Source organism: Oncorhynchus gorbuscha, linkage group LG09 (assembly GCF_021184085.1).
Source record: "Oncorhynchus gorbuscha isolate QuinsamMale2020 ecotype Even-year linkage group LG09, OgorEven_v1.0, whole genome shotgun sequence".
NCBI lineage: Eukaryota > Metazoa > Chordata > Actinopteri > Salmoniformes > Salmonidae > Oncorhynchus > Oncorhynchus gorbuscha.
Window position 1 is genome coordinate 62352444 of NC_060181.1, and position 114970 is coordinate 62467413.

The window sequence follows — 114970 nt, forward strand, 5'->3', positions numbered from 1 at the left end:
CACGATTTGGGGCGGAAGGTAGCCTAGTGGTTTGAGTGTTGGGCCAGTTTCTGAAAGGTAGCTGGATCGAATCCCAGCGCTAACAAGGTAAAAATCTGTTGTTCTGCTGCTGAACAAGGCAGTTAACCCACTGTTCCATGGTAGGCTGTCATTGTAAATAAGAATTATTTCTTAACTGACTTGCCTAGTTACATTTTTAAAAAATGTAATTGTTATAAGATATATTATTCTTTAGTAATACACAATGGCCTGGTGATTCTAGTCTAATAATGACATTACCTTGCATATTCATACAGATACCATGCAACTGGAGATTCCTTCAAAACGATTGCCCACAGTTACTGTGTAGGGCACTGCACGGTTGGGTGCATTGTTTGCGAGTGCAAGGTCTGCTATGCAGGATGTTGCACAGATGGGGGCCAACAACACAGCATGGGAGGAAATCCATGTGCGGGAGAACTTCACCTCCTGCTTCTTGAAGAGGGTGCTGTGCCTGGCAACACCTTGTGCCATAGACTACACTATGCACACCCACAAGAGCCACCCACATTGCAATAAGAGTATTCTTCTATTTACTTAACTATGTCAACTGCAGTTATTCAATTCCCAGTTTCTCTCCATTTAATTTCTACTTCTCAGGTGAGGGCCTGCACAAAAACAAAACAGGCTATTTTAAGAGAGTCACCCATATTGAAAGAATGTAGAACAGTTAAGACACCCTACCCCATATACTGTAACCGTCTAACCAATAACGGAGTGCTGATGTCACACCTATCGCTATTGATTCACCCACTTCTTTCGCCACACCTACTTTCAGGCCCACTCCGAGTACAGAGCTTCTAAACCCAGAGGCGCAACATCGCGAGACTTCCGGGAACGCTTGCGAAATACACCAAACAGACCAGGCCGGAGTTTGGGGTTTGAGAAGTCAAGTTAGTTTTTATTTTCTTGAAATCTAAAGGCACAACCTAGATTCGAGCTAATTTCTTAAGTAGTTGAACATGTTATTACTCTAACCTTGTGAATGTGACACGTTGAACATTTTCTCAAAATCAACTTTAAATCAAAGGAGTGCCATTGACTTGACGGCATGCTCATGCGCAGTTTGGCACAAGGCGACCGTTAGACCCGATAATGTGCATGAGTTTATCTAGCCAACGTCTCCATGCCATCACCTACAATTGAGATCGAGGATTCTATCATTCTGTTTTAGCTCCAAGTATTAATATGTGGATGGCCATCATCCATTTCATTTGATATGTTTACAATTGCAATTTATATGATATATGTTTTTTTAAATGCAATTCGTATGATATGTTTACAATTGCAATTTGTAAAATATGTAAAAAATTATAATTGCGAAACATATATGTTACAAATTTACATTTGCGATGTTACGTCTAGTCTATGAAACCAGACTGAGTATGCAGGTACCCATGGGGGAGGCTTAAAGAACATTACTGGTGCCCAAAATGATGAAGTATGTCGTGCTGCTGAGAATCAAGTGGAGTTTAATATATTTGGTTCAGTCAGTCATCCTGTTTTATGCTGCTGGCTATCTGGCAACAACAGCAGCATGTTGCTAGTTAAACCGTGTAAAATAACGTGTGTTTATTTATATGGGCAAGGGAGAAATTACTTTTAGTAAGTTATTCGTCACCACTTGGAATCTGGATGTCACCGTGAAAAAAACGCGTTAACGTAATGACAAGGCGGAGTGAATGACCAGTGAAATGGTGTTGTATCGAGGTGTTTCTGGCTGTTGCAACTGGGCAGCAGTTGCTTAACGGGCAGGTGTATCACATGTCACCCATATTGAAAGAATTTAGAACAGTTAAGACACCCTACCCAATATACTGTAGCTCTCCCATTACCTATACTTGCTGCCCATGCTCTCACATACTCCATAATGGGACACATTCAATATTGCGTCCTCTAACTATCTCTATGCTCTTTGCATAGCTTGCAACCTCAGTGATTTTCACAAGCAAGTTCAAAGGATCTCACTTCCGTATCACCGCCTTTAAAGTTCAATGGTTTAAACAAACTGTGTTTGTCTAACGCCGACCCTATGCAACCCATGCATGAATCAATTTGAATGTCAGTTTACATTGGGATAGTCTGATTGATTATTGTATTATAAACTTGTAAATCATTATCCACTTGAGGCGCCGTTGACTTTAGGTGTCCATATATTTGCCTGAGATATTGCAGCCAGTCAGTCTTCTGGAAGTGTGTCAATGTGGTATCGTGTTAGTTTTTTGTAGTTTACACAGCCCAGTGGAATGAATATTGCTGGAGTTTTCTCATTTGCATTGAGTTTTCTCGTGTAGCTAAACGTTCGTGTACCGGATAAAAAAATATATATTAAAAAATTGCTCAAGCGTAGTTAGTTGGCTCGGACACGAATGAAATCTTATTCCACAATAGTTGAAATGGAGTGCCGTGTGTTGTCTGTTCAGAGTCATGTGGTCAGGGGATACGTCGGGAATAAATCGGCAACATTCCCATTGCAGGTAAGAAATGAGTATGTTTACGTTGCTTGCAGGGGATTTGCAATGTGTGCACGCTTGACAGCTCTGCTCGACTAGCCTGGCTACTGAAGATTCTGAGAAAGGGGAGAGAGTACAGGAGAGATTCGCAGAACTGGTCAGATTAGCAGAATAACAGTCACATGTGCATACAGTAATGTGTTTTAGCATTCAGTTAGTGTATTCGAATAGAAGAGGTAGGAAAAGCTCAAAATAGTAATGTAGAATAACAGAGGATACAGTGTACGCAACCTGTTCATTCGGGCATAATCAATACAATGAATTTTATGTTGTACTCAAATGATTGTGTGTGTGTTCATTAAGAAAATGGCATAGGACCACAAAAGTGAAGCATTGTTATGAGCTGTTTGTCTCCTGTCAGGTGCTGGGGTTTGAAGTGGACTCCATTAACTCTGTGCAATTCTCCAATCACACAGGTATGTAGACCTACAGTGCAGTAATTCCATGCGCTAATATACAATTTTACACAAACAATTGGTAACCAGAGGCAACAATCGGCTACTTATATAAAGCACACCAGAAGAAAATTAAATCAAGAATCAAATCCTATCCCACCCCACAGACCATTAACCCCATAGGATATACCCATGTGGAATGGAAGACTGTCTTTGGATCCTTTTAGGTCTGTATCAGTAGCCAATATCGTCTTGGCCCACATTCAAGATTTCAGTAAATGTGTTTAGTAAGCACAGTGTGTAGCCTAGCTATAGTGGTCTGTAACACTAGTCTCATCCTCTACTTTTCCGGGAGCTCTTTTTTAACCTCTCCTCCCCCAATTTGTAGGGTGAATACCCTTCTGTTGTAAAGCTCAACAGTGTCCCACTTTCACTCAGAGAAGAATAATCAAGCCTTTGTGCTTATCCAAAATTAGTTTTTGGCTCAAACTTGTGCAATTCACAAACCCACGTGTCTCCCAAAACACTTTTTCTAAAGTTAGGTTGTAAAATACTGAACTTTTTGGAGTAAATGATGATTCAAGGATCTCATACATTACATTAAATCCAAGTTCTCTGTAAGGTGTTGGAAATAGGCCTACAGGTAACGATTGATAGTCCATCAATTAAATGCAACTGTACGGAACAAAGGGAGATCCTGAACTGTTAAGTAACGGGTTCGTAGAGTGCATACCATTCATTCAGAGATTGAACACTGGGATGGTTGTTTTTTAACTTCTAGTAGGCTGCAGTAGCTATGGTAGCTCATGCTTCACCTTTCAATATGGGGGATGGCAGTGGATGAAGTGGACAAAATGTTCTGCCGTGAAACAAGTTACACCTACAGCCTACAGATCTCAGCCCAATCTGTTTAATTAAACAAGCTATAGGAACGGACTATGGTGCCCAATTAGATATCTTCCTTTACTATAGCGGAGCTCTGTTTTTCCTTTACTTTTCCCCATCACCCCCCAGAGTCCCCCTTCTCTCTGATCTTGGGTCTGGGCCAAGAGGGCCTCCTCTAAACTCAGTGGGAAGCCTGTGTTGCCTGGTTGGAAATGTATTCCCCTCATTCATTCTTGATCCTGGAATGTCTCTTCATGATTTAACATACATTTGAAATCGGAAGTTTACATACACCTTAGCCAAATACATTCCTGACACATAATCCTAGTAAGAATTCCCTGTTTTAGGTCAGTTGGGATCACTACTTTATTTTGAGAATGTGAAATGTCAGAATAATAGTTGAGATGGTTCAGCTTTTTTTTTTATCCTTCATCACGTTCCCAGTGGGTCAGAAGTTTATTTACACTAAATTAGTATTTGGTAGCATTGCCTTTAAATTCTTTAACTTTCGTCAAATGTTTCAGGTAGCCTTCCACAAGCTTCCCACAATAAGTTGGGTGTAGTGAGGTGCGTACTGGCGGCAGAGAAGTCGGGCACAGGAGAGCGAAAACTGATTTAAAACTGTGTTGTTTTAATATCCATAAACCACCGTAAACAGAATAATACAATAAATGGGTCAAACAAAACCCGGTACATACCAGCATACCGTGCATAAGCACTACAAGAAGAAATTACCAACAAGGACATGGGGGGGGGGGGGGGGGGGACAGAGGGTTAAATACACAACATGTAATTGATGGAATTGGAACCAGGTGTGATGGAAGACAAGACAAAACCAATGAAAAGTGGATCAGCGATGGCGCCGAACGCCGCCCGAACAAGGAGAGGGACCGACTTCGGCGGAAGTCGTGACATTGGCTGAATTTTGGCCCATTCCTCCTGACAGAGCTGGTGTAACTGAGTCGGTATAATTTTGCCACAACTTTGCAAGTATGCTTGGGGTCATTGTCCATTTGGAAGACCCATTTGCGACCAAGCTTTAACTTCCTGACTGATGTCTTGAGATGTTGCTTCAATATATCCACATGAGTTGCCATACTCATGATGCCATCCATTTTGTGAAGTGCACCAGTCCCTCCTGCAGCAAAGCACACATGATGCTACCACCCCCGTGGTTGGGATGGTGTTCTTCGGCTTGCAATCCTCCCCCTTTTTCATCCAAACATAATGATGGTCATTATGGCTAAACAGTTCTATTTTTATTTCATCAGACCAGAGGACATTTCTCCAAAAAGTAGGATCTTTGTCCCATGTGCAGTTGCAAACCATAGTCTGGCTTTTTTATGGTGGTTTTGGAGCTGTGGCTTCTTCCTTGCTGAGCGGCCTTTCAGGTTATGTCGATATTGGACTCGTTTTACTGTGGATATAGAGACCTTTTGTACCGGTTTCCTCCAGCATCTTCACAAGGTCCTTTGCTGTTGTTCAGGGATTGATTTGCACTTTTCGCACCAAAGTATGTTCATCTCTAGGAGACAGAATGCGTCTCCTTTCTGAGTGGTATAACGGCTGCATGGTCCCATGGTGTTTATACTTGCGTACTGTTGTTTGTACAGATGAACGTGGTACCTTCAGGCATTTGGAAATTGCTCCCAAGGATGAACCAGACTTGTGGAGGTCTACAATTTTTTTCTGAAGTCTTGGCTGATTTATTTTTGTTTTCCCATGATGTCAAGCAAAGAGGCACTGAGTTTGAAGGTAATCCTTGAAATACATCCACAGGTACACCTCCAATTGACTCAAATGATGTCAATTAGCCTATCAGAGGCTTCTAAAGCCATGACATAATTGTCTGGAATTTTCCAAGCCGTTTAAAGGCACAGTTAACTTAGTGTAAGTACACTTCTGACCCACTGGAATTGTGGTACAGTGAAATAATCTGTCTGTAAACAATTGTTGGAAAAATTACTTGTCATGCACAAAGTAGATGTCCTAACAGACTTGCCAAAACTATAGTTTGTTAACAAAAAAATTGCGGAGTGGTTGATAATGACTCAAACCTAAATGTATGTAAACTTCCGACTTCAATTGTATAAGGTTGTATTCACCATATTTGTTATCTGACTTACAGGAAAGTACAGTGCAGTTTAAAAAAGTTCAGTGATTTGCTCTCCTGTCTGTTAGTGTTAAGAGTAATCAGGTTATCTCTCTAAAGTGAAACCGGAATGTTCACTACCTACAGGGAAGACAAACACAGAGTGCTGGTGGGGAGGACAAGGAAGGAGTGACTGTGATAGGGGAGAGATACTGTGGGGGAAAAGCAGACAGACATGTTGTAGCCCGATAACTTCACTCTGGCCTCAATAAGGTCTATGCCCGTGCAGAGTTTATGTGCATATAAATTATTTGTTGATGGAAATTAATGATGTGATGCTTCAAGTGCATGTGCAGTGTTACCTTGGAGTTCAGCCCACTGTGTCCACACCCTATCACATTACTGACCAATTGTTTGAGTACTAGCCCATGCTCATGACCTACTATAATTTCCCTTGAATGTGTTCAACTCACGTTCCGGGTTAGAAGTGAATAAACACATTCCTTATATGTTTGAGCTCTAAAAACCCAAGACTATACTCTTTCTTCCCCTGCAGGTGGTTTATTGGAATATGTTTAGAGATTATAATCGTTGCTAGCCTGTTTCTTGCTCGGTTGTGAATGTTTTTTAAATTTATTTTAAACAATTTAAATGAACTGCTATGTCCTCAGCCCAATGTCAGAGAGACAGAAGCTAGAGGAATGATTGGTGCAGGTAACTGAATTCTAACAATGGAGATTGTAATCAGTGTTCCTCTGTCAGAATGTTTGGTTGTCTCAGCCTCCATTCTTCTCTCCCAACAATCTCCCAAATCCAAACCCTGATTAACTGCTCGACAACTTCCACTTAACTTTTCCTTCTGCTGGTCATAAGAAGAACACAACTAGACTATATAACGAATCAAATGGCTACAGATAGTTCTGTACCACAATTTCCCAGACTATAGTAGAGTAGTAGAAAGATAGTAGAGCCCGACCGATATATTGGTTCACCGATATTGGCCTTTTTACCACTGTGTCGGCCAATAATTCCAACAATAACCGATTTTCAATAAATAGGATGAAAAAAGGGACTCTTGTGCTTATCTGACCACTTGAGGCCATTCTCATTATGTCATTATTGTCACAATGTATGAAATGAACATTTGAAGCTCAGTTATTGGACAATTGCTCCTTTGGATGGCAATTTATGGGAATTCAATTTGGAAAAATTACACTTTAATTTCCCCGCTGTAAAACAGTATATCGGCAGATTTGAAAATTATTCGTAAAGAATTCAGACCCCTTGACTTTTTTCACATTTTGTTATGTTACAGCCTTATTCTAAAATTGATGAGGGAAAAAAAAACAATTTATCCATTTACACACAATGCCCAATAATGATCAAGCAAAAACAGGTTTTTAGAAATGTTTGCAAATGTATGGAAAATAACTGAAATAACACATTTAAATAAGTTTTCAGACCCTTTACTCAGTACTGTGTTTAAGCACCTTTGGCAGCTATTACATCCTCAATTATTCTTGGGTATGAGGCTACAAGCTTGTCACACCTGTATTTGGGGAGTTTCTCCTGTTCTTCTTTGCAGATCCTCTCAAGCTCTGTCAGGTTGGATAGGGAGCGTCGCTGCACAGCTATTTTCAGGTCTCTCCAAAAATGTTAGATTGGGTTCAAGTCCGGGCTCTGGCTGGGCCACACAAGGACATTCAGAGACTTGTCCCGAAGCCACTCCTGTCTTGTCTTGGCTGTGTGCTTAGGGTTGTTGTCCTGTTTGAAGGTGAACCTTGGCCCCATTCTGAGTTCGTCATGCGCTCTGGAGCAGGTTTTCATCAAGGATCCCTCTGTACTTTGCTCCATTCATCTTTCCCTCAACCCTGACTAGTCTCCCAGTCCCTGCCACTGAAAAACATCCCCACAGCATGATGCTGCCACCACCATGCTTCACTGTAGGGATAGTGCCAGGTTTCCTCCAGACGTGACTCTTGGCATTCAGGCCAAAGACTTCAGGGTGGTATGCTGCTGGCAATATATACTGTATATTGGTATAGTTCAATTTTGTCCCCACAAAAATCGGAATCGGACCTAAAAAAACCTAGCACTCAAGCTCTAAAAAGTATTTACGTTTCTGTGAAAGTGCAGGTTTTTTAGATTTTTATTACATTACTGAGTGCCCGATGCGGTGCTGAGTGTTCCGTTGCCGCTACCCCTTCCTTGATCGCCTTTGTCTGGTCAATGATGCATGTTGTGCACAAAACTAATGTGTGTGTGTGTGTGTGTGTGTGTGTGTGTAAAATAACACATGCACAGAACATGTTCTGGATCCTTAGCTTTAAGAAAGCGGTTCCTGAAGGGGGGTGTGGGTGAAAACGTTGTATCCGTAGCCATGGACTATAATGATTGATGACTGGCAGATCAGTGTTTCTATAATCACCGTAGCAACCAAGTCTTCCTCCCTGGAATACCTTCAAAGAACCCAGTCTGGCCAATTTACCAGTCCACACTATCCTTCCATAAACAATGGCCTGCTAATACCCTGAACTCTTCATTCCGGGTATTAGCAGGCACTTGCAGACTTGTCAATCTGAGTGAAGTCTTAAGATTTTACATTACCTCTGACCATTTACCTCTTGTTTCCAAGGTTACGCTCATTGGAAAGGGCAAGTGCTGACGGCAGATGAGCTGAACGTTCTCTATGAGGGTATCAAACTCAATAACGTCAACCATTATGACTACGTCCTCACAGGTGAGACAGATTCCAGTTTCCATTGTCAATATGGATTCTGCCAGTTGAGCAGTTTTTAAAAAACAATTATGTATGTAGGAGTATTACAACTGTGTTGACCTTTAACCTATGTTCTGTAAAGATTCTAATCAGTTAGTTTTCTTTCATGTTTACACATGAGGTGTGTGACCTTTGCATTACCCATAGATCTTCTCTTCCCCAAGGGTACACCAGGGACACATCTTTCCTAGAGACGGTGGTGGACATTGTTCAGGAGCTGAAGAGGTTGAACCCAAAACTGGTGTACGGTGAGTAACCATTGCTACACAACGTGTATCCCATATAGCTACACACAGTAAGGCTTGGGATGAATGTAGAGCTTGGATGTTGGTGTGCTCTTACATGTTTGCTTTGTGTTATCAGTGTGTGATCCAGTGATGGGAGACCAAGGATCTATGGTAACTATACCATGCTTATAGTCATTTTATTATAGTATTTCTTATCCTTGCTTATAATAGTCATTTTACTTGTATTATTATATAGTTCTGTTATTCTTCAAACATGTTCACAATATGTGCAATATGTAATATGTGCACTCGTGAACCTACTACCCTCTTCTTTTCCAGTATGTGCCTGAGAATATACTGCCTGTTTACAGAGACAAAGTCGTAGCAGTGGCTGATATCCTCACACCCAACCAGTTTGAGGCAGAGTGAGTACACTTGCTACTAGGACACATTGGGTTGCATATATTAAGTTGCTATGTCAATGTGCCACACAACATGCCATAATGTAGTTATCACAGTAACGACAGAATGAATGCCTACTGCAATATTACTACCCAAGAAAGAAATCATGGTAGCTGTTCTTAGCCCTTTGCAAAATAACCCTTATTGGTCAAAAAAACCTTTGATCCCTTAGGTTTTATTTGTAGAGCAGCAGACCAAACCTTTCCCCAGCCCGTTAAGTGAACACTGTGCCCTGGTTTATGCGTTCGTCGTTACGCTTGACTTGATTTGCCCTGCATAAGAGTTCACCCTCTGTAATGTAAAATAACATTGGCCAAAAGAAGGGGCCATTTTTTACACAGAGCATTTTGATGTGTGTATTTATGCACTTATGTCTTGAACCTCTGTGCGTGTACTGTGTGTGCATAACCTATGAGAATGTGTCTCTTAGGCTGCTGACGGGGAGGAAGATCAGCACAGAAAAAGACGCTCTTGAGGTGGGTTCCATTGTCCATCACTTAAATCTTGTAGAGCTAATACACATTAAGATGATGATGGTTGTAATGGTTAGGATGATGATGGTTTTAATCTTGACTGCTGGTGAAGATGATGATTGTTGATGAGGGGTCCTTGCTCTCTCAGGTGATGGACCTGCTCCACCAGATGGGCCCTGATATGGTAGTCCTCACTAGCACAGACCTGATCTCTCCTCACGGGGACCAGTTCCTAGTGGCCCTTGGAAGCCAGAAGATGGGTAAGGCAAGGGTCAGAAGGAAGGGCTCTGACTGGTAAAGAAATGTGTCCCTGTAGGTTTTGGATATTATATGTGAATGTTTAACTTGACATGTTAAAGGGTAACAGACTCATACTCGCACTGTGTCCTTCAGTGAGAGCAGATGGGACTACGTCCACCCAGAAGATTCGGATGGAAATGCCCAAGGTGGATGCAGTGTTTGTGGGAACAGGAGACCTGTTCGCTGCCATGCTGCTGGCCTGGACCCACCACCACCCCAAAGACCTGAAGGTCAGTAATGCAGAGATAACAACCAAGTTCCATTCTCATTTACTAATGTAATAAATGTGGTTTGGATGAACAAGTCTCTTTTCTTACCTAATTTGTCATCTCTCTTAGGCTGCCTGTGAGAAGACTGTCTCTGTCTTGCACCATGTTATCAAGAGGACCATTACCTATGCCAACAGTAAGATGATATAGAAGTCTCTGCCTGCCTGTCTGTATGCCTGTCTAATTTATATTCGTCTTTCTAATATCTCTCCTCTCCATCAGAGATGGCCGGCCCTGGTAAGAGACCCAGCCCTGCTCAGTTGGAGCTGAGGATGGTCCAGAGCAAAAAGGACATTGAGTACCCGGCCATTGTAGTGGAGGCCATCGTCTTATAACCCAATGCCTCATAAATAGACATAGGATTTTTACACCATGAAATGTCATTTGACTATGCCTTATAGGATCTTGTAGAGAGCACTATGTTTTCAGTCAGGGTATTTGCCCTGCGCACCGCACACACTCTTATACTTAATCACTGCCATTTGTCTTTACTATGACCTGAGCATTGTCACCCATTGGAAACATGGTAGATGGTATTAGAGGACCGAAAACAGGGTGTGGGTATTACCGTACATCAAAATACAGAAGTGGAGGTATGGATACCTGATTGGCCCTCAATTTGGCATTGGCATGGCATTGGCATGGCATGGGCCCTGAGTTTCCCCTGACAATGTGAGCTGACCAGGGAATTCTCTGAGCCTCAGTGATTGGTTGGGGATAGATCATAGGCTTTTATCAGATACATTGATGCATCAACATGAGTTGTGCTACCATGATCATGTTATGCAATACTAATCTGTGCACATTTGATTGTTGGATTTTCAATTGTCAATGTTTCATTTTAGGCAAAAAGTATATAATTTGATAGTTTGACAATTCTAGATGTTTTTATTATGTAAATGATTAATCATGTTCATTTTACTTGTACTATTAATGTGCTTTGTCTGTCCTAATACTAATACTTGTTATATAATTCCTAAATGTCTAACACATTTCAAACTGAGGTACCAATATTTGCACAGATGGTCTTGATAAACATGTTTATCATTAATTGTAATCATTAAATGTTTTTCATGGTCTTGATTGTCTCACTATTTTCATATCCTTACTAGAACACAGGCCTATGTCGGTATGAAAAAGTACAAATTGGCCTTAGCAGAGTCTGTTAGAGGAATGTGTTTTGTGTCTGTGCCTGCAAAAGTAATTAATTAAATCTTTACACAAATGTTAGAAAGATAAGTGCCAAACTTGAAGCTGTAGCTCTGAGATGGAGTGACTAATAAATGATGAGGAATAATAAAATATTAGTATTTTAATTAATCTATGGGTCTCTGTAGTTTCTTCAAGTGTCTCTAAAGTGAGGGCCTTCTGCACCTGTTGCTATTGCTCCCTTGGGTGGGATTACAATGAGATCAGTAGTTTATTTTTCTTCTTCTTTTTCTTATGTTCTACGCTTTGAGTCCTAGGGCCACACTAGCTTTAAGTGACATTCTCATTGGAGTATTAATTGATCCCACAGGTATTGGTGCCTGGAAATAAATGATTTCTGCCAGCAGTTTATTTCTATTTTCTGTATTTTTGTGTTAGTGCTTGAAATAATTGATATAATATGCCACAGAAGGTGAATGTTAGGTTATATAAATAGATTGGTGGAATATTACAGATAATTAAATTACTGGCTGGCTGGGGGCCTAGGGGCCTGTTGTATTCTGGTGAGATTAGGGGCAGGTAACACAGCCCTAATCCCAGTATGGATAGTTTTCATTAACCCAAATTAACAGGAAAGCTGCGTAAAGAAGCTCACGCTGTGCCAAAGAAACTCCACCAAGTTGATGAGTCATGCTTTTTGTTTGGGGTGTCTGACCGTAACTGTGCCAGGCCTGTCCGCCCAGCAACAACACCGGAGCTCAACTGGAGGTCTAGAAGGCAGTGGTTAGTTACAGTAACCAGCAGAGGGCGTCAAAGACAGTTATCCCTGACCCATCCCATGCTGTGCATGACTGTACAGAGGACCATCAATAACCATAAGGGGAGAGCATGAATCTTATTGATTGTTGGAATGGGTATTTAGAAAAGTACTTTATTTGGCATGTGTGAATATTGGCAGTCATGATGTATAGTGGGTTGACTTGCACTGCAGTGTTTAAAAAAAGCCTTATGTGGGTGTAGATCCCTGTACTGTACTACTTCAATGTATTGTCTCTTTCACCTCTGTGTGATGATGAGAATGATGATGATGATGACTGTGACTAACAGTTAAGCAAGACAATGCCACATTCCCAGAGTGAAAAAAAGGTCATAATTTGTCTGTATCTGAGCTACTGTGTCTCATTCAATGTATATAAACCCTGGATTGCTGATGTCATGTACTGACCAATGGGAGGCTTTGAAGCCACCAATCGGCCATATCCTCCACAAGAATTCATGCAATTCTACAGTATTTCAATTAAACATTGAAAGGACAAAATTACATGTATTTAGTATTATTTTGTTGTAGTGGGGACAGTAATAGAACTTTCAAAAAAATTATACTTGAAGGAAAATGTTTTTATATACTTTATTTTTATGTTGAGCTCACAGTATAATTTAAAAGTATACATTACAGTGTATGTAATAGAATAAAGGTTACAAAAACAAGTGTAGGCATGGTGTATACAATGGTTACATTACAGCCTTATTCTAAAATGGATTAAATAAAAATAAAATAAAAACATTTAAAATCCTCATCAATCTACACACAATAGTCCATAATGACAAAGCAAAAACAGGTTTTTAGACACTTTTGCAAATGTATTAAAAATAAAAACAGAAATACCTTATTTACATAAGTATTCAGACCCTGTAATGTAAAACAAAATGTGGAAAAAGTCAAGGGTTCTGAATACTTTCTGAATACACTGTACTTGCAATCCAGCACACACATACACACTACATACTGTACACTCACAGACACAAAACACACACACATTCATATTGACGCCACATACTGTGCACAAACTTTCACACTCAGCTTTTACCCCTACCTAGATGTACAGTGCCTTCTGAAAGTATTCACACCCCTTGACTTTTTCCACGTTTTGTTACAGCATGAATTGAAAATGGATTAAATTGAGATTTTGTGTCACTGATGTACACACAATACCCCTAATATCAATGTTTCAAAAAATAATTATAAATGAATTAAAAATTAGAAAGCTGAAATGTTCTGAACCAATAACTATTCAACCCTTTTGTTATGGCGAGCCTAAATAAGTTCAGGAGTAAAAATGTGCTTAACAAGTCACATGGTGAAAAGAGGTGTTTAAAATGCCTTTTAAATGAATACCCCATCTCTGTACCCCACACATACAATTAATTATCTGTAAGGTCGCTCAGTCGAGTAGTGAATTTCAGGCACACATTCAACCACAAAGACCAGGGACGTTTTCCAGTGGTTCGCAAAGAAGGGCGCCTATTGGTAGATCGGTAAAAAACAGAAGCAGACATTGAATATCCCTTTGATCATGGTGCAGTTATTAACTACACTTTGGATGGTGTATCAGTATACCAAGTCACTACAAAGAAACAGGCACCTTCCTAACTTACTTGCCGGAGAGGAACGAAACCGCTCAGGGTTTTCACCATGAGGCCAATGGTGACTTTAAAACAGTTACAGAGTTTAATGGCTGTGAAAGGAGATAACTGTGGATGGATCAACAACATTGTAGTTACTCCACAATACCAACATAAAAGACAGAGTGAAAAGAAGGAAGTCTGTACAGAATAAAAACATTCCAAAACATGCATTCTTTTTTGCAATAAGGCACTAAAGTAATACTGTAAAAACTGTGGCAAAGAAATTAACTTTTTGTCCGGAATACAAAACATTATGTTTAGGGCAAATCCGACACATCAGTGAGTACCACTTCATATTTTCAAGCATGGATCATGTTATGGGTATGCTTGTCATCAACAAGTGCTAGGGAGTTGTTTGGGGGGGATAAAAATAAATGGAATAGAGCTCACAGGCAAAATCCTAGAGGAAAACATGGTTCAGTCTACTTTCCAACAGACACTGGGAGACAAATTCACCATTCAGCAGGAGAATTACCTAAAACAAAAGGCCAAGTATACACTGGAGTTGCTTACCAGGACAACATTCAATGTTCCTGAGTGGCTTAGTTTCAGTTTTGGCTTTAATTGGCTTGAAAATCTATGGCAAGACTTATAATAATATATAATATAATAATAATAATGTATGCCATTTAGCAATGTTTTGATCAGAGCTTGAAGTCATGTGTGCAAATTCTAATGGGCAAATATCGAACCCACTCCAGGTGTTACAAAGCTGCTCTAGAACTGAGCTTAGAAGGACCAGCTGTAAAATTTGTCTGTCTAGTAATGATCAACCAACGTACTTGACAGAGCTTGAAGAATGTATAAAAGAATAATGGGCAAATATTGTACGATCCAGGTGTTCAAAGCTCTTAGACTTACTTAGAAAGACACAGCTGTAATTGCCTCTGAAGCTAAGCAGTGTTGGTACTGGATGGGAGACCAGATGCTACTGGAAGTGGTGTTGGAGGGCCAGTAGGAGGCCCCTTTTCCTATGGTCTAAAAAAATATCCCAATGCCCCAGGGCAGTGATTGGGGACATTGCCCTGTGTAGGGTGCTGTCTTTTGGATGGGATGTTAAACAGGTGTCTTGACTCTCTGTGGTCACTAAAGATCCCATGGCAGTTATCATAAGATTAGGGGTGTTACCCAAGTGTCCTGGCTAAATTCCCAATATGGCCCTCATACCATCATGGTAACCTAATCATCCCCATATTACAATTGGCTCATTCATCCCCATCCTCTCCCCTGTAACTGTTCCCCAGGTTTTTGCTGTAATTGAGAACGTGTTCTCAGTCAATTTACCTGGTAAAATAAGGGTTAATTAAAAAATATGTGATGTTTTATTTTGTATTTTGTTTATAAATGTTAAAATGTTCCTTCCACCTTGATTATTTTGTGCAGATCATTAACAAATTACAATGTAATCAATATTAATCCGACTTTGTAATGTGAAAAAGTGTGGTGTGAATACTTTTATGAAGTTATTACCTCAACTACTTCGTACCCCCTCGTAGCTCCAGAACCGCGTCTATGATTCTATGAGGAAATAAATGATGGAGAGATGAGAGTTGCAGGCTCATGTCTATCAGAGTAGAGGGAGATAAATCACAGAGCGTGAATATCATTCTAGTTATGTGCAAGATACAGGCACGCTTCTCTCTCTCACCACATCAATGTCCACGCGTTGGTCTATATAGTCTACAATGTTGCGCAAATTATAATCCCGGGCCGGCCCAACACAAATCAATTATCTGTCATATTTTCACATTATATTTGTATGGGGCAGCCAGGAGAAGTACAGAGGAGTCAACTTGAATTGGCCTAACTCTGATTGCTTTTATTATATTAATTTATTGTTTACATTGCAGACAGTGAAACGTATTGTTCATGCCACGAGAGGTACCGGATCCTAGAAAATGGGTTCCGGAACAAAACAGTCCAAAACTGAGAGGTGCGGTATCCGGCACAAATTAAGCACCGACTACATGTTAATGTTTTTAATAATGTATGTAAATAGTCAATTATTTAGTCTGTATTGTATTTTTCGTTATGTGTCGGACCCCAGTAAGACTAGCTGTCGACATTGGCATCGTGTAACGGGAATCCTAATAAAACTCAATCAAAAAATCTATTCACGGGAACCGCCAAATGACATGAACTGTTTCATTCTGAATATGGGTGAGGGGCCGGACCGGAAGTTTGATATCGTCTCAGCTCTGCTCTTTCATACCTCAATTGGTCCTTTCAGCGACAAACAATAGCATAGCAACCACTCTGATGACTGAATTAGCTGGCTAGCTAGCTACTGATAATAATTTAGCTTGGAATCCAGAAGAATCCAAAGTGACTGCACTAGTTTTGAACTAGTTAAGAAGCTTGCATCTTCAAAACTGGAACAAATCCGGAGACTCACCACACACAGAAATCAGGTAACGTTAACACGTTAGCATTATCACGGCGAGTGACAGCATGGGGTAACGTTAGCTTTCTGGCTAGTGCTAGTAAGCACGAGTCTTCTGATGTTGTGTGCTTAACTACCAATTAGCTAGGTAGATAACAGAAAGCTTGATTGCTAAGTGTTATACCTTGCATGCTAATTTATGTAATTACAATCACGTATTCGTTTTCCAGACGAATAGCTCGCTGGATTGGTCCCATCTATTGTGTTTGTGTAATTGGCTATCCAACAGTATTTCGCTAACAGTAAGTTTAATGAGCAATCAACGTATTTATTGGGAAAGCTATGTAGTTAGCTTCAATCTTGTTAGGTAGTTGCTAGCAAAATTCATATCACAAACATACAGTAGCTATATTGTGTAAAAAAAATAGTAATATGCAATTCCTGATGCACATTTAGCTTGGTTTTGTGATTACTATTTTCAGGAATTGTAACGTTACATTGGAAAATGTGGGTATCGCCCACTTTTGGACGTTGACACCGCATGTGTTTCTCTGTCATGCTTCGATCAGACAGAGCGTAGGTACGTTTTGGTACACCAGAAGTCCATAAATTTCCAATGGAACGCTGCGTTTGCCTTGCAGCATTTGGGACATAGTTCTGTGTGGTGCATACGTTGGATTTATCCACACCGGCTGATGTTAAAAGGGCTTTATAAATACATTTAATTGAAAATGTGATTAAACCGTATGTGTAGACCTTATATAAATATAAGCAGATGGTAAATGTCGAACTTTAGTGGATTTGTGTGCAACACAACATTTATGATTACATAATGAAAAAAGTTTGACTGCAGAATGTATTATGCAGCATTCATGCAATCAAGCTATCGGTCAGGTCGAGGCAAGTACAGCTGACTTGGCATGTGTACATTGCACTAATGTAACCCGATGGGATGACAGACTCTGCGTGCCTTGGCGATTCTGTACTGTACAGTTTATTAAATTGCACCAGTACTAAAATTAATCATTGAAAGCCTCTCTTTGAGATTATCGCTAGCTACCTGGATGATGTAGACATGTTTGATCTTCGTGATGTTACCTTTTGCACATGCTCACTTTGTCTTCTTGTTCAACTTAGGGCAGGGTTTCCCTAACTCGGTCCTGGGGACCTCAAGGGGTGTGTGTTTAGTTTTTTTTGCCCTAGCACTACATACCATAATCAATGAATCATCTAGCTTTGATATTTCATTTTTTAAACCATTATTTTTACCAGGTAATCTGACTGAGAATGCAATCTCATTTACGGCATTGTCCTGGGAAATAGTTACAGCGGAGAGAAGGGGTGTGGAAGCAGGGGATGATTAGGTGGCCATGATGGTATGAGGACCAGATTGGGAATTTAGCCAGCTTGTGTAGTGTTAAGGCAGAGACTTAACATGAACCAAGGGACATGTGTCCCCTCAGATTTATCCTGTTTAACAAAAAGACATGTCTTTTTTTTAGTTTCTCTCTAATACTACTAGCCACGTAGCAATTTTATGAAGTTTGCTTTATCTAGCCAAAATAGTTTCCCAAACTCATAACTAGCTACCAATAAGCCATTTCATGCCGTCGTGGAATTCTTCTAATCAAAAGGAGACTTTTTACATTTCTTCAAAACAAGTCAACTTTATTATTTAATTACTGCAGTAATGGACCCACCCGTAGGGGATTCGTTGAGAGCCCAACCAGCAGGACTAAGCCACAGCATTTTATAGCAAAGTCAATCCTCCTGGATGTTCATGACAAATCACAGATGATAGAATTTATACAAAGGTCTGTTGCATGAGAGCAAAATGTACATTAAAATTTACATGGATGGGCGATATGACGATATATATCGTGTGACGATAGAAAAACGTCTATCATTTCATATTATGCTCTGTTTATTTTGTTGTCGCAAATCACACTCTACGGCAATATTTTTAATCAATTGGACAACGCTTTGTGTTGTGGAAGGAAATTTGCAACACAAACAAACATGGAAGAGAGTGAACGTGACACAGAGGACGGAGACACGGAACTCGTCCCTAAAAGAGGGGCAACTTCGGTCGCATGGACGTGGTTTGGGTATGAAAAGTCTGACACGGACCAGAAAACCGTCCTCTGCAAAATATGGCACAGGCCGGTCCTGACAACCGGTCCAAACACCACTAACCTCTTACCACCTACGCAAGAATCATGTGAAACAGTACGGAGAGAGTCTACGGGTGAGACCCAAAAAAGTACAGTTGAGTGCTCAAAACAAACCCCTGACTCAGACGTTGCAAGAGGCTTTTTCCCGCGGCACACCATATGGCAAAGAATCACGAAGATGGAAGGAAATAACAGCTGCCGTTACAACTTACGTCTGCAAAGACATGGCCCCAGTTTACACAGCCGTGAGATGGTGCTTACACTCGACCCAAGGTACAATATGCTAATTGATATGTGACACGTATTAATGTATTAAGCCCCCAAATATATAATTTTTCCTTTAGACCTATTTATTTTGTGTTTTCTATTTTACCTTTTTTAGATTTTATACATTCATATTTTGTTACATGCTTAATTGAAAATTTGCACAGGTTCTAAATAAATAGTAAATTATGAGTAAGTACCTTTTATTTTGAGTATAACGTAAGAAGAAATAGGACTTTACATGTGGTAATTTTTTATAAACTATTTTTTCATTGAATTTACAGAAAATGTGCTATATCGTGATATGTATCGTTATCGGGATATGAAATTGGCTATATCGGGATATGAGATTTTGGCCATATCACCCAGTCCTACATGGTGCCAAATATCTGTCTAGTTCATTTACTGCTTGCTTATACAAAATACTAATGCAACCTATAGTACTCAATTCTTTCTTTAAAGAAGCTGGAGATTGGTTCTCCCTGTTACGGACAGACAGACACACAGACACTAATCATGGAATGGAATGTTGTCTTATCATCAATCCATCGTAAATCTACTGTCAGTGTTAAATCTCCCATGGGGCCCTCTGTCTACACACAGATGAGTAAAACAAAACTATTCTGTTGCATAAAACAACCATTTGATGCAATAACAGTATTATAACATAATCTTGTCATTTCTGTTCTCACAAGGCTGTCAATCAAGTTAGAGTAGCTAGCTTCGCCAACTATCTTTGCTGGAAAGCCTGCTGGCAAGGTTGGTGGACTTTAAAAAAACAAAAGCAAGCAATAACTAAATAAGACTCATATCAGATTTTTAGCAGAGAAGCATATTTATATTAATTTTAAACAGAACCACCAGTCAAGACGACAGACAGCTCAAGAGGTATGCTTAGGTATACAGAAAAATAGACATGGCAAAATTCTCCAATTTACAGACTTCGGCCTTACCCCACAGCCAAGTACTTTGTGCCCCCTCAGATTTTTGGGGTGCATGACATCCCTGGGAGCTCTGACTTAAGCCGTTTGCATGCTTCGGTTTGACTGGACAAGTGTGCTCACATACTTCCTAAAATACCCTCGCTTAAATAACTAGAAAGCGGCAATGGTACTGTTTGTCCATCTTGAGATGACGTAGCCAGTACACACTTCCTCAAATTAGCCAGAATTAACGTAAGAACTCAATAAGTCTATAATTTTTTTACGTTTTTGCTGAGATCTTAGTCGCGCAATTGTACATTTAGCTAAGATGTTGTTTTTTTGTATTTCGCAACTGTAAAAATGTGCATAAAAATGATTTATCCCTTGTTGAATGACAACAAACCCTTACCTGAAAATCTCTGAAGTGGCATAGACTTCTGCATGAACAGCTGAAATAAAAATAGCTTTCCGAAGACCAAAACAAACAAAAATATCACAATGTCATAATATATGCACAAACTGTTGTGAACTGTTTCAGAAGTTTGTGGACGCCTTTATAGATGTCTTTCACCGTTATGTTATATGGTGCACATTTTCCTGTCCAGAGAGGTAGTCAAAGTGAACTCGAAGTATTAAGACCCCTTGACTTTTTCCACGTTTTGTTACGTTCAAGCCTTATTCTAAAATGTATGTGTGTATATGTAAATGTATATGTGTGTGTGTGTGTGGGTATATGTATATATATCTGCACACAATACCCCTTAATGACAAAGCACTGTAGTGACGTCTCTTGCACCGAGATGCAGTGCCTTAGACTGCTATGTCCATGTGCGTGTTAAATATTTAACTGTACTAGAATGCTTAAAAGGCCGCTCAAATTCGGTTCTCGGTATAGTTTTTTGGGGGGGCAAGTTAAATATCCAACATTGGTATCGTACAAAAATGTCATATCGGTGCACCTTTGACCTCATGGTTTGGTTTTTGCTCTGATGTGCACTGTCCACCGTAGAACCATTTATATACACTACCGTTTAATATTTATTATTATTTAGTTTGATTTGTTTAACACTTTTTTACATACTACATGATTCCATGTGTGTTACTTCATAGTTTGGATGTCTTCACTATTATTATACAATGTAGAAAATAGTAAAAATAAAGAACCTTGAATTAGTAGGTGTGTCCAAACTTTTGACTGGTCCTGTTTATATATCCCTCTCTCTCTCGTATTTGTATACCATGTGCGTGTTCGTCATTGTGAGTGCTGCCTTAGTGGGGAAAATGGGATGGAAGACTGGCCAAGTCTCTTCTTGTTAAAGTCTAAAGCAATGTTCCCTCATTTTTGGGGGAGACTGAGCAAATTTCAGGTATGCTGAGTGCAAACTTTTTGAAAATTCTGTGCAACTTCCAGCCCGTGTTTACTGTGAAGACTAAGGCTGTACCCATTTCAAGTTAGTTTTAACAGTGCCCAAGTTGGCTACTGTGGCTATTTGATCATAATGTAAACCTACCAGAGTGGCCTACCATTGAAAACAATGGAAAAAATCCATACCATAACATTTTACCTTAGAAATAGCCGTTCAATCATTCAGCCTAAAGTAGCAGCCAATGTGTGGCTTTCAATGCAGGCCTACATTCCATGAGACAAAAACATGCAGGGCTTGACATTACCCTGTTATCCACTTGCCCTTCAGACTAGGTGACTGAAAATGTTGTTTGATGCAAGAAACCACTTTAAAAAATAAAATGCATTATTATTCCTGTACCATTATTATAGAGAATCAGACAAATTATGCTACCCTCTGCCTATTGGCTACTTAGCTTATTCAAGCCTTACTCAAAATACAATACTGCCCCTTTAATTATAAAAATAAAAGCTTTTTCCATGACTCGCTTTTCAGATGTCTAGAAATGTACATGTTTTGTGGCCACATGCAGCTCTCGCTTTGATCACAAAACAAACACATCTACTCAAGACCACTCATGCTGTAAACACAGTCCAGTTCAAAGTGAATAACACAGATCCATATATGGCAAAGGTCTATTTGCATACATATAGGCCTACTACAGCTCTGACTGTTTGTCACACAGGTCTGTGTAGAATACGGGTTGAGTCGTGCATGTCAATGCAATAGAAGCCAACTTTGATGCGTTCTGCCTATTGCTTAGTTTTGTTTCAGTATGTTACATTGAAAGTGGCTAATATTGTGTTGATTCGATAGGAATTACCACAGTAAAGGGAAACTTTGGTAGTGTTAACAGGGAAAAGTCTAGAACAGTGGACACTAACCCTTTCTGAGTCAAGATCACTGAGTCAAAATGCAAACCAAGCTCTACCACTCAGATTTATTTTTATCATGACTTAAAAAATGTAAACCTCTGCAACATTAACCAATTCAAAATGGTACTGTAGCAATAAGATTTGTGCAGTAAACTATAGGCCCAATACATTACCACCGCCCGACAGGATACTCTCGATTGTGCATTGAAGACAAGCCAAATTTCGTGCGTGAACAGGGAGTACAGGAGAGGGCTGAGAATGCACCCTTGTGGGGACCCAGTGTTGAGGATCAACGTGGTGGAGATGTTGTTTTCTACCCTCACCACCTGGGGGTGGCCTGTCAGAAAGTCTAGGACCCAGTTGCACATGGCGGGCCAGCAGCCTTGCGGGGGTTAACACGTTTAAATGTTCTTCTCACATTGGCCGAGGTGAAGGAGAGCCCACAGGTTTTCGGTAGCGGGCCGTGTCAGTGGCACTATTGTCCTCAAAGCGAGCAAAGAAGTTGTTTAGTTTGTCTGGGAGCAAGACGTCTGTGTATGCGACAGGGCTGGTTTTCTTTTTGTAATCCATGATTGACTGTAGACCCTGCCACTTACGTCTTGTGTCTGAGCCTTTGAATTCCGACTCTACTTTGTCTCTATACTGATGCTTAGCTTGTTTGATTGCCTTGCGGAGGGAATAGCTACACTGTTTGTATTCGGTCATGTTTCCGGTCACTTTGCCATGATTTAAAAGCATTGGGTTGCGCTTTCAGTTTAGCACGAATGCTGCCATCAATCCATGATTTCTGATTGGGGAAGGTTTTAATAGTCACCGTGAGTACAACATCACCTATGCACTTGCTAATAAACTCGCTCACCAAATCGGTGTATACATCAATGTTGTTGTCTGAGGCTATTCGGGAACATATCCCAGTCCACACACGGTTGTGATTATAATCGAAGAGAATTATCTTGGTAGATAATGCAGTCGGCATTTGATTGTAAGGAATTCTAGGTCAGGTGAACAAAAGTAATTGACTTCCTATATGTTATGATCACACCACGACTCGTTAATCATAAGGCATACACATTCCACCCCCGCCCTTCTTCTTACCAGAGAGATGATTGTTTCTGTCGGCGTGATGCGTGAAGAAACTGGGTGGCTGTACCGACCCTGATAATGTATAAAGAGTGAGCCATGTTTCCGTGTAACATTCTCTGTTTCAATCTCTGATGTCTCTCTGGAAGGCAATCCTTGCTCGAATTTCATCTACCTTGTTGTCAAGAGACTGGACATCGGCGAGTAGTATACTCTGGAGCGGGGGGCGATGTGCATGTCTACGGAGCCTGACCAGAAGACTGCACCGTCTGCCCCTTCTGTGGTGCCATTGTTTTGGGAAGCCTACTGGGACCCGATCCATTGTCCTGGGTGGTGGTCCAAACAGAGGATCCACTTCGGGAAAGTCGTATTCCTGGTCGTAATGTTGGTTAGTTGACATTGCTCTTACACCTAGTAGCTCTCCTGGGCTGTCCTGGAGGATGGTCGGCCACCCTGCAACATTACAATTACAACCAACAACTTTTTGTAAAATAATTCCATTCGATGAGCCAGGTATCAAATTGCTAAGTTTGGTGAGGTACCTAAGATGTTTATCTATATGTAAGGGTAAAATGTTCAGGGGAGATCTTGAAAGCATAGGATTTAGCTAACCTTGCTTTGATCTTAACTGCATGATTGAAAGACCCTTTGATCCAATTCCGATCGGAGCAGCCTAATTGTTTGATATTGTGAATTTTTTTGCGTGATTTAAAAAAACAAACATTTTTTACTTGTCTATTCGGAAAATGTAAATCTATAATCTGCTTGTCCAACATTTTTTTAAAACTTGCCCTGGGTAAGCGGACCACCATTATTGTCGAGCACTGCTGGTGTACTGTATGTCCAACTCAAGGGCTCATGTTAGCTTCCTCGGCGGCCAGTTTTGCCCTCTTCTTGGTTGGGCTATTTGTGAGGAGAATGAGCCGCCTTTACATTTTAATGTTGTGGCTGAAATAGCTGCCATCTGGACAAGTGTTTATTTAGCCCACCATGTATTCAAAGAACAAAACAAAACAAACCGCAACAAGAAACCAAGAAGGCACTTGCTGCAAATGGGTTAAGGAGCTAGCTGTTAACCTAGCTCTGAGGTCATTTCTCCAGCCCTTTCTTGAGTGGCACTGGTTGGTAGCCAACGGCAGAGTAAAGCCAGAACCAACAACTTGTAGTCAAACCGTTCTGCCATGCTAACTCCACCCCTTTCCAAGAGAATGCAGCCCCTCCCAGTTTGATGGAAATTTGAAGTGACTTATCCAGGGTGCCTGTAGCTCCCTAATCAGTGCTAATCTGATCCACCGAGGATTAGAGATGAGTAAGGCATGTAAGATACTGCTTACATGTATGCCTGTCCTCTAGAAGGGAGACGCTGGCCATTCTTGCCTACCTAGCTCTCATTAGCTTCATCCAGTGAGTCTAAATTGAAGTGGACTGGTAGCTGGAGGTGCACTGTTCCTCTGGGTCATCTTTGTTGGAATTCAGTTATTTTGGCCCATTGTAGAGGGCAGTGTCGTTTTCTTGCGCTGGGTGGGCAGTTTTCTGTGGGATCTCCCCCCCTCCTACCTACACCTCATCCAGTGGGATCTGGTTGAGTTACAACTTTCATCATATTCTCCTTAGTTCCTTCTGAGGGATTACCATGGCTGTGCAGCAGAATAGGCCGTGAGTGACAATCCGCTGTCTTCCCGAACGATTAAACTTTTTCATTTTATTTTGGTGGGATACACAAGGTCAATATGCTGAATCAGAGTGCGGTGATGATCTTCACCGGGATCTGTGGGGCGTTGGTGGTCCTGGCTATGGGCTACTACGTCTACTGGTAAGTCATACTGGGAAGGAGAGGGGGGGGTGGACCAATCACTAACCAGGGTTGTTCAGATGGCCTCCAGTAGATATCTGGACCAGTTCTGTGACTTCAATGGGTGCCTGGCATTTTGCTTGGGGAGCTTCAAGAGTAGTCAGCTCATATCCCCTCATTTGTATATTCTTCATGTTTGTTATGACCCAGGCAGTTGTATCAAATGGACTTTGAGAATCTTGTCCCTTTTTGGCCAGATGTGGGCTAATGGTTTTCTCAAATCCTAATTTGACCTTTCCTGGTGTTTGTAGAATAGATGGCTCCTATGGCCATACATAACCATATCCCCCAGTGAACCTGCAACCAGGTGATTGAGGAGAGGCAGCTGTTCCTTTCCTAAGCAGCTTTAACCCAGTGTCTGTACTCTGTAATCCTCTCCCAGGAATGTGTGATGCCACAGGTGGGCCTTGCTTTCTTTCTCAGGCTCCTGGGGTTAGGCTGGAGCTCTGCTTACACTGCCTGTTTACTTGAGTTGGGTCCCTCGGGTCTTGTTTCCCATGGAGAAGCAACTACTATATGATTCTTTGAGGGCTAGTCTGAGGTAATGCTCACCAACCTTGGTCTTGGAGGTGATCCTGGTTGAAAGGGATGGAGCGGGAGAGAGTAAAACGCTGGGCAGAGTGGGGTTCGCCTGGTTTACCCCTCTTGTCAAAGCAGCTACTGCCTTCACACAATGAGGGCAACAGCTGACCGCCGGTGACCATAGCAACAAAGCAAACAACATTTTTGACTTCTGAAAAGTGAATTGCTGTAATACCGTAAGCATGCATAAAAAATGATTTACTGGCAACCACAATTATTATCCCAAAAATAGATTAGAATACAATTATTGTTTTTGGATGTAATTCTGTTCCCCACCTAGCTCCATTGGAAATTAATGGGACACTCCTGCTTGTCTGGAAAGCCTTTAAAGGGGCAATCTGCAGTTGCTACATCCATTTCTGGACTTGTAGAGTTTATATGTACCCATTTGATTCTTGAAGAATTTAGTTCAACCGTCGTACACTATCAGAACCAAAAATATGATTGTTTTACTTCAATGTTTGTAACCACTGTAAATTGTAACCACTGTAAATTGTAAACACTATATAGCCTCAAAACATGGATGGTCAGTCCTTGCACCCAGAGATCTTTCTATGAATTTGGGTGGTTGCATTTCTCCAGCCCCATTCCTCCACTTTTTACTGAAACTGGGGCATGTTTTGTTATCGTTTCAACTAAGGTTTGTCGCTTTTTAAGATGGCTAGAAAAGTAAGAGAGGAACTGGATGCGGAAGGAGCACCTATAATACCCATTACCTAGTGTGTTACATCTGGGTCTGTTACCATGGCTACTCTGAACATATGTTTCTTTGAGGATGTTAAAGCGGAGAATTCTTTTAGGACTCCCAGTTGATCCAATTGTTTATAAAACAATTACAAATATTTCTGCCCCCGCTTCTGCTACTGTAAGTGCACAGATGCACACCGAAAGCATTTTCTTCCGATATTTATTGCAGTGAGCTGGAAAATAAATTGATCCCGTGGTCACATCTGAACAGGCTGTGCATGTGGGAGAGAAAGTGTGTACGTGCTCTTTACTATACCTCAGTTGGAAAGGTTTTTTTTTGGCTCCTGTTTGAAGCTTTGACTACAAAGGTACACTGCAATCTGTCATTCTGATAGTCAGGTTAATGGTCTAAATGTAGGGGATTACTCTGAATAATCTATAATGCAGAATGCCTTTCCATTTTTAACTGATTATGACATGGGAATATTCCCCCAATGGTGTATAACCCCGATTGGTAGCCCTCTCCTCTGTGTTCTCAGATGCTCTCAAGGCACTACTTTAGCAATGGGTGGGAGAATTATTGGGCAACCTTCCAGTGCAGTTTGGCAACGTGGTACCAGACATGTCTCTACTCCCAACATACTGCTCTCTCGTCCCTGGGTTTGATTGCCTGTTTGTCTCACAGGTTGTGCAACACATTGGAATGCATTTTGCCAATACGAAATATACTAGGACTAGGCCAGCCCCACACACATACAATCCAAACGTTTTGACCCCTCTGGTCTATACACTTCTTGTAGGTCTGAGAGAACTGGATAAGGGGTAGGCGTACCCAATAGGCTAGCTTAATTTGGAAATTTAAAAATAAAATTAAAAGTTTTAACTGATTGCACCCAAATTGGCCATTCTATTCATATAATATTCATTAAATATAATACACAACATCTGATTTGGACCAAACAACTTCTTAACAAAGTAGTGGTGTGTTCGAAATGGAGATCGACCGATTTTTGATTTTTCAACGCCGGTACCGATTATTGGAGGACCAAAAAAAGCCCTTTTTTTCTGCTTTCTTTGTATTAATGACAATTACAACAACACTGAATGAACACTTATTTTAACATAATATAATATATCAATAAAATAAATTTAGCCTCAAATAAATGAAACATGTTGAATTTGGTTTAATGCAAAAACAAAGTGTTGGAGAAGAAAGTAAAAGTGCAATATGTTCCATGTAAGAAAGCTAACGTTTAAGTTCCTTGCTCAGAACATGAGAACATATGAAAGCTGGTGGTTCCTTTTTAACATGAGTCTTCAATATTCCCAGTTAAGAAGTTTTAGGTTTTAGTTATTATAGGACTATTTCTCTGTACGATTTGTATTTCATATACCTTTGACTATTGGATGTTCTTATAGGCACTTTAGTATTGCCAGTGTAACAGTATAGCTTCCATCCCTCTCCTCGCCCCTACCTGGGCTCGAACCAGGAACACATCGACAACAGCCAGCCTCGAAGCAGCGTTACCCATGCAGAGCAAGGGGAACAACTACTCCAATTCTCAGAGCGAATGATGTTTTGAAACGCTATTAGCACGCACCCCGCTAACTAGCTAGCCATTTCACATCAGCAACACCAGCCTAATCTTGGGAATTGATAGGCTTGAATTCATAAACAGCTCAATGCTTGAAGCACAGCGAAGAGCTGCTGGCAAACGCACGAAAGTGCTGTTTGAATGAATGCTTACAAGCCTGCTGGTGCCTACCATCGCTCAGTCAGACTGCTCTATCAAATCATAGACTTAATTATAACATAATAACAAACAGAAATACGAGCCATAGGTCATTAATATCGTAGAATCCGGAAACTATCATCTCAAAAACAAAACGTTTATTCTTTCAGTGAAATACCGAACTGTTCCATATTGTATCTAATGGGTGGCATCCATAAGTCTAAATATTCCTGTTACATTGCACAACCTTCAATGTTATGTCATAATTATGTAGAATTCTGGCAAATTAGTTCACAACGAGCCAGGCTGCCCAAACTGTTGCATATACCCCGACTACGTTCATTGAATGCAAGAGAAGTGACACAATTTCACCTGGTTAATATTGCCTGCTAACCTGGATTTCTTTTAGCTAAATATGCAGGTTTAAAAATATTTACTTCTGTGTATTGATTTTAAGAAGGGCATTGATGTTTATGGTTAGGTACACGTTGGAGCAACGACAGTCCTTTTTCGCGAATGCGCACCACATCGATTCAATGCAACGCAGGACATGCTAGATAAACTAGTAATATCATCAACCATGTGTAGTTATAACTAGTTATTATTATTGATTGCTTGTTTTTCCCATAAGGTAAGTTTAATGCAAGCTAGCAACTTACCTTGGCTTCTTACTGTATTCGCGTAACAGGCAGGCTCCTCGTGAGGAAGGTGGTTCGAGCGTTGGACTAGTTAACCGTAAGGTTGCAAGATTGAATCCCTAACCTGACAAGGTAAAAATCTGTCGTTCTGCCCTTGAACAAGGCAGTTAACCCACTGTTCCTAGGCCGTCATTGAAAATAAGAATGTGTTCTTTACTGACTTGCCTAGTTAAAGGTGTAAAAAAATATATATTTAAAAAAAGAAATTATCTGCAAAATCAGCGTCCAAAAATACCGATTTCCGATTGTTATGAAAACTTGAAATCGGCCATTCCGATTAATCGGTCAACCTCTAGTTCGAAACTACCTAAAGTAAGACCGACTCGAGACCGGAGCAAATCGAATCCAAGTCTTGACCAAGATCGGGAGGAGGACTAGGGGTCCGAGACAGTCGAGACCAGAACAGTGAGAGCCCACTTCAAGACCATGATTGTAATTTAGTCAAATCACCACCATAATAAGAGTTGAAAATGTCCAGTATTTCTGTGTTCATGTTTCAGAACAACATATGGATTCTGATGGTCAAAATGTAGGCTGTCTGAAGCCACACTAAAAATGATTACTAACCCAAATACAGTGGGCAACAATGAGGGCACTCTACGGCTTGAGAGAAGGGCTAAGGATTTATAAAATAATAATGATCATTCTAATTATATTATTTTCAATGATCTGATTTAATCTATTCAGTTCATTGGAAACGCTGAAGAAAAAAAGATCCAATCAGAAAAAAATGTGGGTGGTCTCTGGGGGGGAGAAATCTAGCTAGCTAAGTCAGACATTGGCTAGGCCATCAGAAGCTAGTATTCAGAACTGTATTAGGGCAAAACTATTGAGTGATAGCGGAATCAATCACATTTTCACTTGTAATGGGTGGATCCTTTTTTACAAATGCTAACAGGTCACTGCAATAGCGAGCAGTAGTTTTCCCACGGTTTCCCACGGTCTAGCTAGCTATCTTTTTGCTATCTTATCTTTTTCAAATTATGAAAAATATTAATAACATTCTTCCCATGAGTCCAAGAGGGTGCTTTGGGTCATTGACTGCAGGAAATGGTTGTTTCAAATGATCTGTTGATTGGAACTGTATTCTTTTGTAATATTAATGTGTTATTTTTTTTGGTTTTTTTCTCAATCTGATTGGGTGGGTCTGCCACGGCTTGGCTCCCCAGGGGGTGGGCTTGTGTCCACCCAGGCCCACTCATGCATACACCCCTGATGCAAACGGTGCAAGATGACTGTATTGAGCTTCATAAATAGCCTACTAAGACTTTCGGAGTAAACTTTTTCAAAACCTGTTTAGAATACCCATTGTTGCCTTAGTTACCGTTTACTGGTAGATCACATAAATTGAAATGTCTTTCCTTCCGGCTGCCAATGACATTAATCTGTGAGCTGCTCCATGCCTTAAACCAGCTGAGAGCTGCGCGCTCTTGCTGCCTGCAGATGGTATTCCGCTGAAACTAGGCTGTGTGGGGCATGCATGTGAATATATTTCACGTGCTTTGTGATTTATGTAGGCTAATTTTGATACACATCAGTGGGGATTAAGAAGTGAGTATATGCAATGCTCCACACTGAGCCTATGTCCAATCGGTTTGCCACTGCGCAAACATGTCTATAATAGTTATCACATTTTATTGGTCACATGCAGATGTTTTTGCAAGCTGGAAGCAGAGCTGCCATATCTGTCAACACCATCTTGTAATAAGGTAGTAATGTGTGTATATTTGGCCTTGTCGAAGTGGTTTTGTGCGTTTTACTGAATGGAGGCTGATAATCTTGAGTTTTTTTTTTTAATCCGCTGGTCTCGGCTGGTTTCTGGAAGAAATTAAGTCCTCAATGTCCGAGACAAGACAGACTACAAATGTATCTGACACGAGACACTGAAAATGTGGTCCTGAGACCGGTCTGGAATATTACAACACAGTCACAAAGACTAAGACGTGAGGAATCCAAATAAATGGTCAAAAGACACCAATGGAGAAATTAGACATTGAAGTCACTTGCATTTCCGCACATAAATTAGTTTGAAAGTCCCAGGTTTTGCTCACTAGATGCCGCTGTTCTTGCTGCCGCTGTTCCTGGCAAATGATCTATGGCCTGTTGTGTTTATTAAATGAATCCTTTGCAACTGGGTAGAAAGCCAATAGCTTTTGCTCATGGTGAAAATAATATTTTATGGATCCTTAATATTTCAGCCAGTCCTCCATGAAAGCAATTCAAAACCACACAGGCTCCTTCTCTTAGAAAAGTTTAGAGCTAGGCAGGGTGTGTAATTTATATCCAAAAAACAATCACTATTTCTATTGGCCCCTCAGTTAATTTTCTGCACATTTTGCCATGAGGCATATAGAAAATGTAGCTGTTTTTAAAATAAGTTCTACGCTTTTGGAGGAAAGAGGGGGAAAATGTTTGCAGTTTTTTATATGATAACTGATGATCAATGGGCCCCACCCGGGTCGGTAATTCGACCATGCTTATTACAAGTTTAGACAGCTGGTCGCTAGACTAATTTACCATTAAAACATTTTTTACTGACATGGTCTTGAGTGACTGATACACAAACAAATTTAGAAATTTGTTTGTGTATTATATTATTCTAACTCTCAAAAGTATCTTTTTTTTGTGTGAAATTGATCCGTGGGCCGACAAAGGGGGGGCCACCAGTTGTCCATCCATGGTTTAAACAAAGAGCAGCCGCTTCTGGAAAGAGCACACACACTACTAATATGACACTGCCATTACTGTACATTTTACTGTATCTATGCCTATCACCATGATTTAAGATAAGCCAATTGTGAGGGCAACACTTAGGAAAAATCTCCTCCGGTCCTTTTAAATCAGAGAATAGAATAAGCATTGAGCTTCCATGGGTGTTTGATCTCATTTATAGGCTACAGTCTGGATTAAAATATCCCAATCACCTGCTGTGTAGTGGACAAACATCAAAATGGAGCTGGCTTAACACCCGTTCAGTGATGTTCAATACAGCACACAGACTTGACTTCTCAGAACTGTGCAAGACGAGATCCTAAGAATGTTTTGCACTTAGGAAGGTAGTGTTTGAAATGTAGTCTGCACTGCTGCCTTTCTGCCAAACGATTCTACACACGTACATATTGCACACATCATTGCACTTGCACACAATCTCTCTCTCTGTCTGTCTTCTTCCCTCTCTGGAACGCTGGTCATTTGCCCCGAACAATGGAGACATGGTTGGCCTGTTCTGAGAGCGAACAAAACGCATCTTATTCCTCTCACAAATACACACTTTGCAACCCATTGCCTCCTTTTCGAGAGATGCCATTTAGCAGATGCTTTTATCCAAAATCAATTTAGTCATGCGTGCATCTTAATTATTATTAATAACTTTGGCGATGTCATTTACAAAATAGCCTCCAACATTCTACTCAGCAAATTGGATGCAGTCTATCACAGTGCCATCTGTTTTGTCACCAAAGCCCCATATACTACCCACCACTGCGACCTGTATGCTCTCGTTGACTGGCCCCGCTACATATTCGTCCCAAATCCACTGGCTCCATCTATAAGGTCATCTATAAGTCTTTGCTAGGTAAAGCCCCACGTTATCTCAGCTCACTGGTCACCATAGCAACACCCACCCATAGCACGTGCTCCAGCAGGTATAGTTCACTGTTCACCCCCAAAGCCAACTCCTCCTTTAGCCAGCTTTCCTTCCAGTTCTCTGCTGCCAATGACTGGAACGAATTGCAAAAACCACTGAAGCTGGAGACTGATCTCCCTCACTAACTTTAAGCGTCAGCTGTCAGAGCAGCTTACCGATTACTGCACCTGTACACAGCCCATCTGTAAATAGCCCACCCAACTACCTCATCCTCATATTATTATAATTTTTTGCTCTTTTGCACCCCAGTATCTCTACCTGCACATTCTACCATTCCAGTGTTTAATTACTATATTGTAATTACTTCGCCACTGTGGCCTATTTCTTGCCTTACCTCATTTGCACATGCTGCATATAGACTTTTTATACTGTATTATTGATTGTATGTTTGTTTATTCCATGTGTAACTCTGTATGTGTCGAACTGCTTTGCCTTATCTTGGCCAGGTCACAGTTGCAAATGAGAATTTGTTCTCAGCTAGCCGACCTGGTTAAATAAAATAAATACATTTAAAAATGTTCCTGCATGGGGTTGAAGGTCACAGTGGACTGGAGGGCTGTCTTGTGACTCACTGGTCTGTCCGTGTGAGTGAAAATGCATCACAGAGACCCACTTATAGTCCCTGTGCTCTGACACACCTTCTGTAACAGCACATGTAAGCCTCCTCGTCTGTCACGCTCATTCGGTCTGTGACTTTATTCATTATTTTCTGTGACAGGCACTCGCACACACAGTAATACAGAATCTAGACAAAGGCTAGAGGTCCCCCCCTCTGTCTGCTAGCTTAGAGTTTAGTAGGTTCTGGTTGTTAATGAGGTAGACCAGCTTCTACTCTACCACTTCTTCTTGACTGTACACTTTTTGTGCAACCATACACTATGGTTTACAGTAGGCGTTTTCTGTTTTCTGCCTGTGTTGACCTGTCTCTCTCTCGGTCTGTCTCTTTCCCAGGTCCGTAATACTGAGTGAAGGGCCGTGCAGGAGGGGCTTATAGAGAGGGAGTCCACCGTGGTGAGAATGAAACATTGATGTCCTCTCGGCTCGCTCAACCGCACACGTCGTTTGAAATGTATTTATTTGATCTTCTCTCTGAGCAAACGCATCTAATGTAACAACATGTTCATTGTTTCTCCTTTTACTCTTCCTCCTCTCCCCTTTTTACTGCTCTGTCCTTTTAAATCTCCCTCTTCTCTTCACCACCCCTTTTGTTATCTTACCTACTTTCACCTTCCTGCCTCGCTTCCCCCTCTTCCTCCTGCACCCTCCCACTCTCTCCCTTTTCCCACAGGTCCTTAGTAGTGTGCAGAGGAGAGGAGGCTCCTCAGTAGCAGCAGCCATGGGTCTGTTAGCCTATCTGAAGACCCAGTTTGTTCTGCAGCTCCTCCTGGGCTTTGTGTTCGTGGTGAGCGGCCTCATCATCAACTTCATCCAGCTCCTCACCTGTGTCTTGTGGCCCTTCAACAAGCAGCTCTACCGCAGGATCAACACCAGGCTCTCCTACTCCCTCTGGAGCCGTGAGTCCCCCACGCTAGAATGTGTGTGTGTGTGTGTGTGTGTGTGTGTGTGTGTGTGTGTGTGTGTGTGTGTGTGTGTGTGTGTGTGTGTGTGTGTGTGTGTGTGTGTGTGTGATCCTGATCCTGTGCATTATAAGACCTTGTGTCACACCTCAAAAGGGGATCTTGTGAAATAATGAATCTGGCGCTTCGATATTGATGATTTTGACTCCGTGGACAGTAGTTGAGTCGATTTTCATTTCTATATTTGGACTTGTTGCAGAGCTGGTGATGCTGCTAGAGTGGTGGTCGGGCACCGAATGCACCCTTTATACAGACCAGGCCACGGTGGAAAAGTTTGGCACGGAGCACGTCATCATCATCCTCAACCACAACTACGAGATTGACTTCCTCTGCGGCTGGACGATGTGTGAGCGATACGGAGTCCTAGGGGTCAGTATATAGCTTTAAGCACCAACTGTCAGAGCAGCTCACAGATTACTGCACCTGTACATAGCCCACCTATAATTTAGCCCAAAAACTACCTCTTTCCCAACTGTATTTAATTAATTAATTAATTAATTTTATCCTTTGCACCCCATTATTTTTATTTCTACTTTGCACATTCTTCCATTGCAAAACTACCATTCCAGTGTTTTAATTGCTATATTGTATTACTTTGCCACCATGGCCTTTTTTGCCTTTACCTCCCTTCTCACCTCATTGCTCACATTGTATATAGACTTGTTTCTACTGTATTATTGACTGTATGTTTGTTTTACTCCATGTGTAACTCTGTGTCGTTGTATCTGTCGAACTGCTTTGCTTTATCTTGGCCAGGTCGCAATTGTAAATGAGAACTTGTTCTCAACTTGCCTACCTGGTTAAATAAAGGTAAAATAAATAAAAATATCTTCCGTCTCGACTATCTACTATTCATCAGTTACTAAATGGGGGTCATCTCAATAGTCCAAACTCATCGGCCTCCCTACTTTGCCGCCTTTCTATTATCAGCCCCGATCTGAAAGAATCAGACGTGAAACCAAATGACGCCTTCCCATATTACTCTCAACTGTTGTGCATTTTCAGATTCCGTAGCGATAAAGAGAAGTAGATGAGGTTGATCCTAGAGATACACTTCAGGACTCTTACCGTTCCCACGCTTTCTTTTCCTGCCCAGAGTTCCAAGGTGCTGGCCAAACATGAGCTGCTGAAAGTGCCTCTGATTGGATGGACCTGGTACTTCCTGGAAATTGTGTTCTGTAAGAGGAAGTGGGAGGAGGACAGAGACACTGTGTTCAGAGGTCTGGACAGACTCAAAGACTACCCGGAGTTTATGTGGGTGAGTGTGTCTCCTTTGGTTAACCCTTTACACTCATGGGAATTGGCCTATGTGGAGAGGGCTAAATTAAAATGTGTCTTACAGAAGACCTATGAAAAGCATATACATAAGAATAGTAGCAATTGAAACAGTTTGGAGATTATGGGGAAATTAGTACACCTGAAGTTGTGGGGACAACATTTCACCTGACACGAGACTGAATCTGAACATTATGCTTGATTTTATGTGCATTTTACATATACTGTACTTTTCAACCGCATTTGTTGATAACCGAATCTGATGGTTCTTTGGATACATTCAGTAGCATAAGAAAATGTGGGGTAGGTGCAACAAGAGTTTGAGTGAGAGGACTAACTGGTGTCTCAAAGTGGCAACAGACCTTTCCAAAGTGTGCCGTTTCTAAGTAATTGCCATGCTCACAGAAGGGTCTTAAACTATAGGGTGCTTTTTTGTTGAGCTCTCCTAGCTGTGCCGTTGAGGAAATGGAGCAAGCACACTAGTAGTTGTTTTGTTTGGAACACAACCCTGCATCCCCGCCGTCACACAATTGCTGTTCTTTGCGCAATCCAAAAGCAGCCCATTTTTAAATCGCTATCTGGGTCAGGTGGACATACTTTGAAAGCTTGTTCTCTTGCCAGCAAAAGGATCATCATTCTGGTGCGCATAGAAATGAATCACGAGTAGGGTCGTTGCGGTGACCATATTACCGCCACACCAGTCATCATGAGTCATGATCGCAGTCAAATTCCACGTGACCGTTGAATCACAGTCATCTCATTTAGTGCACTCTGTATGTGCGTTGGTACTAGTACCCAACTCGCTAACGACCATCAGGTCGCTAATGGTCTGGTTCTCAGGGCTCTATTGTCCCTCTAACCACAGAAAATCACATCAAACACTTGTCAGTATAGTGCTTTTGAAAAGTTCAAGACTGAGTGGAAAACATGGTGGTTGTGGATGTTGTTTCAAAGCCAAACACAAGGAAATTGACAGTGCTTTCAAAATATGGATAGGACAGTGCTTTCAAAATATGGATAGGCCTTGCAGAGACTGGGGCTGTCAACAGTTTTAATGAAATATATGTTTTGTTGAGAATTCTTTTTGTATTTTTTGATGTTACCGAACAGATTCCAGTTGGTTTCCAAAGTTCAGGCTGCATGCTTCTCAATGGTTGATGCATGGAGTGAAATAAGGGTTCTGATCAGCCCAGATACTTCTATATGTAGTCCCTTATGAAAGAGTTTTGATGGTTGCCACTAAAAAGAGGATGATCCCAGCTGCGACTTTATTTCTCAGCTGCTAGTATTAAGCACCTGCTCCACTATAAAACTGGAATAGCCTACTCTGCATGATTAACCAAACTGGAAAGCGGTCTCCATTCGCTATTCGAGTGCACACGTATGATGTTATTATTATTACAATTATATTCTTCTTACTATGAAATCATATAAAATAATGGCACGTGACTTATAAGCATATATTCTCTGCTAAATGAACTGGAGATGCTAAACATGTTTATGTTTAATTAACGGTCAATTACTGTGAGAACGGCAGTCATTTGCTTGACAATAACCGGCAAAATGTGGTGACCGCCACAGCCCTAGTCATGAGTGCTTTCAGGTGCGTGTTCCGGACTACCCAGGTTATGACGCCGTGTGATCTTGGAACTCTGAATCGAACATGGTGACCGTAAACGTTGACACTGTGTACGACATGGAAATGTGAAGTGCACATTTGGACTGTTTAACTTGCCTCTGTGACATCAAAGCGGTATTTTATTATAATCCTCAACATCTCATCTTTCAAAATACATTGAGTCCTCTTAATTTACAGCATTTCCCTCAGTCAGACGACAAAAAAAAGTTGCCCAATTTAGCGGGAGGGATGGGGGCAACTTCTTGTCACGTGTGTTGCTCAAGTTCAGAACGTCTTGTCAGTCAAAAACCATACAGCGCTGTAAAGCGGAGAGCCTGAACTGTACGGCCACTGCGTTCCAATTTGAGTTCTTATCAGTGCCCAAATCTGCACATTTCTACCCGAATACGGGTACAAGTGTAAAGGGCTAAGGCCTACATTTGTCTATCCTGGGCCACATGACTACATTTCTTGTCATTCTGTTGGCAGTCCTTCTGTAGCTCAGTTGGTAGAGCATGGCGCTTGTAACGCCAGGGTAGTGGGTTCGATCCCCGGGACCACCCATACGTAGAATGTATGCACACATGACTGTAAGTCGCTTTGGATAAAAGCGTCTGCTAAATGGCATTTATTATTATTATTATTATTATTAGGCTCGTACAGTGAATCTACACAGTGTAACTCATTGGTCTAGGTCCAGGAGTTTGGTCTTGTCTGGAGTAGGTCTGGTTAGTGTTATTCATCAAGCTGAAATGCCACAGGGCAATCTAGGTCATTGGGATTCTGGTCTGGCTCCTAATAGCCCTCCCTAACGATCTTTAGACATGTTGTTGCTCAGGCTGCAAGTTTCCACTTCCACCTCTCGTTACGGTTACCGGGAACGACAGAGATTTGGCTAATCAGGTCGTCTGATCTGATTTAAGCAACACCTAGGAATGGCATGACTGACCAACTCGCCTCGGGGACAGGAGGACAACAAGATGAGCAGTGTTTTCTTTTAAACAGTCTTCTGTCTGTCTGAGGATGTATATTTTGTTGACGCTGCACCCACTCTAAATGGAAGTCCTTGAGGTATGATGAACTTTATTTCGAGTAACGTTTCCTGGAGGTGCACTTGATCTGTAACACAAGCTGGCCCTGCTGGGGAGTCTTAAGAGGATAGGGGAGCGGAGGTCACCTCAGCTGATGTGTGCCTGTCTGAACCAGTAGTGCATCTTGTGTATTTCTAAACTCGCTGTTTTTTTTTTTCATCTTTGCGTGTGTTTCTGTTAAGCTAAACGTTTTGCGCGCGTCTGTGAATCCCCTTGTGAGTGTATGTTCGTTGACGCTCCCTTCCCTGTCTCCTTCCGAAGTTCCTGCTGTACTGCGAAGGCACTCGCTTCACAGAGAAGAAACACCAGATCAGTATGGAAGTGGCAGAGAGTAAAGGCCTGCCCAAGCTCAAATACCACCTGCTGCCCAGGACCAAAGGCTTCACCACAACACTGAAATGCCTCAAGGGCACAGGTGGGGCATGCGTGCACGTGTCGCGCGCACACACACACATACCCACGCAGTTCAAAATAAGGTCTCGTATTTATTATAGGTTTTCTCTTCTGTCTTTCATTGTTTTTAGTGTCTGCCGTGTATGACGTCACACTGAATTTCAAAGACCACCAAGTCCCCACTCTGTTGGGCATAATCAACGGCAAGAAATACATGGCAGATATGAGAATCAGGTGGGTACTAATCAATCAGCCATGACGTTCTGTTAGCCTCTTGGCTTTCTTCCAAGCACATCGCTATTTCTTTTAATAGTAAGCGGGACAGTGGACTTCTCAGAACTGAACCAGAATTCTACCTAACACTCCTTTGTGTTGCTGGGGTAGTCCTGTCCTACCCAACCCGCAGCGGTAAAGGGAGAAAGGCATCAACAGATCACGGTTTGCCCTGCGGTGAAAAACAGGACTCGTGGCCTTATGTCCTTGAGCCCATAAGTCAATCACGAGTTACAGTACCAGCCTTCAGTAAAATTTTAAAAAACTAACTCTTAGGGAGAGGTGAGTAAAACTATAAGATTACAGGGAGCCATTTGTCAATGACGACATGGGCTGTTTCTTTTCAAATCATAATGACCATTTGAATGAGAACATTGAGAGACCTTCAAAGCCTTTCCTTTAAATTAGATTACACAGAGAGGCATATCAAAACAGCTCCACTGTGTGAATGAGCCCCCTGTGAGTCTAAACGGGGAGAGTAGCCTGGTGTGGCAAAAACAGGTGCTTGTGGCAAATGATACATAATGCTATACATCCCAAGGCTGTTTTACGGCCCTGTTTTACTGTAGACGAACACTGTCTGAGGTGCCCCATCTGGACTTTGGGTGAGTTTGCCCCCTGGTGGTTAGATGCTGCAATACCAGACTCATTCTCTACTCCATGGTTTCCCAAACGTGGACTTGGTGTTTGCCCTAGCACTACACAGCTGACTCAAATAATCAACGCTTGATGGTGAGTTTTTTGTTTGTTTTTTGAAGTCAGCTGGTTTGTGATAGGGCAAAAACCAAAACGTGCACCCGGGGGGGCTGGACCGAGTTTGGGGAAACCCTGCTCTACTGCACTCCATAGCAGGCTCCCCCTGCTATCTCCTGATTTTGTGTTGACTGCTTGTCTCCCCTGCTCCTTCTCCCTACAGACGGTTCCCTGTAGATGAGATCCCAGAAGATGAGAAGGAGTGTGCCAACTGGCTTCATAAGCTTTACCAGGAGAAGGTAGGGCTCTTCAGTGCTTGAGTTGTAACTGTATATGGTTAACTGCAGTTTTGTTCCCTGTACAAGTCTCACACCCAGATAAACTCCCATGTGAGATGAGTTACTGACACATACCTTATTTTGAAGTAACAACAAAATATGTTTGACCAGGTTTGGTAGTACCTTGACATTCATTCTGTGTCCCTCTCCAGGATGCTCTGCAAGAACACTATCATAAAGAGGGCACTTTCCCAGGTCCCACCATCACCCCTCCTCGCCGGTTGTGGACGCTACTTAACTTCTTGTTCTGGGCGACCCTGCTGCTCTCGCCCCTCATAAACTTCGCCTGCGGTGTGGTGGTCAGTGGCTCCCCCCTCCTCATCCTCGGCTTCAGCCTCTTCCTTATCATTGGTGAGTAGAGGGTACATAATGCCTCCTCGTTACTCTTACCTTAGGCTGGGGCTGGGACGTCGATCCAATAACCATGAGGTTTATAGCTAACTCTTAACACATGGGAATGTGACTGAGATGTTGACTAATGTGCGTAGTTCCTGACAACTAATGTTTTCTGCCTCCATTGAGATTTGGTCCATAATCTCTGTCTGTTATCTTTTTGGTCCTCCTCAGCCTCCATAGCCATCCGGCGCCTGATCGGTGTCACCGAGATAAAGAAGACGGGCTCCAGTTACGGCGACGAGGGGTCTAAGAAACAGAACTAGAACTCTCCCTCCCGACCGCGGTTGGTCGCTCTCGTACGGTCGTCCTGCGGTCCTCTTCCACCTATTCTGTTGTCCTGAGGTGTGTGCGAGCAAGCACTCCGGGGAGGGGGTCAAACCGATTTACACCAGAGATGGATCTGGACGATGAGGGAAGGAAGAGAAGGAGGGGTTTGACATGGGAGGAGTGTAGAGAGAAAGGAGACCATCTGCAGCCAGCTCTATGTGGGGTAGGAGAGGGCAGGACTGAGAACAGGAGGTACTGTTGTGGACTATCCAACCCCGTCAAACCCCCCCCCGCCACCTCGCAATCTTCGACTCCTTTGACCCTAGGAACCAAGCCTATCAGCAGCTCTCCTTTCCATAACTTTCTTTTGAATCTAGTTCTTGATTTGAGGTTGAGGTGTTACTTCAGTGTTCACCTTGTAACATACAGCACAGTATATCTCCCCCTCGTTCTACCGAAAAGCTGGGCAGAGCTCTACAATGCGACCATTTTCCTAAATATGTTGCTGTCCGCCTAGAAAAAAAAATTGTTGCAATGATTTCACTGTAGCCCCTGAGTGCCATGGGGAATACACTGAGCGCAAATTCATGACCGTTGTAATTGCACCATTACTACAAAGAAAACGGCTTGTTACCTCCAAATATTTTTCATTGTGCTCCTTCTTTGTGTACTTTCTTCAACTTAGGCACACGTATGCTCCCTGTACAAAAAGGTCAGTGTAGAGCCCTGCCAGGTTTCCACGTTGCTTTTTACCTCTGAGCAAAAAAGGTGTTTATTTTCACTGTGCTTCATCTCTCTGTTGTGGGAACCATTTTTATTCATGAGCAAATATAATGGGGTGGTTCTATGATTCTACAAGTCTATGCATTCTTACCAAGACAGTCAGCTAGAGTTTGGCTGCTGTTGAATATTACTTAGGGACTTATTTTTAACGGAGCTATGTTCAACAGCAGAGATGGGACTTCCAGTTTTTGAAATACTGAGTCGGGGTTCTGTGTGTTAAGACTACAGCAAGGGCTCTGTATTCGTTAACTTCATGCTAACTTATTAACATTGCCATGATATTCCACACCACTATTCCAACGCCCCCGGGTTCTGACCCTAATTATTTTATGTATGTAGGTTTTTACAGCATTCTCCATTGCTTGCTCACCAGTAGATATCTGCACACATATTACCATGCCAGTTCCCGAGTGAACTATGAACTTGTTCTCCTGCCATCTCTGCTCTGGTTTAAACATGCTAAACCACCCTCGGTGTTAGTGTGACCTCTTATAATAACCTTAACCACCAATTCCAGTCAGAACAGACAATGATAACCCTTTATAATTGAAATGCAGTACTTACTGAATGAATTAGTTTTTCTAATGAAGCTGAGAGCTGCTGGTCTCACTGCCACCCCCTTCTCTCCTAAAACAGTGATGGGGTTGGTAGTGGCATTAGTGTACGGAAACCCAGCACTTACTACTGTCCACTTGTAATCTCATTACTGAAAGGACATTTGATTCTGCTCTTCAGCTCTAGACTGTAGTAATGTTTGCCTTAATTCAAGTTTGCTTAGGCTAGGGTGATTGTTTGATTGGTTGCTAGGTTCCCTCCCCACCTCATCTCTCCCTCCACTACAGTCTTCTATTCAGACACACTCCACCAACCCTTCATCCATAATGGTGCACTTTGGGTAGTTGAGTTCTCTCCGGGGTAGTACTGACATGTTTATGGGTTTCTTATGCCAAGGTATATGTTGAGATGCGAGGATCAATAGGATCTTATCATCAGTAACCACCTATGAGTAACATGATGTCACTAAAGCTACTTTTGGGTCCTGAATTGCACAGGAAGGAATAGTTCTTTTTTTTTCCTCTTTTTATTTAGCTGCAATTCATTGTTTGGCACAGCACCACACTAGGCTCAGGCACTGCAACTGCATTTGCTTTTGAAACATGTTACATTGTTTATCTCTACACACTGGACAATTATTTACACTCTGTGATGGTAGTCTTAATGGTGACCCGCCCCATCTGTGGTCTGAGGGGTTGGTGTATAGGGAGGCGGATGACTCCTTTATAACTAGGATTGTCAGTGCAACACGCAAACATGATAGCAACACGTCATCACTAGTCTGAAGAACACCATTCTGTTTCCCAGTCACCATCTTTTCTCCCTATGTTGATGTCCTTTTTGGTTGTTTTTTTTGCGTTAAATGTTTTTTCAACCAGGACAGATTCATGCAAGCCTTAACAGACAGAGTGCAGCTTCATTGCATTGTGTGTGAACTTGGACAACACTTCCTCAGTAGGATTAGGTTTTGATTGGCAAGTAGTGAGGGACACTGACTCAGTAAGATTCACATAAATCTGCCCTCTGTTAAAATGACGAGGAACTCGTGTTTTATTTCTCACTCCAGAAATAATGGGTTAGGGTTAGTTGAAGTATAGCTATTTGTAAAGCTGAAGAGATGAGGGTCCCATGAGAATCTGCTCCTAGTTACAGTAATAGTTAAGAGGGCCCCATTTTAATAATACTTACCGTCCCGTGATGCTTCTGTGTTCGATACCTCTGTTACAACTCCTGTTACATCTGTCAATACAACTGTTACAGTAGTTTAGGAGATATATGTTCTACGTTTTGGGGCGTAATGTTCTCATCTCCAGTCTACTTCCCATAACTCCAAACTACAGTACCACCTCTCCCTCAGGTATCTATCAGTCCAGCTCTGTGTATAAGGTGTATATATTTCAGTGCAACAGAACATGCAGAGAAGTTAACCTGTGGGTTTTTACTTGGGAAAAAAATCCAACTAACTTTGAATTTTTCTCATTTTTGGTCAAGTTTTCGAAACTTAAGAATTTGGTAACGTTAGAAATACGACACTGAAATCTGACCCTTTTTGGCTTAAAAGTTGAGTCAAGATGTGCCACTTATTTGTCCTTTTTCTAAATATCTGTTTATTCAATTAAACAATTAAGAATATTAAAGGATTTAATCACAGTTGATTTCTAATGCTGTCAGTTTGTCTGAATGAATTTCTCAGTTTGCAGCAGAATCCAGATGTCATTCTAATGAGACCAAGTCATCACAGGAGGGTGCTGAGGGGAGGCTGGCTCATAATGGCTGGAATAGAATGAATGGAATGGTATCCTACACATGGAAACCATGTTAAATGTGTACGATACATTTCCATTCACTCCATTCCAGCCATTACTATGAGCTTGTCCTCCCCAATTAAGGTGCGACCTGTGGTTGTCATGAACTATCAATACAGACAATGGCACAACCACACACTGCAAAAAGTTACATCTAAGCAAGCCTATATATTGTATTGAATAATAATTCACATATATATATATATATATACACACATACATACAGTACCAGTAAGAAGTACGGATACCTACTCATTCCGTTCTGCAGCGATACGCCATCCCATCTGTTTTGCACATATCATTTGTTTTTCAACAGGACAATGACCCAAAACACACCTACATGTTGTGTAAGAGCTATTTAACCAAGAAGGAGAGTGATGGAGTGCTGCATCAGATGACCTGGCCTCCAATCACCTGACCTCGACCCAATTGTGAGAGACCGCAGAGTGAAGGAAAAGCAGCCAACAAGTGCTCAGCATATGTGGGAACTCCTTCAAGATTGTTGGAAAAGCATTTCTCGAGGAGCTGGTTGAGAGAATGCCAAGTGTATGCAAAGCTGTCATCAAGGCAAAGGAAAGGGTGGCGACTTTGAAGAATCTGAAATGAACAATGTATTTTGATTTGTTTAACAGTTTTTTTGGGGGGGGGTTACGACATTCAGTTGAAGTCATAAGCTTACATACTTAAATTGGAGTAATTAAAACAAGTTTTTCAACCACTCCACAAATTTCTTATAAACAAACTATAGTTTTGGCAAGTCAGTTAGGACATCTACTTTGCATTTTTCAAACAATTGTTTACAGATTATTTCACTTATAATTCACTGTATCACAATTCCAGTGGGTCAGAAGTTTACATACACTAAGTTGACTGTGCCTTTGAACAGCTTGGAAAATTCCAGAAAATTATGTCATGGCTTTAGAAGCTTCTAATAGGCTAATTGACATAATTGCGTCAATTGGAGGTGTACCTGTGGATTTATTTCAAGGCTTACCTTCAAACTCTGTGCCTCTTTGCTTGACATCAAGGGAAAATAAAAATAAACCAGCCAAGATCTCAGAATAAAACATTGTAGACCTCCACAAGTCTGCTTCAACCTAAGGAGCAATTTCCAAACACCTGAAGGTACCATGTTCATCTATACAAACAATAGTGCGCAAGTATAAACACCATGGACCATGCAGCCGTCATACCGCTCAGGAAGGAGACGCGTTCTGTCTCCTAGAGATGAACGTACTTTGGTGCGAAAAGTGAAAATCAATCCCAGACCAACAGCAAAGGACCTTGTGAAGATGCTGGAGGAAACGGGTACAAAAGTATCTATATTCACAGTAAAACGAGTCCTCTATCGGCAAAACCTGAAAGGCTGCTTTGCTGAAGGAGGGACTGGTGCACTTCACAAAATAGATGGCATCATGAGGATGGCAACTTATGTGGATGTATTGAAGCAACATCTCAAGACATCAGTCAGGAATGTAAAGCTTGGTTGCAAACGGGTCTTCCAAATGGACAATGACCCCAAGCAAACTTCCAAAGTTGTGGCAAAATGGCTTAAGGACAACAAAGTCATGGTGTTGGGAGTGGCCATCACAAAGCCCTGACCTCAATCCTATAGAAAATGTGTGGGCAGAACTGAAAAAGCGTGTGCGAGCAAGGAGGCCTACAAACCTTACTCAGTTACACCAGCTCTGTCAGGAGGAATGGGCCAAAATTCACTCAATTTATGGTGGGAAGCATGTGGAAAGCTACCCGAAACATTTGACCCAAGTTAAAAATTAAAAATAAATGGCAAATGCTACCAAATACAAATTGAATGTATGTAAACTGCTGACCCACTGGGAATGTGATGAAAGAAATAAAAGCTGAAATAAATCATTCTCTCTACTATTATTCTGACATTTCTGATTCTTAAAATAAAGTGGTGATCCTACTGGACCTAAAACAGGGAAAATTTACTAGGATTAAATGTCAGGAAGTGTGAAAAACTGAGTTTAAATGTATTTGGCTAAGGTGTATGTAAACTTCCGACTTCAACTGTATGTGTTATTTCATAGTTTTGATTTCTTCACCATTCTACAATGTAAAAAATGGTAAAATAAGAAAAACCCTTGAATGAGTAGGTGTCCAAACTTGACTGATACTGTGTGTGTGTGTGTATGTATGTATGTATGTATGTATGTATGTATGTATGTATGTATGTATGTATATATATATATATATATATATATATATATATATATATACCCACAGTTTAGACATAGTTAATGTTGTACATGACTATTGTGGCTGGAAACGGCAGATTTATGGAATATCTACATAGGCGTACAGAGGCCCATTATCAGCAACCATCACTCCTGTGTTCCAATGTCATGTTGTGTTAGCCTTTTAAAATGATAAACTTGGATTAGCTAACTGATCATTAGAAAACCTGTTTGCAATTACCTTAGCACGGCTGAAAACTGTTGTGCTAATTAAAGAAGCAATACAATTGGCCATCTTTAGACTAGTTGAGTATCTGGAGCATCAGCATTTTGTGGGTTTGATTACAGACTCAAAATGGCCAGAAACAAAGTCCTTTCTTCTGAAACTCGTCAGTCTATTCTTGTTCTGAGAAATGAAGGCTATTCCATGTGAGAAATTGCCAAGAAACTGAAGATCTTGTACAACGTTGTGTACTACTCCCTTCACAGAACAGTGTAATCTGGCTCTAACCAGAATAGAAAGAGTGTGAGGCCCAACTGAGCAAGAGTGTCTAGTTTGAGAAACAGACGCCGCACAAGTCCTCAACTGACAGCTTCATTAAATAGTACCCGCAAAACACCAGTCTCAACGTCATCAGTGAAGAGGCAATTCCGTGATGCTGGCCTTCTAGACAGAGTTCCTCTGTCCAGTGTCTGTGTTCTTTTGTCCATCTTAATCTTTTCTTTTTATTGGCCAGTCTGAGATCTGTTTTTTTCTTTGCAAATCTACCTTGAAGGCCAACATCCTGGAGTCGCCTCTTCATTGTAGACGTTGAGATTGGTGTTTGGGCCGATCAATAATTTTCTAAGCTGTAAATAAGTTGGTAAACAGTCTATAATAGCACTAAAACACCTCTGGGGTTTGTGGTATATGGCTAATGTACCACGGCTTAGGGCTGTATCTGGGCACTTTGAGTTGCGTCGTTTATAAGAACAGCCCTTAGTCGTTGTATATTGGCCATATATTATACAAACCCCTGAGGTGCCTTATTGCGTAAATATAAGATATTAACTGTAGACTTGTTAAGATTTCCCTTTTTGCAATGCACAGGGGAGGCTCTTTGAATCACCAACATCATCCTTCCATCCTCAGGACCGTATACTAACCAGGTACATATACATATCAGTCACCCCCTTCATACAGCCATATCACAATGCAACACCCATGTGTTACAAATACCCATGGTTTATTTTCAAGTCCTACCATAGACTTGGACTACTTACGTGTGTCCCAAACTCTGAGAAGCTGTATATAATATAAATAATTTAATACATTCAATTGAATCCATTTTGAATATGTTATATTGACTTACAATTATAATTTATTTAGCAGAACCTTTGCTTCCATATTTTGGCAATAACAAACCTTTTGAAAGACAAGGCTGAGAATCAACTCTCATGCTGTTATTTTACTGAATGGTGTTTTTCACTAAGGAGGGGGGAAAACAACAGATCTCTTGCACAAGCAGGTTGAAGGGAGCGGGCCTTTTATGTTTCTATTTTTATTTAACCAGGTAAGTTGACTGAGAACCCGTTCTCATTTGCAGCAACAACCTGGGGAATAATTACAGCGGATGAATGAGACAATTGTAAGCTGGGGATGATTAGGAGGCCAGAATGATGTGATGGTATGAGGGCCAGAATGGGAATTTAGCCAGGACACCAGGGTTAACGTCCCATCCGAAAGACTGCATCCTACACAGGGTAATGTCCCCAATCACTGCCCTGGGGCTTTGGGATATATATTTTTAGACCAAAGGAAAGGGTGCCTCCTGCTGGCCCTCCAACACCACTTCCAGCAGCATCTGGTCTCCCATCCAGGGACCAACCAAGACCAACCCTGCTTAGCTTCAGAAGCAAACTAGTAGTGGGAATGTAGGGTGGTATGCTGCTTTGGTACAATCTTCAACTGTATCTCAAGAAAGTCTTGCAATAACTCTTGCGAGAGGAGAGAGCTTGTTAAGCATTTTTCGAGAATGACCGTAATTAATCATGATTTGTTAACTAGCCAAGGCCCTATTACTTTTTGCACAGCATGCAATCAGTTAATTCTCACTCCGGGATTATTGTACAGCCTGGCAGTGGAACAGCTGTTACATTCACTCTGAATTTGAATCTGAATAATAAAAGCTTTTTGACGAAGCTGAATATTTTTTCTTCTTGCAGTCCATTTGATATGAAGGCACACCATCCTAATAATTACTTGACGTTAGACTAGGATTTTTGCACGGATACATTTCTGAGATTTGGTATTCAATGACGTGACAAGTCATTAGACCCACTAGTTCTGACTATATACCATGCAGTCAAAAAATATTCAGACCCCTTTTCCACATTTTGATAAATTACAGCCATATTCTAAAATTGATTACATTCTGTTTTGCCCTCATCAATCTACATACAATACTCCATAATGACAAAGCAAAAACTGGTGTTTTGAATATTTTGCAAAAAATGAATCAAATAAAATCTAAAATAGGGCATTTACATAAGTATTCAGACCCTTTACTCAGTTCTTTGTTAAAGCACCTTTGGCAGTGATTACAGCCTCAGGTCGTCTTAGGTATGACGCTACAAGCTTGGAATACCTGTATTTGGGGAGTTTCCCTCATTCTTCTTCTCAAGTTCTGTCAGGTTGGATGGGGAACGTCGCTACACAGCTATTTTCAGGTCTCTCCAGAGATGTTCGATCGGGTTCAAGTCCGGGCTCTGGCTGGGCCACTCAAAGACATTCAGAGACTTGTCCCGAAGCCTCACCTGCGTTGACTTGGCTGTGTGCTTAGGGTCGTTGTCCTGTTAGAAGGTGAACTTTCGTTCCAGTCTGAGATCCTGAGCTTTCTGGAGCAGGTTTTCATCAAGGAACTCTGTACTTGGTTCCGTTCATCTTTCCTTCATTCCCGACTGGTCTCACAGTCCCTGCCTCTTAAAAACATCCCCACAGCATGATGATGCCACCACCATGCTTCACCATCAGGATGGTGCCAGGTTTCCTACAGATGTGACGCTTGGCTTCAGGCCAAAGAGTTCAATCTTGGTTTTACTAGACCAGATAATATTCTTTTCTCATGGTCTGAGAGTCCTTTAGGTGCTTTTTTTGCAAACTCCAGGCTGTCCTGTGCCTTTTACTGAGGAGTGGTTTCTGTCTGGGCAATGCCATAAACGCCTGATTGGTGGAGTGCTCCAAAGATGGTTATCCTTCTGGAAGGTTCTCCCATTGCCACAGAGGAAATCTGGAGAGTGGCCATTGGGTTGTTGATCACCTCCCTGACCAAGGTCCTTCTCCCCCCGATTGCTCAGATTGGCGGGGCGATCAGCTTTAAGAAGAGTCTTGTTGGATCCAAACATCTTCCATTTAAGGACGATGGAGGCCACTGTGTTCTTGGAGACCTTCAATGCCACAGAAATGTTTTGGTACCCTTCCTGTCCCGGAGCTCTACGGAAAATTACTTCAACCTCATGGCTTGGTTTTTGCTCTGACATGAACTGTCAACTGTGGGAACATATATAGACTGGTGTGTGCCTTTCCAAATCATGTCCAATCAATTTAATTTACCACAGGTGGTCTCCAAACAAGTTGTAGAAACATCTCAAGGATGATCAATGGAAACAGGATGCACCTGAGTTCAATTTTGAGTCTCATAGCAAAGGGTCTGGATACTTATGTAAATAAGGTATCTGTTTTTATTTTTAATAGATTTGGAAAAATATGTATAAACCTGTTTTTGCTATGTCATTATGGGGTTTTGTGTATAGATAGAAGATGATTTATTTTTATCTGTGTTAGATAACAAAATGTGAAAAAAGTCAAGGGGTCTGAATACTTTCCGAATGCACTAAACCTACACACATTATTCATAATAATTTTATGATTCTAATCAATTCCATACAATTATATGGTGTCAGGGTGGAATATTCTAATCATTCATTTAAACATGTAAATTCCATCAACACTTATCTACGTTGTTATGGTAATGTGCTGGTGCAGACTTGCTGTGCACATGTAAGCCTCCAAGACAAACTCATCAGAGAAGTAGCTGATGATTGGGAAACAATAACAAACTTTGGGGCATGAGGATTGGGTGAGGGACCAATTGTCACATTGTCCAAGGTGGGTTTGTGTTATGATAAACTATGCATTTTCTGTCCAGATAAATATGGTGATATAGCATTGAAAAAGACCTACCACTGACCAAATGTCTCTTTCAAATGTTTCATCCCTTAGGCCATCTGGTGCATGGAGGCACCCAGGATCCCAGACCCCGTGACCCAAAGCCCTGACTCCTGCACATCCATCCCTGTAGCCATTTTGATTACCTTTTTATTATCTGTGCCCCACTTTACAGACAACACCCCATCCAACAACTATGATCTGATAACCCTTTTTAGCAGCAATGGTGTAATGCGTTTGGCCCTAACCACTGCTCCATAATTGCTGTCCGTCAACCTCCTTCTCCTCATGGTGTGCCAGTTTGGGTTGGTGCGCTGTCCAACTGTTGCCTCCCGTATAGCCTCTTGCTGCTCAGATTACAGCACCAAAGGCACACTTTTTTTGAAGTCCTGAATGGCATGAAGCTTGGTACCAGTGATGTATTGGGCTTTACCCACAACCCTTTGTAGTGATTTGCGATCGGAGGCCGAACAGTTGCCATAACAGGCAGTGATGCAACCAGTCAGGATGCTCTCGATGGTGCAGCTATAGAAGTTTTTGAGGATCTGAGGACCATTGCCAAATCTTTTCTGTTTCCTGAGGGGGAATAGGCTTTGTCATGCCCTCTTCACAACTGCCTTGGTGTGTTTGGACCATGATAGTTTGTTTTTACGAACACTTAGGAACTTGAAGCTCTCAACATGCTCCACTACACCCCTGTTGATGAGAATGGGGGCATGCTCGGTCCTCCTTTTCATGTAGTCCACAATAATCTCCTTTGTCTTGATCACTTAGAGAGAACCTGCACCGGAGACGGTTCGTTAGCCACTGAAGATCCTCCTCTGTGTGCTCTTGGGACAGAGACTTGTAGTCTTTGGCCGTTTCTCCATTAACTGCACCTGGTTGGGCATGGCTGGCTTCCTCCACTTGCATTCCCCACCGTGCATCCGATATTGTAATCCGATGCATGGCTAAACTTGTGACCTTCATGGGGGCATTTGCATGTGGGAATCACCTGGTCACCTATAGATACAGTGCCTTGCGAAAGTATTCGCCGCCCTTGAACTTTGCGACCTTTTGCCACATTTCAGGATTCAAACATATACAACTGTATTTTTTTGTGAAGAATCAACAACAAGTGGGACACAATCATGAAGTGGAACGACATTTATTGGATATTTCAAACTTTTTTAACAAATCAAAAACTGAAAAATTATAATAAATGATGTGTGTAGTATTAGTCAGAATATGGGTAAAACAATATATCTGTACAATATGTCTCTATATTATCTTAAACACAGACTGTCTGAGCTAAATTTGGTGCCAACCTTGGCTAGGGGCCACTGAGAGATTTGGGAGAGGGCAGGGAGTACATCTCACAGCCTCCCTAATCTTGGGGGAGGACAGGGAGTGCTTCTCACGGTCCCATAATCTTTGTCGGCTGGGTAATGATACAGTATGTGTTTGGGATACCTACTGTTTGTGTAGAAGTATGTGCGCCGCTATAAAATGGATGTCTTTGTATTGTGGACTTCAGAACGTTCTCGTGAATAAACATTTGACTATTGTAGGCTGGGCCTCTGTCTGTTTTGAATCTCAGATTTTTTGAATCTTTTAGTCAAGCATTTGCCCTCAACATGGATCCTGTTTCTCTCTCTCTTCTGTGAGATGTATCTCACACTCTCTGAACCTTCTTGTGGTGCAGGAATGGTGGGATGTTTACAGTGACTCCTGCAGGCCTCAAGCTCTCGACCAAGAAGCCTTTGCCTACTAAAATCATATCTCCAGACATGAAGATCTTCTCAAACTCTGACTTCTGGACAATGGCTTTGTCTGACACAGATCCTGCATGCAGATCACGGCAGTATGTTATCACAGCATTAGGTGCAACTCCCAGGAACAGCTTGATGGAGTTCATTGAACGGTACACAGAGAATATTTGCTTCTGCAGATCCATCTGAGTCGCAACTTCAACGTCAGTACTGTCAATGACCATTCTGAAGTTTTTGCTGGAACCCTGAAAAAACACAGGCAAGCACGTTAGGTTCTTCTGACTTGGAACAGTCTTCATGATGCTATTGAAAAAAGCTTGTGGATCATGTGAATGAAAGGTAACATTGCTGACAGTGTTTGCACAACACCTGAGGCAGGTGCAAGTTGGTGGAACTGTGACGCAACTTCATAAACGCCATAAACACTTAATCCTCAAATGGTTGCACCTCGACCCCCTACTTGGTAAAGTAGACAACGCAGTCCTTGCAACATTCCAGGTATTCAACAACGATGTTGGACATGTCTTTGTCTGGAAGTACTTCATCAGTCAGCTGTGATGCTAAATACCTGTTGCGGGTATACAGCTGATTCTCATGTAGAACATTGAACTGCGTTAATTTTTCCTCAAGATGCAACACAGTGAGAACATTTTGCAACTGTGAAGACAGCAGCCTCCTACATCCTTCAGCGGCCAAGGAACCTGGAACTTTTTCTGCCGTGGTTGATGTTTCTGGATCCTCCTCTTCTGCCATGGTGGATGAGTTATCTTTTCTGGTAAATACATGGCCATTTCTCTTTCCCAAAAGAAAATGTCGGCTGCAAACCCACCTGTTGACACTGGGTTTCCAGTTCACCTGTATGAAAGACAAAAGTAAATATTACTAGCTTGCTTGATTACTAAAAATGGGAACATCTACAGTTGAAGTCGGAAGTTTACATACACCTTAGCCAAATACATTTCAACTCAGTTGTTCACAATTCCTGACATTTAATCCTAGTAAAATTGCCTGTCTTAGGTCAGTTAGGATCACCACTTTATGTTAAGAATGTGAAATGTCAGAACAATAGTAAAGAGAATGATTAATGTTTTGGGTAGACTTCCACAAGCTTCCCACAATAAATTGGGTGAATTTTGGCCCATTCCTCCTGACAGAGCTGGTGTAACGGAGTCAGGTTTTTAGGCCTCCTTGCTCGCACACACTGTTTTTCAGTCTCTCGGTCCCTGCTTTGATGCACCTGTACTGACCTCGCCTTCTGGATGATAGCGGGGTGAACAGGCAGTGGCTCAGGTGGTTGTTGTCCTTGATGATCTTTATGGCCTTTCTGTGACATCAGGTGGTGTAGGTGTCCTGGAGGGCAGGTAGTTTGCCCCCGGTGATGCGTTGTGCAGACCTCACTACCCTCTGGAGAGCCTTAAGGTTGTGGGCAGAGCAGTTGCCATACCAGGCGGTGATACAGCCTGACAGGATGCTCTCGATTGTGCATCTATAGAAGTTTGTGAGTGCTTTTGGTGGCAAGCCAAATTTCTTCAGCCTCCTGAGGTTGAAGAGGCGCTGCTGCACCTTCTTCAAAACACTGTCTGTGTGGATGGACCAATTCAGTTTGTCCGTGATGTGTACGCCGAGGAACTTGAAACTTACGACCCTCTCCACTACTGTCCCGTTGGTGTGGATAGTGGGGTGCTCCCTCTGCTGTTTCCTGAAGTCCACAATCATCTATTTTGTTTTGTTGATGTTGAGTGTTAGGTTATTTTTCTGACACCACACTCCGAGGGCCCTCACCTCCCTGTAGGCCGTCTCATCGCTGTTGGTAATCAAGCCTTCCACTGTAGTGTCGTCCGCAAACTTGATGATTAAGTTAGAGGCGTGTATGGCCATGCAGTAGTGGGTGAACAGGCAGTACAGGATAGGGCTCAGAACGCACCCTTGTGGGGCCCCAGTGTTGAGGATCAGCGGGGTGGAGATGTTGTTACCTACCCTCACCACCTGGGGGCGGCCTGTCAGGAAGTCCAGTACCCAGTTGCACAGGGCGGGGTCGAGACCCAGGTTCTCGAGCTTGATGACGGGTTTGGAGGGAACTATGGTGTTAAATGCTGAGCTGTAGTCGATGAACAGCATTCTCAAATAGGTATTTCTCTTGTCCAGATGGGTTGGGGCAGTGTGCAGTGTGGATGTGATTACGTCGTCTGTGGACCTATTGGGGAAGTAAGCAAATGGGAATGGGTCTAGGGTGTCAGGTAGGGTGGAGGTGATATGGTCCTTGACTATTCTCTCAAAGCACTTCATGATGACGGAAGTGATTGCTACGGGGCGGTAGTCGTTTATCTCAGTTACCTTGGCTTTCTTAGGAACAGGAACAATGGCGGCCCTCTTGAAGCATGTTGGAACAGCAGACTGGGATAAGGATTGATTGAATATGTCCGTAAACACACCAGCTGGTCTGCATTTTAGTTTCTTTGTGATGTGGATGCCAAGGAACTTGAAGCTCTCAACCTGCTCCACTACATCTCCGTCGATGAGAATGGAGGCATGCTCGGTCCTCCTTTTCCTGTAGTCCACGATCATCTCCTTTGTCTTGATCACGTTGAGGGTGAGTTTGTTGTCCTTGCACCACATGGTCAGGTCTGACCACCTCCTTATAGGCTGTCTCATCATTGTCGGTGATCAGGCCTACCACTGTTGTTATCAGCAAACCTAATGATGTTGTTGGAGTTGTGCCTGACCGTGCAGTCATGAGTAAACAGGGAGTACAGGAGGGGACTGAGCACGCACACCTGAGGGGCCCCTTTGTTGATGATCAGTGTGGCGGATGTGTTGTTAACTACCCTTACCACCTGGGGCGGCCCGTCAGGAAGTCCAGGATCCAGTTATAGAGGGAGGTGTTTAGTCCCCGGGTCCTTAACCTCGCTGGTATATTTAGGACAGTAGCGTCCCACCCCGCAACAGCCAGTGAAAGTGCAGGGCGCCAAATTCGAAACAACAAAAATCTCATAATTAAAATTCCTCAAGCATACAAGTATTTTACACCATTTTAAAAATAAAATTCTCGTTAATCCCTCCAGTGTCTGATTTCAAAAAGGCTTTACAGCGAAAGCACCACAAACAATTATGTTAGGTCAGAGCCAAGTCACAGAAAAACACAGCCATTTTTCCAGCCAAAGAGAGGAGTCAGAATAATCAGAAATAGAGATCGCTAAAGGGGCCTCTCAGGTGGGGCCTCCCACAGTGGTTAAGGGCTGTGCCATTAAGGGCTGTGCCACCAGAGACCTCTGGGTTCATGCCCAGGCTCTGTCGCGATTGGCCTAGTGTCGTCTGGGTTAGGGAGGGTTTGACCGGTTGGGATATCCCTGTTACATAGCGCACCAGCGACTCCTGTGGCGGGCCAGGCGCAGTGCACGCTAACCAAGGTCACCAGGTGCACGGTATTTCCTCCGACACATTGGTGCAGCTGGCTTCTGGATGGATGCACGCTGTGTTAAGAAGCAGTGCGGCTTGGTTAAGTTGTGTTTCGGAGGACGCATGACTTTCGACCTTCGTCTCTCCCGAGCCCGTACGAGAGTTGTAGCGATGAGACAAGATAGTATCTACTAACATTTGGATACCACGAAATTGGGGAGAAAAGGGGGGGGAAATAAAACATTTAAAAAGCGAATCACTAACCTTTGATGATCTTCATCAGATGACACTCATAAGACTTCATGTTACACAATACATATCTGTTTTGTTCGATAAAGTTCATATTTATATAAAAAGAAATCTCAGTTTACATTGGCGCATTATGTTCAGTAGTTCCAAAAACATCCGGTGATTTTGCAGAGAGCCACATCAATTCACAGTATTAAACATTGATAAAAGATACAACTATTGTACATGGAACTTTAGATAAACATTAGTCAGAAATAGCATTATAAATATTCCCTTAACTTTGATGATCTTCATCAGAATGCACTCCCAGGAATCCCAGTTCCACAATAAATGTTTGTTTTGTTCGATAATGTCCATCATTTATGTCCAAATAGCTACTTTTGTTAGCACATTTTGTAAACAAATCCAAAGTCACGAAGCGCGTTCACTGGGAGCAGACGAAATGTCAAAAAGTTCCGTTACAGTCCGTAGAAACATGTCAATCGATGTATAGAATCAATCTTTAGGATGTTTTTATTTAACATAAATCTTCAATAATGTTCCAACCGGAGAATTCCTTTGTCTGTAGAAAAGCAATGAAACGCGAGCTAACTCTCATGACCGCACGTCACGAGTCCGTGGCACTCTGCCAGACCATTGACTCAAAGAGCCCTTATGAGCCCCTCCTTCACAGTAGAAGCCTCAAACAAGTTTCTAAAGAGGATATACCAGAGAGGATCTTGTTTGTTTACAAATTACAGTCTATATATACCTCATCTACATAAGGAGCTATATACCCCCTTCTAGGGGGAGGTAACCTACTGAACAAAAATATAAACGCAACATGCAACAATGAACTATTTTACTGATTTAAAGTTCATATAAAGATATCTGTCAATTGAAATAAATTCTTTAGGTCCTAATCTATGGTTTTCATGACTGGGCAGGGGAGCAGCCCAAAAAAGGCTGCTTTTAGAGACGGAAACATTCCTCAGTGTCATCAGCTGTCCGGGTGGCTGGTCTCAGACAATCCTACAGGTGAAGAAGTCGGATGTGAATGACCTTGGACATGAATGACCTTGGACATGAATTCTCTAAAATGACATTAAAATGACCAATTGCCTGCTCCCTCAAAACTTGAGACATCTGTGACATTGTGTTGTGACAAAACTGCACATTTTAAAGTGGCCTTTTATTGGCCCTAGCATGAGTGGCAGCTGTGTAATAATCATGCTGCTTAATCAGCTTCTTGATATACCACACCCGTGGATGGATTATCTTATCAAATGAGAAATGCTTAAGAACAGGGATGTAGAACAAATGTGTGCACAAAATTTGAGAGAAATTTGCTTTTTTGAACGTACGGAAATGTTCTTACATCATTTATTGCATCTCATGAAACATGGGCCCGACACTTTACTTGTTGCATTATTTTTCTTTAGTATCTATATAAAAAAAGATAGGTAATTGGCTCAACTTCCTTAGGTTCTAAGCAGTTCTCACAGCCTTTATGTCTAAGATAGTGGAGACAGGAAGTCTGAAGTTATCTCCACTCTGCGGTCCCTTGTTTATTTTTTTTGCCATGGCGACCTTGTCGCAGACACAACCCCACTTTTTAGCCCCCTTTTTTTAGAAGAAAGATATTTATTTCGTCTACATATTTCATTTAAACTCTTAACTTAGAAATCAAATTAGTTTAGAATGGTAAAGGACATATATAAACTGTTTGTCATAAAATATGGTGTCAGGCTCTATGTAATTCTGCACTTCCTGCGCAGAAAGGCTACTCTATTACAGTAACGAAATGATTTGAAATGACTTATTTCCGAGCCTGATCTTAACACCCACCATGGACGCCCAATAGATTTGGCTGATATCAGACAAATTAAAGGAAAAGAAAACCTACACCAACTTAGGCAAGAGAGTGCAAATAAACGTGGCACAAACCAAACAGGTGAGACAAGAGGATGGTGTAACACATCCTGACCTACGTGGATGACACCAATCAAGGCAAGCAACACCCGAAGAGAACCAACCTTGAAATCCAAAACAAAATCCAAAACGAAATTGAACCGAACCCCAAAGCGTATAACAAGAGGATGTTTAAGAACATATATTGAACATTTTATTTCAAAACAGTGAAACTGTTGTAATATTGGGATGTGTAACTTCAGACACACTCTCTGGTGAATAAAATAATGTTTTTTATTCATTAAAAAAAAAGAAAACATAAGCATTTCCTGGCAGTGACTTTTCTACCAAAACCAAAGTGTGGTTAAATGATTAAAGACTGCAGCACCGGAAGCAGTTAAAGGTTATACATTTCTACCTCAATCACATACTGTATCAGCAGTAATAAAGGAATGAAAATCAACTGGAGAAACTGGCTGGTAGATCTCCTAGTTTTATGATTCGTTTGTGGTCCCACATTATCAGTCTTTCTCAAGTCAGTTGTTGTGAACTATATGTTTGTTATATTTCCTTTGACATCCTGTGTTTTCTGCTTAGTCTTTTACCGTTGATATGTTCTAGGCTATTATGAGACCTTAAGGGAACATTCACCCATTTTGAATGTCATATCATTTTTGTGCATTTCTGAACGATCTATCGATTCCTGTGTTCATTTCATGTTTTCATGTGTATCTGACCTGTTTGCTGTTCAAGCAGGCAGGAATACAAAACTCGTCATACCTGCTGTATTTCTGCCTGCTTGAAAGGTAATAGCTCAGATACACATGAAAACAACATTAAATGACAACGGGAATCGATATAACATCACAGAAAAATACAACAATAAATCTGTTGATTGATGATCTTCTGTTATCACTTTCATAATTAGCCTACATGGTATCTGTAATGCTGACTGTTCAGATTTACAGTCGTGTCCTTTTCCCCATCCAGTTTATTCAATTACTATCTTCAGGGCATCAGATTAGTTAAATTAACTTCAAAAATGTATATTTTCAACACTGACTCACTCACTCACTCACTCACTCACTCACTCACTCACTCACTCACTCACTCACTCACTCACTCACTCACTCACTCACTCACTCACTCACTCACTCACTCACTCACTCACTCACTCACTCACTCACTCACTCACTCACTCACTCACTCACTCCCGTCACTATGGCACCATAGACAGGTTGGTTGTTTAGCAACAAAACAGATGTGCAAAAATATGGAGCAAAACAGAACGGGGTTGGTTTAGATTGTTGACAACATGTAAACTATGTTTAGTCTCCAATGTTTATTGAAAACATAAAAAAGTTGCACAATGAACACTTGTTCTCTCACAAATACATTGTTACAGTTGTTGGTTAGTAAGCAAGCACATTTTGCCATATTAGCATAAATATGACATCAGTCAAAATACCTAAAAACAAGACATGGAATCAAGAACAAGATAAAACTAGCTGAAATTAGCCACTTACTATTCCCCAAATGGCAGTTTCTTTTCATTGTTGCTAGCCATCCAGAATCACAACAACACACGGCCTTCTGCCACATTGTACACATCGCTTTTGTGACGTTCTCAGCTAACCTGTGTATATCTCTGCACAGCAACGGAATAATTAATGACATTACTATGAATGGAATAAGGATTTTCAGAGAACCTGGGGGTGTTCTCTTCTATAACAGAATCCCAGACCTCCACACGCACTTCAAGTCCTCAGATCTGATTGTTCACATAGAACAGTCATATGAACTGGTTGTCAAAACTAGTCGAGTGGCGTGGCCAAGGCATCATGTAACGCACCCTCTTCCAGAAGCTTGAGTTGGGCAGCATCGACCCACGCCTTCCCTCATGCCACATTAAGGGGGCATTCTTGCGGACCAGGTGCTGCAGGCCGGGGGGTAGGTGTGTGTAGCCACCCTCCCCCATGTCCCCCAGCTGGATGAGGATGACGTTCATCTCACTGTGGACCAGAGCCTGGTAGAGCCCCACCTGACACTCATAGTCCTCCGCTGTGGTCAACAAAGACGTGTAGCCACATGACCCTTGACCTCCTGAGCCTGACAATGTGCTTGAGCTGGGGGTCAGGATGACAATGAGCCTCCTGCTCAGCTGCATGCAGGCCTCCACCAACTCCAAGCGGTCTGGGGACAACAGAATAGAGAGAAGTGGGAGAAGTTAACTTTTGACTTTAGAAATGTATATTTCTGTTACATTTGCTTCTTAGAGGGTAGGACACTGTCTGAAAGAACCAACCTTCTCCAGGTAAGTCGTCTCTGCCGTGGATGAAAAGTCTAAAGCCACACTTCTGCTCCAGGACAGTGGGCAGAACAATGCTCACAAAGTGATACACTTTCTCCTCCCTTTCCTTGTCTACGCCATCCATCTGGTAGACAACGTAAGCATCATATACCTTCCCATCTGAAAACACAGACAAAGAGGTTTCTGTCAAACCTCAGCAGGAAAGGAGTAGATTGTAGAGATTTTATTAAATTCTAGTTGAACTGAAATTTAGTTATTTTATAATAAATGGGCCACTACTTCTACTCTTGCAGTGGGATTGACCCCAGCCGGGACCTGTTGAGAAGGGCCTACTGCAGACAACTGCACTGCACATTTGGTGGGCCATGCTTCAGTGTGGTGACTAAGAACTAAATGTAGTAATATGTTTATATGGTATCCAATACTATATAGATCATGTAGGCTTAATAAGCATTTCTGTACAATTAAATATCTTTGTGAAATAGCATCATTACACTTCAGTGGGTGGCTAGATGTTCTTACCCTCAGATCGACCACAGCATTTGAAAACTCCACGGAAGAGGAGTGCCAGATCGATGTCAAAGACTTTGATGGCCACAGCAGCTAGCAAGAAGAAGAGCAGTAGCACCACACATAGACCCATAAACATAAACCCTGTTGGGGGGGGGGGGGACAGGGAGAACACAACACCAAGAAAGTTACAGAGTTTGCATGTGTGATTTTGTGTGTTTGTGTGACGTGTGTCTGTGTGATGTTTGTTTTAGAGTGTGTGCACTAACGTCTTAGCTTGAGAGTAACCACTGCATAATCCCATTTCTGGTCGTTCATTGCAACACATGTGAACTTTGACTGGAGGTCCCTCATAGTCACTGTGTTTATGGTCAGGATAGCTGTGAAGATACTCCGCATTGAAGATACCTCCACATCGCTACAGTAACACACACACACAAAACATTCACACAGCAAATTCTCAACAGTGAATCTGGGGTCTTGTTTTCAAGGAAATGTGGTAATTCTGTTACCTTGTTCTCAAAAACAATTGTGTGTGTGCTTGTGTGTATGCATGAATCCATGTGTGTGTGTGTGCATGTGTGTACATACCTGGTGGTGTTCACCGAGTAGCCTTGCTGCTGCGAGCCCACTTTCATTCCATTTATCTCCCACCACACGTGACAGTTGTCTTCAATGTTCTGCCCACAAAACGCTTCACACCTCAACTTCTTAGTGGTGTCTATGAAGAACAAGAGATACTATGAAGACAGAGAGATATACCGGGCAAACCAAACCAAGCACAACACAAGTATTTGAGCCAGGTTTGATCCCTACACAGGTCAGTGGTCTCTGTGCTTCCGTTTCTAGGCAGGTTGATCTGAGGAGGATGCGAGGCAGAGGGAGCTGAAGGAGACAAAACACACAGTTTAGTCAGAAAGATACTTTTGGATACATTCAAAACGTTGTTATTGATGATTGTTGCTGCCACAAAGACCACATGTGATATGAGGGTCACTTTTGATGTTTTTGATTCTGTTTGTTTTATATAAATGGAGCCTAATGTAACTAGTGGAGCCTAATAACCCGCTGTAATGTAGCCTAGAGTTTCCATGTTTGCTGACCCTGCTGCCATCTTGGATGAGGTTTCAGCAAAGCTCAAATCAAATAATTAAACTGCTGAGAGGATTGACAGAGCTGTCATCAAGTCACAACCTACATACCTTGGATCTTTAGTCTCCTGGATGCAGAAGTGTTGAGAACCGTCCCATTGTGCTCCCACGTGCACAAGGGACGGTATGAAAGAGCCCCAGTAAGCCAGCCCTCCTCCTCACCTCAGTCTCCATCGAAAACCTCTCATTCATGACAAGGTAACCACGTTCACTCCCCTCCCTGTTTCCTGCCACCATTTCATCTATCTTCCTCAGCAGCTCTGGGACCTGAGTGACATCAAATCAAATCAAATCCAATTTTATTTGTCACATACACATGGTTAGCAGATGTTAATGCGAGTGTAGCGAAATGCTTGTGCTTCTAGTTCGGACAATGCAGTAATAACCAACAAGTAATATGACTAACAATTCCAAAACTACTGTCTTATACACAGTGTAAGGGGATAAAGAATATGTACATAAGGATATATGAATGAGTGATGGTACAGAGCAGCATAGGCAAGATACAGTAGATGGTATCGAGTACAGAATATACATATGAGATGAGTATGTAAACAAAGTGGCATAGTTAAAGTGGCTAGTGATACATGTGTTACATAAGGATGCAGTCGATGATATAGAGTACAGTATATACGTATGCATATGAGATGAATAATGTAGGGTAAGTAACATTATATAAGGTAGCATTGTTTAAAGTGGCTAGTGATATATTTACATCATTTCCCATCAATTCCCATTATTAAAGTGGCTGGAGTTGAGTCAGTGTCAGTGTCAGTGTGTTGGCAGCAGCCACTCAATTTTAGTGGTGGCTGTTTAACAGTCTGATGGCCTTGAGATAGAAGCTGTTTTTCAGTCTCTGTCCCAGCTTTGATGCACCTGTACTGACCTCGCCTTCTGGATGATAGCGGGGTGAACAGGCAGTGGCTCAGGTGGTTGAAGTCCTTGATGATCTTTATGGCCTTCCTGTAACATCGGGTGGTGTAGGTGTCCTGGAGGGCAGGTAGTTTGCCCCCGGTGATGCGTTGTGCAGACCTCACTACCCTCTGGAGAGCCTTACGGTTGTGGGCGGAGCAGTTGCCATACCAGGCGGTGATACAGCCCGCCAGGATGCTCTCGATTGTGCATCTGTAGAAGTTTGTGAGTGCTTTTGGTGACAAGCCAAATTTCGTCAGCCTCCTGAGGTTGAAGAGGCGCTGCTGCGCCTTCTTCACGATGCTGTCTGTGTGAGTGGACCAATTCAGTTTGTCTGTGATGTGTATGCCGAGGAACTTAAAACTTGCTACCCTCTCCACTACTGTTCCATCGATGTGGATAGGGGGGTGTTCCCTCTGCTGTTTCCTGAAGTCCACAATCATCTCCTTAGTTTTGTTGACACTGAGTGTGAGGTTATTTTCCTGACACCACACTCCGAGGGCCCTCACCTCCTCCCTGTAGGCCGTCTCGTCGTTGTTGGTAATTAAGCCTACCACTGTTGTGTCGTCCGCAAACTTGATGATTGAGTTGGAGGCGTGCGTGGCCACGCAGTCGTGGGTGAACAGGGAGTACAGGAGAGGGCCCAGAACGCACCCTTGTGGGGCCCCAGTGTTGAGGATCAGTGGGGTGGAGATGTTGTTGCCTGGGAGCAAGACATCTTGGTCCGTGATTGGGCTGGATTTCTTCTTGTAGTCCGTGATTGACTGTAGACCCTGCCACATGTCTCTTGTGTCTGAGCCGTTGAATTGAGATTCTACTTTGTCTCTGTACTGACGCTTAGCTTGTTTGATAGCCTTGCGGAGGGAATAGCTGCACTGTTTGTATTCGGTCATGTTACCAGTCACCTTGCCCTGATTAAAAGCAGTGGTTCGCGCTTTCAGTTTCATGCGAATGCTGCCATCAATCCACGGCTTCTGGTTAGGGAATGTTTTAATCGTTGCTATGGGAACGACACCTTCAACGGACGTTCTAATGAACTCGCACACCGAATCAGCGTATTCGTCAATATTGTTATCTGACGCAATACGAAACATATCCCAGTCCACGTGATGGAAGCAGTCTTGGAGTGTGGAGTCAGCTTGGTCGGACCAGCGTTGGACAGACCTCAGCGTGGGAGCCTCTTGTTTTAGTTTCTGTCTGTAGGAAGGGATCAACAAAATGGAGTCGAGGTCAGCTTTTCCGAAAGGAAAACACACCCCATGTGTTGGCCCTAGTGTTTAAAGCATGGTACCTATGCCCACACTTCTCCACCATCTCCTGGAGAAACCCATGTCTCACTATGTGTTCCTCTAGTGACATTCCCCTGAGTTTCTCACATTGGGTAAACACTACCATCATGTGTCTCCAGAGTATGTGGTTGAGAAGCTTGAGGGGGCCCTCTACTGTCCATTCCCTGCCTTTGCGTGAGTTCAAAGGGATGACCATGAGGAAGGTATGGGGACCTGGTTGACACATGGATATGCTGTCTTCTATGTTACGGTGGACAAGGAGAGGGTCCTGCACGGAGTACTGGATGAATCTGTCTGATGTGTTGACCACAGTGACCTGCTAGCCGTCTATTAAACCCGTTCTCCTCATACACATCTCCACATCCCTCCTTTCCAGGATGGTGTTTCCTGTTTGTCTCTTCTCCAGCCAATCCCTACCCAGGAGGATGATTCTTAGCTCAGGGAGATTATACTGGTCCCGTATTAGAGAGAAGAGTGTATGTTATATGAAAAATAACACACTTGAATTTTGGCATTACAGTATGAACAAATGTCAGTATTGCAATAAAACTGACTTGCCTAGTTAAATAATGGTTAAATAAAATATATATTTAAGTGTGAAGCATCCGGTTGGGGTTTCCACTCACTACCAAATATGGTGATGGGAGGAAGCCCAGTGGCAGTGGGAGAAGATGGAGTCAGATGGAATCACATTATGTTAATTGTCTCAATGATGAAATGTTTGACCTCAATACAAATTTTCTGTTCCCAAAACCGGAATCTGATACGAACAGAGTGGACTAAGTTTTGTAGATTTTACCCTTTGCCAGAGTCTTAAAAACTTGTATTGTTAAGAAAGACTGCAAGGGAGAATTTAGTTATTGCACAAGCTAACGTCATAGAATAGGCTTTCCCTAATGGAAATATGCAAATACCTGCTAGAAAGCACTACCCATACTCCGGCCTACAATAGAAGTTTACACTGCTCATTTTGCTCATATTTAGCAGATTCCAGTTCCAGATATACACCTACTGTGTAAATTCTACTCAGATGCTACTTTAGACTGAGGGAGGATTGCTGAGTAGGTAAGGCTTGCAATTATTTGATTAGATTACAGATCAGTTTAAGTGTGTTTTTTTCTGTGCAAAGCTGAGTATGCTTCAACAAGCACTATGTGGAAATGTATGCATCTATGTTGAAATGTATGCATCTATGTTGAAATGTATGCATCTATGTGGAAATGTATGCATCTATGTGGAAATGTATGCATCTATGTTGAAATTGTGCTGTTTATGGGATGTTTAGGTTCCAATGTTTGAAATATTGTCATCAGATTATGGTTCATGCTTGTCTCATCATGCAAGCATCTACAGTGCACCAGCAGTGCAGTACAACATTTGAAAAACTATTGTAGAATATGCTATTTGTCAGATGACTTTTTCTGCGAATGTGGTTAGTTTTCACAACGCTATGTACAAAACTCAAAAGAGATCATTTAAAAGGCCGTTGTTTCAAAATTCTAACCACATTTTCAATTGACTAAGTATAAAATAAGCTTGTCAAAATAATACAGACACCTTTTCACCAAACTTGATCAGTGTTCCATCTAGAATACGTTTCATATGTTCAAATAAAATAATTGTTGTTACAATACAATGCTCACATCATTATTGATATATCTTCTAATTCGTTCAAATACATTTTACTATTAATTCATCCGACTGCTCAAAATTGATAATCACTGAACTGTTTGGTCATTTATAGATTTTAAACTGGTTTGTCTACTGCAGATTTTGAGCACTATATAATTAAATGTAAGGTATAAACATATAAAGCATGAAATAAATAAATAAATAAATAAATATATATATGCTATTATGATGATAACTATTATGATTTAAAAAATGATATTGATTGTATGTAACAAATGCATCCCCTAAACGGTAAACATGTTTCTATGTTTCCCTTTCTTTCTGAAGGGAAGGTTTCACACTGCTTTACTGAAATGCCATTGCCAGTACAGTACTGTACTATTGTAATATATGCCATTTACATAGCAGGCACTTTTATGCAAAGTGACAACAGTGAATCCACACATTTTTGTATGTGACCACAGTGGGATTCTAACCCACAACTCTGGTGTTGCTAGTGCCATGCTCTCAGTAACTGAGCCACACAGGACCACCATGTTGAATGCTGGGAATGTGGGTCCAGGTGCTGAATATTTTACTATTTTAGTGCACGTATGGGTGAATTTGTTCCCGTGCTTTTTCTCCCCTGGGGTCGGGGGACTACGTACAGATGGTGCTGTGGTTTACGGCCGGTTCGCCTGGTGTGGATAAAATCAAATCGAATCCAATTGTATTAGTTACATGCGCCGAATACAACAGCTGTAAACCTTACAGTGAAATGCTCTCGGTTGGAGCTGACAGTCTGCACTTTAGCCTGGTGGTCATTGTATCATTTCGGTTCTGGGGTGCTGAAGTGCAGAGCCAGAGCAGCAGGGAATGTGTCACTGTCCCAATACTTTTGAAGCTCACTGTATATCACGCCTCACCTGTCCACAATGCTAGTTAATGTATGGTGAGCGTTCTGACACAAAATTATTGCTGTGCATCATCACCCAAATTGGTGCCACACATTTGTGGAAGATGAAGTGAGGTTCCCTCTTGTAAATCCATTATTATTTTAAATTGAATTGTATTGTTAAATACAATACAGGATTGGAATAGAGGTAGTAGGTGTATGATTGCCATCCCCATGAGCCACCCTCCTTCAGGCCATGGATGTAGCATGTAATTACATTAATCCAGACCTACAGCTTGGATTCGCCATGACAAAAGGTTTTTCCCCAGGTTCATGAACAATAAGGATAGTTACTGTGTCAATGAGAACCTTTGGCCAAATTCTCCAAACAGATTATCACATTGAAGCCTTTAACCTAGGGTGTTTACACACAAAGTCGTCATTAATTGAAAGCACAAGCATAATTGACACTCCTGGACTCCACACATGACCCACATGCAGTTAATAAACCCCACTGGAAACCCCCACTGTATAGCCTATAAAATAACATGTGCCTCTTTGAGCTGTCATTGTGAGCTGTCACAGACAGTCACAGACCCATAAACAATTTGTTAGATAGGCACCTCTGTCACAGACATAAAGTCTGTTAACAATTCAGAGAGGCATGAGGTAAGATTCTATCTTCTCCTGACCTAAAACCAAGGCTATTTTCCTATCCAGTCCCAATCCCACTGACACCCAAAATCTTCTTTCTCACATTAAAATTCCTAATTTAATAACTCTGTAATCCATATAGCCTACTGGAGGATGCATTATCAAATCACGTCACTTGCCTATGCATGTCAAAATACAGCTATAACATTTTCCACGCTTCTCTGCACTGTCTCATATTTGTTGCCCATATGAGACCTTTGGTAGTGAACATGTGATCATCAAACAATATGACAGTAGATAGGTTAGGGATATTTTTTTAGACAGAGTTGGTCTCCGTTAAAATAGATTGATATTTAAACTATTTTCACTCTTCACCCTCGTTAGTCGTGCATGTCAGAGCAAAAACTAAGCCATGAGGTCGAATGAATTGTCTGTAGAGCTCTGAGACAGGAATGTATCGAGGCACAGATCTAGGGAAGGGCACCAAAATATTTCTGCAGCATTGAAGGTCCACAAGAACCCATTGGCCTCCATCATTCTTAAATGGAATCACTCTGGAACCACCAAGACTCTTCCTAGAGCTGGCCACCTGGCCAAACTGAGCAATCGGGGGACAAGGACCTTGGTCAGGGAGGTGACCAAGAACCAAAGGTCACTCTGACAGAGTTCCTCTGTGGAGATGGGAGAACCTTCTAGAAGGACAACCCATCTCTGGGGCACTCCACCAATCAGGCATTTGGGTGGCCAGACGGAAGCCACTCTTCAGTAAAAGGCACAGGACAGCTCGCTTGGAGTTTGCCAAAAGGCACCTAAAAGACTCTCAGACCATAAGATACAATATTATCTGGTCTGATGAAACCAAGATTGAACTCGGCGGCCTGAATGCCAAGCGTCACGTGTGGAAGAAACCTGGCACCATCCCTACGGCAAAGTATGGTGGTGACAGCATCATGCTGTGGTGATGTTTTTCAGTGGGAGGGACTGGGAGACTAGTCAGGATCAAGGGAAAGATGAATAGAGCAAAGGAAAGATAGATCCTTGATGAAAACCTGTTCCAGGGCGCTCAGGACCTCAGACTGGGGCAAAAGGTTCACTTTCCAACAGGACAATGACTGTAAGCACACAGCCAAGACAACACAGGAGTGGCTTTGGGACAAGTCTATGAATGTCCTTGAGTTGCCGAGCCAGAGCCTGGACTTGAACACATCTCTGGAGAGACCTGAAAATAGCTGTTCAGTGAAGCACACCATTCCACCTGATAGAGTTTGAGAGGGTCTGCAGAGAAGAATGGTGTGCCAAGCTTGGTGTCATACTGTCATACCCAATAAGACTCATATTTAAGTTTTTGCAAACCTTTGCAAACATTTCTAAAAAACGGTTTTTGAATTGTCATTTTGTGGTGTTGTGAGTATTGTATGAAAAAACAATTGAATCCATTTTATAAAAAGGCTGAAACGTAACAAAATGTGGAAAAAGTCAAGGGGGTCTGAATAATGCACTGTATTCTGTCATTCTTTGAAGGATGTTATCAGGCAAGCTTAGCAACTTTGCTCATTTGACTTTTGTTTGACTACTGTTACAAAGTTTTTATGATTCAACAAAGCTATACTCGGGATGTGTTCTGCACTTCCTGTGCGCACTCTGTGTTGAGATAGCCTACTGCTGAAATGCGCTGAATGCTACAGCAAGTATTAGACATTCATTCATGTTTCTCATACGAACAAAAAGTTGTTCCAAATGTCAAATTCTGAAGTGTTTAAGGTTAAGCTTCGTCATTAACTCCAAAATATTACGGTTAGGTATTAGCTCAGAACGGTTAAGGTTTGGGATAGGCTTAAAACGAAATATGCAACCTTTTACACCAGAAGCAGATGCTTACGCCCATCCACAACACCCTAGCATAACTGAAACCTACTTGAAGGTAACAGCGCTCACTGTTGCCCCTAGTGGCCAGTTTCCACATCTCCCGACATCCTCAGACATTGATGGACGTCTAATACTGACATGTATCATGGGTGACCTGGCTGGAATTAATTGAGGAACATGATAACACTCTGAATTTATAAACAGCCTGTTTCAAAATTCACAACAATGTCATTGGCGATCAAAGATATACTCATGACTAAATATCAGTTTAATTTGCTCTGAAATCATTACATAGTGACGCAGCCAAGTCAACAAGGTGGCTCAGCGCTCTCTTATTTGGGGAGAAGCCTGGCATAGAGACCATATCTTGGTTTTAAACTCTTTAAATGGTCACTGGATAAATATGAATTATTCCCTGTACTAAAACTTGGTAGATTTTGGGCAAAAGATTAATTTCTAGCTGTAATTATATCTGAACAATATATTTCTATTTTGCATCAATTATTGTGTAATATGTATTCAGTGAACACACCTTTGATCGCACATGGGATAGAAATGATGACAATAAGATTTTCAGCACATTTTGTTGGGTAGTGCAAGTGTATTTTCTAATGTGAAAACAGTGTAAGAGTTTGGAGTTTTGTACTAAGAGTTTTGAAAATGTACCACATGCCTGTGAAAATAGCACCAAAGCGATTTGAACAAAAAAATTGAAGCAAAGACAGGTTATTTTCCATAATCTTGTTGCATGTCATGGTTTCTTCATTCAAGCTTAATGTGTTAAATGGCCATTTCAATAATCCACATTATGTCAACATTTTAGTTTTCATAATTTCTGCAGTATCAATAACAGGATATCCTAAAAAGATATTGAATGAGATATATGACTCTTGTTCTTATCAGTGGATGCAAGTTCCTGTTTTACAGAAAATGTGCTCCTTCACATTCAGGGTAAGCTCTTTCAGTAATTCTTCACTCTGAACCTAAAAATGTTTTCTGCATATGTATTTTATTCCCTCTTGAAAATAATTATGTCATTTATTGTAAAAACAAGTAAAGCATGATCCTGATGTTTTGTTATAGGGTCTTGTGTGGAATGATAGTTCCTGTCTGACTTTACAATAAGGTAACATTATTTGTTTTTGTTCCCCTTGTCTTGTAGTTGGTGGATGGTGGTCTCATGTTCCTGCTCTTCAGTTTGACTAGGATTTCTGCCCAGAGAGAAATGTCCTTAAACCACACTACAATAGGTCATTACACAGGTATAGCAGCATCTTCAGATTTCACACATTTCTACATCCCACTATTACAAGGCATAGTGAATATATTGTACCTTGAACAATAGACCTCTTTTCCTTCACATGCAACTTAATTGGGTAATGTATGTTCATGTTTTGGCAGAATCCCCATGTGAACTATTTGACAAGTATGAAACTACTGTGACAGAGGGGGAGGCCCTTAGTTTGCCAGCCTACTATGACCTGAGTGAGTTGGTTTGGGCCAGCGTGACTGAGTTTACCTGGTACAGAAACAGAACCCAAGAGCTCCCGTCCTCTGAGGAAGAGCGTGTGCATCATCACGGACCGGTGCTCTTCTTCCTCCCCCTTTTAATCAACGACTCTGATCAGTACTACACCTACTGGTAATACAACAACTGTGTGTTTGTGTTTAGGGGTTACATTGAAATTAGGAGCGAGGGAGCCCTGTTTGGGAGGGTGAGGGTTGAGTCTAGGGTTAGTGTTGAACCTGGATATGTACATAGGGCTAGGGTAGGCATGCATATTTACAAAGAACAAACCTTAGGGTCCCTTGTCTTGCATGAACGTTGAATAAAATTATATTTGAATTGTCTCTGCCGATTCAAATTTGAGACAAAATATCCACAGAAAACTATTAGTACCGACTTCAAAGCGCGGAACTCTGTGTGTGGCAATAAAGATGTTTCTCCTGACCAGCACAAGACGGAAGGACATGCACAATGATGCATGCATATTGACACAAATTCTGCAGGTGTTTACATGGTTTTGAGCATGTGCCAGGCACACTAAAAAGTTAGGTAAATAATACTTTCCTGTGGATATTTTGTCTCAATATTCGACCCACTGAAGGACCAACCACACAGAGAGCTGGTAGGGTAACATGTAATACAATTGTATTCAACATTCTGGTTTATAAGGAAACTTTCTAAGTTTTTATACTGCTTAGTTTCAGGCTATATATACTCTTAGAAAAAAACATTTGCTCTCTACAGCCTAAAAGGGTTCTTCGGCTGGCCCCCAGTTAGAACCCTGTTGGTTCCCTTTTAGATAACTGTTACACTGTATATGCTTATGTTCCAGGAGAAAGGCAGCAGACACCTGCCTAATTTTTGTGACAGAGGTGATTGTTGTCAAAGCCCAACCGTTCGATCATTCAGTCCTGTTTAACGATATCTCAGAGTCAGCAAACAACATTGCTATCCCATGTCCTGACCCCGTGGAAAAACTGTGCCAGGATGGAAAAGAAAACTTAGCCTGGTATAAGGTACTGAACATGACCAGAATGCTAACACAAACCTCAAGTCTGCAAAACTATTCAACATTGGTTCTCAACTCCTGTCCTAAAGCTCCTAAGGGTGGCACCTGCTCTTAATGAGTGGAATCAGGTGTGTTACTGCTATTTCAGCAAAGAAGTTTGTCAAATTGTTTGTCTTTAACTTCAGAATTTCAGTCTCATTCCAAACGAGTCTGAGAGAAATCTGTGGGTGTATGGCGCCTCCAAAGCAGACGAGGGCATCTATACGTGTGTGTGCACGTGGGAGCACAATGGGACGGTTCTCAAAACTTCTGCATCCAGGAGACTAAAGATCCAAGGTATGTAGGTTGTGACTTGATGACCGCTCTGTCAATCCTCTCAGCAGTTTATTTATTTGATTTTAGCTTTGCTGAAACCTCATCCAAGATGGCAGTAGGGTCAGCAAACATGGAAACTCGAGGCTACATTACAGCGGGTTATTAGGCTCCACTAGGTACATTAGGCTCCATTTATATCAAACAAACAGAATTAAAAACATCAAAAGTGACCCTCATATCACATGTGGTCTTTGTGGCAGCAACAATCATCAATAACAACGTTTTGAATATATCCAAAAGTATCTTTCTGACTAAACTGTGTGTTTGTCTCCTTCAGCTCCCTCTGCCTCGCATCCTCCTCAGATCAACCTGCCTAGAAACGGAAGCACAGAGACCACTGACCTGTGTAGGGATCAAACCTGGCTCAAATACTTGTGTTGTGCTTGGTTTGGTTTGCCCGGTATATCTCTCTGTCTTCATAGTATCTCTTCTTCTTCATAGACACCACTAAGAAGTTGAGGTGTGAAGCGTTTTGTGGGCAGAACATTGAAGACAACTGTCACGTGTGGTGGGAGATAAATGGAGTGAAAGTGGGCTCGCAGCAGCAAGGCTACTCGGTGAACACCACCAGGTATGTACACACATGCACACACACACACATGGATTCATGCATACACACAAGCACACACACACTTGTTTTTGAAAACAAGGTAACAGAATTACCACATTTCCTTGAAAACAAGACCCCAGATTCAACGTTGAGAATTTGCTGTGTGAATGTTTTGTGTGTGTGTTTACTGTAGCGAGGTGGAGGTATCTTCAATGCGAAGTATCTTCACAGCTATCCTGACCATAAACACAGTGACTATGAGGGACCTCCAGTCAAAGTTCACATGTGTTGCAATGACCGACCAGAAATGGGATTATGCAGTGGTTACTCTCAAGCTAAGAGGTTAGTGCACACACTCTAAAACAAACATCACACAGACACATGTCACAAAAACACACAAAATCACACATGCAAACTCTGTAACTTTCTTGGTGTTGTGTTCTCCCTGTCTCCCCCCAACAGGGTTTATGTTCATGGGTCTATGTGTGGTGCTACTGCTCTTCTTCTTGCTAGCTGCTGTGGCCATCAAAGTCTTTGACATCGATCTGGCGCTCCTCTTCCGTGGAGTTTTCAAATGCTGTGGTCGATCTGAGGGTAAGAACATCTAGCCACCCACTGAAGTGTAATGATGCTATTTCACAAAGATATTTCATTGTACAGAAATGCTTATTAAGCCTACATGATCTATATAGTATTGGATACAATATAAACATATTACTACATATACATGGCCCACTGATTGTGCAATGCAGTTGTCTGCAGTAGGCCCTTCTCAACAGGTCCCGGCTGGGGTAAATCCCACTGTAACGGCGTTCGTCTGTTGAAAGAGAGTCGGACCAAAATGCGGCGTGGTGGTTACTCATATTCTTTAATAAAATTAAACGATACTTGAAATAACAATAATATACAAAACAACAAATGTACCGTGAAAACCTATACAGCCTTATCTTGTGACAACAAACACAGAGACAGGAACAATCACCCACCAAACACAGTGAAACCTAGGCTACCTAAATATGGTTCCCAATCAGAGACAACGAGAATCACCTGACTCTGATTGAGAACCGCCTCAGGCAGCCAACCTATGCTAGACACCCCTACTCAGCCGCCATCCCAATGCCTACTAAAACCCCAATACGAAAACACAACAAAAATAAACCCATGTCACACCCTGGCCTGGCCAAATAAATAACGAAAACACAAAATACTAAGACCAAGGCGTGACAGAAACCCCCCCCCCCCCCAAGGTGCGGACTCCCGGCCGCACACCTAAACCCATAGGGGAGGGTCCGGGTGGGCGTCTGTCCACGGTGGCGGCTCCGGCTCGGGACGTGGACCCCACTCCAACCAAGTCTTAGTCCCCTGTAACGCGTCCTTACATTGGCGACCCTCGCCGCCGACCTAGGCCTAATAACCCTCACCAAGGACCCCACTGGACTGAAGGGCAGCTCGGGACTGAGGTGGAAGCTCGGGACTGAGGGGAAGCTCGGGACTGAGGGGAAGCTCGGCACTGAGGGGAAGCTCGGCACTGAGGGGAAGCTCGGCACTGAGGGGAAGCCCAGTACTGAGAGGAAGCCCAGTACTGAGAGGAAGCTCAGCACTGAGAGGAAGCTCATGCAGGTAGTTGGCTCCGGCAGATCCTGGCTGGCTGGCAGATCTGGAAGAGTCTGGTTGACTGGCAGATCTGGAAGAGTCTGGTTGACTGCAGATCTGGAAGAGTCTGGTTGACTGGCAGATCTGGAAGAGTCTGGCTGACTGGCAGATCTGGATTAGTCTGGCTGACTAGCAGATCTGGAAGAGTCTGGCTGACTGGCAGATCTGGAAGAGTCTGGCTGACTGGCAGATCTGGCTGTTCCATGTAGACTGACAGCTCTGGCTGCTCCATGCAGACTGGCAGCCCTGGCTGCTCCATGCAGACTGGCAGTCCTGGCTGCTCCATGCAGACTGACAGCCCTGGCTGCACCATGCAGACTGAGAGCTCTGGCTGCGCTAAACAGGCGGGAGACTCCGACAGCGCTAAACAGGTGGGAGACTCCGACAGCACTGGAGAGGAGAAAGGCTCTGGCTGCACTGAACAGGCGAGGCGCACTGAAGGCCTGGTGCGTGAAGCTGGAACTGGTGGTACTGGACCGAGGACACGCACAGGAAGCCTGGTGCGGGGAGCTGCCACCGGAGGACTGGTGTGTGGAGGTGGCACTGGATAGACCGGACCGTGCAGGCACACTGGAGCTCTTGAGCACCGAGCCTGCCCAACCTTAACTGGTTTAATGCCCACTCTAGCCCGGCCAATACGAAGAGCTGGTATGTACCGCACCCGGCTATGCACCCGCACTGGAGACACCGTGCGCTCCATAGCATAACACAGTGCCTGCCCGGTCTCTCTAGCCCCCCGGTAAGCACACAAAGTTTGCGCAGGTCTCCTACCTGGCGTAGCCATACTCCCTGTGAGCCTCCCCCCAATACATTTTTGGGGCTGACTCTCAGGCTTCCATCCGCGTCGCCGTGCTGCCTCTTCATACCAGCGCCTCTCCGCTTTCTTCGCCTCCAGTTCTTCTTTGGGGCGTCGATATTCACCAGGCTGTGCCCAGGGTCCTTTTCCGTCCAATATCTCCTCCCAAGTCCAGAAGTCCTGTGATCGCTGCTCCTCACGATAAACAGGGAGAGTTGGCTCAGGTCTGAACCTTGACTCTGCCACACTCTCCCTGAGCCCCCCCCAATCAATTTTTGGGGCTGACTTTCGGGCTTCCTTGCCAACCGTGTTCCCTCGTATCGTCAGCTCCTCTCTCCGGCTGCCTCTGCTCTCCTAAGTGCCTCCACCTGTTCCCATGGGAGGCGATCTCTTCCAGCCAGTAGCTCCTCCCAAGTGTAACAACCCTTGCGATCCAAAACGTCTTCCCATGTCCATTCCTCCTTTCGCTGCTTCTGCTGTCGCTGCCTGTCACCACGCTGCTTGGTCCGGGTGTGGTGGGTGATTCTGTAACGGCGTTCGTCTGTTGAAAGAGAGTCGGACCAAAATGCGGCGTGGTGGTTACTCATGTTCTTTAATAAAATTAAACGATACATGAAATAACAATAATATACAGAAAAACAAACGAAACGCGAAAACCTATACAGCCTATCTCGTGACAACAAAGACAGAGACAGGAACAATCACCCACCAAACACACAGTGAAACCTAGGCTACCTAAATATGGTTCCCATTCAGAGACAACGAGAATCACCTGACTCTGATTGAGAACCGCCTCAGGCAGCCAACCTATGCTAGACACCCCTACTCAGCCGCCATCCCAATGCCTACTAAAACCCCAATTACAAAAACACAACAAAAATAAACCCATGTCACACCCTGGCCTGACCAAATAAATAACGAAAACACAAAATACTAAGACCAAGGCGTGACACCCACTGCAAATGTAGAAGTAATGGACAAATTTATATTGAAATAACTCGATTTCAGTTCAACTAGAATTTAATCAAATCTCTACAATCTACTCCTTTCCTGCTGAGATTTGACAGAAACCTCTTTTTCTGTGTTTTCAGATGGGAAGGTCTATGATGCTTACGTTGTCTACCAGATGGATGGCGTAGACAAGGAAAGGGAGGAGAAAGTGTATCACTTTGTGAGCATTGTTCTGCCCACTGTCCTGGAGCAGAAGTGTGGCTTTAGACTCTTCATCCACGGCAGAGACGACTTACCTGGAGAAGGTTGGTTCTTTCCGACTGTGTCCTACCCTCTAAGAAGCAAATGTAACAGTAATAAACATCAAAAGTTAACTTCTCCCGCTTCTCTCTATTCTGTTGTCCCCAGACCGCTTGGAGTTGGTGGAGGCCTGCATACGGCTGAGCAGGAAGCTGATTGTCATCCTGACCCCCAGCTCAAGCACATGGTCAGACTCAGGAGGTCAAAGCTCATGTGGCCAATGGGGCTGCTCGTCTTCGCTGACCACAGCAGAAGACTATGACTGTCAGGTGGGGCTCTACCAGGCTCTGGTGCACAGTGAGATGAGCGTCATCCTCATCCAGCTGGGGGACATGGGGGAGGGTGGCTACACACACCTGTCCCCTGGCCTGCAGCACCTGGTCCGCAAGAGTGCCCCCTTAATCTGGCATGAGGGAAGGCGTGGGTCGACGCTGCCCAACTCAAGCTTCTGGAAGAGGGTGCGTTACATGATGCCTTGGCCGCGCCACCCGACTAGTTTTGACAACCAGTTAATATGACTGTTCTATGTGAACAATCAGGTCTGAGGACTTAAAGTGCGTGTGGAGGTCTGGGTTCTCTTAAAATCCTTATGCCATTCATAGAAATATCAATAATTATTCCAGTGCTGAGCAGAGATATACACAGGTTAGCTGAGAACGTCACAAAAACGATGTGTACAATGTGGCAGAAGGCCGTGTGTTGTTGTGATTCTGGATGGCTAGCAACAATGACAAGAAACTGCCAGGAGGTTAGGAAGTGCAGCTCAGTTTCCACCTCATTTTGTGGGCAGTGTGCACATAGCCTGCCACATAGCCTGTCTTCTCTTGAGAGCCATGTCTGCCTACGGCGGCCTTTCTCAATAGTAAGGCTATGCTCACTAAGACTGTACAGAGTCAAAGCTTTCCTTAAGTTTGGGTCAGTCACAGTGTGTACTCTCTGTTTAGGGCCAAATAGCATTCTAGTTTGCTCTGTTTTTTTGTTAATTCTTTCCAATGTGTCAAGTAATTATCTTTTTGTTTTCTCATGATTTGGTTGGGTCTAATTGTGCTGCTGTCCTCGGGCTCTGTGGGGTGTGTTTGTGTTTGTGAACAGAGCCCCAGCACCAGCTTGCTTAGGGGACTCTTCTCCAGGTTCATCTCTCTGTAGGTGATGGCTTTGTTATGGAAGGTTTGGAAATCGCTTCCTTTTAGATGGTTGTAGAATTTAACAGCTCTTTTCTGGATTTTGATAATTAGTAGGTATAGGCCTAATTCTGCTCTGCATGCATTATTTGGTGTTTTACGTTGTACACAGAGGATATTTTTGCAGAATACTGTATGCAGAGTCTCAATTTGGTGTCTGTCCCATTTTGTGAAGTCTTGGTTGTTGGTCGGACCCCAGACCTCACAACCGCAAAGGGCAATGGGCTCTATGACTGATTCAAGTATTTTTAGCCAGATCCTAATTGGTATGTTGAAATTTATGTTCCTTTTGATGGCATAGAATGCCCTTCTTGCCTTGTCTCTCAGATCGTTCACAGCTTTGTGGAAGTTACCTGTGGCGCTGATGTTTAGGCCAAGGTATGTATAGTTTTTTTGTGTGCTCTAGGGCAACAGTGTCTAGATGGAATTTGTATTTGTGGTCCTGGCGACTGGACCTTTTTTGGAACACCATTATTTTGGTCTTACTGAGATTTACTGTCAGGGCCCACGTCTGACAGTATCTGTGCAGAAGATCTAGGTGCTGCTGTAGGCCCTCCTTGGTTGGTGACAGAAGCACCAGATCATCAGCAAACAGTAGACATTTGACTTCAGATTCTAGCAGGGTGAGGCCAGGTGCTGCAGACTTTTCTAGTGCCCGCGCCAATTCGTTGATATATATGTTGAAGAGGGTGGGGCTTAAGCTGCATCCCTGTCTCACCCCACGACCCTGTGTGAAGAAATGTTTTTTGCCAATTTTAACCGCCCACTTGTTGTTTGTGTACATGGATTTTATAATGTCGTATGTTTTACCCCCAACACCACTTTCCATCAATTTGTATAGCAGACCCTCATGAGACCCTCTCTCTCTCTCGGTCTCTCTCGGTCTCTCTCGGTCTCTCGGTCTCTCTCTGTCTCTCTCTGTCTCTCGGTCTCTCTCTGTCTCTCGGTCTCTCGGTCTCTCTCTGTCTCTCGGTCTCTCTCTGTCTCTCTCCCTCTCTGTCTCTCTCCCTCTCTCTCTCTCTCTCCCTCTCTGTCTCTCTCTCTCCCTCTCTGTCTCTCTCGGTCTCTCTCGGTCTCTCTCGGTCTCTCTCGGTCTCTCTCTCTCTCTCTTGGTCTCTCTCTCTCGGTCTCCCTCTCTGTATCTCTAGGTCTCTCTCTGTCTCGCTCTCTCTCTGGGTCTCTCTGAGTCTCTCTGAGTCTCTCTCGATCTCTCTCGGTCTCTCTCGGTCTCTCTCGGTCTCTCTCTGTCTGTCTCTGTCTGTCTCTGTCTCTGTCTGTCTCTGTCTGTCTCTCTCTCTGTCTCTCGGCCTCTCTCTCTCTGGCTCTGTCTCTCGGCCTCTCTTTCTGTCTCTCGGTCTCTCTTTGTGTCTCGGTCTCTGTCTCTCTCTCTGTCTCTCTATCTCTCTCTCTCTCTGACTCTATCTCTCTGACTCTCTCTCTGTCTCTCTCTCTGTATCTCTCTCTCTGTCTCTGTCTCTCTGTCTCTGTCTCTCTGTCTGTCTCTCTGTCTGTCTCTCTGTCTGTCTCTCTCTCTCTCTCTGTCTCTAAGTCTCTCTTTCTGTCTCTCAGTCTCTCTCTGGAGTGGCTTTGTAAGAAGCATTTCAAGGTCCTGGAGTGGCCTAGCCAGTCTCCAGATCTCAACCCCATAGAAAATCTTTGGAGGGAGTTGAAAGTCCGTGTTGCCTAGCAACAGCCCCAAAACATCACTGCTCGAGAGGAGATTTGCATGGAGGAATGGGCCAAAATACCAGCAACATTGTGTGAAAACCTTGTGAAGACTTTGTGAACCTTTGACCTCTGTTATATACCCTTTGTTGGTAATGACAAAGTATTGAGATAAACTTTTGTTATTGACCAAATACTTATTTTCCACCATAATTTGCAAATAAATTCATAAAAAATCCTACAATGTGATTTTCTGGATTTTTTTTCTCATTTTGTCTGTCATGGTTGAAGTGTACCAATGATGAAAATTACAGGCCTCTCTCATCTTTTTTTAAGTGGGAGAACTTGCACAATTGGTGGCTGACTAAATATTTTTTTGCCCCACTGTATATATTGTCCTACCATGGTGGAACAGTGTTTTAAAATAAGTTACACATTGAATGTATTTATTGTCCTTTCATGGGGAACTACATTTTTCAAATAAATTATATATATCTAATTTAGTTATGATCCTATATTGATGAAACGGTCCACAACCCTATACACCCACCTGAATGACCCAGATACTAAGGAGTAGTCCCTAACTGTTTTATGGGCCTGCTGTAAGTGGCCTGTATTCAGCCAAAATGCGGTCAGAGACCTAGAGCAGCACTGCCCCCTCAAGATATTGAGCCTGCTTGGCAGGGTTGGTCCTGCAAAGCCAAAGCCCCCTAAAGGGAGAGCATACTTTACAAGGAAATTCTCAAAGCTGCTAATGAGAACCTTGACGACCTTGTACCTAGCCGGTGGGGATTCCGGAGGTGTGCCTCCACCCAGGAAGTGGCAGTGCTGGAAACACGAGCTGCAGTAACCCATGGGGAGGGGGTCACAATCAAACATTCAAAGAGGAGGTATATTATTGTGGCCCTGATGGCACCAAATCAAAAGCCTGACTGCATGGAGATGCTTGGGAATATGGTCAATACGGGGAACCGTGTTGTGGGTGTTTCAGGGAAAAGGTGTACATTTGACCTCCATCATATAGGACGTGACAATGGTTCATAAAATCTCTCCATTTCTGCCCATTTTTTAAAACTGTCCTGCAGGCCTTCTCATACAGCTGCAACTGTATATGCATTTGTAAATCAAGACCTTTCTTGAGTTGGGCTCTGGGTTGGTGCAACTGTTGAGAAAGTGAGCCTATGGTTGTGAGGGGGGAAAGGGTTCAGTGTGTGGGTGTATGTGTGTATCCACATTTACATTTACATTTAAGTCATTTAGCAGACGCTCTTATCCAGAGCGACTTACAAATTGGTGCATTCACCTTATGACATCAGTGGAACAGTCACTTTACAATAGTGCATCTAAATCTTAAGGGGGGGTGAGAGGGATTACTTATCCTATCCTAGGTATTCCTTAAAGAGGTGGGGTTTCAGGTGTCTCCGGAAGGTGGTGATTGACTCCGCTGTCCTGGCGTCGTGAGGGAGTTTGTTCCACCATTGGGGGGCCAGAGCAGCGAACAGTTTTGACTGGGCTGAACGGGAGCTGTACTTCCTCAGTGGTAGGGAGGCGAGCAGGCCAGAGGTGGATGAACGCAGTGCTCTTGTTTGGGTGTAGGGCCTGATCAGAGCCTGGAGGTACTGAGGTGCCGTTCCCCTCACAGCTCCGTAGGCAAGCACCATGGTCTTGTAGCGGATGCGAGCTTCAACTGGAAGCCAGTGGAGAGAACGGAGGAGCGGGGTGACGTGAGAGAACTTGGGAAGGTTGAACACCAGACGGGCTGCGGCGTTCTGGATGAGTTGAAGGGGTTTAATGGCACAGGCAGGGAGCCCAGCCAACAGCGAGTTGCAGTAATCCAGACGGGAGATGACAAGTGCCTGGATTAGGACCTGCGCCGCTTCCTGTGTGAGGCAGGGTCGTACTCTGCGGATGTTGTAGAGCATGAACCTACAGGAACGGGCCACCGCCTTGATGTTAGTAGAGAACGACAGGGTGTTGTCCAGGATCACGCCAAGGTTCTTGGCGCTCTGGGAGGAGGACACAATGGAGTTGTCAACCGTGATGGCGAGATCATGGAACGGGCAGTCCTTCCCCGGGAGGAAGAGCAGCTCCGTCTTGCCGAGGTTCAGCTTGAGGTGGTGATCCGTCATCCACACTGATATGTCTGCCAGACATGCAGAGATGCGATTCGCCACCTGGTCATCAGAAGGGGAAAGGAGAAGATTAATTGTGTGTCGTCTGCATAGCAATGATAGGAGAGACCATGTGAGGTTATGACAGAGCCAAGTGACTTGGTGTATAGCGAGAATAGGAGAGGGCCAAGAACAGAGCCCTGGGGGACACCAGTGGTGAGAGCGCGTGGTGAGGAGACAGATTCTCGCCACGCCACCTGGTAGGAGCGACCTGTCAGGTAGGACGCAATCCAAGCGTGGGCCGCGCCGGAGATGCCCAACTCGGAGAGGGTGGAGAGGAGGATCTGATGGTTCACAGTATCGAAGGCAGCCGATAGATCTAGAAGGATGAGAGCAGAGGAGAGAGAGTTAGCTTTAGCAGTGCGGAGCGCCTCCGTGATACAGAGGAGAGCAGTCTCAGTTGAATGACTAGTCTTGAAACCTGACTGATTTGGATCAAGAAGGTCATTCAGAGAGAGATACCGGGAGAGCTGGCCAAGGACGGCACGTTCAAGAGTTTTGGAGAGAAAAGAAAGAAGGGATACTGGTCTGTAATTGTTGACATCAGAGGGATCGAGTGTAGGTTTTTTCAGAAGGGGTGCAACTCTCGCTCTCTTGAAGACGGAAGGGACGTAGCCAGCGGTCAGGGATGAGTTGATGAGCGAGGTGAGGTAAGGGAGAAGGTCTCCGGAAATGGTCTGGAGAAGAGAGGAGGGGATAGGGTCAAGCGGGCAGGTTGTTGGGCAGCCGGCTGTCACAAGACGCGAGATTTCATCTGGAGGGAGAGGGGAGAAAGAGGTCAGAGCACAGGGTAGGGCAGTGTGAGCAGAACCTGCGGTGTCGTTTGACTTAGCAAACGAGGATCGGATGTCGTCGACCTTCTTTTCAAAATGGTTGACGAAGTCATCTGCAGAGAGGGAGGAGGGGGGGAGAGGATTCAGGAGGGAGGAGAAGGTGGCAAAGAGCTTCCTAGGGTTAGAGGCAGATGCTTGGAATTTAGCGTGGTAGAAAGTGGCTTTAGCAGCAGAGACAGAGGAGGAAAATGTAGAGAGGAGGGAGTGAAAGGATGCCAGGTCCGCAGGGAGGCGAGTTTTCCTCCATTTCCGCTCGGCTGCCCGGAGCCCTGTTCTGTGAGCTCGCAATGAGTCATCGAGCCACGGAGCGGGAGGGGAGGACCAAGCCGGCCTGGAGGATAGGGGACATAGAGAGTCTAAGGATGCAGAGAGGGAGGAGAGGAGGGTTGAGGAGGCAGAATCAGGAGATAGGTTGGAGAAGGTTTGAGCGGAGGGAAGAGATGATAGGATGGAAGAGGAGAGAGTAGCGGGGGAGAGAGAGCGAAGGTTGGGACGGCGCGATACCATCCGAGTAGGGGCAGTGTGGGAGGTGTTGGATGAGAGCGAGAGGGAAAAGGATACAAGGTAGTGGTCGGAGACTTGGAGGGGAGTTGCAATGAGGTTAGTGGAAGAACAGCATCTAGTAAAGATGAGGTCGAGCGTATTGCCTGCCTTGTGAGTAGGGGGGGAAGGTGAGAGGGTGAGGTCAAAAGAGGAGAGGAGTGGAAAGAAGGAAGCAGAGAGGAAAGAGTCAAAGGTAGACGTGGGGAGGTTAAAGTCGCCCAGAACTGTGAGAGGTGAGCCGTCCTCAGGAAAGGAGCTTATCAAGGCATCAAGCTCATTGATGAACTCTCCGAGGGAACCTGGAGGGCGATAAATGGTAAGGATGTTAAGCTTGAAAGGGCTGGTAACTGTGACAGCATGGAATTCAAAGGAGGCGATAGACAGATGGGTAAGGGGAGAAAGAGAGAATGACCACTTGGGAGAGATGAGGATCCCGGTGCCACCACCCCGCTGACCAGAAGCTCTCGGGGTGTGCGAGAACACGTGGGCGGACGAAGAGAGAGCAGTAGGAGTAGCAGTGTTGTCTGTGGTGATCCATGTTTCCGTCAGTGCCAAGAAGTCGAGGGACTGGAGGGAGGCATAGGCTGAGATGAACTCTGCCTTGTTGACCGCAGGCTGGCAGTTCCAGAGGCTACCGGAGACCTGGAACTCCACGTGGGTCGTGCGCGCTGGGACCACCAGAGTAGGGTGGCCGCGGCCACGCGGTGTGGAGCGTTTGTATGGTCTGTGCAGAGAGGAGAGAACAGGGATAAACAGACACATAGTTGACAGGCTGCTGAAGAGGCTACGCTAATGCAAAGGAGATTGGAATGACAAGTGGACTACACATCTCGAATGTTCAGAAAGTTAAGCTACGTAGCAAGAATCTTATTGACTAAAATGATTAAAATGATACAGTACTGCTGAAGTAGGCTAGCTGGCAGTGGGTGCGTTGTTGACACTACACTAATCAAGTCGTTCCGTTGAGTGTAATAGTTTCTGCAGTGTTGCTATTCGGGGGCTAGCTGGCTAGCTAGCAGTGTTGTTTACGTTACGTTGCATTAAAAGAACGACAATAGCTGGCTAGCGAACCTAGAAAATCGCTCTAGACTACACAATTATCTTTGATACAAAGACGGCTATGTAGCTAGCTATGTAGCTAGCTACGATCAAACAAATCAAACCGTTGTACTGTAATGAAATGAAGTGAAAATGTGATACTACCTGTGAATGCGACCGGGTTGTTGAGTTCTATTCAGAAGACGTTGGCTACTGTTGGCTAGCTAGCAGAGTCTCCTACGTTAAGGACGACAAATAGCTGGCTAGCTAACCTCGGTAAATTAAGATAATCACTCTAAGACTACACACTCTAAACCTAAACAACACAATTATCTTGGATACGAAGACAGCAAAGACAGCTATGTAGCTAGCTAACACTACACTAATCAAGTCGTTCAGTTGAGTGTAATAGTTTCTCCAGTGCAGCTAATCAGTGGACGTTAGCTAGCTGGCTAGTGAAGACTACGTTGAAGACAACTGTTGCAAAGGAAAAAAATAAGTTAGGGACAATATTGGATGATTCACAATAATTGTTTGCTAATATAACAATTGCTTGCAATAATGTAATTTTCGTAATGGCGAGACTGGTGAGAGGTAAAAATCCTTTGCATAAATTGCCTACATTTACTACAAATATTAATAGATATTTATGGAAAATAAGAAATTGGATTTTTTTTAAATCAAATTGATGGCTATATATAATACAAATTGAGGTGAGGGTGATGGAAATGCATTTGGCGGTTGATCTACTTCTGTGTGCTCTTTTCGAAGGATGGTTCCCAGTCTTTTCAGGGCTATGGGATACAGGGGGTCAGGGGTGGCCTGCGGGCATTGGGATGACAACCCAACTCGGGATGAGGAGGGCTTTTAGCGGGTGGAATAGTGGGGACCAATTGGAGGTTTACTTAGTAGCAATGCAAATATCATGGTACAGCTATATAGACACTCAATCATCATGTTACATTTTAATGGTACGTTTACAAACATATATTTTGATAAATAGAATTGAAAGTTGTGTCTCATTATGGTAAGTGATGAAATAAGTATAGCCAGTTACAATTGTAATGGCTTAGCAGATAAGAAAAGACGATCAGTATTTACCTGGATAAAAGAAGGAATATAATAATCTATTGTTTACAGGAAACTCATTCAACAATTTTAGATGAAGGTCTGTGAGAAAAGGACTGGGGGGGTGAAATATATTTCCCCCATTGTCACGTCTCTCATCAGAAGGCATGGATAAAAGCGCAGCGTGGTAAGTGTTCATGATAAATGTATAACTCAAAACACTCAAACAAAATAACAAAGAGTGAAAACCGAAACAGTCCTGTCAGGTGCAGACACTAAACAGAAAATAACTACCCACAAAACCCAAATGAAAAAGGACAACTTATATATGATCCCCAATCAGAGAAAACGATAAACAGCTGCCTCTGAATGGGAACCACACGAACATAGAAATAAAGAAACTAGAATGCCCACCCTAGTCACACCCTGGCCTAACCAAGATAGAGAATAAAAGCCTCTCTATGGCCAGGGCGTGACAGTACCCCCCCCCCCCCCCACCCCCCAAAGGTGCGAACTCCGGCCACAAAACCTGACTCTAAAGGGGAGGGGTCCGGGTGGGCATCTCTTCACGACGGCGGCTCCGGTGCGGTACGTAGACCCCCCTCCGCCTGCAGATCCCTCCACTTTGGTGGCGGTCATAGCGCATGGACCTTCACTGGAGGAACCGGGCTGCAGATCATTCCCGGAGAAACCAGACCACCGATCATCGCCGGAGGCTCCGGACTGCGGACCGTCGCTGCAGGCTCCAGACTGGGGACCGTCGCTGCAGGCTCCTTGCCGGGGATCATCACTGGAGGCTTTGTGCCATGGATCATCACTGGAGCCTTTGTGCCATGGATCATCACCACAGGCTCCGGGCCATGGATCATCACCACAGGCTCCGGGCCATGGATCATCTCCACAGGCTCCGGGCCATGGATCATCACTACAGGCTCCGGGCCATGGATCATCACTGGAAGCTCCGGGCCATGGATCATCACTACAGGCTTTGTGCCATGGATCATCACTGGAGGCTTCTTACGTGAAGCCGGAAGGAGGAAACGTACTGGAAGCCTGGTGTGTGGAGCTGCCACAGGGCTTACCAGGATGGGGAGACATACTGGAGGCCTGGTACGTGGAACCGGAACAGGTCTCACCAGACTGGAGAGAGGCACTGGAAGCCTGGTGCGTGGAGCAGGCACCGGATACACTGGGCCGTGGAGGCGCACTGGAGGTCTCAAGCGTAGAGCTGGCACAATTCGTCCTGGCTGGATGGTTACTTTCACCCGGCAAATGCGGGGTGCTAGCACAGGACGCACTGGGCTGTGCAGACGCACCGGAGACACAGTGCGCAGAGCCGGCGCAGGATATCCTGGGCCGAAGAGACGCACTGGAGGCCAGGAGCGCTGAGCCGGCACCATCCGTCCTGGCTGGATGCCCACTCTAGCCCGGCCAATGCGAGGAGCTGGAATATAGCGCACTGGGCTGTGACTGCACACTGGAGACATGGTGCGCATCACCTCATAACACGGTGCCCGACCAGTAACACGCTCCCCATGGTAAGCACGGGGAGTTGGCTCAGGTCTAAACCCTGACTCCACCTATCTCCCAGTGTGCTCCCCCAAAACATTTTCTTGGAGCTGCCTCCGTGCTAGGCGTGACCACTTGTAAAATTGCTCCCTCCTTGCTGCCTCTGTCTGCTCCCATGGAAGGCGATCCCTCCTAGCCAGGATCTCCTCCCACGTCCAGGATCCTTTCCCATTCAAAATGTCCTCCCACGTCCATTCCTCCTGACCACGTTGCTTGCAACAACCCAGCAGCAGGACCGCTACCTCCGCCTTTGTGCAAGGAGGAGCAGGAGGAGCACTGCCAGAACCCTGCAAAATGACTTCCAGCAGGCCACAAATGTGCATGTGTCTGCTCAAACGGTCAGAAACAGACTCCATGAGGGTGGTATGAGGGCCCGACGTCCACAGGTGGGGGTTGTGCTTACAGCCCAACACCGTGCAGGATGTTTGGCATTTGCCAGAGAACACCAAGATTGGCAAATTCGCCACTGGCGCCCTGTGCTCTTCACAGATGAAAGCAGGTTCACACTGAGCACATGTGACAGATGGGACAGAGTTTGGAGACGCCGTGGAGAACGTTCTGCTGCCTGCAACATCCTCCAGCATGACCAGTTTGGCGGTGGGTCAGTCATGGTGTGGGGTAGCATTTCTTTGGGGGGCTGCACAGCCCTCCATGTGCCCGCCAGAGGTAGCCTGACTGCCATTAGGTACCGAGATGAGATCCTCAGACCTCCTATTCTGGTGCGGTTGACCCTGGGTTCCACGTAATGCAAGACAATGCTAGACTCCTGTGGCTGGAGTGTGTCAGCAGTCCAAATGAGCGCATCTGGGATATCATGTCTCGCTCCATCCACCAACGCCACGTTGCACCACAGACTGTTCAGGAGTTGGCGGATGCTTTAGTCCAGGTCTGGGAGGATATCCCTCAGGAGACCATCCGCCACCTCATCAGGAGCATGCCCAGGCGTTGTAGGGAGGTCATACAGGCACGTGGAGGCCACACACTACTGAGCCTCATTGTGACTCGTTTTAAGGACATTACATCAAAGTTGGATCAGCCGGTAGTGTGGTTTTCCACTTTAATTTTGAGTGTGACTCCAAATCCAGACCTCCATGGGTTGATAAATTTGATTTCCATTGATCATTTTTGTGTGAATTTTTTGTCAGCACATTCAACTATGTAAAGAAAAAAGTATTTAATACGAATATTTAATTCATTCAGATATAGGATGTGTTATTTTAGTGTTCCCTATATTTTTTTGAGCAGTGTATATTACTCCTATAGAATTTTCAAAAGATCAAAAGAGTCCATATTAACAAATTAAATTGAAGGACTAACAGTACAGTTAGATAGCAATGAAAACGGTACCATAGAGGCACAGAATAAGTTAGAGGAAAAATAAATTGAGGAACTTATTCAAGAAAGATCCCGTGTAATATATTATAAAAATAAAGCGAACTGGATGGAATATGGGGAAAAACGCACCAAATTCTTTTTCAATCTTCAATGTAGAAATGCTACCAACTTTTTTTTATAGAAACGTGTAACAAATGGAGTCATGCATGATTCACCAAATAATATTTTGAAAGAGGAAATAAAGTACTTTAAGGATATGTTTTAATTTCAGTGTCCTCCATTTCCACTAACTGAACCTAATTGTATGTTTTTTCCCCCCTAAAAATAATGTCAAATTAACATCTGTACAAAAGGACTCATGTGAAGGTCAAATTACAGAGGAGGAATTTCTTGATGCAATTAAAGCCTTTAAGGCTGGGAAAACTCCAGGGCTGGATGGCATACTTTTTTTATATACTCAGAGGACCATTATTAGCATGTTTTAACCACTCCCATATAAATGGTAAATTATCAGACATGCAACAAGAAGGTCTGATATCATTATTACTAAAACAGGACCCAAGTGGTATATATAAAGATCTAATACAATTAAAAAATTGGAGACCTCTTACAATTCAGTGTTGTAATGCAAAACATCCTAGCAAAATGCTTGGCGCACAGAATTAAAGAAGTATTGTCACCCCTGGGGCGGCAGGGTAGCCTAGTGGTTAGAGCGTTGGACTAGTACCCGGAAGGTTTTAAGTTCAAATCCCCGAGCTGACAAGGTACAAATCTGTCATTCTGCCCCTGAACAGGCAGTTAACCCACTGTTCCTAGGCCGTCATTGAAAATAAGAATTTGTTCTTAACTGACTTGCCTAGTTAAATAAAGGTAAATATATATTATTCATCCTAATCAGACAGTTTTTTTTACATGGATGACACATTGGAGATAATAAGACAAGTACTGGAAACAATTGAATACTATGAAATATTGGGGACACCAGGCCTGGTTTTCATAGCTGATTTTGAAAAGGCTTTTGATAAAGTACGACTGGCGTTTATATATAAATGCCTAGAATATTTAAATTTTGGGGAACCTATTTTAAAATGGGATAAAGTTATGTATAGTAACCCTAGGTGTAAAATTGTAAAAAAAAATGGCTACATCTCAGAAAGTTTTAAACTATTTAGAGGAGTAAAACAAGGTTGTCCAAAATCTGCATATCTATTTATTATTGCCATCGAAATGTTAGTTGTTAGAATTAGATCAAACAATAATATTAAAGGATTAGAAATCCGTGGCTTAAAAACTAAGGTGTCATTGTATGCTGATGATTCATGTTTTCATTTTTAAACAACATATAGAATCTCTCCACGGCCTCATAGATGATCTAGATACTTTTGCTATCCTCTCTGGATTAAAACCAAATTATGATAATTTACTACATTTAGTATTGAATCACAAAAAAATGCAAATTTTACATTACCGTGTAGTTGATGTGTGGACATACTCGGTATACAAATCCCAAAAGAAATAAATATTCTCACTCCAATATATTGTTATAGAAAGTTAGCAAAAATAAATAAGATCTTGCCACCATGGAAAGGAAAATACCTGTCTATTTGTGGAAAAAAAGAATTGCCCTGATTAACTCTTTAGTCATATCACAGTTTACCTATTTGCTATGGTTTTGCCTACACCTAGTCCCCTGCTTTTTAAACTACATGAACAAAAAGTATTCAATTATATTTGGAATGGCAAGCCAGACAAAATTAAAAGGGCCTATTTTTATAACGAATATGAATTGAGGGCAGAAATAATTAAATATTAAAGCATTAGACCTCTCACTAAAGGCATCAGTTATGTAAAAGTTATACTTAAATCCAAAAAGGGTTCTCTAGAAAATTGGTAGGAATGTCTCAACCCTTGTTCAAGAATTTCCTTTTCCCCTTTATTCAGATTACACCTGCTCACTTTGGGTTGTTTGAAAAGTAAATAATCTACAAAATATAGTTATTTTTTAAACAAGCCTTAGTTGGTTGCAATTTCAGTTAATCCACCTGAAAAGACAGAACACGTAATACAACAAATATTGTGGTTAAACTCAAAAATACTAATTGATTAAAACGTTTGTTTTTGAAGAATTGTTTAAAAAAGGTATAATTTTAGTGAATGATATAAATAGGACTGGTGGAGTTATGTCACACATGCAGCTAACACAGACATTTGGAAAAGTCTGCTCTACAGAAAATTACAACCAACTAATTGCAGCCTTGCCACACAAATGGAGGAGGCATGTAGAAGGGGAAAAAAGTACGGAACTTGTATGTCGGCCCTGTATTAAAGAATATATAAGGACCAAAAACAAAAACGGACATCTGTGCCATATACAGTTGAAGTCGGAAGTTTACATACATTTTATCCAAATACATTTAAACTCAGTTTCACACAATTCCTAACATTTAATCCTAGTAAAAATTCAATGTCTTAGGTCAGTTAGGATCACCACCTTAAGAATGTGATAATAATAGTAGAGACTGATTTATTTAAGCTTTTATTTATTTCATCACATACCCAGTGGGTCAGAAGTTTACATACACTCAATTAGTATTTGGTAGCATTGCTTTTAATTGTGTAACTTGGGTCAAATGTTTTGGGAAGCCTTCCACAGTAAATTGGGTGAATTTTGGCCCATTCCTTGATTGAGGTCAGGGCTTTGTGATGGCCACTCCAATACATTGACTTTGTTGTCCTTAAGCCATTTTGCCACAACTTTGGAAGTATGCTTGGGGTCAATGTCCATTTGCGACCAAGCTTTAACTTCCTGACTGATATCTTGAGATGTTGCTTCAATATATCCACATAATTTTAGTTCCTCATGATGCCATCTAATTTGAAGTGCACCAGTCCTTCCTGCAGCAAAGCACCCCAACAACATGATGCTGTCACCCCCGTGCTTTATGGTTGGGATGGTGTTCTTCAGCTTGCAAGCCACCCCCTTTTTCCTCCAAACATAGCAACAGCCATTATGGTCAGACAGTTCTAGTTTTGTTATCAGACCAGAGGACATTTCTCCAAAAAGTACAATCTTTGTCCCCATGTGCAGTTGCAGACCGTAGCCTGGCTTTTTTTATGGTGGTTCTGGAGCAGTGGCTTTTTCTCTCTCAAATCAAATCAAATTTTATTTGTCACATACACATGGTTAGCAGATGTTAGTGCGAGTGTAGCGAAATGCTTGTGCTTCTAGTTCCGACAATGCAGTAATATCCAACAAGTAATCTAGCTAACAATTCCAAAACTACTACCTTATAGACAAGTGTAAGGGGATAAAGAATATGTACATAAAGATATATGACTGAGTGATGGCACAGAGCGGCATAGGCAAGATACAGTAGATGGTATTGAGTGCAGTATATACATATGAGATGAGTATGTTAACAAAGTGGCATAGTTAAAGTGGCTAGTGATACATGTATTACATAAGGATGCAGTAGATGATATAGAGTACAGTATATACGTATACATATGAGATGAATAATGTAGGGTATGTAAACATATTAGGTAGCATTGTTTAAAGTGGCTAGTGATATATTTGACATCATTTCCCATCAATTCCCATTATTAAAGTGGCTGGAGTTGAGTCAGTGTGTTGGCAGCAGCCACTCAATGTTAGTGGTGGCTGTTTAACTGTCTGATGGCCTTGATATAGAAACTGTTTGTCTCTCGGTCCCAGCTTTGATGCACCTGTACTGACCTCGCCTTCTGGATGATAGCGGGATAAACAGGCAGTGGCTCGGGTGGTTGTTGTCCTTGATGATCTTTATGGCCTTCCTTCTTCCTTGCTGAGCGGCCTTTCAGGTTATGTCAATATAGGACTTGTTTTACTGTGGATATATGTACTATTGTACCTGTTTCCTCCAGCATCTTCACAAAGTCTTTTGCTGTTGTTCTGGGATTGATTTGCACTTTTCACACCAAAGTAAATTAATCTCTAGGAGACAGAACAAGTCTCCATCCTGAGCAGTATGACAGCTGCGTGGTCCCATGGTGTTTATAGTTGTGTACTATTGTTTGTACAGATGAACATGGTACCTTCAGGCGTTTTGAAATCACTCCCAACGATGAACCAGACTTGTGGATGTCTAAAACAAATTATTATGAGGTCTTGGCTGATTTCTTTGCATTTTCCCATGATGTCAAGCAAAGAGGCACAGAGTTTGAAGGTAGGCCTTGAAATACATCCACAGGTACTCCTCCAATTGACTGAAATTATGTCAATTAGACTATCAGAAGCTGGACTTCAACTGTATGTCACTATGGCAGCTGCCATAGACAGGTTGGTTGTTTAGCAACAAAACAGACGTGCACAAATATGGGGCAAAACAGAACGGGTTGGTTTAGATAGTTTACATGTTGTCAACAATGTTTAGTCTCAAATGTTTATTGAAAACATAAAAAAGTTATACAATGAACACTTGTTCTCTCACAAATACATTGTTACAGTTGTTGGTTAGTAAGCAAGCACATTTAGCCATATTAGCATAAATATGACATCAGTCAAAATACCTAAAAACAAGACATGGAATCAAGAACAAGATAAAACTAGCTGAAATTAGCCACTTACTATTCCCCACATGGCAGTTTCTTTGTCATTGTTGCTAGCCATCCAGAATCACAACAACACACGGCCTTCTGCCACATTATACACATCGTTTTTGTGACGTTCTCAGCTAACCTGTGTATATCTCTGCACAGCAACGGAATAATTAATGATATTTCTATGAATGGAATAAGGATTTTCAGAGAACCCAGACCTCCACAAGCACTTCAAGTCCACAGACCTGATTGTTCACATAGAACAGTCATATTAACTGGTTGTCAAAACTAGTCGAGTGGCGCGGCCAAGGCATCATGTAACGCACCCTCTTCCAGAAGCTTGAGTTGGGCAGCATCGACCCACGCCTTCCCTCATGCCACATTAAGGGGGCATTCTTGCGGACCAGGTGCTGCAGGCCGGGGGGCAGGTGTGTGTAGCCACCCTCCCCCATGTCCCCCAGCTGGATGAGGATAACGTTCATCTCACTGTGGACCAGAGCCTCGAGAAGCCCCACCTGACAGTCATAGTCCTCCGCTGTGGTCAACGAAGACGAGTAGCCCCATTGGCCACATGACCCTTGACCTCCTGAGCCTGACCATGTGCTTGAGCTGGGGGTCAGGATGACAATCAGCCTCCTGCTCAGCCGCATGCAGTCCTCCACCAACTCCAAGCGGTCTGGGGACAACAGAACAGAGAGGAGAGGGAGAAGTTAACTTTTGATGTTTATTACTGTTTATTGCTTCTTAAGAGGGTAGGACACAGTCTGAAAGAACCAACCTTTCCCAGGTAAGTCGTCTCTGCCGTGGATGAAGAGTCTAAAGCCACACTTCTGCTCCAGGACAGTGGGCAGAACAATGCTCACAAAGTGATGCACTTTCTCCTCCCTTTCCTTGTCTACGCCATCCATCTGGTAGACAACGTAAGCATCATAGACCTTCCCATCTGAAAACTCAGACAGAGGTTTCTGTCAAATCTCAGCAGGAAAGGAGAAGATTGTAGAGATTTGATTAAATTCTAGTTGAACTGAAATTTAGTTATTTTAATATAAATTTGCCCATTACTTCTACACTTGCAGTGGGATTGACCCCAGCCGGGACCTGTTGAGAAGGGCCTACTGCAGACAACTGCACTGCACAATCAGTGGGCCATGCTTCAGTGTGGTGACTAAGAACTAAATGTAGTAATATGTTTATATGGTATCCAATACTATATAGATCATGTAGGCTGAATAAGCATTTCTGTACAATGAAATATCTTTGTGAAATAGCATCATTACACTTCAGTGGGTGGCTAGATGTTCTTACCCTCAGATCGACCACAGCATTTGAAAACTCCACGGAAGAGCAGCGCCAGATCGATGTCAAAGACTTTGACAGCCACAGCAGCTAGCAAGAAGAGCAGTAGCACCACACATAGACCCATGAACATAAACCCTGTTGGGGGGGGGGACAGGGAGAACACAACACCAAGAAAGTTACAGAGTTTGCATGTGTGATTTTGTGTGTCTGTGTGACATATACAGTTGAAGTCAGAAGTTTACATACACCTTAGCCAAATACATTTAAACTCAGTTTCACAATTCCTGACATTTAATCCTTGTAAAAATTCCCTGTCTTAGGATCACCACTTTATTTTAAGAATGTGAAATGTCAGAATAATAGTAGAGAGAATGACTTATTTCAGCTTTCATCACATTCCCACTGGGTCAGCATTTCCTTTAAATTGTTTAACTTGGGACAACCGTTTTGGGTAGCCTTCCACAAGCTTCCCACAATAAGCTGGGTGAATTTTGGCCCATTCCTCCTGACAGAGCTGGTCTAACTGAGTCAGGTTTGTAGGCCTCCTTGCTCGCACTCACTTTTTCAGTTCTGCCCACAGATTTTCAATAGGATTAAGGTCAGGGCTTTGTGATGGCCACTTCAATACCTTGACTTTGTTGTCATTAAGTCATTTTGCCACAACTTTCTAAGTATGCATGGGGTAATTGTCCATTTGGAAGACCAATTTGCGACCAAGCTTTAACTTACTGACTGATATCTTGAGATGTTGCTTCAACATATCCACATCATTTCCCTCCCTCATGATGCCATCTAGTTTGTGAAGTGCATCAGTCCCTCCTGCAGCAAAGCACCCCCACAACATGATGCTGCCACCCCTGTGCTTCACAGTTGGGATGGTGTTCTTCGGCTTGCAAGCCTCCCCCTTTTTCCTCAAAACATAACGGTGGTCATTATGGCCAAACAGTTCTATTTTTGTTTCATCCGACCAGAGGACATTTCTCCAAAAAGTACAATCTTTGTCCCCATGTGTAGTTGCAAACTGTAGTATCACTTTTTTTATGGCAGTTTTGGAGCAGTGGCTTCTATAGGACTCGTTTTACTGTGGATACAGATGCTTTTGTTACTGTTTCCCCCAGAATCTTCACAAGGTCCTTTGCTGTTGTTCTGGGATTGATTTGTACTTCTCGCACCAAATGACGTTCATCTCCAGGAAACAGAAAACGTCTCCGTCCTGAGCGGTATGACAGTTTCGTGGTCCCATGGTGTTTATACTTGCATACTATTGTTTGTACAGATGAACTTGGAGTGGTTGCTGGAGTGATGTAATTTGTGGAGTGGTTGAAAACCTAGTTTTAATGACTCCAACCAAAGTGTATGTAAACTTCCGACATCAACTGTATGTCTGTGTTATGTTTGTTTTAGAGTGTGTGCACTAACGTCTTAGCTTGAGAGTAACCACTGCATAATCCCATTTCTGGTCGTTCATTGCAACACATGTGAACTTTGACTGGAGGTCCCTCATAGTCACTGTGTTTATGGTCAGGATAGCTGTGAAGATACTCCGCATTGAAGATACCTCCACATCGCTACAGTAACACACACACAAAACATTCACATAGCAAATTCTCAACAGTGAATCTGGGGTCTTATTTTCAAGGAAATGTGTTAATTCTATAACCTTGTTCTCTAAAACAAGTGTGTGTGTGCTTGTGTGTATGCATAAATTCATATGTGTGTGTGTGCATGTGTGTACATACCTGGTGGTGTTCACCGAGTAGCCTTGCTGCTGCGAGCCCACTTTCATTCCATTTATCTCCCACCACACGTGACAGTTGTCTTCAATGTTCTGCCCACAAAACGCTTCACACCTCAACTTCTTAGTGGTGTCTATGAAGAACAAGAGATACTATGAAGACAGAGAGATATACCGGGCAAACCAAACCAAGCACAACACAAGTATTTGAGCCAGGTTTGATCCCTACACAGGTCAGTGGTCTCTGTGCTTCCGTTTCTAGGCAGGTTGATCTGAGGAGGATGCGAGGCAGAGGGAGCTGAAGGAGACAAACACACAGTTTAGTCAGAAAGATACTTTTGGATATATTCAAAACGTTGTTATTGATGATTGTTGCTGCCACAAAGACCACATGTGATATGAGGGTCACTTTTGATGTTTTTAATTCTGTTTGTTTTATATAAATGGAGCCTAATGTACCTAGTGGAGCCTAATAACCCGCTGTAATGTAGCCTCGAGTTTCCATGTTTGCTGACCCTGCTGCCATCTTGGATGAGGTTTTAGCAAAGCTAAAATCAAATAAATAAACTGCTGAGAGGATTGACAGAGCTGTCATCAAGTCACAACCTACATACCTTGGATCTTTAGTCTCCTGGATGCAGAGGTGTTGAGAACCGTCCCATTGTGCTCCCACGTGCACACACACGTATAGATGCCCTCGTCTGCTTTGGAGGCGCCATACACCCACAGATCTCTCTCAGACTCGTTTGGAATGAGACTGAAATTCTGAAATTAAAGAAACAATTTGACAAACTTCTTTGCTGAAATAGCAGTAACACACCTGATTCCACTCATTAAGAGCAGGTGCCACCCTTAGGAGCTTTAGGACAGGAGTTGAGAACCAATGTTGAATAGTTTTGCAGACTTGAGGTTTGTGTTAGCATTCTGGTCATGTTCAGTACCTTATACCAGGCTAAGTTTTCTTTTCCATCCTGGCACAGTTTTTCCACGGGGTCAGGACATGGGATAGCAATGTTGTTTGCTGACTCTGAGATATCGTTAAACAGGACTGAATGATCGAACGGTTGGGCTTTGACAACAATCACCTCTGTCACAAAAATTAGGCAGGTGTCTGCTGCCTTTCTCCTGGAACATAAGCATATACAGTGTAACAGTTATCTAAAAGGGAACCAACAGGGTTCTAACTGGGGGCCAGCCGAAGAACCCTTTTAGGCTGTAGAGAGCAAATGTTTTTTTCTAAGAGTATATATAGCCTGAAACTAAGCAGTATAAAAACTTAGAAAGTTTCCTTATAAGCCAGAATGTTGAATACAATTGTATTGCATGTTACCCTACCAGCTCTCTGTGTGGTTGGTCCTTCAGTGGGTCGAATATTGAGACAAAATATCCACAGGAAAGTATTATTTACCCAACTTTTTAGAATGCCAGAACTGCCGTTGAAATTTCTGTCACATGGCACATGCTCAAAACCATGTAAACACCTGCAGAATTTGTGTCAATATGCATGCATCATTGTGCATGTCCTTCCGTCTTGTGCTTGGTCAGGAGCAAACATCTCCATTGCCACACACAGAGTTTGGCGTTTTGAAGTCGGTAATAATAGTTTTCTGTGGATATTTTGTCTCCAATTTCAAGTCGGCAGAGTAAGTCCGAATATAATTTTATTCAATGTTCATGCAAGACAAGGGACCCTAAGGTTTGTTCTTTGTAAATGTGCATGCCTACCCTAGCCCTATGTACACATCCAGGTTCAACACTAACCCTAGACTCAACCCTCACCCTCCCAAACAGGGCTCCTCGCTCTCAATTACCAATGTAACCCCTAAACACAAACACACAGTTGTTGTATTACCAGTAGGTGTAGTACTGATCAGAGTCGTTGATTAAAAGGGGGAGGAAGAAGAGCACCGGTCCATGATGATGCACACGCTCTTCCTCAGAGGACAGGAGCTCTTGGGTTCTGTTTCTGTACCAGGTAAACTCAGTCACGCTGGCCCAAACCAACTCACTCAGGTCATAGTAGGCTGGCAAACTAAGGGCCTCCCCCTCTGTCACAGTAGTTTCATACTTGTCAAATAGTTCACATGGGGATTCTGCCAAAACATGAACATACATTACCTGATTAAGTTGCATGTGAAGGAAAAGAGGTCTATTGTTCAAGGTACAATATATTCACTATGCCTTGTAACAATGGGATGTAGAAATGTGTGAAATCTGAAGATGCTGCTATACCTGTGTAATGACCTATTGTAGTGGGGTTTAAGGACATTTCTCTCTGGGCAGAAATCCTAGTCAAACTGAAGAGCAGGAACATGAGACCACCATCCACCAACTACAAGACAAGGGGAACAAAAACAAATAATGTTACCTTATTGTAAAGTCAGACAGGAACTATCATTCCACACAAGACCCTATAACAAAACATCAGGATCATGCTTTACTTGTTTTTACAATAAATGACATAATTATTTTCAAGAGGGAATAAAATACATATGCAGAAAACATTTTTAGGTTCAGAGTGAAGAATTACTGAAAGAGCTTACCCTGAATGTGAAGGAGCACATTTTCTGTAAAACAGGAACTTGCATCCACTGATAAGAACAAGAGTCATATATCTCATTCAATATCTTTTTAGGATATCCTGTTATAGATACTGCAGAAATTATGAAAACTAAAATGTTGACATAATGTGGATTATTGAAATGGCCATTTAACATATTAAGCTTGAATGAAGAAACCATGACATGCAACAAGACCTCTGGAAAATAACCCCTTTGCTACAATTTTTGTTCAAATCGCTTTGGTGCTATTTTCACAAGCATGTGGTGAATTTTCAAAACTCTTAGTACAAAACTCCAAACTCTTACACTGTTTTCACATTAGAAAATACACTTGCACTACCCATCAAAATGTACTGAAAATCTTATTGTCCTAATTTCTATCCCATGTGCGATCAAAGGTGTGTTCACTGAATACATATTACACAATAATTGATGCAAAATAGAAATGTATTGTTCAGATATAATTACAGCTAGAAATGAATCTTTCCCCAAAATCTATCAAGTTTTAGTACAAGGAATTCATAATTTATCCAGTGACCATTTAAAGAGTTTAAAACCAAGATATGGTCTCTATGCCAGGGTTCTCCCCAAATAAGAGAGCGCTGAGCCACCTTGTTGACTTGGCTGCGTCACTATGTAATGATTTCAGAGCAAATTAAACTGATATTTAGTAATGAGTATATATTTGATCAGCCAATGACAATGTTGTGAATTTTGAAACAGCCCGTTTCAAAATTCACGAGTGTTATCATGTTCCTCAATGAATTACATCCATCCATGTCTGAGGACACCGGGAGATGTAGAAACCAGCCACTAGGGGCAACAGTGAGGGATGTTACCTTCAAGTAGGTTTTGGTTTTGCTAGGGTGTTGTGGATGGGCGTAAGCATCTGCTTCTGGTGTAAAAGGTTGCATATTTTGTTTTAAGCCTATCCCAAACCTTAACCATTCTGCGCTAATACCTACCCTTAATATTTTGGAGTTAATGACTAAACTTAACCTTAAACAATTCAGAATTTGACATTTGGAACAACTTTTTGTTCGTATGAGAAACATGAATGAACGTCTAATACTTGTTGCAGCATTCAGCGCATTTCAGCAGTAGGCTATCTCAACACAGAGTGCGCACAGGAAGTGCAGAACACATCCCGAGTATAGCTTTGTTGAATCATAAAAACTTTGTAACAGTAGTCAAACAAAAGTCAAATGAGCAAAGTTGCTAAGCTTGCTAGATAATATCCTTCAAAGAATGACAGAACATTTTGTTACATTACAGCCTTATTATAAAAGGGATTCAATAGTTTTTTTTCACACTACACTGAAATGGCAACGCAAAAGCAGGTTTTTGGAAATGTGAGTTCTTGGGTATGACGCTACAAGCTTGGCACTGTATGAGTTTCTCCCATTCTTCTCTGCAAACCCTCTCAAGCTCTGTCAGGTTGGATGGGGAGTGTCACTGCACAGCTATTTACAGGTCTCTCCAGAGATGTTTGATCAGGTTCAATTCCTGGCTCTGGCTGGGCCACTCAAGGACATGCAGAGACTTGTCCCGAAGCCACTCCTGTGTTTTCATGGCTGTGTGCTTACAGTCTTTTTCCTGTTGAAAGGTGAACCTTTTGCCCGTCTGAGGTCCTGAGCGGTCTGGAGCAGGTTTTCATCAAGGATCTCCCTATCCCTTGCTCCACTTATCTTTCCCTCGATCCTGACTAGTCTCCCAGTCCCTGCCACTGAAGAACAACCCCACAGCATGATACTGATGCATGATAAGAATTTGTTCTTAACTGACTTGCCTAGTTAAATAAAAATTGTATGATGTGTTAAACTTTGTATTGTACTACTTTGTGGATGTCCATCATCCATTTTGTATTTTATTTTACAAATTACAATTCGTATGATATGTTACAGATTGCAATTTGTTATGGCTGATGTTAGCTAGGTTATCTAGGTGGTTAATGTTAGCTAGCCTAGGGGTTAGAGTTAAGGTTATGGTTAGGAGTTAGATTAAAGGGTTAAGGTTAGGGTCAGCTAACATTAAGTAGTAGCAAAGAAGATATAAGTAGCAAGTAGTTGAAACGTTTCTAATTATCTAAAATGCTAAGGTTGTCCGTGATGAGATTCAAGCATGTAACCTCTGGGTTGCAAGACATTAACTAGATATGCCTGACCAACCACCCTACTTTCATTTTTGAGTTAAGTAACCTTCTCTCTTCTGTAACCATACCAAATGTAAGGTATAATACTAATTTGCATGTCCCGGATTTACATTTACTATGTTACGTCCAGGCTGCTGACTGCAGTAGTTTAGGAGTTGTGGGCAAACGATCTCCACAGTGTCCTTCCCATAATTCCAAACTACAATACCCATCAGACACTGTCGCAGTCCAACCGCTCCTTCAAATATCTATCAGTCCAGGGTTGCGTTTCGAAAATCAAAGTACACAGCCCTCGGCCCTTGGGCGAATCCCCGCAGCCATATTTCTTGTCAGTCCAAATTATTAGCAGGGTAGTTTGCAACGGTAACCCCTCAGCCCTCATTTTTAATGGAGTTTGCAAGTGTACAATTATGTCCACTTCGGGGCCTGAAACACCCCATAATTAAATTTGCAATGATTGTACACCAGCTAAGAAAAGTCTTCCAAAACGTCAATATGTAGTCAACATACAAGTGTAACTAAAAACTAATGTAAATAAGTTAGAAATTGTGCTACTAATGCACAAACACGCGTCAGAAATTTGATTTTGTTTGGTTAGCTTCTGGAAATTGTAGAAATATTTTTTTCTTATTCACACTAATGTTAGTTAGCTAATTAATTAGCTAGCTATTATACAGTAGGTATATATTAATAATTATATAGTTAATATAAGTAGACATGTAATCATGATTGACGTAGCGCAAATAAAGCACCCACAAGCTACCCGTAGCTGAAAACACAAACATAGCGGGATGATCGAGTGACAAATTTCCAGGCAAGGGCGGTCCATTTAAAAATGATTCCTTCCTCCCTAGCCTTGCAACTCGTCAGGCATCATCAGAAGTATCCACTTCATTTGATGGATGTGCAACATAGCTTCAGTGTATAAATCAGCTAGAAAGATGTGTCAGCAATCGAGTAATTGTCTCTGGCCCCTTCCAGTTAGGGGGAGTGATGAGCTCTACAGCAGTCTCACAACTCAATTGCTGGTTGAAAACTGTTTTCTGCCCCTCCTAAATGATAGCATTTGTAGATAATTGGCCCTCTTTCTGGGACTCACCCACAAGCAGGACCAAGCCTTGCCTGCTGAGGAGTGAAGGCCTCCAACCTAGCTGGCGGGGTGCTCTTTTCTTATCTACCAACATAGACAGGGCTCTAACTCCTCTAGCTCCACAATGAAATAGGGTGCGGTGCAGGCCAGGCAGCATAGTGGAGTCTGCCACTAGCACAGTCAGTGTAGTCAGCTCAGCTATCACCATTGAGACCGTGTCTGTGCCTCGACCTGGGTTGGGCAAAACTAAACATGGCGGTGTTCGCCTTAGCAGTCTCACTAGGATAAAGACCTCCTCCATTCCTGTCATTATTGAAAGAGATAGTGATACCCCACATCTCAAAATAGGGCTACTTAAAGTAAGATCCCTTACTTCAAAGGCAATTATAGTCAAATAACTAATCACTGATCATAATCTTGATGTGATTGGCTTGAGTGAAACATGGCTCAAGCCTGATGAATTTACTGTGTTAAATGAGGCCTCGCCTCCTGGTTACACTAGTGACCATATCCCCCATGCATCCCGCAAAGGCGGAGGTGTTGCTAACATTTATGATAGCAAATTTCAATTTACAAAAGAAAAAGACATTTCCATCTTTTGCGCTTCTAGTCATGAAATCTATGCAGCCTACTCAATCACTTTTTATAGCTACCGTTTACAGGGCTCCTGGGCCATATACAGCGTTCTTCATTGAGTTCCCTGAATTCCTATCGGACCTTGTAGTCATAGCAGATAATATTCTAATTTTTGGAATATTCACATAGAAAAGTCCACAGACCCACTCCAAAAGGCTTTCGGAGCCATCATCGACTCAGTGGGTTGTGTCCAACATGTCTCTGGACCTACTCACTGTGACAGTCATACTCTGGACCTAGTTGTCACATGGAATAAATGTTGTGGATCTTAATGATTTTCCTCATAATCCTGGACTATCGGACCACCATTTTATTATGTTTGCAATTGCAACAAATAATCTGCTCAGACCCCAACCAAGGAGCATACTTTAAAAAAAAAGTAAATTCACAGACAACACAAAGATTCCTTGATGCCCTTCCAGACTCCCTCTACCTACCCAAGGACGTCAGAGGACAAAAATCAGTTAACCACCTAACTGAGGAACTCAATTTAACCTTGCGCAATACCATAGATGCAGTTGCACCCCTAAAAAATAAAAACATTTCTCATAAGAAACTAGCTCCCTGGTATACAGAAAATACCAGAGCTCTGAAGCAAGCTTCCAGAAAATTGGAACGGAAATGGTGCCACACCAAACTGGAAGTTTTCCGACGAGTTTGGAAAGACAGTACCGAAGAGCCCTTACTGCTGCTCGATCATCCTATTTTTCCAACTTAAATGAGGAAAATAAGAACAATCCGAAAAAAGATATATATATATATATATATATACTGTCGTAAAGCTAACTAAAAAGAAGCATTCCCCAAGTGAGGATGGCTTTCACTTCAGCAGTAATAAATTAATGAACTTCTTTGAGGAAAAGATCATGATTATTAGAAAGCAAATGATGGACTCCTCTTTAAATCTAGGTATTCCTTCAAAGCTCAGTTGTCCTGAGTCTGCACAACTCTGCCAGGACCGAGGATCAAGAGAGACACTCAAGTGTTTTAGTACTATTTCTCTTGACACAATGATGAAAATAATCATGGCCACTCAACCTTCAAGCTGCATACCTGACCCTATTTCAACTACTGAAAGAGCTGCTTCCTGTGCTTGGCCCTCCTATGTTGAACATAATAAACGGCTCTCTATCCACCAGATGTGTACCAAACTCACTAAAAGTGGCAGTAATAAAGCCTCTCTTGAAAAAGCTAAACCTTGACCCAGAAAACATTTAAAAAAATATTGGCCAATATTGAATATTCCATTCCTCTCAATTTTTTTTGAAAAGGCTGTTGCACAGCAACTCACTGCCTTCCTGATGACAAACAATGTATATGAAATGCTTAAGTCTGGTTTTAGACGCTTTCATAGCACTGAGACTGCACCTGTGAAGGTGGTAAATGACCTTTTAATGGCATCAGACCGAGGCTCTTCATCTGTCCTCGTGCTCCTAGACCTTAGTGCTGCTTTTGATACCATCGATCGCCACATTCTTTTCGAGAGATTGGAAACCCAAATTGGTCTACGCGGACAAGTTCTGGCCTGGTTTAGATCTTATCTGTCGGAAAGATATCCGTTTGTCTCTGTGAATGGTTTGTCCTCTGACAAATCAACTGTAAATTTCGGTGTTCCTCAAGGTTCCATTTTAGGACCACTATTGTTTTCACTATATATTTTACCTCTTGGGGATGTCATTCGGATGACACACAATTGGTACATTTCAATGAAACATGGTGAAGCCCCAAAATTGCCCTCGCTGGAAGCCTGTGTTTCAGACATAAGGAAGTGGATGGCTGCAAACTTTCTACTTTTAAACTCGGACAAAATAGAGATGCTTGTTCTAGGTCCCAAGAAACAAAGAGATCTTCTGTTGAATCTGACAATTAATCTTAATGGTTGTACAGTCGTCTCAAATAAAACTGTGAAGGACCTCTGCGTTACTCTGGACCCTGATCTCTCTTTTGACGAACATATCAAGACTGTTTCAATGACAGCTTTTTTCCATCTACGTAACATTGCAAAAGTCAGAAACTTTCTGTCCAAAAATGCAGAATCCATGGTAATCCATGGTTCTGTTACTTCTCGGTTAGACTACTGCAATGCTCTACTTTCTGCCTACCCGGATAAAGCGCAAAATAAACTTCAGTTTGTGCTAAATACGGCTGCTAGAATCCTGACTAAAACCAAAAAAAAAGTTAGTTTTACTGCTAATCTACAAAGCATTACATGGGCTTCCTCCTACCTATCTCTCTGATTTGATCCTGCCGTACATACCTACACGTACGCTACAGTCACAAGACGTAGGCCTCCTAATTGTCCCTAGAATTTCTAAACAAACAGCTGGAGGCAGGGCTTTCTCCTATAGAGATCCATTTTTATGGAATGGTCTGCCTACCCATGTGAGAGACGCAAACTCTGTCTCAACCTTTAAGTCTTTACTGAAGACTCATCTCTTCAGTGGGTCATATGATTGAGTGTAGTCTGGCCCAGGAGTGTGAAGGTGAACGGAAAGGCTCTGGAGCAACGAACCACCCTTGCTCTCTGTCTGGCCGGTTCCCTCTGCCTCTAACCCTATTACAGGGGCTGAGTCACTGGCTTACTGGTGCTCTTTCATGCCGTCCGTAGGAGGGGTGCGTCACTTGAGTGGGTTGAGTCACTGATGTGATCTTCCCGTCTGGGTTGGCCCTTGTGTTGTGCCGGAGATCTTTGTGGGCTATACTCGGCCTTGTCTCAGGATGGTAAATTGGTGGTTGAAGATATCCCTCTAGTGGTGTGGGGGCTGTGCTTTGGCAAAGTGGGTGGGGTTATATCCTTCCTGTTTGGCCCTGGTATCATCGGATGGGGCCAGTGTCTCCTGACCCCTCCCGTCTCAGCCTCCAGTATTTATGCTGCAGTAGTTTATGTGTCGGGGGGCTAGGGTCAGTTTGTTATATCTGGAGTACTTCTCCTGTCTTATCCGGTGTCCTGTGTGAATTTAAGTATGCTCTCTCTAATTCTCTCTTTCTCTCTCAGAGGACCTGAGCCCTAGGACCATACCTCAGGACTACCTGGCATGATGACTCCTTGCTGTCCCATCTGATATCTGTCCCAGATATCAGCTGATGTAAGAAGGGCTATATAAATACATTTGATTTGATGGCAGAGGGGTTAGCGTGTCTTTTAAGTGTTTGGAATGTTGCCCAGCTGTATGGTATATATTTCTAGGACAAATACAGAGAAGTTAATGTTATTTCTAACACTGGAAAGTTTTTATTGGAAAAATCCAACTCTAACTCCGTAGCGGTGCATGGGTAAAATGTGTTGTGATAATGGCGTTGTTTGTTCTATAACCTGTTAATTCATATGCCTTGCGACCGTGACAAAACCCAAATAAATTCAACCACACCTTTGTTTTTAATCACAAAACCAGATAGCAACCTCTGTCCAGTGAAGTCCACAATGCATATTGCATGTACAGTAACAAACCGTTGCATGGCTAAGTAAGTTTCTGACATTTTCGGACCACTAAACAACTATTGACTTAGAACCACAGAGTTACCGCAAGTTACAAAGAAAACATGAGCTGCCTCCACTTTCCATCACCATTTCAACTTTAACATTTAAACATAATCAAATCACCTCTGCTTGGTCTAATACAGTGACAACTAAAATCTACACAATAATTTAGTCCAGTCAACGTAAGCTAAATATAATGTGGCTGTCTGATTTCTGTGTGCATGTAGAAAAACATGTTGACTCACCATACTTGTAGAAAAAAAACGTTTTGTCATTAGCGTTTATCATTTTGTCATACAGTACACACGCTTTACATTTTTGTTGTCCTAGGCTACCTGGCTAAAATGCTTATTCGCTAGCCTAACCAAATATGTTTATAACTAAACCAAGATCGACCACATGTTGTCCTTTCAAAAAAGAACAAAGGAGTTATAGTGGGCAGGGCCAAGCACGCGCAAGCACACGTGCGTATTTCCGTTAGGGAACGTCTACTCTGAAGTGCGCGTGTGCAATTACCCAATTCGCTTTAACACTCCTGAACGACCCAAATTTTTTACAACTTTGGCAAAGGGTAAAGTCTACAAAACTTAGTCCACTATGTTTGTAACATATTCTAGTTCTGGGAACATAACATTTAATTTAGATCAAATGTTTAATCGATGAGAAAATTTGCAGAACGTCTGCCAAAATCCATCTGTTCCATCTTCTACCACTGCGCTCCCTCTTACTACCATATGTGGTAGTGAGTGGAAATGGCAAGCGTATGCTTCACATTTATACATCCGGTGAAATATCTCATTGTTTTGTGGCATAACTTCAATTCGTGGGCAATGTTATCTAGTTAACATTAGCCTTCTACATCTAACTACATATAACTTAGATCCTCTCAGGTCAGGCACAACAATGTATGAATTAATGGTTGGATAAGATTTGCCGTTATAATCATTGGCCAGTACGGAGAATTAAGTAAAGCCACAAGTCCAAATCCCTATCTCCAGTCGTGTCTAATATAGGAAAGGGACAATTTTAGCTAGCTGGCAAGCTAGCCACCGGCGGACAGCAACACAATGAGTTGCAACAATTCAAGTTTAATCTGTCAATGACATGGAGTAAGTTTTGTAGACTTTACCCTTTAGTTATGATTATTTAATTTATCTTAATATATATAATAATAATCTAGGGCCTCCCAAGTGGCGCTGTATCACAGTGCTTGTGGCGTCACTGCGTCCGGGTTAGCGGCGGGTTTGGCCAAGGAGGCCGCATGACTCGACCTTCACCTCTCCCAAGCACCCCCCCCCCCAGAAAAAAAAGTATACTCTCTGGCTTTGACATGACATTCGTTTTTGTAGATTATTTATTTACAAAAAATGCAATTCAATTTTGATCACACATTGTAACACAATAAAATGTGAAGAAATCCAGGTCTGAAGACTTTGGCACGGCAGGTATTAGTCATACGCTTCACACAGCCATATCACATTGAAACACCCATGTGTTTCAAATACCCATGGTTTATATGCAAGTCCTACCATAGACTTGGACCATGTGTGTTCCAAACTCCGAGGAGCTGTATATAATAGAAATGTACAATTTACATCATGTAAATTATGAATATGTTGTATTGACTGAAATGTTAATTGTATTTAGCAGAACCTTTGCTCACATGCTTTGGCAATAACAGACCGTTTGAATGACAATCTGAGAGTCAACTATCAAATCTTACGCTGACACTATGATGTCTAAATGGTGTTTTCACTAAGGAGATGGGAAAATACAAATAATAATAGATCTCTTGCACAAGCAGGTTGAAGGGAGTGGGTCTCTTCAGTACAGTCTTCAACTGTATCGGAAGAAAATACTGTACACTGGATTGCAAACTCAGCCCTTTATTATTTAAGCTTAAAAGCCATCAGTGACTCCAGGAAGTCTTGCAATACTATCTCTAGGAGAGAGCTTGTTAATTATTTTTCGAGAATGACAGTAATTATTCAGGATTTCTTAACTGTAGCCAAGGCCCTATTACTTTTAGCATGGTTTGCAATCAGTTAATGCTCACTAAGGGATTATTGTACAGCCTGGCAGTGGAACAGCTGTTACATTCACTCTGAATTTGAATCTGAATAAAAAAATATTTTTGAGGAAGCGGATAAATACTTTTTTAAGGCACACCATTCTAAACGTTACTTGATGTTAGATTAGCATTTTCGTATGGATAATGTTCTGACATTTGGTGTTCAATGACATGACAGAAATCATTAGATCCACGACTGACTACCTATATAACTGTGTCTGTCAGTCAATGTAATTTGCTTCATGAAGATGTGTTATCTTTACTGAACTGAAATGTCATTTCTCAGCAATGTGGGTGGAGTTACATTACAGTCAGGAGAAACTGGACTTTGACTGTTGACCAGCCTGTCAAAACGAAAGATAATGGAAAGGATATTAGGGTTCAATGAGTATACTTCAGGGAAGTCCAACAAAGAGAGAGAGAGAGAGAGAGGTACTAAATGGCTTCCAGAGCAAAGAGACAGAATGGTCAGTTACTGAGTTATATCTACCTTTTCAGTGCATTGCTTATAGTTTTCTCACATTTTATTTACAGTATATAGGCCTCATCATCAATAGTCATATGTTATGTTGATTCTAGCTAAAATGTTGGTCATATATTGGAAATGTGTTAATACTGTAATGCCTAAATTAAATTCTGTTATATTTTATAAAACATGTACTCTTTTCTCTAATAGGGGACCAGCGTACTCTCCCTGAGCTGAGAATCATCCTCCTGGGGAGGGATTGGCTGGAGAAGAGTCAAACAGGAAACACCATCCTGGACAGGAAGCTGTTTGACACCAGGAGGGACGTGGAGATGTGTGTGAGGAGACAGAGTCTAGTGGATGGCCGGCAGGTCACTGTGGTCAACACATCAGACAGATGTATCCAGTACTCTGTGCAGGACCCTCTCCTTGTCCACCGTAACATAGAAGACAGCATATCCATGTGTCAACCAGGTCCCCATGCCTTCCTCATGGTCATCCCTTTGAACTCACGCAAAGGCAGGGAATGGACAGTAGAGGGCCCCCTCAACCTTCTCAACCACATACATTGGAGACACATGATGGTAGTGTTTACCCAATGTGAGAAACTCAGGGGAATGTCACTAGAGGAACACATAGTGAGACATGGGTTTCTCCAGGAGATGGTGAAGAAGTGTGGGCATAGGTATCATGCTTTAAACACTAGGGCCAACACATGGGGCAGTGATGTCACTCAGGTCCCAGAGCTGCTGTGGAAGATAGATGAAATGGTGGCAGGTGGTCCTGCTTATGTTGTCATGAATGAGAGGTTTTCAATGGCAATTGAAGTTAAGAGGATGGCAGAGGAGAAGAGGGCGAGTTTGAGACGGATGAAGGTTCAGAGACAGAGGGAAACACTCAGATCTCTGCTCAGGGGTGAGGATCGGACGAATTCAAAATATATACTGTATATATATTTTTTTCTACCAAATGATTTCCCCAAAACGTTACCCTTACATTTCAATTGGTTTGGTACCATATCTGAAATCATGCAAATAGATTGTAATCTAAAATAAATATCTCCCATTTAGGTAAGTCCCACCAACTATCTGAAGCTGAACAGAGAATCATGATAGTGGGACCTCGATTGGTTGGGAAGAGCTCATCTGGAAATAGCATCCTGGGTAAGAAAACCTTTGAGGCTGGACACTCGACTTCACACAGTGTGAAAAGACAGGGTGACATCACCGTAAGACAAGTCACAGTGGTGGACACACCCGGGTGGCATGGGCGATACTGCACTGAGGACACTCCTGAAGTAGTAAGAATTGAGATTACCCAAGGTGCATCTCTTTGTTCTCCCGAGCCGCACGCTGTCCTCGTGGTCGTACGCTGTGACGAAACATTCACAGGGACAGACAGGTCAAGAGCAGAAGAAATACTGAATCTGATTGGTCGGTCAGTCTGGAGTCAAGCTATAGTGTTGTTCACCTGGGGAGACAAGCTTGGCGACACAGCCATCGAACTTCACATCGAGAGATGGCCTGCCCTTCAGTGGCTTGTCGATAAATGTAGCAACAGGTACCATGTCTTTGATAACACAAGCCCGGCTGGAGGCCCTCAGGTCACTGAACTTCTGGAGAAAATTGAGGAGACAGTGATGGGAAACGATGGTGAACACTGGCTCAAAATGTACTGGGAGCTCAGGGAGAGCAAAAAGAAGTTGACAAAAAGCTCTGAGGAGATTGGGGGAAGACTAGAGGAGGAAGAGAGGGAGAATGACAAGCTGAAAAGAATGATTGAAGAGGAAGAGAGGAAAGTAGAGGAAATAGATAAGCGATATGAGGAGAAAGATGGAATGTTGAAAGAGATGGAGCAGAGAAACACAATGAGAGAAAAGGAGATAGAAGACAGACATTTGGAGTACGAAAGAGAGAAGGAATGCCTCAAACAAATGTGTGTGGAGAAAGACAGAGCATTGGGTCAGATGGAGAGGAAGCATGAAAGAGAAAGTAAAGAACTGAGAGACAAGATCGAAAACCTGGAAAAGAGAAAGTCTGAAAGAGAAGAGGAGTTGAATGCCATGATTGTTGAGATACAGAAGGAGTTACAAGAGAATAAACAAAGGTATGAAATGAAAGAGGTGGAGCTATCAATGCTAGAGAGAGATGTAGCGGAGCTTAAGCAGCAGAATAAAGTGAGAGAAGACATGATCAACCATGTGAAGATTAAGGAGGATCGAATACAACTACACAGAGTGGAATCTACAGCACCCGCGGACATGGTGGACAACTCTTATCTAAGTGAGTGCGTTAACTGCCTCTATATCAGATCTCATTTAGCTATAAATGTAGTTAAAGTAAAATATGGTTGTTGTTCATGCTAAATCATAATGCATGCACTCTCTTTTACAGAGACTCAACATAGACATTTGAGAAAGACACAGATGTTGTCACAGAAGGATGGTAAGAGGCAGAGGGACACAGCAGGACGAGAGCAGAGACCTGGAGATGAACAGAGAGAAGCACCATGGTTGAAGATTGGGGCAGCAGTACTGGGGGCAGTGGTTGGGGCCATGGCTGGCTCTGTGAGGGCACCACTAAGTGCAGCCACAGGGACTACTATAGGGGCTGCAGCAGGGGTTCTGCTGGGGAGTTTACTGATACAAGAGGAAGAGGCCAGAGATAAGAAAGTGGGGTCTGATTCCCCTGAATGCCCCTATTTAATAAAATAATAAAATCAGGATTGGTGGGTCCCCAGCGAGACATTTGAGCTAACGTAGGCTAATGCAATTAGTATGAGGTTGTAAGTAACAAGAACATTTCCCAGGACATAGACATATCTGATATTGGCAAAAAGTGCACTGTCCAATTTCCAGTAGCTATTACAGTGAAATAATACCATGCTATTGTTTAATGAGAGTGCACAGTTTTGAACATGAAAAGTTATTAATAAGCAAATAAGGCATATCTGAGCAGTCTTGATACAACATTTTGAACAGAAATACAATGGTTCATTGGATCAGTCTAAAACTTTGCGCATCCACTGCTGCCATCTAGTGGACAAAATCTAATTTGAACCTGGGCTGGAATAATACATCATGGCCTTTCTCTTGCATTTCAAAGATGATGGTTAAAAAAAATGTAAACAGTTGGTTTCTTCTTTGTATTGTCTTTTACCAGATCTAATGTGTTATATTCTCCTACATCCCTTTAACATTTCCACAAATGTAAAAATCCTACCTTTCAAATGGTACCAAGAATATGCATATCCTTGCTTCAGGGCCTGAGCTACAGGCAGTTAGATTTGTGTATGTCATTTTAGGCAAAAATTGAACAAAAGGTGATCGATCCTTAAGTTAACCATTGAAACAAGCATTTCGCTACACTTGCATTAACACCTGCTGACCATGTGTATGTGACCAGATTTGATTTGAACAGTTGACCCAGCACACTGTAGAATCTGTTTGAGAAGCAGAATAGTAGTTCTGTAAAGAGTTTTAGGGAGACCGGTAAAAGGTCAAAGGAGCAACTAACGTCTTTGAATGAGGTGATAGTTTGCCCAAATTACATATGGTTTCCTAATTACCGTTCCACAACTTTTCATAGACCGTGGCGCTAAAGTTATCTTTCATCAATTGCCCACATTTTTTAATGATTTTGTTTACCTGATTTGCCGTATACTTGTATGTCTTTTGTATTTATACTGCTGCAATCAAATTACTCTATATTGAGACAGTAAAGAATTCCTGTATCTGAACTTGGTATCTGAGTATTGTTCTCACAGAGGCTTCGGATGCATAGCAACATGTCTGTATTGACCATTATAATGTATAATCATCTATAGAGGATTGTAATGGATGGGGTAGGAATAAAGATGATAATCTCAGTTTCAACTGACTATGTTTTGCGATTGGATATGAAATTAATGGTTGATTAATATTTACTACTGGGTCTCACTATGCCAATTTAACAATCCCACTCCCATTGTAGCGACAGATACACTTCAATGTATTCAGAAAGACAGACATTATGCTGACTCGGACACCAGTAATTTCGGTTTACTTGAAAATGTTGACATCTCCCACCCCTTGGGGGCTTTGGAGCATTGTACCATTTAGACCAGTTAGTTCAGTGTTGATGCTCGCAAAATTAGTCTTCGTAAAGAGTGAGAGAGCAAAGGACTCGCATCTAACCAATGAGCCTGTGACTGGCTAGAGGGGGTCGTAATCAACCATATCCAGCTACACAGGCCTGGCCTCCAGGTATTTGTCCTCCCCCAGAATCCCTCGCTCAGAACTAGTCAGATCGAGATTGTGTAACGAGATCCACGTTTCAGTGCAGGAGGAGTGGATGGAGGGAAAGAGGGAAGAAGGGAAGGAGCAAGGTAGACGGGAGGAGAAAAAAAGTGAGCGGAGAAATGGAATACCGCCAGAGGTCAACTATGACGAAAGGTCACGATGATTAAATATTTATATCAGCAACATCAACACAGGCTGTAACAACATCGCTGTAATTGAAAACAGAATACGTAAGCAGTTCTGGGAAAACTCAACCCCTCCCAAGGATCGGATATGCTGACCAAACCTTTGTTTAGAGAAAAGCAGGCTGTTGACCAGGGACCACTATTTCTGCTTTAACTCCTCCTAACCTGTCTGGTGAATAATAATATCTTGGACCTTAAATAAAGGTTCAATCCTTTTCTTTTTTTAATTAACCAGGTTGAATCCTTGCCTAAACTTCATCGATTTGGTCTTTCTGCATCACTGCAGTCATTATTTTGACCAGCTAATGTCATCATTTTGACAAGTCAGGTCACTCCAAGTCAAAATTCATCTTTCCAAAATCCAGCTGTTAGACAAATATCAAATATTGCAATGACATGAGATCAAGTTAATTCAATGGTAAATGCCTGTTGAATAATCTCCAGTGACATCGATGTTGCAGTGTTCCATCAGTATATTTGTCGCGGAGTGCGACTGAAACAAACTTTTCTTTTCCCATTCAATCATGTTGAAAACCATGTTTTCATTTAAAAAAACGCTTATTTAGCATTTAAAATGCTTATTTTTTTCTACGAGTTGACTGACAGCGTGCATGTAAATGGATTTCAGTGTGTGTGTTTTTTCTCCGACTCGCATCTCCCCACAGGCCTCGCAGCCCCTCTCAATACTTTATTGACTAGGACCAGGCAGCTGGGAAAGAAGAACCACCTGGTTGAGTGGACTGACACCTATCAGAGGGCCTTTGAGGAGCTCAAGTGAATGCTGGTGAGTGCCCCTATTCTAGCATTTGCTTACTTCTCCTTACCATTCAAACTGTAGGCAGATGCTAGTCTGGGAGGCTTACAGTAGGTGCTGTCCTTTCTCAGACACCAGGGCACAGAGCATATCATAGCCTGTGCAAGCTGAACCCTATCTCCCATTGAGCGCATTGACAAGAACTATAGTTCTTTCAAATTTGAACTATTGGGCCTAACACAGCCTGTTTCTGACATATTCACAACTGCAGCCACTGTCTATCACGAAAAGCAAGACCAGAGGTAAGAGCCGCTTTGGTTTCTACTGTCACCTCTCATCCTCTAGAGGTTCTTGCTATTAATTACCTGTCATTAGGGTGACCAGGAGACACACACCCATATAATCTGGTCATGGTGGATGTGTTCTCTCGTGTTTGCATGGGTGGTGCCCATCAGAAATCAGACTGCTAGTTTCACTGTTAAGGCATTATGGCAGCATGTAATACAGCCCCTCGGATGTCCTGAGCACATTCACTCAGACCGAGGAGCTATGTAATATGCATAAGGAGCAGCTTTTGAGTCAGCCATTGTTGCCAAACTGAGTAAGATGTATGGAGCCACACCCTACTGGCCACAAGGTAATGAGCCAGTAGAAACATTTAACCACACGCTATTGTCCCTTTCAAGTTCACTAGAGGAGGAAGAACATACCCACTGGTTGTACAAACTCCCTGAGCTGACACATGCTTACAACAACAGTGTTAATCAAATCAAATTGTATTTGTCACATGCGCCAAATACAATGGGTGTAGAGCTTACGGTGAAATGCTTACAAAATGACTCCACTAGTCTGTCTCCTTTCTATGTGATGTTTGGCAGGCATGCCTGTCTCCCAGTGGACATGGTAATGGGAGACAACCTTACCGACCAGGGGGAACACAAGAAGCTACAGCGGGCCTATGAAACTGTAGCAAAACAAGCAGAACAAAGACAAGACAGAGACTAATACTGACGCGACAGATGAGCCAAGGTATTGCCTCTACTCCCAGGAGAGAGAGACACTGAGAAACTTTAGTTGGAGGGGTCAGGGTAAGTTGGCCCCAAGATGGAGACCAGAACGCTTTGTAATAGTTGCCCCCTTATTCCCAGATGACCCCGTGTACAGAATTAGGCCTGAAGGACAGGAAGGACCAGAACAGACAACTCACAGGAATAATTTGAGAACATGCCCTTACCCTGTTGTGCCGTGGATGCTGGCGCCACAGAAGACGCCAGCACCCACGGAACCTCCAGGGGAGGTGCCTGAAAGGGTGCCAGCACCCAGGTCTCAACCGGAGCCTCCAGGAGAGATGCCTGAAAGGGTGCCAGCACCCAGGTCTCAACCTGACCCTCCAGGAGAGGTGCATGAAAGGGTGGATCAAACAATTCCTACACAATAGGGCCGAGGAGAGTCGAGGACAGAGGACCAACAAAGAAGGTCCACGAGGACCAATCTAAGGGTAATGCCTGCCCGATATTGCAGGTCAGTAAGGTTGGTCAGCACGACAACCCATCGCGGAGTGCAACTGAAACTCTTTTTCTTTTCCCATTCAAGTGTAAACTATGTTTTCATAACAAACACATGCTTATTTGACTTTTTTTTCTTTGAGTTGATTGCCAGCTTGCGCACAAATTGATTGTGTGTGTCTCCCCCAGGTCTGAAATTAAACACAGCTAAGGCTGATTCACCTGCTTATTGCCCTTGTGCAGAATGTGCAGCGGCGCCGGCCACGATGGGAGTGTCCTCTTTGCAATAGACTCACCTGGCTGTCATTGGTTGGTAGTCCGACAGTATTTCTGGTACTAGGTTCTCGATGTAGAGAACGGAGGAACTCGGCGCTCATTCATGGGGTAGTGCCTTGATGGACAATTGATTTTAATCATTTTTAAACCTTTTAATCTCTGGAGGAGCTTGCTTGTTTTACACAATGTTTTGGATGTCAATGAGAGCAGTAGGTTATATCGCGACTGGACAGGTGCTGTGATAAGAGGGGAGTGAAATCACAAGCGAGTAGGCTACATTCATGTTCACCCCAAATGACTCTGTGCCTTGCAAGATTGTCCTTTGGATGTTCTCACGGTCTTTCTGGTGCCTCAACTTCTGTCTCCCTGTCTAAGCAGGCTCAGTGGTGGTAGAGAAATTGACCTGCTAGTGTGGACGTGTAGATCCTATTGGACACTGTGGACAATATAAGGATTGCGCAATAAGAACATTCTCCCCAACCCGATGTGGACTCTTAAAGCACCAGGTTCCGGTTTCAGAAGATCCTGATTTTGGAGCGACTCTTAAAGGGCCAGTGGCTCATTTCAGAAAATACTATTTCCCACTTCCCTAAACCACCCTCACCTGAAGATCAAGAAACTGTCAACTGGTGAATTGAGAGATCGAATCTGTGTGCCTTTCATCCTCTTTTACATTGGTCTTAATCTTCCTTTCTACAGAGGTTCTAGCCCTCTTTTAAACACTAGGTGGCGTAGTACGGCTACAGACTACACTGTGACGTATGCTCCAGCTACGTAGGACCCCGTTTTTTTCCGGGCTGGATATCAATGCCAATAAACATCCCACAATGACACTCTTCAGCCGTTGTGAGTGGGAACAGAACAGAACAGGATGTATTTGGGTGATGATTCACTCGTCCCTGGCCCTCAGTCGGCAGGACAGCCAGCTAATTGGGCGGTCATTATCTCAATATATCTGCCTTCCCTTTAGCCAGCCGAGCCTGACAAAGATCATATCTCTAAATGGAGCATTATATCCATAACAATGTCCCTTGGGCACACTTGGTCATGTT

The 114970-nt window shown here is 42.7% G+C and overlaps 6 protein-coding genes across 10 annotated transcripts; 4 read left to right on the plus strand and 2 right to left on the minus strand.

Annotated features, from left to right (window-relative positions):
- Positions 1-2071: 2071 nt before the first annotated feature.
- On the plus strand, positions 2072-11513 carry LOC124043916 (pyridoxal kinase-like). Its single transcript, XM_046363067.1, has 11 exons — positions 2072-2516; positions 2914-2968; positions 8560-8664; positions 8868-8951; positions 9067-9101; positions 9270-9355; positions 9823-9868; positions 10014-10125; positions 10259-10395; positions 10504-10570; positions 10657-11513. The coding sequence occupies exons 1-11, from the start codon at positions 2409-2411 to the stop codon at positions 10767-10769; spliced, it is 948 nt and encodes a 315-aa protein (XP_046219023.1). The 5' UTR covers positions 2072-2408; the 3' UTR covers positions 10770-11513.
- A 4697-nt stretch (positions 11514-16210) lies between these two features.
- On the plus strand, positions 16211-43261 carry LOC124043917 (1-acyl-sn-glycerol-3-phosphate acyltransferase gamma-like). 2 transcript variants are annotated; one of them, XM_046363068.1, is made up of 10 exons: positions 16211-16460; positions 33304-33363; positions 33641-33866; positions 34129-34298; positions 35026-35187; positions 38175-38328; positions 38438-38540; positions 39496-39571; positions 39763-39961; positions 40178-43261. In XM_046363068.1, exons 3-10 carry the CDS (start codon positions 33689-33691, stop codon positions 40267-40269), a joined length of 1134 nt encoding a protein of 377 aa, XP_046219024.1. In that variant the 5' UTR covers positions 16211-16460; positions 33304-33363; positions 33641-33688; the 3' UTR covers positions 40270-43261. The 2 variants fall into 2 exon arrangements, with proteins under 2 accessions (XP_046219024.1, XP_046219025.1); XM_046363069.1 differs by lacking the exon at positions 16211-16460 and adding an exon at positions 24532-24967.
- A 15626-nt stretch (positions 43262-58887) lies between these two features.
- Positions 58888-61197, minus strand: LOC124044417 (interleukin-1 receptor-like 1; the record flags this gene model as incomplete). Its single annotated transcript, XM_046364058.1, has 7 exons — positions 58888-59303; positions 59416-59580; positions 59944-60075; positions 60201-60349; positions 60523-60652; positions 60748-60816; positions 61134-61197. Coding segments are annotated over 7 exons (1110 nt in total), but the record flags the coding sequence as incomplete, so codon positions are not given.
- Positions 61198-64228: 3031 nt separating this feature from the next.
- Positions 64229-76261, plus strand: LOC124042906 (interleukin-1 receptor-like 1). 3 transcript variants are annotated; one of them, XM_046361039.1, is made up of 12 exons: positions 64249-64348; positions 69213-69260; positions 69472-69571; positions 69711-69951; positions 70649-70832; positions 71011-71161; positions 71478-71546; positions 71642-71771; positions 71944-72092; positions 72213-72344; positions 75291-75455; positions 75559-76261. In XM_046361039.1, the coding sequence occupies exons 2-12, from the start codon at positions 69216-69218 to the stop codon at positions 75966-75968; spliced, it is 1776 nt and encodes a 591-aa protein (XP_046216995.1). In that variant the 5' UTR covers positions 64249-64348; positions 69213-69215; the 3' UTR covers positions 75969-76261. The 3 variants fall into 3 exon arrangements, with proteins under 3 accessions (XP_046216996.1, XP_046216995.1, XP_046216994.1); XM_046361040.1 differs by lacking the exon at positions 69213-69260 and having other exon boundaries at positions 64229-64348; XM_046361038.1 differs by lacking the exon at positions 64249-64348 and having other exon boundaries at positions 69143-69260.
- Positions 76262-91260: 14999 nt separating this feature from the next.
- On the minus strand, positions 91261-104806 carry LOC124043919 (interleukin-1 receptor-like 1). Its single transcript, XM_046363073.1, has 12 exons — positions 104628-104806; positions 97009-97056; positions 96698-96797; positions 96318-96558; positions 95407-95590; positions 95080-95230; positions 94695-94763; positions 94470-94599; positions 94150-94298; positions 92737-92865; positions 92210-92374; positions 91261-92107 (listed from the first exon to the last, which is right to left on the minus strand). The coding sequence occupies exons 1-12, from the start codon at positions 104655-104657 to the stop codon at positions 91698-91700; spliced, it is 1806 nt and encodes a 601-aa protein (XP_046219029.1). The 5' UTR covers positions 104658-104806; the 3' UTR covers positions 91261-91697.
- LOC124043918 (GTPase IMAP family member 8-like) lies at positions 103933-109894 on the plus strand. 2 transcript variants are annotated; one of them, XM_046363072.1, is made up of 4 exons: positions 103933-103990; positions 107130-107834; positions 107990-109201; positions 109313-109894. In XM_046363072.1, exons 2-4 carry the CDS (start codon positions 107252-107254, stop codon positions 109630-109632), a joined length of 2115 nt encoding a protein of 704 aa, XP_046219028.1. In that variant the 5' UTR covers positions 103933-103990; positions 107130-107251; the 3' UTR covers positions 109633-109894. The 2 variants fall into 2 exon arrangements, with proteins under 2 accessions (XP_046219028.1, XP_046219026.1); XM_046363070.1 differs by lacking the exon at positions 103933-103990 and adding an exon at positions 106832-106920.
- The last annotated feature ends 5076 nt before the right edge of the window (positions 109895-114970 follow it).

Coding starts and splice junctions, on each gene's coding strand:
- LOC124043916 (XM_046363067.1), top strand. CDS start 2,409: ATGAAATCTTATTCCACAATAGTTGAAATGGAGTGCCGTGTGTTGTCT. Junction 2,517..2,913: donor CGGCAACATTCCCATTGCAG/GTAAGAAATGAG, acceptor GTCTCCTGTCAG/GTGCTGGGGTTTGAAGTGGA. Junction 8,952..9,066: donor GAACCCAAAACTGGTGTACG/GTGAGTAACCAT, acceptor TTGTGTTATCAG/TGTGTGATCCAGTGATGGGA.
- LOC124042906 (XM_046361039.1), top strand. CDS start 69,216: ATGCAAGTTCCTGTTTTACAGAAAATGTGCTCCTTCACATTCAGG. Junction 71,547..71,641: donor CACAGAGACCACTGACCTGT/GTAGGGATCAAA, acceptor TCTTCTTCATAG/ACACCACTAAGAAGTTGAGG. Junction 71,772..71,943: donor TACTCGGTGAACACCACCAG/GTATGTACACAC, acceptor TGTTTACTGTAG/CGAGGTGGAGGTATCTTCAA.
- LOC124043919 (XM_046363073.1), bottom strand. CDS start 104,657: ATGACAAAACGTTTTTTTTCTACAAGTATG. Junction 95,231..95,406: donor AAAACTTAGCCTGGTATAAG/GTACTGAACATG, acceptor CTTTAATTTCAG/AATTTCAGTCTCATTCCAAA. Junction 94,764..95,079: donor CAGGAGACTAAAGATCCAAG/GTATGTAGGTTG, acceptor TGTCTCCTTCAG/CTCCCTCTGCCTCGCATCCT.
- LOC124043918 (XM_046363070.1), top strand. CDS start 106,893: ATGGCTTCCAGAGCAAAGAGACAGAATG. Junction 106,921..107,129: donor CAGAGCAAAGAGACAGAATG/GTCAGTTACTGA, acceptor TTTCTCTAATAG/GGGACCAGCGTACTCTCCCT. Junction 109,202..109,312: donor GGTGGACAACTCTTATCTAA/GTGAGTGCGTTA, acceptor TCTCTTTTACAG/AGACTCAACATAGACATTTG.
- LOC124043917 (XM_046363068.1), top strand. CDS start 33,689: ATGGGTCTGTTAGCCTATCTGAAGACCCAGTTTGTTCTGCAGCTCCTC. Junction 33,867..34,128: donor CTCCTACTCCCTCTGGAGCC/GTGAGTCCCCCA, acceptor GACTTGTTGCAG/AGCTGGTGATGCTGCTAGAG. Junction 38,329..38,437: donor GAAATGCCTCAAGGGCACAG/GTGGGGCATGCG, acceptor CATTGTTTTTAG/TGTCTGCCGTGTATGACGTC.